This window comes from Mesocricetus auratus, unplaced genomic scaffold (assembly GCF_017639785.1).
Source record: "Mesocricetus auratus isolate SY011 unplaced genomic scaffold, BCM_Maur_2.0 Super-Scaffold_100707, whole genome shotgun sequence".
Taxonomy (NCBI): Eukaryota; Metazoa; Chordata; class Mammalia; order Rodentia; family Cricetidae; genus Mesocricetus; species Mesocricetus auratus.
The window spans coordinates 10,110,391-10,254,569 of NW_024429269.1; the positions used below are offsets into that span (position 1 = coordinate 10,110,391).

At 42.9% G+C, this 144,179-nt stretch overlaps 1 protein-coding gene and 1 long non-coding RNA gene across 2 annotated transcripts; one reads left to right on the forward strand and one right to left on the reverse strand.

Moving 5' to 3' along the window:
- Positions 1–33,296: 33,296 nt before the first annotated feature.
- Fgf9 (fibroblast growth factor 9) lies at positions 33,297–75,130 on the reverse strand. The gene is made up of 3 exons (XM_005075300.4): positions 74,667–75,130; positions 64,609–64,712; positions 33,297–34,999 (listed from the first exon to the last, which is right to left on the reverse strand). Exons 1-3 carry the CDS (start codon positions 74,941–74,943, stop codon positions 34,754–34,756), a joined length of 627 nt encoding a protein of 208 aa, XP_005075357.1. The 5' UTR covers positions 74,944–75,130; the 3' UTR covers positions 33,297–34,753.
- Positions 75,131–77,342: 2,212 nt separating this feature from the next.
- On the forward strand, positions 77,343–90,561 carry LOC121137848. Its single transcript, XR_005875121.1, has 2 exons — positions 77,343–81,045; positions 90,076–90,561. It is a non-coding gene; the product is annotated as an uncharacterized LOC121137848 (long non-coding RNA).
- The last annotated feature ends 53,618 nt before the right edge of the window (positions 90,562–144,179 follow it).

Consider the following 144,179-nt stretch of genomic DNA (forward strand, 5'->3'; position numbering starts at 1 on the left):
TGTGGCCTTCCCCATGTCCTACTGAGAGAAACACGTGGTAATAGGGCTCCTTCCATCCTCTCATTCCCTGAAATCCCACTTACTTTAATTTCAGGGAACTTCTGTAGTCACCAAAGTCCTTGGCAATACTTCAAACACAGGTTCACACTCCCAGGATAATAGTACCTTGTAGGTCCTGGCTCTTTTTAACCACCACCAACCCCCATACCAAGAACTGCTGCTGACAGCCCCTGGGAAGACTAGATTTCCAGTGGTTTGTCACCAGAGTCGCTCAAGGTGCTCAGTGTCTGAAGATCTAGGCAGGGAGGGGGTGGGGTGGGGGTGTCCCTTTGAGAAGAGTTTTTAATGTTGAAATCAGGTCTTTGCAATAAACAAGAGTGTGAGCCTCCTCACAAAGTAATGTAAACCCTATAATGCTATTTTTAAAAGGCTTTAAATAACTTGTTCAATGCAAAACAACCCACTTAAAGCAGACTTAATTCATTTTATGGGCCAGTTCTAAAGCCGAACCGCTAGCGCTCCAAAAGCCACCCTGAACCAAAGGGAGCCATTTCATATGTCATCACCACTGGGCCACTCGTGCTGTGACATTAAACCAATAAGTTCCACATGGCTGGTCCAAAAGGGGTATTCTCTGTATGGCTGTCTCTCCCCTTCATTTTGGAATGACAGAAAGGACTTCCCCCAGTAGAATCTCCTGCACTTCTGACCGAGTCCATTTCATGCAACCAAAATAAATTAAATTAAATTGAAAAGTTCTCATCTGAGCTTTTGGCTCCCAGTGAAGCCCAGAGCTCAACTGGGCTGAGATTTCCCCGATAAGTTACTGTTACGGGCTTCACAATGCTGACCTCCAATCCGCATTGCAGTCAACAGCAGTTCAGCCAAGGCACAGAGCTTGATAGCCCATTCGCTGCCTTTTAATTAAAATTCCAAGTTGGCGTTTTGTTTTCAAAGGAAGGATGGCGACGATCAAGGTCACCTAGTGCAGCCAGGCGCTGAGGGAAGGAATGCCCGCTGCCGCCATGGCTCACACTCTAGCAGCTCTGAGGAGGGCAGGGCGCTGCCCCAGCGAGGATCGCTGACAACTTTCAGAATGGTTGCCGGATATAAATAGCTGCAATGGCATGATATATTCTAGCAAGAAAGACTGGAATAAAAGTAGGTTACCGACTGGCAGATGCCTGCCTGCCAGTGGGCAGTGGAGCATCGGGACCTGGCTCTTTCCAGCTATGTTTAGCATTCGCATTAATGTAGTGCTGAACAATGCCCTTTAGGAGAACCTCGGAAATCAGAGGAAGAAAGATGACTAAAATTGATGAAGCAGTCACTATGAGAAACCCCTGGGCATAATCACGGTGATAAATACCTAGCTAAGTCCCCAGCCCGTCTCCACCTTATGTTTCCTGTTAACACTAGGGGTCCATTAGAGAACACTGCTACCTCCCAAAGGGGAAGCCATCTGCATTTAGGAGTTAGCAGCAAGCTGGGCCCCATCTAACCTGACAAACCATTCCTAGAATTAAAAAGATGAAAGAGACCACTAACCAAGTGCCCAGGGTTTTTCAAGGTACTCTCAGTTTGTGTACATTTGTGTGTGTGTGTGTGTGTGTCATTTTTAGTCTTTACTATAGCAAAAATCGCTAAAATACAGAAGAAAGGAAGTTTGGGGTTTTACTCCTTGACAAAACATTAAATAAATACAATACAAGTCAAAGGATGGCCTTGCTCTGTATGGATCTTGGTTCTGGGGTCAGAAAATAAGTATCTGGATATGATTTCAGCTGTGGTTTTGAACAAATGGAAGGTTGGGGGCTCTCCCCAGAAAAGAGCAAGCCAGGCTACCAGACCAGCCCTAGGGTCTCATGACTCAGGCAGAGCAAACTGTTATCTTGGAAGGATAATTACACCAGTTGACTCTGATTTTCATGGGGCACTGGATTCCACAAAGGGTACTGTGTGTGGCATGAAGAATTCTAACCACAACTTCAACTCTTAGAGGCTGCAGTACCTTGGGGGAGATCCTCCAACTCTCCCAGCCTCTCTTTCCACACCTGTGAGATGGGAATGGTAAGAGAGAGTCCACAGTGATTCAGAGTGTATCTCCCCAAGCTAAAGCTTGGTCTCCAGTATGGTGGTGGTGAGGCTAAGGAAGTTTTAATAGACGAAGGTAAGACCTCGTGAAAAGTGGCACCTGGGACCCTAAGAAGTGAATTAAGTCACAAGCCAGCGGAAATAGAGATAGACAGACAGACAGACAGACAGACAGACAGACAGACAGACAGACAGACAATAAAAACCTACCCATTTCTTCCTGCTCACCTGTGGTCTCTTCTACCCATTCTCACAGCACTGTGATGTCATCTGCCACGAAGTCCTCATCGGAATTCAATAGATGTCGCTGTCACATCCTTAAAATCTCCAGAACAGGGACCCCGCCTCGGTCATTTTGATAAAACAGTACCAACCAGACTAACACTCAGCCCCAACAAGAACTGATATGAAAAGAAAAGAAGAAAAAGCATGCCAAGGTACTTAACTTGGTGCCTAGCATATTGTAAGTGCTCAAGACACGTTCCAGAGCCAATGAGTCTCTGAAAGGACAAACGGAATATAAATGGGAGATCTGAAAATATTCAGTTCTCCCCAGAGCCTGGTAGGATTCAAGGCAGACAGGAGGGCTGAACAGTCCCAACAGTTTGCCATTGGGTAAGGCTTGAGCTAAGCATGCTCAGAGTAGGGTTTATGCATCGCTCTTAGTCCTCCCTCAGTCCTCCCTCAGTCGAGCCTCTGACCCAAGTTCAAGGATCAGATTGAAATCAATCCAAGCAGCTAACTGATCCCATTCCCACAGAATGGTCTCTTTCTTCACGGTGATAATGTGGATTGCATTCGTGGCACACATTTCCAAAAATAAACTGAGCTTGGGGAGATGTCACTGCGATAGACAAAGCAAAGGCCTTTCATGTGTTGAGTATCACAGTGTCACAGTAAGTTATTTTTGCTTTAGAACCCCAGCGTCTTTTAAGTGAGCTGGAGCACACTGAGAACGAGATGCAGCTGCTAAGTAGAAGAGGGCTAAAAACGATGAGAAAGGAATTTGCTGACTGGAGGTGTGATTTGTACATGGTTATGCCGAGCCCCGTTTTGATGGGGAACAAAGAGGAATCTTGTCTCTAGACTAGGGCATTTGAGCAGGCTGCCTGAGGAGAGTAACTGTCAGAGGTTACCTCCTCATCATGGCTATTATGCAACTCCCCTCAACCTCCGTAAGAGTTAGCATCCAGCTCTAAAAAGACAGTGAGCCCTAATCCACGGGCTTCCCAGGGAATAAGGAAACCGTCTTCGCTTTCCTATGCAGAGTGGGAAGTTCACAGTAAGGCCTGCCACAGGCTAGCCGAGGTGTCCTCTATGTCCCAGTGTCTTCACCCAGAAGAACTTTCCACTTGACCCCTGCCATCAGGGAAGATTGTCTTGATTCAGAGGCTAGTGGCCTTGAGCCTTGAGCGGAGCCTTCTTTTTGCAGTTACTTCCCACAGACTGCTTTCCGTAGTAGAATCCTTTGCTTCTTAGTTTCTGTTGCTTTGTTTGCTTCTGTGTTACAGTTCTGTTATGGATTTTCCATGCCTTTCTGATGGTTTTCCTCAAAGTTTACATTATATACACAGTGTGCCCCTCTGAGAGACAACTGTATCATCCTCCAACATTTCTAGACTTCTTCTCTTCCTAAAATTATCTCCCCATCCCCACCAAATGTCTCATTCACTTCTTTGTCTTCAATCCCCCATTCCTGAAATCACAGCCCTGAAGTCCACAGCTAAGGGCCATATCTATCCACCATTTCCAATCCCAGAACAGAAGACAGGACATTCAAACACAGGTAGTCCAGGTGACAGCTACAGTGAGCTGAACCAGGGGTGAGAGGCGTGCGAGCATCACTCACAACTCCACACTATTATTATCCATGAAGACTGGGAGTGCAGGGATTCCTAAATTTCATATTTCACTGAAGAAGCCAAAAGTGCAGACTTTGCACACTTGCTTTCTCATCTGGGCCTGACAGAAAAATCTCTCAAAAGATGGGGAAAATGAAGACTACCTGGTCATTAGTGAAGTGTTGACCTAAGAATACACCATCAACATTCATAAGCAAATTTGTTGAGTGGACTTTGAGTAGTGGGATCTTTGGATGGTCAATAGCATTTGGAAATCTATCATGATGTGGGCTCCAGATGTGCCAAGGCTAAACAAAGCCCTCTGGGCCAAAGGATGAGAGAATTACATCCAGGGAATGTAATTGAGATGAAGGTTCGCCAAACAAGCTCTGTATTTGTTTATCTATGTACCCGTTACCACTGAAAACACTCCTCAATGCAGTTAATGTTGTGCTCATCTCATTTTTATTACTGTGATAAAAAATATCCTGGCAAATGCAAGGTAGATGAGACAGGGTCTATCTGGGCTGACTTCTAGAGGGAACACGGCATTATGTGGGGAAGGCATGGTAGGTAGCAGGGGTATAAAGTAGTGGGCCACATTACATCAGCAGTCCAGAGACAGAGAGAGAACAGGAAGTGGGGTGGGGCTATGCATCTTCAAAGCCCTTCTCAGTGGCATACTTCCTCTATCACAGCTCCACCTCTTAAAGGTTCCACAGCCTTCTCAAACACAATCACCAGCTGGGGCAAGCTGAGCCTCTGAAGATATTTCACATTCAAACCACAGCTGTCAATGTTATAAAACTCACATGTTATGAATATTCTAACAAGTAAATCACCTACAAATAATTCAATTCCTAGACACTGTTCAGAACAACCCCACGTTTAGGACACCTAACAGCCAATGTGGTCCGTGAGCAACTAATTCACCTTTTCTTTCTTGATTCATGAAGTTAACTTTTGCTGCATGCCTTATGTGAAGTCTTTCTGGAGCCTCAAATTTGACATCTTCAGTCTCAGCTTAATCTTGCCTCAGCAAGCTCTTTTTGCTGGTGTCTGTTATGGGATATGGCCAGTCCCTTTCTCAAAGTACCCGGGTGTGAAACTCTGTATCTTTTCTGGTTTTGCTCTCAGCTGAGCAGCTCTGCTACATGTCTTTACAATGTGTCCTGACTCTAGAGCTGCTGTTCTCACCGGATGGCTAATATCCACTGCTGTGTTAGAGTGGGCTGGCAGTCTCCCCATTTCTCTCTCCCAGTGGTAATCCCTACTGCTGAGCAATTAATCTTCATGAAACATTGACTTCCCATAATTCCCTTCTCAGAATCATCAAAGCTTCCTAGAAATCCAGAATTTTAGTGTATCTCCTTCTGAAAATGGCATCTAAAGCCATTGTAGTCTGATATGGACACTGCCCATCAATCCTAAACCTATTATACTCCCACGCCTTCTACAGTAATAGGACCTCCAGTGATTTTTCTGAAAACATGGGCATTTAAATACAAAGTTCATTTCCTGTATCTCTTGAGGCAAGCTATGCCTGAGTGGCTAAAGTCCACTCAATCCAGTTGACACAAGGTTTTATGTGATAAGTTCCTCAAATTTTCCCTGAGAGCATGCCATATACATCCTTGATTTCCTCTGTTTTGTTTATTTTTTTCTTTGTTGGAATGTTTTTTTAGATAGATAGAATTCACATTGTAGCTTAGACTGGCCTCAAACTTGTAGACATTCTCTTGCCGTTGCTGTCCAAGTGCTGAGATTTCAGGCATGAGTCACCATAATCTCTTTTCTTTGTCTCTTCTCCGCCTTAATGGTTGAACTACAGCTGCATTAGTCAGGGTTCTCCTGAGGGAACAGAAACAAATTCATATACAGACAGACATGGTTTATCATGAGAATTGGTTCACGGGATTATGGGAGGCAGAAAGTCCCTCAACATGCTTTCTGCAATATGAAGACCAGGAATTTGTTGATATAATTTGGTTCAAGTCTGAAGGGTTGAAAAACAAGAAAGCCAATATTCTGAATCCGGCTACAGCCTTGAGTGGAAGGGCCAGGAGCTTGGTATAAGACCTGAGAACCTGATGTTTAAAAGCATGTAAAGAGAGAGGTCTTAATTTTAAAAATGGCACAGAGAATTCTCCTTCTCTCTGCCTTTTTGTTCTGCCAAAGCTCTCAATGAACTGGATGGTATACACACACATCAGTGAGTAGATCTTTATCCAGTCCACTGACTTGAATTCTAAATGCATTCAGAGTCGCCCTTATACACCCACTGAGAAATAGTTCTATCACCTCTATGGGATTGCTTGGCCCAATCAAGTTGATGGTTAAAACTCACCATCACAATGATGCTTTGCAATCTTGGACCATCAGCTGAAGACCCACACTGGAATAACAAAGTAGAAGGAAACTGGATCCATGACGATTCTATTCCAGTCGTGGGCCTACTGGGCTTGGCAAATTTACAACTTAAGTCCTGGTTGCTTTGAATTTCTTCCACTTAACTCAACCTTAACCTCACTAATCAACCTGGTTCTATGAATCCATCTGTTTGCAAGTCCTAACCATGCCTTGTCCATCACTCAAGCTACATGCGTCCTGCTAGATTGCTCTGCTTTCTTGCCTCTCTCTGTGTTCTCATGCTAAATCTAGATGTTTTCTCACACTAAAATTGTATCCCTCTTTCAAGACCCATCTCCAACTTCATATTTCAGTCCCATGAGCTCTCTCTTTATCATCACTAATAATATAGGAGATCCTTCTTCTCCTGACCTTCTTCTAGAAACTGTAGCTCTTTAGCAGGCTGGGCTGGCTGTCTTATCTATCTCTGCACATCCTGAACATCCTAAACCCATGTCAGTGCTGAGGATGACAGTGGATAGAAAGGAAGCGGGGAGGGTCGTGCAACCACCTGGCTGAGCACGAAGGGAAGGAAGGGGAGGTGCGGATTTCCAGGGTTAAAACACAGCCTCCTCAGAAGCATCCAAGGCCAGGCCATCCAATCGCCCCTCTCTCCTCTTGAAGCCTCTAATCTCAACCATTGATCCCGCTGTCACACAGACACAGAAAGCTTTCTTCCAGGCACCTTCAAAAGGCAAATTCAGACAAAGACCTTGGCTTGGACCTTAGACTTGTTTTCCATCCAGTGCCTTGCTTGTGCTATTTTTATTCCTATTTTTCTTTTTTTTTTAATGCTACCTTGAAAAATATTGTTGTTGACGTTGTTCAGCATTACTTCTTGTTTTTAATAAGGGGAAGACGTGACTGTGTAAGCAACCCTCTAATGCTTAAACCTGGGGCTTAGCAAGCCTTTTCTACAGGGGTCCAGATAATAAATGTACTTCAGTTTTGTCAACATTCAGTCTCTGTCGTCACTACTCCTGCCCCATAGCAAAAGCAAAAGTGAGGATAAAATGTAAGCTAATGAGCATGACTCTGTTCTAATAAAACTTTATTTACAAAAAAATGTAACCACAGATTAAGCCCATCAGCTATAGCTTGCCAACCCCTGCCTCAGATCTAGAATCAACCCAAATGTGGAGAGGATCCAAGGAAACATCCAGAAAGAATGGAGTGGGGGGATCTATGTTGTTGTTCTTTCAGTCAGGCACCTATTTTTATCATGACCTTGCAGTTCCAGAAGTTAGGATCTTAGGAACATTTGCTCACGTTTGAGGCTCATAGTGAACATAATTTTTCATTCATTCAACAATCAGAAACACTACCTATCAGATCAGGAAGTAGACCATTTTTGTTCTCATGTATTTCCATGATGACCCTATGCATGCCCTAGGGTTCATCTCCACCTACCACTACCTATAAATCCACACAAAGGATTTATAGGATAAAATAACATAGCAACATAAGGCTGACTCTGGTGTCATAGAGAGTGGCATAGAGAAGATGACATCCGAACAGGATATTTGTCAGGCAAAGGAGAAAAATAGTTTCATTCACAATGATGCTTTGCAATCTTGGACCATCAGCTGAAGACCCACACTGGAATAACAAAGTAGAAGGAACCTGGATCCATGACGATTCTATTCCAGTTTACATCTTAAGTCCTGGTTGATTAGTGAGGTTAAGGCTGAGCTAAGTGGAAGACTTAACTGTTTTCTTGAAAACAATGTAACCAGACACTCCTAGGGGCTCATCACAACATGGTTTCCATAAAGACTGAGGAATGATGGGTAATTAACTTGGTGGTGGTTAGGCAGGGGCATGCAAGAACACACACAAATTAAAGAAGAAAGTATTGGTGCACATGTGTAAAATCCCACCACTTGGGATCCTGGGACAGGAGGATCACAAGTTTCAGGGCAGCCTGGGCTACATAGTGACTCCCACCTCAGCTGGAACTATGTCTCCAGAGTGTCTTTAGAAATAAATTGAAGTTATATCTGCAACAATTGAGGGTACAATTCTTAGAAAGAAGAGGCAAGAAATGTAGCAAGAAGCATGAACCCTAGTCCTGGGGAGTTTAGTTAGGGAATTTAGCAAGCAGGTGAATTCAATAAACAAATTAAAACAACTTGTGACTCATTACCGGCCCTGAGTTCATTGAAATAGGTCTTTTGTTATTGTTCAAACTGGACCACATGAGTATCTAATAAACAGAAAGTCATGTGAGGCCATTAATTGCCTAACTCTGGGAAGGAACTAAAATCTTTAAAGGTAACTAAGGGTTAGAAACTAAGGTGCAAGGCGCCCTGTTTGCCTGTTTCCTGGTCACAAATCTAGATGAATGCAACCGGTTCCTCATAGGAACCTGCCATGGTTTGGACAGGTGCCCCACAGAGACACATGTGCTGAGTCTTAAAACATGGGGCCTACTGAGAGGAAGTACAGCCACTGTACTTGAGGGAACTTTAGAACCTAAGCCCTCTGTCTCTTTCATTCTAGGCTACCACGGATAAATGACTTGGCTCCACCACGCCTTCCTGCCTCACCACAAAAGTGGTAGGCCAATTGAACATGGCCTGATCCCCTGAAACCTGATCCAAAATCAACCTTTCCCTCCTACAAGCTGATTACCTCAGATATTTTGTCATGACAACAGAAAGATGATTGACACAATTCCTCACTTTAGTCTTATCTCTGCCAACCAGATTCACCCTATGCCATACCGATTCTTCGTCCATGGCTGTTATGCTCCAATATTCCTAATGTCTCCTTACTCCCTCCCAGTGCTATTGATAAAACATTTCTTCCTGATTTGGAAGATCTCCAATTGGAGATAGAGATGGACAGATGGACGGATGGATGGATGGATGGATGGATGGAGGATAGATAGATGGATGAATGGGTGGGTGTATGGGTGGGTAGATGGATGGGGGATGGGTGATTGGATGGATGAATGGGTATGTGAGTGGGTGAGTGGATGGATGGATGGATGGATGGATGGATGGATATAGATATATAGCTATAGCTAATTCTCACCATTTCTCATCTATGGATCTGCTCTTAGAAACTTATCTCAGCCCAAGCTGAGACATGTTTTTTCCTTTTACTACTCATCAAGACGACTTCACTGCATCTTCTTTACCCACTGCCATACACAGGCCTGCCATGCCCATGAAGAGTCTCCTGCAACGGAAATTTTTCTGACCCTCACCCCTACCCTGGGCACTATGTACACAGCTGTCCCAAGACTCACATTCTGCATATGTGGCAATGGTCCACATAGCCAGATCCTTTGGCCAAACTGGACAAGAGTGGACTGCCAACCCAGGCCAGCAGTCACCAGCCTGGCCAGATTCTGCTTGAATGAAAACAGTGGAACAGAGCCGTGAGGTCTTCTGTTTGACCATCTGTGCAGAAGGCACAGAAAGGAGTCCTGGCTGGTGAGGGGACAAAGCACCAGGAAGGAGTCATGTTGCATAGATAGCAGAGCCTACCAAGAGGACCCTGGGCTCCTGCTGTGGCCAGCCCACAACATTACCCTGACCATAAAGCCCTTTTGCCCTAATGTCTCCTTCAGTCTGCTTTCTCATACAACCCACACCCACCTGCCCTGGAATGGCTCCACTCACAGTGGGCCCAAGCCTTGCAAATTCAATCAACACGTAAGAAAAATGTCTACGGGGCAATCTGATGGAGATATTTTCTCTATTGAAATTCCTTCTCCGGTGACCCTGGCTCCTGTCAATCTGACAAAATCAAACCAACCAGCAGACCACAGGGACGTGTTAATTCCACAGAGGTGTAAGAAACCTAACTCACAACATGACCTTCATCAGTCCTGGTCCAGCATGTCTGCAGAGCTCCTGCGTGAAGTATGGACTTTCACATTCGCTCAGGAGGTTCTCTGAAGGCTCCTGGCTTTGCTTTAACTTTGCTTCCCAATAGGCAGGACTGCAGGTCATGTTTCTTTTTTCCTTTTACATACTAATGACCTTGGATCAGTTATTCAACCTCCCCAAGCATCAGCAATCTCACTTTCAACACTGGAGTAAGAACTTCACTTACTTTACAGAATAATTGTAAAGAATAAATAGTAAGGTGCTCGGCACAGTGCCTGATGCATAACCAGTGTCCAGTAAGCGCTGATGACAGTGATGGTAGCGGTGGTGGCAAAGGTGGTAACAGTGGTAGACATGGTGGTGGTGGCAGTAATGGTAGTGATGATGATGGCAGCAATAAGGCTAGTAATGGTGATTACCGTGACAGTGCTGATGGCAGCTAGCTAGCATCCTATAGTCCTCTCAGTACATGGCAGATAACTTAGGAATGCTTAGTGATGCGTGAGTCATTTGGAAGAAGGAAAATAAGAGGTAGGTACACTTTAAAGTCAAAACTCAAATCTGAAGAGTGGGCTGGTTTAACCAGCAGAAAGAGTTGACCTGAACAAGGGGGAGCTCTTGAACTCCAGATTGATGGCTGTGTGGAAAGCATGGGACTGACCCAGACCCCCCTGAATGTGGGTGTCAGTGAGGAGGCCTAGGTAATCTATGGGGCCTTGGGTAGTATTTATCCCTGGTGTACAAATAGACTTTGAGTGCCCATCCCACAATGAGGGATGCTCTCTCAGCCGGGACTCTTGGGGGAGGGCCTAGGCCCTGCCCTGGATGACATGACAGTCATTGGAGATCCACCATGGAGGGCCTCACCCTCCTTGATGATCAGAGTGGAGACTAGGTGGGGGACTGGGAGACCTGGTGTAGAGGGTGAGGTGGAGGGGAGGGAGAGGGAGCTGGGATTGACATGTGAAACAAGATTGTTTCTAACCTAAATAAAAATTAATAATAAAAAAAAACTCAAATCTGAGGCGAGTGAGGTAGTTCAGTGGGTAAAAGCACTTCGGCCAAACCTGATGACCTGAGTTCAACCAAGTGACCCACATGTTGAAAGAAAGAACAACTCCTACAAGTTCTCTGACCTCTGCATAGGCTCTGGCAGGTACACAAATAAATAGAGAGAGAGAGAGAGAGAGAGAGAGAGAGAGAGAGAGAGAGAGAGAGAGAGAGAGAGAGAGAGATGTTGGTTTTCTTCTAAGTTTAAAGGGCTAGAAAAGTTTCTCAACAGTTGAGATTACTTATTACTCTTTCAGGGGACCTTAGTTCAGTTTCCAACACCCATATCAGGCAGTTAGCAACCACCTGCCACTCCAGGTCCAAGAGATCTAACTGGCTTCTGCAGGTACTGCACACATGTTATACACATGAACTCACACAGGCACACACACCTATACATATATTAAAAATAAATTTTCTAAAAATTGTAATTGAATTTGTAAATGAGCACTGTGTAGGAGATATGCTCATTTACATATTATGACAATTCCCTAGCAGAAACTTTCATTTAAGGATAGAAGTTAAAATCAAATAGTTAAAGGACTTTCACAACTTTACAAAACTAAGAGAGGACTATGCCTGGGTGTGGGTCCTGTACAATTTCAATGGCATGTTTTGCATTTTGCCATGATGCTATACAAAATAAGCCATAAAGAACTCATGGGGAGAAAAAGGGAAGTCCAGTAATGTTTGTTCAGTAGAGTAATGTTTCAAAGCACTGATACCAACTCTCAGAAGAGCCTGTGTCTATGCAAACTAATCTACCGTTTGAATCTCCTATCAAACTGTACTGGCTGTTTATACTTCATCAAGGCTGACATGAACATTAAGGTAATAAAGTTGAACTACTCGGTCTAAACACTGATATTAAAGAGAAGGTGTCACAGGGTGGTTCTGCTGCTGGTGTTGACAAGTGTTATCAAGTCAAGTCCCATCAGCAGTGTCCTTGAACATCCAACTCCTCAGGTTTACAGTGTTTGGATCCTGTCTCTGTTCAATAGGAATCTGTCTGTCTGAACTTTGCATTCTCATTCTAGCCTGGATAGATTCTGAGACTCCTTTGCAGATAGCATGGTAGAATGTGGACATTCACTGAGCATCATCTACCTCACCTGCACTTCATCCACATGCTCTGATTTAAAGACCCAGTGGTCCTCTGAGGAGTGCATCATCCCAGGATGTAGAAATGGGACCAGAATCTGAGTTAACACTTGAACCAAACTTCATCCCAATGTTCTGTGCCACCCAAGCCTCGGTGATATATAGGTTTACAGTCAAGATAGCTAGTTTCAAAGCCTGCTGTGCTACCCCTAGCTCCTTGCCTAATGTCTCTGGCCTAACTTGCTCATCTGTTGCATGAAATTTTTCTATGAAGTAGAACAATTTACAGGAATGTCTCAGCACAGAATCCAATACAGTCAGCATTTGACATACTGTGACTATTTCTGCTTATACTACTTATTATAGTTTAGCTCTTGGCTTCCCAAAGGCCACACGTTGTGATGAAGGTTGGTTACTAGCCTGTCGCATTATTAAGTGGTAGGGGACCTTTAGGAAGAAGGGCCTAAATGAAAAAAGTTGGGCCACTGGGAGCATGGCCTTGGAGGAGACATCAGGACTCCAGTTTGTCCTCTTCCTCTCTCTGCTCCTTCCCCTCCTCCTCCTAACCCACCACCATGAACTAAGTCACACTCACTGCCACACACTCCCTCCCCAATGCTCTGGGTCACCATAAGCCCAAAAGCAGTGGAACCAACCAACCATGGACTGAAACACCTTAAATTGTGAGCCAAAATGAACCTTGCTTCTCTTTAAATTGCCTCAGAAATCTGTTGCAGTAAGAGAAAGCTGAATCACTAAATAGATTCTTTCCATTGGTATCTGTTCTTAACTTTTCCCCCTTCTAATTCTTGACACTAAATTCTGACTCAAAGATTTAAAAAAAATAATCAGGAAAGCCCACTATAAAAATCATTATGCCCATTTCTCTCCATGGAGCAAAACACTCAAGCTATGTGGAAATACTGGCACCGTGATGGTGACAAGAGTTAGATGTGGGTTAGTAAAACTGATACAGCCGCTGAGCAGCTAATGCCATTCTGGGCTTTGTTCCCAGTGGCTCCATCAGCAGAGCACAGAGGTGAGTCTCATTTTAACAGTATTTCTCAAACTCCACCTAAAAAAGTATGTTAAATCCTGGGCAGTTCAATATCATAAAGGCATGGAAAAGGCTGGAGCTCAGAGAAGAGTAATAAAAGTGACGAGAGGCTGGGAAATGTGATTTACTAGAAAAGATTAAATAACTAACTATGTGCAGCATGTCTGGGTGGGGACTGTTGAGAAGCTGTAAGAGAATCTAAGCAGCTTATCAATAACGGGCATGGAAACAGCCAGGAAGAGTTATCCAGCCCAAGGAGACACAAGCAGCAGATGAGGGGAAGATGGAGACAAGGAAGGGACAGCTGAAGTTGTGTCATTGGGCTTTTTATCCAAGACACTAAGAGACTCAGAAATTAAAGACACCAGGAAGCAATGTTCTGACTCAGCAATGTGGTGGCATGAGTGAATTCCTCCCACAAATGTAGAAATAAACTAATTACAAATTCTGATCCTAGCTGGGCGGTGGTGACACAGGTCTTTGATCCCAGCACTTGGGAGGCAGAGACAGGCAGATCTCTGTGAGTTCGAGGTCAGCCTGATACAGAGAAAGTTCCAGGACAGGCTTCAAAGCTACAGAGAAACCCTGTCTCTGAAAACCAAAATTTATAAATAAATAAAAATTATGATCCTTGACTTCATGTGGAAATACAGATCTAGAATACATTAAAACAACAAAAATCAGTCAAACAGACCCACACACACACACACGCTATGCCCCAAAATCCCCCAAGAACAAAGTGGGAGAAGTTAGAGTTGTTGTAAGAGTGGAATCTGATGAAGGCTTATATTCAGAGTGTATGCGAAGCTCTCCAAACTCAAGAAAAACAACTTGGTTAAAACCTGGACAGATGCTTCTCCAAGGAACATCCAAGGGCCTGAGGCACTGAAAAGACATTCAGCCTCACCAGGGAACGCAAATCAAGCCAGGGTCAGAAAAACAGCTAACACTGGAAACCTTGACTGTACAAAGTGTGTGGATCAGGAACTGGAACTCACACACAGCCGCTGGGAATAGGAAACGTGCAACTTCTTCAGAAGACATCTGACAGAGTCGTCAGACTCCCGAGTGACTCAGCCATGGCACTCCTCCATGTGTACCCAACAGAGCCCAAAGCCTGGGCCACACAGAGGTGTGGCTTTCTCTGTAATAGGCAGAAGCTGCCAGAACCCATGCGGAAGAATAAACAACCGCAGTATACCTGCACAGTTTGATGAGGCCTGGAGAAGACAACATTTTAGACAATTGCGATGAAGAAATAAGCCAAAGAGAGTGGATGCTGTCCATTTTGGAAGCCAATATAGAGCTCCCAAAAGATAAGTAAATTCCTGGGGGTGAGCAGGATAGGCAGGAGAAAGGGTCACTCAAGGTGAGAGGGAAGCTTGCTGGTGATGTGTACGTTTGACTCTTTGACTTATCGGGTGCATAAATATATCACATCCATCAAGTTGCACAGTCATGTGCAGTGCACTGAGTGTCAGTTTATGCCATGAGAACAAATATGATGTAAAATTATCAAAACAAAACCAACAACCCAACCAAAATCAACTATCTGGAGCCATCATGCGGATGAGGCATTGACCACTCATGGGATCCGGTGTGTCAGGGAATCCAAATAGAAATGACCTCCATTTTCTTTTTTTTAATTAACTTTTATTTTACTTGCATTGGTGTTTTGCCTACCTGTATGTGTGAAGGTGTCAGATCTTGGAGTCACAGACAGTTATGAGCTGCCATGTGGGTGCTGGGAATTGAGCCAGAGTCCTCCGAAAGAACAGTCAGTGGTCCTAACCATTGAGCCATCTCTCCAACCCCATGATCTCCATTTTCTAAGCATTGCAGCCTAAGGTCTTCTGCCAAGGAATATTCCCTGAAGTTGGCTAAGTAGGAGTGAAAGGGATGAGGCAGAGGGAGGGACGCAGCATCAGGATGCACACCTCTGAGTGCTCTCTCCCGCATGTTGCCTCTGTGGACCAGAGAAGTCTGCCAGAAGAGGAGGATGAACCGGGCCAAGGGAGACTCTTTCCTGACAGCCTCTCACCCAGCCTGATCAGCCTTTGGAGAAACTGAGTACCGTGTGTTAAAAATGAGCGTCCCCCACAGGCTTGTGTTTAAACACGTGCTCCATAGCTTGTGGGGTTTGAAATGGTACTTCTCAGGGGTGGAGACTGGCTAAGAGGAGTCAGTAGGGGTGTGTTGTAAAATAGAATATTACTTTAACTGTGTAAAGATGTGTTGCACTTGTTTATGCTGCATTTGTTTAACTATGTAATGACAGGTTACACTTCTTTATGTTGCATTTGTTTAACTATGTAAAGATGCTTGGCTGTTTTACCTTGCCCACCTAAAGCACCTGATTGGTCTAATAAGGCTGGGGGGGGGGCAGGCAGAATAAGTGGGAGGAGGGATCTAGAGAAGAGAAGAGAAGAGAAGAGAGAGGGGGGAGGGAGGGAGGGAAGAAGAGAAGGAGAGAAGGAGGGAGGGAGGGAGAGAGAGAGAGACTGGGGCCAACTAGCCAGGCAGCCACCAGGCAGCCAGATTTGGGGTAGGATACACAGAATGAAAGAACAGTGAAAAGCCCCAAGGCAAAATGCAGACGAGGAGAAACATGTTAAATTAAGTTGTAAGAGCGGGTGGGACAAGCCTAAGCTAAGGCTGAGCATTCATAGCTAGTATTAAGTCTCTGTCTTGATTTGGGAGCTGGTTGGCCATCAAAGCTACAGGGTCGGCACTGTGCCTGGCCCCACTTCCTGTCCCAAGGTTGCTTCCTGCTCTGCTAAGATGGTAAGGGATCCCAGCTGCACACTTAGTGCCTTCCCCCTCCACACTGGACTGACGGTATCCTTTGAAAATGCCAGGCAAATTAAACCCTTCCTCCCTGGAGTTGCTTTTTCCTAAGTGTTTGGTCTTGGCAACAGGAAAACTAACACAGCCCTTTCACAGGATAAAGTGGCTTGATGTCCAGCACCGGATAACAGATGTGTGGAAGCAGGAGAAAAATCTTACAAGAAAAGAAGCCACCCGTGGAACATCAAGTAGGGCATCTCTCTGAAGTGCTTTGTAATAGTTCCATATTTTTAGTTCAGAGCAGCAGCTAAGTTTCAAAATGCCCGGTTAGCTGTTTTTATCTCAGAAACACGTGACAATCAGGAGGCTAAATTGGGAACCACACCCCATGGTTCTGAGCATACTCAAGGAACTATATTAAGGGCCATGTAGCAAGTGTAGGAACAAATTATAAACCGTTCAATCAGTCTTAGGCACTAAGCATTTGAAGCGCACTCGAGAATTCAGACGCTTGCAGTAGAGTGGATGAATGGTGAGAATCAGTACAATAGGCGACACAGTGACTAGGCAGCCATCTTTAGGACTGGAGGGCTAAACTCAAAGTTCCAAACACTCCCCAGACAAGGTTTGTGCAAATGTGAGGCAGTCTGACCAAAGTTTTGCTTCTACCACTGGAAATAAATAACTTATATGAAAGGTGGCAAACACATCAGCCATGCTGTTCTAAGCTGGGAAGTGTTCAGTGTTGCACTTAATATCAGACTGAGACCACAGGCTTTATTAATTACCTGCTCAGGTGTGTTGGAGTTGCTTCAAAAGATCTGAGGCTATTAAAATGAGAATCACTTGTGCTAATCCACACCTGGGCAGAGAATACATGCCTTTGGGACGCTGACTGGTAAAGACCTACAAGGCAGTAGTGTTTAACGATAGTACGTGTAACAAAATGTCACCCATGCCCGTTCACTAAGCATCCTTTCTCCACCAGGTGCTTTGGCACAGGGTTTAAAAAGCAGGTGTGTAATCAGGTCACCTAGATTTGAATCTGAGCTCCACCATTTCTTCTCATTTTTGAAGCTGGAGATGAAAGCAACTCCCTCAACATCTCATCTTGCTCTCCTCTCCTTATTTCTGTGGGTTTTTCTTTGGTTTTCAGACAGAGTAAATGAAGATGTAAGAAGCCTTCTGAACAATAGCACCTGGTCTGTCATTACTACTCTTCAGATGGCCGTTATCCTTCCACACCTGACTTCCAAGTCCTAAAAGTGACACGAGAAGGAGCACGATTTTCTAGGTTCTGTACATCTAGCTACATCTAGCTTGATGTAGGTTTCCTGAGCTGGCTGTAGCTTTTCTCCTTTATGAGGTATCAAAGGCATGCTGCCTGCTAAGCCTCCTCCACAGAGAAAGTTGTTTTACCTGGATCAACATGGATTTCTGGGTGCTGCTCCCAACTGCCCTTGTAGTCAAATGTAGAACACAGGGGTCATTTATAAGCTGCATTCCCTCTCGGGGTGGGTACAGTATCGTTTGCCTTCATCCCATTCCAGAGAGGATATACAATGGCCCAGTATTAGCCTCCTTTCTTCCTTCCTTTCTTTCTTTATCCTCCCTTCCTTCCTTCTTTTGTTCTTCCCTCCTCCTCCTCCCTCCTCTCTTTCTCTGGAGACAGAATCAACTTGCTGTGTTGACCAGGGTGACTGGCCTCAGTCACAGGCAGATAGTTGGACTCCTGAGGACACTCTCAACTGTTAAATTTGTCACTGGGCTCCCCAAGGGAAGACCACAGGCTGTCTATTAAGGGACAGCCTTTCCTCTCTCTGTCTGATAGGTAGCCAGGCCACAAAGCATAAAAGGCCTTTGAGACTCTTCCTTTCCAATGCAGTTGAGCCCAGTGTCCAAAGGGCTTCAAAGACTATGGAGGTAGAAGAAGAAAGAACCTTAAGAGAGTATTTGAGGCAGCCCACATGTGGGACAAGCGTCCAACCCGGCTGCTCTGGGCTCAAAGAAGGGACAAATAAGCAATGGCATAGACAGCAAATTCAGAAGTAGGGAGCAGATGTACCTGCCAGGGCCTTAGGGTGGAGGGATGGGGGAGATGTTGTGGGAGGATACAACATTTCAGTTATAAAGATGAATGAGTTCAAGAGATCTCTTGGGATACTTGAAAACTGCAGAAGATAAGGTAAGTGTTCTTGTCACAAAACAACCATGGCCATGGGTATGTTAATGAGATTGAATTAACTGTTCGGCAGTATTTCCATAGTTCAAAATAGTATATTTTAAAATGCAGGTTTTCATTTGTCAATTAAAAAATAAAAGGGCAGGAAAAATGGCTCAGTGGGTCAAGTGTTAGCTGTGCAAGTGGAAGGACCTGAGTTCAAATCCCTAGAACCCATGTGAAAGCTGGACTTATATCTAGACATTCCAAGAGATGGAAGCAGAGGCAGGAGAATCCTCAGTAGCCCAAGGGACAGCTAGTATACACAGCAGAAATGCAGCAGAGAAAGCCATACATGAACTGTGGCATGTCCACATGTGTACACACACGCGCGTGCACACACACATATACACACCCTATCCATATAACCAGTAAATAAGTAAATATTGCCCCCTACAAATACTTGATATTGAGTATTGAGACTGGACTATTGAGTTCTTTTTATTTCCTCTGAGTGTTTTTTCCTATTTGAAGTGGAAGCATAGGTTCTGCTGGGAAAGTAGGTTCTGCTGCTTAGACCATGAGATGTCTCACCACACAAATTAAAGATGACAAGTTCATATATATTCATATACACTCTAGCAGCTTTATGAGGGCTTGTGCTGGTTAGTGTTTTTGTCAACTTGACCCAAGTACAGAGCATCTGCAAAGAGGAGCCTCAACTGAGAAAATGCCTTCATCAGACCATCTTGTTGGCAGGTAGTTTTCGAGGCATTTTTCTTAATGATTGATGTGGGAGGGACAAACCTTCTTCTAGTCTCTGCTTCAGTTCCCGCCTCGAGGTTGCTGCCTTGAGCTCCTGCTTCAGCTTCCCTCAATGATCGACTGTGATATACAGTGTAAAACAAAGCAAACTCTTTCCTCCCAAGTTGGTTTTGGTCAGTGTTTTATCACAGCAGCAGGACAGGGCTCATTCACAAGAGATTTTTCCATTTGTTGTTTGTTTGCTTCTGGTGTTGGGGATTAAACTCAGGACCTTTCAATTCTAAGAAAGTGGTTTACTATTGAGTTACATCCCAGCACAGTTTGCCCACTTTAAATGAATAACAAAACCGAAATACAGAGTCAAAATGGAGACCTGGAACAGAGTTACCAGTCCAGGTTCACTGGGCAGTAACATTTTGCTTAATAGAAAATGACTTTAGGGAGCTGTAGATGTAGCTCAGTTGGAGTTCACTTACTGAGCATGGACCAAGCCCTGGGTTTAATCTCTAGCACTGTATAAACAGCACATGAGATCTGGAGGAAGGAAGAGCAGAAATTCTGGCTCACCCTTAGCTACTCTCTTAGTGAGGGTTTCAGCTGCTGTGAAGAGACTCCATGACTTTTATAAAGGAAGACATTTAATTGAGGTTAGTTTGCAGCTTTAGAGGTTTAGTCCATTATTTTCATGGCATGAAATATGTGGCATGTAGGCAGGCATGAAGGCATGGTGCTGTAGAAGGAGCCGGGAGTTCCACATCTTGATCTACAGGCAACAGGAAGTGAATTGTTTCCACAGTGACACTTCCTCCAACGAGGTCACATCTACTCCAACAAGGCCACACCTTCTAACAGTGCCATTCCCTATCCAATGGTCTATGGAGGCCATTCCTATTAAAACCACCACAGCTACATAGAGTTTGAAGTTAGCCTAAGAAACCTGTCTCAATAACAAAATAAAACCTAACAATATCTAAAGACAGTGAGTGACTTATAATCATTGGTAAAAGTTGCAAACTCAATAAGGCAGGAACTCAAGAAAGGAAGTGCAATGAAGGCTGTGAAGGAATGCTGATTATTAAATTTGCTTTCTTAGACACCCCAAGACTTGCCCAAGGATGGCACCCACAGTGGACCAAGCTCCCCCACGTCCCTCATCAATCAAGAAGACCCCCCCCACAGGCTCACCTGAGGGTCAGTCTGATGGAGGCATCTCCACACTTGAGGGTCCCTCTTCCCAGATGACTCTAACTTGTGTCAGGTGAACAAAAAATACCCAACCAGCACAACAGGTGACTCAAGAGCTTCTTTGTCTTTTGTTGCTTGCCTCTGTGGTGGCAGACTTTGTCTAGGAACTTGCTGAAGAACTTGGGTGGGTTTCCCCATTTCTCTTTCCTTGTCCAGTGAAAAGGCATTCTGGATTAGTTTCCTTTTCCACCCCTCCATCTTCTGCCCAAGATCTATCTGTAGTGAGAGATCTATCAGACGCACCTGTGGCCCTGACTGTGCCATTTGGGCATGGGGTGGGAACGTGAACATCAGGGACAGGATTGCTCTCTCTGGGTTCCGATTGGGTCACGGAGGGCAGCTGAGATTGAATCCTCGGAGGGCTGATCCTGAGTTATCAGTTTCTCATGTAAGTGATTTCTCCCCAATAAAATTAACCTGTATCATCCCAGTCCCGTGTATCTTAATTTGTACAACCACATCTATCTATGAAATTTTAGTTATCACTATTTTTGCCAAGCACTTTGTGGGAGCTACTGCGTGGCTTACAGTCTGCTGGATAGCTTGACTAGAAGCTGCCCTGTTGCTTCCAACTGGTACACTTGGAGTCAAAATGATATGCCAGTCTCTGAACCCGCACACTGTTGAGCCCCTCCTTTTTAATACTGGACTCCCTATCTCAAGCCACAGCCATCTAGCCGTCCTTTCCCAGAGCCACCAGGGCAGCATAGCGCTGCAAGGGAGCTGCTGTGTGTGTAATGGTCTAGATTTTAGAAGGGTGACATGGCCTGCATACTGCATATTAAATAATGTCCCCAGCAGGGTCTGATGTAACATCTCACATTTCATCACATAACTATTTCTGTACAGAAAATTGATCATAGTGAGTAGATAAAGACAAACTACTCACCCTTTTGATCAATACGTCTGAATTTGGCATAAGCCCTAGATTCAGAAAGAGTCTGACTTTCTTTCCAAATGAGTTAGGAATCTGCTTTTCCAGTTTTGGATTGTGTGTGTGTATGTGTGTGTGTTTCTAACTGTGCATCTTTGGTTTAGCATCAGCAGGCCTGTGTTGCATACTCGGCTCTAGGAACTTCCTAATTTAAATTTTTATTTTATTTTATTTTTTGTGGTACTAGGAATAGAACCCAGGGTCTTGCACATGCTGGGTAAGTGTCCTGTACCCAGCTTATATCTCAAAATTCTTTTTGCTTTTTAGTTTGAGACAGAATATGACTAAATTGCCCAAACTGGCCTTGAACTCACCCTAGAGCCCAAGCAGACCTTGAACTTGGAACTTTCCTGCCTTGGCCTCCAGAGTAGTTGGGGTTCTGCCACCAGGTGACCTGGCCTGTTTTCAGAAATGTTCCGGTCCCCTTGACTTACAGAACAAATTCTGAAGACTGCTCAGTGACCACAGGCAGTGTATCTTCCTCAGCCACCATTTCCTGTCTCCCTATACCTGCTGGCATGTAGTGTTTCCCCAAACATTCTCTGATGGCTTCTTCCATTTATAAATGATACAATGCCATAGTTGTCTTTCTCTGTCATTTCCAGGATCATCCATGTGGCCACAGGCGGTAGGACTCCTTTTAAAAAAAAAGACAGGCTAGTGTTCCAATGTATGTGTATGAGCACATTTCATGGCAAAATGGGAATGATAGAAATATATTAGTGTGCCATAAGCTGGGCTAAATGTTGGCACAGTCATAAATTGCCTAGCATCTCACCAAACTACAGTTCCCACACAGTGTCCCTTCTAACCTCCAATTCTGTGTCATAATCTATAGCACTGCTTCTGCCAGATCCTTGGAGACATAAGACCATAAGTACAGGGCTGGAGAGAAATGCCTGCTGCATGAGTGTGAGCACCTCAGTTCAGATCTTTATCAACCATGTAGAAATCCATGGTTGGTGGAGCTTCCCTAGAGGGCTGAAGATAGGTTTCTGTATGCACATGTGCAGACACCACATACCACAACAGACACACACACACACACAAGACAGACAGACATACACACAAAATAGACACACACACAAGACAGACACACAGGCACACACATGACACACACAGACAGATACACGACAGACACACACACAACACACACAACACACAGAGACAGACACACGACAGACACACACACACAACACACACACAACACACACACAGACAGACACACACACATGGCAGACATACACACACACACAAGACCACACACACACAAGACAGATGAACACACACACAGAGACGGACACACACATGACAAAAAGACACACACACACAGAGGACAGAAAGACAACACACAAGACAGACACACAGGCACATACACAAGACAGACAAGACAAATAGACACACACGCACAAGAAAGACAGAAAGACACACACACAGTCACACATACAAAGACATACACACACAAAATCAAGGGGAGCATCTTTGTGGTTAAGAGATCTTGCAACTTTTTTAGAGGATGAGAGTTCACTTCCCAGGGTCTTGCAGCTTACAAGTGTCCATAACTCCAACTACACACGACTCAACCCCCTCTTCTGTTTTCCATGCACTCACATGCGCACAGCCACTCCCCACACAAGTAAAATAAATAAATAAATCTTAAAAACTAATGCTCAGTATTACACACAATCTTTTGTAATAGACCCCAATTCCATTCTATTTCTTTGAGAGCGGGCCATTCATTCAGTTACTCTTTCGGCCTCCACTCACAGGACACTACATGCGTGGACACTACACTGGGGCTGGAGTCGGCAGCAAGAACGCAGATGCATTTCCATTTGCCCACACTTAGAACCTGGTAAAGAAGGGTAAGCAGTAAGGGCTTCTAGAAGTTGGGCTGAGACATATGTGGAGACTAGATAGGACTGCATGTGGTTTAGAAAAGGAGCCTGTCCTAGAACTTGCTCTGTAGACCAGGCTGGCCTTGAACTCACAGAGTTCCACCTGCCTCTGCCTCCCAAGTGCTGGGATTAAAGAGCTGTGTCACCACCGTCCAGCTAGGATCAGAATTTGTAATTAGTTTATTTGTACGTTTGTGGGAGGGATTCACTCATGGCACCACATTCCTGTGGAGGTCAGAGGACAACTGCTGGAGTCAGCTCTCTCATACCATGTGAGTCTTGAGGATCAAACTCAGTCCTGAGGCTAGCTGGCAAGCCTTGCCTACTGTGTCATCTTGCTGACTCAGAAATCAGCCTTTTTAAGCTCTATAAATTGAGATGTGGTGGGAGAGGAGAGGAGGGGGTGGGGGAATAAACTGAAAATCCTTGTGAGTGTTAACCTGGGATTGCCTTGGGTCTTGGTTTGTGGAAAGTTAGTATTATAGCCACCTGTGAGTGTAGTATACGCAGTACGTTGGTCTTGAATCTTTTGTCACTTTTATCCCTAAGTAATTCATAACATTCATCTTACTAAATGGTATTCTTATGTCAATATGTGATAATAAGGTATAGAAGTGCATCTTATTAACCCAACAATTTTGCACATTGCTTTTGCACCCTGCAATCTTGGTGAAACGATTTTTTAATGATAATAGCTTCTCTGTAGATTGAATCATGTTTTCTGCAGTCATCTGCTGGAACAGCTTTGCTGCAGTTTCCTTTGTCAGCGTCCCTACCCCACTAGACTGGATGGGGGTGTCTCCAGTTAAGCCTAAGTGTTGAGAGTAGCCATGTCGTCTTGTTCCTGAGATTTTAACTAGTGCACTCAGCACTTCCTAATTATGGCTCCCATAGCTGCCCTTTGGGGTTACAGAAGTTTCTTTCCGTTCCTAATTTGTGGGAGTTTTATCAGATAGTTGGATTATATCAAATGCTTTTTACATCTTTCTTGTGATGATAATATGGTATTTGTTTGATAACAAAGCAAATTACATTGATTTTTTAAATTAAGTCAACGGTAAACTCTTAAAATAGATCCCTCTGAAGATAAGCCCTATTTATACATAGTTGCTCCTTTGTAAATATTGTTGTATTTAACTTGCTATAATTCTGTACAGAATCTTTGTATCTATGAGTTAGAACTATGAAGAAATATGGTTTTCTGGTTTTTCTGATATCTCATTTAATTTAAAAAGTATTCTCTTCAATTTCCTGAACTTATCTAAAAGTAACATTTTTGAAAATTTTTTTTATTTCTATTTTCTTTCATGTGTATGAATAGTTATGCCTGAATGTGTATCTATGCACCACATACATGCCTGATGCCTGCCTAGTCCAGAAAATGGTGTCATGTCTCTTGGAACTGGAGTTACAGCTGCTATTTGGGTGTTGGGAATGGAACCCCAACCCCCTAGAAGAGCAGACAGTGCTCTTAACCACTGAGCCATCTCCCCATCCAGCCATTGTTTTTCCTTAAACATTTAGAAAATGTTACCAATGTTGCCTTCTAAACTGAGAGGAATTTGGGGGACTATTTAAATTAAAATTTGATTCTGTAATAAAATAAACTAATATCCATGTTACATATTTCTCCTTGAATGAGCTTGGGATTTGGTAGTTTGTGAGTTTTGACAAATTCTCCATTTATATCCAATTTGGTGAGTGCGCTAAATATAAAACATTGGCATGAACTACCCTTAACATCCCTTTATTCTTTCATATTACATCAGCTCATCACCTCTGGCTTTATTTTGTATTTGTAATAAGTGTCTTTCTTGTTTTCCTAGTCAGTATGTGGGAATTACCCATCTACCTTTCTGATAATTGAATTCTGTTGCCAAGACCTGAATCCCTTTATATATAATGCAAGGTATGTTATGGCTTACAATATGTTGGCAAATGTTTGGTCTTCACTTGGTGGAATGTTCTAGAACTGTTAGATGGGTGATGCCTTTGACAGAGCTTGCAAGCCTTCTATATTCTTAATGATTTGCTATTATTTCCTCATTTTAGCAATTATCAGAAAGTTATGGAATCTTAAATCTTGCCTATTTCTTCTTGAAGTTTTAACACATTCACTTCATATATGTGGAAGTTCTGTTTATTAGGTGCACATTTTAGACTGTTAAATCTGCTGAACAAAACCATGTATCATTACAAAATCGCCTTACTTATCCCTGGTAGTATTTCTCTCCGTGAAATCAACCATGTTTTGTGTTAATATAGCCACAGCTGCTCTCTTGATGATGTTAATGTGGCTTTCGTCTTTTTTACTCTGAAATTATCAATATGTTTATATTTGGAGTGACATTTCTTATCATTTCTCTCTCCTCTCTCCTTCTCTCCCTTTCTCTTCTTTCTTTTCCTGGGGGCTCAAATTACATATACATTGAACCACTTGAGGTTGAGATCACTTGTTCAGCTCTGTTCCGTCCTATAGAAATCCTTTTCTCAGTGTCTTTCATTTTATTGCTGAAATTTTGGGAACATTCTGCTTTCTTATACTATATCTAAATTGCTGGTAATCTCTTCTAGTCTCTCTCTCTCTCTCTCTGTCTCTGTCTGTCTGTCACACACACACACACACACACACACACACAAACACTGTTGTTTTCATCTTTGGAAATCTAATTTGCATTTTCCTGTACTTTTTGTATCTCTGATATTTTAGAAATGTGAAATGCAGTTGTACCTGTTTCTACGCTTTTTTCCTGCTTGTTTTAATGTCTTTGTAGTTGTAAATCAGATTGGATGTTTGTGTTTGCTCTTTGTTGTGGTTTGTATTTTCATGTCTCTTTGAATGGCTGGTGACTTTTTACTGGATGCCAAACTGTGTGCTAGTGAGTACCTCCTGGGTGCTGTGTATTTTTCTATTTCTATAAATATTATTGAGCTTTGTTGAAGATGAATATAAGTGACTTCAAAATAGTTTGATCTTTTTTAGTATTGCTTTAAAAATACCTTAGGTGAGACTGCACAGGGCTTAGTCTAGGGCTGGTGACACCCCACAGCTGAGGCGTGACCTCCCCTCCACCAAGTACTCTGTGACTTTTGAAGTTTTCCAGCCTGTCTGGTAGGAACAGGAACTATTCCTGGATGGTAGTTCTGTCTCAATCCTCAGACGTTTTTGTAATATTCATACACTAATCAGTGTGCAGCCCCTTTCTAGAAAGTAGTAAACTAATCAAACATATTTATAAATTGCCAGACATTTGCCACATGTTCCCTAATATAGCTCTTTGAGTATGCTTAGGGCCATTGGGTGTGGCTCCCGAATAAGACAGCCTCATGACAAGCTGTCACATGTTTCTGGGATAAAAACAGTCACACAGGAATTCTGAAATGTAACTGCTGTTCTGAACTAAAAATACAGAACTAATCATTACAAATATCCAAAAGGTAAAGTGCACCATGTGGACTTCATTGGATGTTTCCTTTTTCAGAGAAATATTACAACTCAAAGTCCAACCAAGAAGCAATTTCTTGGGGACAACAATGCACACTCAGTTGAATGGCAACCCAAAGAAGACTCCCCAGGAGTCAAGAGCATCATTCAGAATAGTCATTTGAACGGGGTTGCTAGACTTTAAACCATAATCCAGGTCAAGCCTCTGCCCAGGAGAGATGTAGCATTCAGCATAAAAGAGACAGGAAGCTCATGATGGTTAGTTAGCTCATTACACTTCCACAGGAGGTTGACACAAGCCAAGTGCTGGAGTGAGTATTTACAATGCATTGAAAATAAATTTAATAACTTTTTCTAATTTCATAATCCTGAAGTGTAAAGTAAGTGTGTGTGTGTGTGTTTCTTGCTGAACAAAATAAATTTTAACAAAATATTCCCTTTACTTGACTTTTGATCTGAATATAAACCACACATTGAATATAATTGGGCAATGATCTAAAACTTTCATGCAACATGTCAAAGGTAATCAATGACTACAAATAATTATTTTTATTATCCAAGCTTCAGTAAAAATGTTGTTTGTAGCTTATTTACTTGTTATTGTTAGTGTGAGAGAGACATGGGGAGGATGGGGAGAGAGATATGGAGGGAGTGGGTGTGCCACTATATATACGTGAAGATCAGAGGGAGATTCTGTGCAGTTGGTTCTCTCCTTCCAACTTTGCATGGTGTGGTGGTCTGAATGAGAATGCCCCCATGGGTTCATAGCTTGAATGCTTGGTTCCCACTTAGTGGAACTTTTGGGGAAGGATTGGGAGGTGTGGCCTTGTTGGAGGTGGTGTATCACTGGGGGTGAGATTTTCGGTTTGAAAAGCCTTCTGGCGTTTTCAGTGTGCTCCCTCTGCCTCCTGCTTACAAATCAAGATATGAACTCTCATCTTCTACTGCCATGGCCTTTGCTCTGCCATAATGGACTCCAACTTCCCAGATACACACTTTTATAAGACACCTTGGTCATGGTGTTTTTATCACAGCAATAGGGAAGTAACTAAGACACATAGGTTCCAGAGATCAAACCCAGGTCACCAGGCTCATGGAGCAAGCATCCTTACCCACTGAGCCATCTCACTACCACATATTTTATTTTTCAATGTTCTTATAAACTGAGATCCTTATGTTTAATTTTAAGTATAACCAGCTCTTTAAGACACAAATAAAAATAAATGAAGTCCATTGTTGGTCATGTCAAGGCAGTGACCCACTTAAAAAACATTTACAACCACATGGGATACAGAGTAGGCTCAAACCCTGAAATATCTTTGTGGGAATATAGATATGGAACAGAAGGGATTAGACTGTGCCTACAGGCACATTTGTTCACTTCAACAGATAGCACTGAAGATATGGTTCTCCTATTCGGCAAATCTATCTCAGCAAGAACACGCACTTCACATCTGCAATAAGAAAAAGGCACTGGGCCAGGCAGTGGTGGTGCAACTCAGGAGGCAGAGGCAGGAGAATCTCTGTGAGTTCCAGGACAGCTAGGGTTGTTACACAGAGAAATCCTTAAAAAACAAAAAAAGAAAAAGGCACTGAGATGAGAACAGCAGAATTCGGCCAGCTTGAGTGAGAAATATGTCAAGAGAAAGAAATACGAAGTATTTATTCAGACACATTACACAAAATCTGACATTGTCTTTAAAGCGAATCATAATAGTGATCTGGCTTCTAATTGTGTACCAAAGGGTCACCATAGTCCTCATCTGTCTTTGAATGGAACTTCAGGTTATAGCATGAATGGTTTCATGAGCACTGCGCGCGAGCACACACACACACACACACACACACACACACACACACACACACACAAAATCAGGCTGCATCATGAAAAACACAAAAGTTTCTTTTCTTGCCAGTGTGCCCTTCCTTGACCAGTGCTCTAATTCAATTAGCTCTCATTTCCTCAGCCAAACTCACGATTCTAAAAAACTCTTCTGGGGGAACGGCCAAAATTATGCATCACACTATGCCCTATTCTGCTAATTCTGTAATAGATACCCACACATGTTTGCCCTTTAAAAGTGGGATATAGGGAAGACAGTCCCAAGAGTGTGGGAATTCATGGCACCCCTTTAGCTATCGAAGAAAACAAGAAGTTTATTAACCACAGATTTGTAATTCTGGTGAAGATAGACAAAATGAATGGCCTTGTCCCTAAGAAAGAATCCATATACCCAAAAGTCTAGCTCATTTCATTTCAGGACAGCTTCTTCAAATGTCCCAGTTAACACATCTGGGCTTGGATGGGACTGCCCCTGAGTTGCCATGTGTGTGTGTGTGGTCATGCTCATGCCACAGCATACTTGTGGAGGTCAGATGTCACTGATGGAAGTTGGTTCTCTTCTTCCATCTTTTCAGTCCCAGGGATCAAACTCAGGGTTTCAGGCTTGATGGCAAGTGACTTTACCCACTGAGCCATCTCACCGACCCTTGAGGTTTGGGGCTTTTGTCTGTTTACTATTTGGGTTGTTTGTTGCTTAATAGATATTTCATGGATTTGGTTTTTAGTCTGGGGTTTTGAGACAGAGTCTCATGATATAGTCAAGACTGTCCTGGAACTCATTATGTATCCCAGGCTGGCCTCTAACTCAGAAATCCTCTTGCTGCAGTCTTAAGGGCACTGAAATCACAGATAAAATCCAGCCACAACAGCCAGCGTGTTCTTATCATTTCATCTCCTGTACCACATTGTATCATGCAGTTATTACTCAATTCATATTAAGAATGAATTAAATATGACATATTGTGCTAGATTTTTACCTTTTAAGTGTTTCTTGTTGTATTAGAATTCTTCCTGTGATATTAAGTCAATGTGACAGGAAATTTTAAATCAGCAGGATTGATCAGTATAGTTGGAAGGACCACCTTTATCTGGATAGAAACCAGGAGTAACAGATGAACACAGGAAAGTCCTGGAGGTAGTGGTGGTCAGAGGCCATCACTGGGGCCCTCTTCATCTCCAGGAATCCACAGTCCTCCACAGGTTGATGAAACCCTGTGAGTCTCCAGCTCAGTCAGGAAGAGATGCGACCGACCCCTATTCCCAACAGACAAGGTACCTTTGCCACCCAAGACACAAGAGAACATGCAGTAACCTCTTCGGTAACTTCTGCTCAATCCTCACATTTCACATTTGACCTTACCATCCAGAGGCCTCTAAGTCTGGATCATGTGCACTTCACAGTTCTCAGTCCTGAATCTTCCTCATCCCAGGATTCAGAACAAACGCCACACCGTCATCTCTTGAGTCTCTGTGGGCGCCATCAAGGATTGTGTCTTATCACCGGTGCCACTCCACAGACAGACAGATAGGAGTGAGGGGGAAAATGGAGAGAAGAAAACTGGAGGGAGAAAGAGTTTGTCCGCTGGAGAGTACAGGAACATTTGGAGTCTGGCTTGCCTCTGAGAGGGCAACATGCCACAGGTCTTGCAGACTAGGAAAAGCCCCTAGTGGTAAGCAGTAGAAATCACACAGAGCTGTAGTTACAGCCCTGTGCATAATGCCTGGGCTAGAAGCCAGAGGCAGTGGCCAGGTGGAGCCCACAGAATGTTTTGCAACATCCCAGAAAAATGGTTAGGAAAAAGCCTGCAGAAATGCTAAAAAAAATAGGTCTCTCCAACTTAAGCCGTGAGCATTGTCAATAAAGCTGCCCTTCCACGTGTGAGGAGGGAAAACCGGCCCTTGAGTTCTAGATCCACTCATTATTCAACCTGTCATCTTAACTCCTCAACCTTTGCTGACCAGATTTCCTGCCTAGGTTCACATATACCAATGGGAACCAACCATAACCACAAACATAATTTAAAGGATTTCAGGAGAGTACAGGGACAAAGGCCAACTCCAGCCACAATTTGCCACTGGCTTTTCAGATATCCCATAAACCTATACGTATTCCTAATTTCAATTTTAATAATTTTTGCACCGCAAGCTGAGATATAGCTGGAGAACAAAGGGAATTCTTAGAATGCCCTTACTATTAACCAAAATAGCCAGGAAGGCTCAGCAGCACTTGTCTGACCTGAGACCGGCGCAGCTGTCTCAAGACCTGCCAGCCAGGACGGTAACTTGTTAGGGTGCTCATTGCCTTTCTCGCTGAAGAAAAAAATATGGCAGAATCTAGTTTCTGTTCCTGTTGCTTCTTTTCTCGTGAAGATTAGGTTGCATCATCAAACATTCTCCTAAAGATGTAGGGGCAAACACAGAAGTACACTAGAAGGTGTGCTGCTTTGTTTCAAGAGGGGATGAAGAAATCAGTTTTGAGGTTCTGCTCTCTTTACCCAAACTTTCCATGATCGGGGTCCATTCTACAAGCCTGAATCACTGGATTTTGGGTTGTGTCCTGAAGAAGGCAGAGACAGTATGTTGCTGTAATTCTTCCCCATTCCATTTTTAGGAATCAATTACCAGCCTCTGCAGGTATGTAGACTGCACAGGCACACACACACACACACACACACACACACGCTGGAGGGACCTTGGTGGCTCATACATCTTCTGAATTCAGCTGGCAGTTTGCCCCCCCACCCTCCACCACTTCATTGCTTTTCTGTGCATGTGACCACAGACAGTGCATCTAAATTTGGCACATTTCAAGGTCAAGTGATGCAGCATACAGAATCTGACCTCGAACAATCACCATTGTCCATTCATCTGTTCACAAAAACGTGCAAGCATGCTGCCTGTGCTCACTCCAGGTTCATAACTCTCCATCCCAGGAGACTCCTGGCTGCTTCATCAAATGCTCAGAGGGAGTGGGGGTGGGGGAGTGAATGTGTCTGCTCCTCCCTCATCCTCCACATTCCCCCAGCCCCTCAGTTCACTTTCACTGCATAGGCAGACTACAAAGGCAAAGAAACTGTTTTTAGATTTTCACTGGTTCTCATAGGCAAAGAATCTGAAGCATCTCCAAAATGGACATCAAGTCAAAACTGTCAGTTTTCCAAAGTCTGTAATTATATATTTACACAGAGTACATAATCCTGTATGTATTTACATACAATTACAGATTATCAAGTAAATAACACAATATTGTAGTGTTAATGAGATGAAATAGTGAAAACACCACCAACAGAAACCATTCTTTTATCTACAAAACAGGACCTGGCAGGGCAGGTTCCCCAATGCTGACCTGGCATGTCCTTCAATACTGCTTGGGGACATTTGCATGACAGATGGGAAGGTGGTTCAGTCCACCCTGGCTAAGTCTTTGACCATGATGCCAGTGTTGGCACCAACAGGAGAGTGCTTTGGCTATCTGAGCATCTGTTTGTGGGCTGGAATCACCCAGCCCACAGTGGCTTGGGGCTGCCATCCAACAGGCTTTGCATCTCTTCTAGCAGGGACCGAACTGGACACAACCCCAAGACTGGGCCTGATCTGCCTGCTTCCCAGGGTGGTACTCATACAGAAACCCTGAGCCATCTTCTCTCCCAAAATGCCTATTTACATAAATTGCATACATCAATATTTGTTTATTTACAGACCATTACAGTTTATTGTACCAGTTACCAAAAGCACACAACATTTTGCGTTAAAAAAAAAGAAGTACCAAAACAAAGTCCAAAAATAGACATTAAAGTAGCATTAGCTGAGAATGCATGAAAATTTTTAATTTTTGCACAATTATTTTTCTTTCTTCTGGGTTGATTTTTCTGGAACACCTGCTACTTTGTGACTATTATTGGTTGCCTTTTAAAATCCGATCTCTTCAGATATTATTGCTATGACATCCTACAAAGCTAATTCTTTCCTGTGGTCAAATGTTGAATCCTTTTCAGTAAAAACAAGATAATTGCTTTTGGGAAAATGGAAGTCTGAATATGTATACAACTTAGCAGCGAGGAGTTAAATAACAAATAAGAACACTGCTCAAAATTCAACACAGCGCCTGTTTAGAACGCGAAAGGGGGGGCCAAAGAACAGACGTAAGGAGGGTATTCTGATCTTTATTCTACCAACCACTTCTGAGCTTCAAAGAACAGACGTAAGGAGGGTATTCTGATCTTTATTCCACCAACCACTTCTGAGCTTCAGGTTCCCCTCTGTAAGACAGCTTTCAATTCCAAACAGGATCCTTCAGCTCCTCCCTAATGCTCATCAGCAGGAGACATCACCACGTGTTCCAGCTTGGACCCCAGTGGGCTACTGGATCTGCTCGCAACAGGAAGTCAGACACTTCAAGTTCACAACAGCTTTAGCTCGCCAGTGACATGCTTTCATTTCCCATCGAGAATGTGCATCCGAGCAAAACAAAGCCAGAATATTGCATCTTGAGATGAGCTGCATAAATTCGAACACATTTTTAAACTATCACTTTCCATTTCCCAACATTAGCTGGCTAGAAAGTGAGAATGTGTTAGAGATTCCTTTCTCTTAAGTATTGCTTTAAGAATTTGGCTCATTTCACGTTAGTATCGAGCGAGAAATGGTCTCCCTTGCCCAACAGCAAGCTCTAGAATTGTAGGTGTATGTATTCTTCAGCTTTTCCATATAGAATGTTATAAAAGATTCTGTAAACGGTGTTTTACACAGTAACCTTCTCTCTGAGAACTTCTGAAGACCGATTCAGAAAAGAAAGCACAGGCAATGAGTACAGTACCCCTCTAATGTCATTACTGATAAAGATTTATTGGTTCCATGTTGCAAGTTTTACTTAAAGGGTACTAGCCCCGTGTAATTATGACAGTTCACACCAAAAGCAATCTCCATAAAAGATGTTATAATGAGCCCTAGGGTCCTTGTATAATTCCATATTTGATAGCCAAGACACAAATAAAAATTTTACAAGAATGATTCTGTTCATCTGCTGTTTCCCTCAAAAAAATGAGAGGAGGAGAAGAAAGAAGAAAAAAGAAAAGAGGAAAAAGGAGGAGGAGGAAGAGGAGGAGGAGGAGATCTGTACTACATAAATGTTTTTCTTCCCCTCTCCCTTGGTAATTTTAAATCAGTGTCATGTTTGATGTTAGTCTTGTTGTCATGGAAGTGGTCTGAAATGAAAAGGCATAGTTATTGCTTAGCTTTGGTACACTCTGCAATAGATTAAAACAAATAAGACATACACCAACCCTCATTCGTTCCAACCGCCCAGCTACACTGAGTTACGAGAGAGGAAAATTACAGACACCGAGTGAAGGGCTGAGACCCAGTTTATCTTTAATCCTCTGGGGTTAGCTATGAAACAAGCAGTCTGGAGAGCGAATACTCAGTGTCGTGAGCGATGTGCAGACGTTTACAATAACATGGGCACAAAATAGATTGTCGCCTTTAGTACATTAGGGCCATTAGAATCTCTTGCACGCCTACTTGCATGAAGTTACCACAGGTTCATAGCAGACTTTGCCATGTAATGCCTACAGAGCCTAAAGCTTCCAAAATGCCTATCTGGCCTGTACATATTTCATTAAAAATAAACTCTATATAATAAATAAATATATAAAATAAATAAAATGTTGCCTTTGGAATTTCTATAAATAAATTTAACCTTTTTTCTTTTTTTTCTTTTTTCTTCTTCCTTGTTTTCCTTTTAAACTAAGAGGTCTTTGCTTTAAGTTCACTGGGCTATGATACCAGTGAGAATGAACTGAGTCTTTTAAGTGAGACTGCACCCTCCACGCCTGTGGAAAGGCAGGGTTCCCTTGAGCAGGCCACCAGCCAAAAATCCTGATGAGTTGAAGTATGGCAGCTGTGCTGATATAGGATGAAGTTCAACGGATCAAAAATGTAAAAGCGTGTCTATTTCCCAGCATGCATCAGGCCGTTGTCCTCTTGGCGCGCTGCTGTCCCCTCTACTCACTCACTCATGCACTCGCACCCCTCACGCAGCCTCTCCCCTGCTTTCACAATAAATCAAGCAAGTGGCCCCAGGCAGCCCTCCAGAAGGAGCAGCCAGTAAGTGCAGAGCGAATCAGCAAGTCCCCATCCAAGCCTCCATCATACGTGTGCATGCGACAAAGTTTGGCGACGGTGGCGCTGAGGTGGCGGCCCTGCTAATCGATAAGATCCCACCGCATGAAAGCATTGATAGTGGTTATGTTCTAAGGGCTCAAGTGAAGACACTGTCTTTGTCAACTTTGGCTTAGAATATCCTTATATAGTTCAGGTACTTTGTCCGGGTCCACTGGTCTAGGTAAAAAATGTGTAAATTTCTGGTGCCGTTTAGTCCTGGTCCCTTCTCTTGGAGTCCCATCCTTATTTAATGCAACATAGTATCTCCTTCCGGTGTCCACGTGTTTATACAGGTTGGAAGAGTAGGTGTTGTACCAATTCTCTTCAAACTGTTCTCTGAATACACACTCTTGTGTGAGTTTTTCCTGTCAAAAAAATAAGAAAGAAAATAAATACATTGCAAAATGTAGCTGCCTCATTAAAAATCACTATTCTCCATTGTTACACACAAGTTGAATCCCCTTTATCCTAGACACTTTATACCAGAATACTTCTAAACTATCTTTATTTTGGATTTTGAAATATTTGCATATTCATAATGAGATATCTAGGACATAGGACCCATATCTAAACACAAAATTCATTTATGTTAAAATATACCTTCTGTGCATAGCCTGGAGGTAATCTTGCTTCGTATGTTTTCATTATATTCTCATAATACGGAATTTTCCACTTGTGATATCATGTTAGTGATGAAAAAATGTTTAAATGGGGGAACATTTCAGAGTTCAGACTTCCAAATCAAGGATGCTTGAACCATATAAGAATAATCATTTTTTATTTTAAACTTTATTATTAAAAAGTTGAAAGAAAAAAATCACACGTGGAAATTATCAACTCAAAAACTACATGATTCAGTGAACTTCTATACAGTTAGATTTACTGTCAGAACGGAAGTTAACAACTCAAAGACTACATGATTCAGTGAACTTCTATACAGTTAGATTCACTGTCAGAACGCAAGTTAACAACTCAAAGACTACATGATTCAGTGAACTTCTATACAGTTAGATTCACTGTCAGAACGCAAGTTAACAACTCAAAGACTACATGATTCAGTGAACTTCTATACAGTTAGATTTACTGTCAGAACGCAAGTTGTGAGGCTTCGCATTGGATTCTACACTTTCATTATCAAATAAATTGTACATATTTATCCACCACCAAAAATGAAAACCCAGTTTTAGCTACTTCAATACACTTTTCAAAAACTGTTTTAACTCTACCGACTTAATGACATTTGATTTTCTTATCCAAGTTGGCTAAAGCACAAATGATTTTAAACACTTTGGGAAATGGGAGAGAATCATAATACTGAATTTTTAAGACAAGATTGACATTATTCTTTGCAATTCAATGTAGAAATGTCAAGGGCAAAGTCAAGAAAGGGGCAGCAGCTTGATGACCATGAAGGCAATCAGTGTGATGGCAGCACCTAGACACTGTCTAGTGGGTCTCTTCCATGTCAGGCCATTCTCGTTTCCCCACAACATCTGGATAGTGGCCTCCCTGGGAAGGGTTCGCCCAAGTGGAGACTCTAGGAACCACCTCATTGTCAATACATGTTCATAAAGTACTTGCTATGATGTCTGCAGTGTTAACAGTGAGCGACACCTGGGAGCGCCCTGTTGCATGGATTATTCTCTAAAGAGCAGTACATTCCCCTGTCTTCAACCTATGGGTTATGGAAGCCTCTACCCTTTAAAACTCTGATCTCAAAATGTACAAAACAGCTGTTTTTAAAATCCCTGGGAGAGCTAGGCGGTGGTGGGGCATGCCTTCAATCCTAGACTCTGTGGGCATAGGCAAGTGGATCACTGAGTTCAAATCCAGTCTGGTCTATAAAGTACGTTCCATGACAGCCATGGCTACGCAGAGAAACCCTGTCTCAAAAAAAAAAATCAATCAGTGGATCCCCGGGAGAATTTTAAGGCAAACCATTCTTAGCCCACATTTAAGATATCCATTATACCTTGTTACACACAAAGGATTGGCTTGAAGATGTCTTACAGAATCTGTGACTGGTCAAGTCCCTTTGCATAGAAATGGTGTGCTTGTCTGGAACCTACCACATCCTCCCTCAGACTTTAAACTATCTCTAGATAACTAATGATACCTCATACAGAGTGAGTGCAGGGTAAGTAGTTACACAGACTCACTGAAGACACAGCTTCTTAAGCTATGGGATGTGGTCCCCTTGGAATTGTACAACAGAACATGGGGGCCACAAAAGGAATTGGCAACCACAAAGGGTCTCCAAATGTGCAACAACCAAAGCTAATTGAAACTCAAATTGAAAATAAATCTGGGGCGCTGCTGGCAGCACTCTCCCATGCTGCATCACAGGGCTTCACTGCAGCCTTCTCTGAACAACACATCACGCGTGTTCCATACTGCTCATGCTGTCAGCCACACAGAGCCAAGAAGCATGGCCTGAAGCGCCTTGGCTCAGACCTGAGACCGTTAAGTACGGTGAACTGTAATGTTTTCACCACACATAAAGCCTTTTCTTCTCTTGTAAAAACAAAACCATTTAATTATGAGAAACAAAGACTTTTCATATTTTCCACCTTAACATGTAAACTTTCAAATTAGAACATCTTTCAATTGTATTATATTAGACTGTTTGATTTTAAAAATTGTTATTTGAATTTTATAAAACCTGAGTTGCCGACTTGAGTTTTATTAAAAAATAAATTTTGGCTTGAGATTAGAATAGAATTTCCAACCATTTATGAAATGGTCTAAACATACTTCTGACATTTTGTACTATGTATTTATGCAGAGCAGCACTCTCAGCATAAACTATTCAAAAACCAAACTCCTGGTCAACTCCAAAAAGCACTGAAAGTTCTCTGTGTCTGCACAACAAATATTCAGCCAAGATTTCATTCTCTGTGTAAACATAAGTAAGCGCATCCACTCCATTAGCACGTAAACCAGTTTCATCTTTCCATATAGACCAAAGGATTGTTTCAAAATTTCTTCGATGTATTATTACCAAGTGTTTGATTTGTGTATATATTTTATACACCTCTATACCCAGGAGCACAAAGCACTCCCAAGTGGGGAAGTCTAAAACAAGCCCTAGTTCAGGGAATAAAGACAACAGGAGTGTGTGTGAAGGGTTCGCAGTCCACGGTGGTTGGATCTGCAGAAGCACAGCCAGGGAGTCAGGAAGGAAAACCATGATGCTTTCTGTCTTGCCTGGGGCAATAGCTCCAAACAAATCCTCTAGCCCCCTTATTTCATAAGCCATGCTCAGGTGCAGAGATGCCCAGATGAAAGCTAGTCTCAGGTTTACATTCCCACTGCTAGAATATCTCCCTGCCTTCTTAAATACCTTCCCCTTCCTCTCTCCCTGAGTTCTATAATCTCACAGTGTGGAGATCATGCTGTCATGTCAGCCATGACCAGAGATGACACATCCATCATAACCCACAGCTATGAACACACTGTGTGTGTGTGTGTGTGTGTGTGTGTGTGTGTGTGTGTGTGTGTGTGCGTGTGTGCTGAGCTGCTCCTGGCGAAGGGAGGGAAGGGACTTTTCCACATCTGGCTACTGTCACCACACAATTGAAACCTTCAAAATCAATACCTTTCTAGTTACTTGCTTGAGAACTAAGAGTGCTCTTGCATCCTTTCTGCTGGGCGCCTGCTGGTTCCTGTCCAAATGGGAAAGTTCATGAAATCAGGGAAAGTGTTACTGGCTCCAACTGGATGCTACTCCAGATGCAACACTGTCCTGAAGAACATTGAGGATGGCACCTCAGACTCTCCCTATAGCCATACTCCGGTAGCTGCAATTGACTGCTACCCTCACCAAACTGACAAGTGTATAGGAAATCACCAACAGGCTTTCATCAAGGTGTATAACCACAATCACCTCCTACCGCCTCCAAAGTACCGTGTGACTATATCCTTGGACAAAACTGTAATCAAAGGATGTCTTCAGAGACCAGCTCTGAAACACAGGACCAGATGACAGAAGGCCAAGGTCTGAGACCTCACGCACGATGGGCAGGAACAAATGGTTCTTCTAGAAGCTTAGGTTTTAGGTGTATTTTTGTTTCCAACATTACAAAAATAGGAAAAGGTGACTTTAAAAAAATAATTGCTTTGTGCTTGTCCACTTGGCACCTTGGATAAGTGGGAAAGGAAATAAGCCAGGCCCATGGGCGCTGCAGCCACAGATCTAACCAGTGGCGGACCCAAGTTATTTGGAGTGTTGGTTGCACGAGGACCAAACATGTACTTGTCTTTCTTGTCGATGTTTCCCAAACATGTTATGATAGGAGTTTCTACAGTCTTGACAGTGATTTCAGGATTCTGAGTTATGCAAAGATAATGTGCAGGAAGACATGTGTAGCTTTTATGCTGTACTATGGCATTTTACAGAAGAAAAGAGCATGGCAGATCTGGGTATGCTGAGGGGGTCACAGAACTAATCCCTTACAGATACTAAGGGACAACTGTCATCTTCTGCTCCTGTCATTCAGAATGGAGGGCACACAACACACTTTACATAGCACCAAAGCATTGATGCCCTTTTATATTCATATATTAAGCATATGACTTAATACACTAAGTTTAGGAAAAGCCAACTGGATAGATTCATCTTCCCCCTTGTTAGAAAGTCAACATAAGTCATGCTCTGCCTCGTATTTTTATTTTTTTATTTACAGTTCTTGGGGTTCATGTCATGGCCCATGTGTAGAAGTCATTTTCACCTTTCACCATGAAGGTCCCAGAGAGTAAACGGAGGTGCTGAGCCTTGGTAGCAAGTGTCTTTCCCCACTGAGTCCATCTTACTGGCCCCTATCTCTTTCCTAACTCTAACCCTGAAACATAATCTTAACAGCTCTTACTGGCTTCCTCAGAAGTACTCTTTCAAGTGGCCAAAAAGCATCGGCAAGGTTTCTGGTGTTGTTTTGGTTTGGTTATTGGGTTTCGTGATGTTGGAGATCAAATGTTGGGCCTTGTATATACTAGACAAGCGCTCTGCCCCTGAGCCCCCTCAGCTCTAAGGTTTTTAACAAAGAATCACCTCATCGGACAGACTTACTGTGTACGTTGAAATAAGGGAAAGAAAAGGATCAGCCTGATCACACCCGATTCACAGGGACAAAATGGACAGCAGAAAGGGAGCCAGCATCCATCCCCCAGAGTACCACTTACACGTGGGATGCTGCCACTAGTAGCAGCCGAGGAAGCTCAGCCTCACAGTGGTGTGGGGTACACAGCAAAGGGTAATCCTCCACTCCGTCGGCCTGTAAAGCTAAACGGGGCTTCTGGACAAATGCAGTCACTCATGCACTGAGATGACCTGAGCCCAGTGGTTTCCCCTTATCTCTACGAAAGTCCTTGTGTTCAAGTCACCAGTCAATATTTCAGGCTTTACTTCCATCTGTGTAACAGTGTCCCAGTTGTCGAAAGAATGGGGTGGGGGGATGGGAAGTATGCATTCAGATTAAGGGTTCTTTCTCTCCCCTGGAAATGATATCACCAGACGAATACTGCAAAATAAATCTTTACTTTAAAAATACAGAATGGTTTCTCCTTGTTAGGAAGGATTGAGGAGCAGTTCCTGCTCCCTTTGCCCTGAGGCCTTTCTTGTGGCAGAGATGGGTCAGCTGCTCAGAGCTGGTTCACACCCTGGGAGAAGGCTTGTCTCACACCTCAACTTCACCCCTCACTCAATAAGGAGACACTGACAGCCATTCATGTCCTTTACCTGGTCTCAATAGCCTTATCTTTAAAAGGTTAGGCCGAGATAGACAGCGCTAACTAAAAATATAAAATGCTACTAGTGTCTGAATTTGGAGACATGGTATTGGCCCTCTGTGAAGTTTCGTATTTCAGAGTGTTTCATACTTTTTCATTAGGAATGCTCAACTGGCTGGGCGTGAATTCCAACACTGGGGAGGCAGAGGCAGGCAGGTCTCTGTGAGTTCAAGGCCAGCCTGGTCTACAGAGTGAGTTTCATGATAGTCAGAGCTACACAGAGAAACACTGAGAAACCTTGTCTCCAAAGAAAAGGAAGGAAGAAAGGAAGGGAGGGAGGGAGGGAGGGAGGGAGGGAGGGAGGGAGGGAGGGAGGGAGGAAGGAAGGAAGGGAGGGAGGGAGGGAGGAAGGAAGGAGAAACCAAAAGAGAGAGATATGCTGAACTGATCACATCTCTACAAATAATCCAAAAACTTTTGTCCCCAAGAATTTCCAGTGCTTCTTACAGATAGATGCTCAATCTATAGTAAGGACCCTTGAGACCAACAGCGTCCCTGATGTTATGAGGGACCTCTCATCAGAACCTCTCAGAAATGGAGCAAACATGCAGATCATGTCATTTTCCAGTTAAATGTGTGGGGGTAGTAAGCCCAAAAGTGAGGTGATGTGTCCCTTCTAGACCATAGCCTCTGCCATTACAGTGGTGAAGGCATAGGCACAGGACATTTCCAGAAGCCCTACTCAGCCACTGCCCCCTCAGGACCTGACTCCCTCTGCTTCTCACTGACAGCCCTGGGGATCCTGCAGCTTTGTTCACCTGTGGGACACGGGGTGCCACTTCCCAAAGAGTCACCAGCCACTTCTCCTGGGGGAAGAGCTAGGGGCTGTATCCAGGAATGGAGTACATACTCTTCACAGAGTCACATGTGTCTTTACCACCATGTGGAACTTTAACCACACTGTTAGTTTTGCAGGAGAAAGAGGAAGAGAACAAAACAAAGCAGAGAGCATGAACAAACTTCTAATGGCCAGAAGATTCTCATGGCACGTTTCTAAAACTATGAAAAACTCCTTAAAAATGTAACGTAAGCTTAGAAGTAGAACTAGCATTTGCACAGCTCAGATGGCATGGCTTTCTCCCTCACGGGCTGTTTAGCATTGTTTATATACACATAACTTTCTGGGCAACCCAGAAAACATGGTGTTTGTTCAACTTTAAAACAGTCCAACCTCTCAGACATTCCCTGGGGGTCACATCAGTGGTGTCCTACAGCAGAGGACTCTAGCTTCAGTTACATGACAGCGGTCACACTGACACTGAACTGTAAAACCAACAGTGCACTCTGACTGCTGTAGTCACCTGCTGTCCTGCTCTGACACACACCTGCTGTCCTGTTCTGACACACACCTGCTGTCCTGCTCTGACAAACTGCTCTTCATCAAAATTAGGATTTTCATAATAAAAGACCATGCCACGTATATATCACCAATGACTCCTCTCTTTCACAAGGGATTGTGTCACGGTGCCATCTTTGTCTTAAGCAGACTAGCAAGATTTATAGTCCGTCTCTGTGAGCACACTTAGGTTGTAAGTGATGGATACTTAGCTGAGGCAAATATTTTAAGTTTCTATTCCAAAAGTATCTATAATTAAAAATAGATAAGCAAATGCAAATTGGAACACTAGAAAAAAATGTATTAACCTGTCTTTTTACATGTGGGCAGAAGGGGAGTGTGGGCTTTCAAATAAACTATACACTTTTTAGAATTATAGAACGCAGATGTTTTAAAACTCACCACATGTTTCCAATGCAGACAGTTTATAGAGTATTCCACTATAAAGTGATCAATTCTTGTTTTATTGTATTTCCATGTTTTAAATTTTTTTAGATTATTTAACTATAGCTGTTTATGGCATACCTATCTTTGAACTATTGGATTTTATCACTAAACTTGGGTGGAGAATGTGGATTTAATTCAAAAGTCTACTAAAGTCCATGCTTTGGAACAAAATCTGGTGAATGTTAGCAGCTATGGAAACCTCTTTTCATTTTATGTCATCAAATTCTGAGCAATGGGAAAAACTAAAATTAAAACTTCAAAACTTTTACCATTCCTGTTTAAAGCAAAGTATGAGATAATACAATGAAAATTACAGTTCAGCCCAGAGAATGCCTAAGCACCCTTTAAGGCACAGACTTATCTAGTCAACAATTTAAAATTTTAGACGATGTGAAACTAGGTAATCCACACAGGCACTGCTATGCTCAATTTGAATCTATGCTGCTTTTAAAAGAGACAGAAAAGTTATAACATTTAAAACAGAATAATAGTTCTTTTTTGCAAATATACAGACTTGCATGGTGCTATTTTAAAGCATGATTTCCACATGAATGTATGCCATAGCTTCACCCATGCTATGTAAATGACCGCATTTACTCAACTCCATGGTCCCTTAAACAGCTGGCTACTGCGATATAAACCACCAGAGCAGGGAAATGCATGACAATGACTTAATTGCAAAGCTCCTGAATGTTTCCGGAGTTAATGACTTTGCTGTAGTCATTCATTCTCATATCTACTGTTTGTTACAGTCGAGGTATTTAAACCTCCCTTAACCACAGTGACTCTTTCTCATTAATAATACAGCAGTAAAGCCTTAATGGGAGCTGTTGTGAGGACCAGGGTGATTAAATATAATGACAAAAGGACCATTAATAAGAAGCCAGGTCTTTTAACTGTTCTCTCCTGGGACAAGTCCCCAACTAGACATACAGCAAACACACAGGAAGGAGAGTGGGAAGGCACCTTCTCTTATGTTGTTAGATGCTCACTCCAGCACAGACCCAATCCCCTTGTGCCCACAACATGCCTCACCTTAAGTCGTGTTTCTTAGAACCTCTTCAAATTCTGGGCCATTCTGGATGGACCTGCCTGGATTTCAATTCCTGACCATCTCTACTACCTCTGGAATTGTGGGAACAATGGACTGGTTGCATGCAGGTCAACATAAATAGTCAATTTTTCCTTTTGCCTTATCAAACTATATCAGAAATATATGAGGAAGGGGAAGAACGGGGAAATTGTTGAACAATGAGTATAAGTCACAGGTAGGTAGGAGGAAGGCTACGTACAGTCAGTTGGTTGGACAGTCAGAATACACCATAGATTTCAAAAAGCAAGAAGGAAGAATCATGATGGTTTACCATCAGAAATGATACACACTTGAGATTTATGTTTGTTTGCCTGATTTAAAGATTGCACAGAAAGTACAGTGGGGAAGTGCTTACTTAGCATGCACAAAGCCCTGGGTTTAACCTCAATTACCCCCCCCAACACACACACAGAAAAATAAAACAGCACACAATGTGTTCATGGTACCACCTACAAAAGTACAATCTTTATGTTCTTATGTATTGATTAAAACATAAATTTAAGCCAAGCACAGTGGTCTACACCTACAGTGACAGCCACTTGGGAAATAACTGAGGTGAAAGCATGGCTTATGCCTGCCCAAAAATTCTAGGTCAACCTGGACAACACAATGATATCCATCTCAAAATACTTAATGAATTAATGCTTATTAAAGAAATGTGTTTTCATGTGTTTTTAATTCTATAAGATATATATAAAATTAAGAATTACTATGATCTCTGCATTCTTCCCATACAGAAAGGAAGGAAGGAAGGAAGGAAGGAAGGAAGGAAGAAAGGAAGGAAGGAAGGAAGGAAGGAAGAAAGGAAGGAAGGAAGGAAGGAAGGAAGGAAGGAAGGAAGGAAGGAAGCATGAAAGGAAGGAAGGAAAAACAAAAAATTATACTTTCCAGCTTCAAAGTTCCCCAAGAATTAAGTACAAAGCCCCCGCCCCTGACCAAGAAGCTATTTGCAATTGGTGCCTGTGGGAAAGGAAAAAACACTTTTCTCCAATGGGGTGAAACTAGGTATATCAACCACACTCCAGGGCAGGCCCCATGCCCATTTGTAGTTTTCCAACACAAAACAGACTCTTTATGCACTTTTTTTTCTTTTTTCTTTTCTTTTTTTTTGCTATGGTTTGGTACATTTTTGTCTTGTGGGGTTTTGTTTGGCTGTGCTTCCTTTGTTTTTCTGGGAGGAGTTGAGAAAGAGGGAGAAAGAGGTAAGGAGGTCTGTAGGATCTGGAAATATTTGGGGGAGGGGAAAGAATATGATCCGAATATATTTTTTAAAAATAATTTTTAAATTGTAATAAAAAAAAACCCTCTTCAGAATCAAGTCACTTCAGTATTTAGGAAACAATCAAGAACCTAATCCGAATCAGGCACACACACACACACACACACACACACACACACACACTCACACACACACACTCACACTCACACACTCACACACTCACACACTCACACACACTCACACACTCACACACTCACACTCACACTCACACACACACATTCACACTCACACACACACTCACACACACTCACACACTCACACACTCACACACACTCACACACACACTCACACACATACACACTCACACACACTCACACACTCACACACTCACACACACTCACACACACTCACACACTCACACACACTCACACACACTCACACTCACACACACTCACTCACACACTCACACACTCACACTCACACACTCACACACACTCACACACATACACACACACTCACACACACACTCACACACTCACACACACTCACACTCACTCACACTCACACACACTCACACTCACTCACACTCACACACACTCACACTCACACACTCACACACACTCACACACTCACACTCACACACACATACACACTCACACTCACACACACACTCACACACACACTCACACACACTCACACTCACACACTCACACACACTCACACACTCACACTCACACTCACACACACACATACACACTCACACTCACACACACACTCACACACTCACACACACACTCACACACACTCACACTCACACACACTCACACTCACACACTCACACACACACACTCACACTCACACACACACATCCTCCATGTGTCGGGCTCGCCTGCCATGTGGCAATAACTAGGCTGCCAAGGACAGATCTGCTCTGCCAAACAAGACACGTGACAGTGCTCAGGGCCTTCCTTAGAAGCTGCCTATAGAAATGAATCTTTGTTCAGCAAGCCACACAGCTCATAAGCTTTCTGCACATTTTCAGAGATGTTCGTACAGAGAAGACCTTGCTCCACATGGAATAGAACATGAGTTTACAAAGTTTCGTTTGTTTTTTGCCTTAAGGAGCACTTAGACTTGTGCTAACGCACAGTGGACATGACTCTAATTCTTCTATAAACACACCTATAGAAAAAGTTAATTTTTTTAAAGATCTTAGAACACTAAGTTGAAAAACAAATCATAGGACACATTTTCTCACTGGAGACTACACCTGGTATGAGGAACGACACCATTCAATGACCACTTAAAACACACAAACGATATGTAAAAGCTATAAATACATCAGTGAAATGTTCTTTGGTGAGAACTGAGCACAGACGGCCTTGAAGGGCCAGGTTGATGGACAGTGAAGAAAAACAAAGCTAAGAGGCCGAGAGGTAAATGAAAGAAAGAAGGACGACACTAGACAAAGACAGATGAGTCCAACAACTACTTGGTTTCTGTGATAACCATCAGATATTTTGCTGGGAGGTGGACTCGAAAAATGAAAAATGAAGAGGCTTTCCAAGATAAACAAAGCAGTTTAAATTCAGCACACAGTTTGCAGAAATAAAAGGAAAGGGCTTGAAAGATCAGCAGATTTAATGACAATATAATCCCAAAGATAAATTCTGAAGGACTAAAAAATACACAGAATTTCCCCCAGTAGAGGCATGCACCTTCCAGAAACATACTGTCATGGAGCTAACCAATGAGACTTCAATTTATTTCTCTGTCAAAGAAGGGCATTGTACAAAGAGATTGTGAAGACCCAGGTCTGGAGATGGAAGCCAGTGCCTCCCAGAATGCTAGGTGCCAGCCTGGCCATAACTACACCCCAACCCTTAAAGAGTCAAAGAACTCTTAGGAATGGCAGAATGTTTCATGGTAACTCTGAAGGGATACAATAAATAGGAAACTTCCAAAGGGCTGGAAAACAGACAAAAAAGCCAAATAAAATGTGCTGCTCGAGTGTCCCTTGGAAGGGGAGGGGCTGCAGCCCAGAAGTGCTGCCTGAAAGTACCCTGGAGAGCAGGGCTCCTACTTCAGAGCTGAGCCACAGCAAGAAGGACAAGAAGGACGCTGCAGCTTTGTCACAAGAACACCCCAGATTTCTCCCTGGGAGGCTGGCTGGAGGATAAGTGCCTCCCCTGCACTTTCCATCGTCTCCCCAAACTAGCCTCAAAGAACACGGCTCCCCAAAGGAGCTGCCCCCTGATCAGTGAACCTCCCTGTAACATGAAGCCTAAGAGAACCTAAACCCATGAGAGGGAAAAGCATTAGTAATATGGAAATGTGGAGTGTGCACAAGGCATAGAAAAGACACCACTAAAGAGAGCTGATGATGCCAAGGGTCCCAGATCAATCTGCACTATCTCCATGGGACTATCGGATTTTCCAGCACCTCTAACTGGAGACTGGCACCTCTGTCACCCCCACCCCACCTATACCCACAGAGAATCCTGTTCATACTGAATGAGAAGGGAGCCTGTCCCTAGCAATCTGTCTGTTCCTTGAATTCCCAACTCCTGGTTTCCATGGTGCTCAAGTCAGTCCAGATTACTTTGGAACCAAATTCTTCTACCCAGCCTTGTTCTGTAATATATAAATATCTGTCCTCATCTCTACACTTGCAGAACTATGTCTGCTTCTCATGAGACCCTTCTGTCCTCTATGGTATAACTAAACTTACTTCCAGATCTAATTGGCACTATTAAGCTACCCTATTATTCCAAGATACCAAATACATACTCTCACAGGGATCTTTGGGGGGAAGCATTATCCCCTCACCCTTCCATATCACAGTTCATCATCAAAGGCAGGCAAAACAGGAACTCAAGCAGGGAGGGAACTTGGAGACAGGAACTGATGCAGAGGCCATGAAGGAAGTGATGGGGGTCACTAGCTTGCTCTTCGTGTCTTTCTCAGCCTGCTGTCTTCCTTTTCTTTTCTTCTTTTTTTTAGTTTATTCTTCTCTCATACCATATATCATAACCAGTTTCCCCTCCCTCCACTCCTCCAAGTTCCCCCACCACATACCTCACATCTCCCCCAGATGCCCTCCTCTTTTGCTTCCCTTCAGAAAAGAATAGGTCTCCCGGGTATATCAACCGAACATGGCATAACAAGCTGCAATAAGACTAGGCACAAACCTTATATCAATGCTGGACAAGACAACCCAGTAGGAGGAAAAGGGTCCCAAGAGCAGGCAAGAGTCAGGACACCCCATACACACTCACTGTTAGGAATCCACAGGGGCCTTTTTTTAAATGTGTTGGGCTGAGCAGTTGCAAGGTACTTGATTACACTGGGCAAAGTTATGTCACTCTGATTGGTTAATAAAAAACTGAACAGCCAAAGGCTAGGCAGGATTTCCAGGCACAGAGGATGCTGGGAAGACCAGGGGTGGGGACACCAGGAGATGCAGAGGAAGCATCATGGAAAATGCTGGAGAGTAAAGGTAACGGAGCCATGTAAAAGAATGTAGATTAAAGATATGTGATAATTAAAATTATAAGAGCTAGCTAGAAACAAGCCTAAGCTATGGGTCAAGCTTTCATAATTAATAATAAGTTCCTGTGTCAATTTTTGTGAGCTGGTGACCCCCCCAAAAAAGGTCTGTCCACAGAGCAAGGTAGCTCATGCCTATAATCCCAGCACTGACGTGTGTTTGAAGCTAACCTGTCTCAAAACAAATAAGCAAGCAAATAAAAAAATAAAAAATTTCAAACAAGTTAAACAGTACTTTAACCCAAAACAGAAATGATTCTGGTAGTTATACTGGTTACTGTGGGAGCCTAGTGAATTTACCAACATGGAAATATATTTTTAATGGCAAAGAAGATTACAAAGTAAACGAAATTCCTAATGAAAGAAATTTATTTATGTAGACAAAATAATAATAGTTACATATAAGAGTAAACTACTGAGCCAGGTGGTGGTGGCACACGCCTTTAATCCCAGCACTCGGGAGACAGAGGCAGGCGGATCTCTGTGAGTTCGAGGCCAGGCTGGACCGATAGCCTCCCAAACAATACAGAGAAACCCTGTCTCGTAAAAACCAAAAAAAAAAAAAAAAAAAAAAAGAGTAAACTACTGGGCAAGGGAGGTGACTGGGTTGGTAAATGTAAGCATGAGGACCCAAGTTCAGTCCCCAGCATCCATGTGATAGCCAGGCATGGCACACACCTAGAACCCTAGCACTGGAAAGGCAGGAACAGAAGGATCCCTGAGGCTTGCTGGGTAGCTGGTCTAGTCAATCAGTGAGCACCAAGCTCAGTGTACATTAATAAACTAACATTATTCTTTAAAATTGCTTTTTAGATAATCTTTAAACATGGGTGCTATGGATGACATTTGAAGAATAATTTGACTAAGTCATGAGTCTTAACTTCAGAATTCAGCTTTCTTGAAACACCAGGCATCGTGCCTCCCATGCATCAAGGATCATCAGAGGCACAGACACAGCACTGTCGCATGGGTTCTTGAGGGACACCAGGGAACCAGTGCTAAGCTGGTCATATCACAGGCATTGTCTCCTCCCAAGGTCACAACAGTGCTCTGGAGCCACTATCATCAGCTCTTGTCACAGGCTTCAGCTCAGAAATGGGCAGTCAACAGTTGCTGAGCAGGGAGGGAGTCATTTTCTCTAGGAGTATAACCTCTGGGAAGAGGTCATGCTCCCGTAAATAATGTCCCATCCATGCTCTAACTCTATTAGATAGAGTTTAATGCAACTAACTCTATTAAACTGGGGGGGTCAACCATGGGCATAGGAAGACTTTCTGGGGAAAAGGGTTCAACAGAGTGGAAGGGGAACAAGGGAGGATGATGGGGTAAATATGATCAAATACATTATATGCATACATGAAACTGTCAAAGACTGGATGGATGGATGGATGGATGGATGGATGGATGGATGGATGGATGGATGGATGGATGGATGGGTGGGTGGGTGGGTGGGTGGGTGGGTGGGTGGGTGGGTGGGTGGGTGGATGGATGGATGGGTGGGTGGATGGATGGATGGGTGGGTGGGTGGATGGGTGGGTGGGTGGATGGATGGGTGGGTGGGTGGGTGGATGGGTGGGTGGGTGGGTGGTTGGGTGGATGGGTGGGTGGGTGGATGGATGGGTGGATGGATGGGTGGATGGGTGGATGGGTGGGTGGGTGGATGGGTGGGTGGGTGGATGGATGGGTGGGTGGGTAGGTGGATGGGTGGATGGGTGGGTGGGTGGATGGATGGGTGGGTGGGTGGGTGGGTGGATGGGTGGGTGGGTGGGTGGGTGGATGGGTGGGTGGGTGGGTGGGTGGATGGATGGGTGGGTGGGTGGGTGGGTGGATGGGTGGGTGGGTGGGTGGGTGGATGGATGGGTGGGTGGGTGGGTGGGTGGATGGGTGGGTGGATGCTAGAACATGAGCCGTATTTGCACAGTTGGTGAGCAGCACAACTAACACTCTATGTCTTAGACTCCCACTCCTCCATGCTTAACATCCATGAAGCAAAGACAAGAACCTCCCACAAAGCACAACAAATAGAAAGCAGTTTGAAAGACAGAAAGAAAAAGATACAAGATAACGTAACTGGGATACAGTATCTGAAACACTGTAACGTGGGAAATGAAAGAATAGTGGGAACAGGAAGAAAGAGGTGGGGGGACCAGAAAGAAGGTAGGAGAATGAAGAGAAACTCTCTTCAGGTGGCTGTGGGTGGCATAAGAAAGGCCAATGCCAAAGGGCAGCCAGGCAGGCCACAGTCACCTGGCACTCCGTGAGGCAATCACATTATGCACCACGAGGAGGGACGTCCTTGCAATGACCTTGGCCAGCCAGTTCTTTGAATGCTGTACTGAGTTTCCAGCACTTCCTTACAAAGGACACACAAACTTCAGTGGATATTTCAATGAGTAACTTTTTAAAAACTGATTAAGAGGGAATCAACTGCTGTCTGGATTTTAAGCACTTACAGAAAGTAAAAAAGTTGATAGCTCTGACAGTGCCCTTTCCAGTTAACACCATAACCTTGCAAACCTGGGGAAGTCCTTCCACAGCAAGGGCTGTCAAGAATGCAGGCTCTTTTTTTCTCTCTCTCAGTAGGTTGTCACAGTGCCCCTGAGGCACACCAGGCCAACAGGCTGACAAATGATGTTTCCTCACAACTTCAAGGTGGTTCCTGTGGAGTCACAGCCGGACATGCAACCCAGCACTTCAGAGGCCGCCCAGGGGAATGGCTCCCACTTGACTCCAGTGGAGTTAGTTTTTTTCGAGGCTTGAAGGCATCTCCTAGATGGGTCACAGGATCACACAGAAGCAACATCCTTCAAGTAGCTATGATGCTGACAGGGGAGGACCCTCCAAAAGTCAACACAGAAGCCTCTCGAATCAGCTGACATAAGCAGAGAGAGGAATCAGGGCACAGTTGGCAGCCACTCTTTCCAAGTATTACATCTAAGTCCCTTTGCTTCTGCAAGGAACACCTGCCCATTTCTCTCAAACTCCTCTGCCACATCTCCTACAGCTAAGCTTCCTCCTGCAAAATCCCAAGAGCCTTTATATCTAATTGCGTTAGAACATTGATTATACCAAGCCATGGTTCTTTCTGTTTCTGTTACAGTTTTGTTTAGTTACTTTGTGAGCCGGGGCATGAGGGACACACGTGCCATGGCATGGATATGGAGGTCAAAGAGCAACTTGTGGGAGTCAGTTCTCTCCTATCCTGTGGGCTCCGGGGATCAAATTCAGCCCGCAAGGCTTTGCAACAAGTGCCTCTCCCAGCTGACCCATCTCACCAGCCCAGATAACTCTTGGTTTACATGTCTGGTTCCTGAGCTGAGCTGTAGGTTCCTCCTGTCACCCACACAGCAAGTGCAAATATGGCCTCACCCGTGCATCCAGCCAGTGCCCAGTCCTCACGGGAGCTAGAGTTTGTAAGGTCTCCCAGAACCACTGCTCTGGGGGAAGCAGAGGGTAAGGTTCCCATGAGTCCCCTGCCACAGCACTTTTGAAAACCTACCAACACATCTCATGTGTGTTTCTATTTAAAGGCACTTACTTAATGTACACTGCAGCTTCCTGACCACCTGACCCACAGTCAACGTCACCAAAATCAAGCCTCAAGGAATCTTCTCTGAAACACAAGTTTGCTTCACAGAATGCATCACACACACCCTCTGGGGCCGCTATCAGCACTAGGCAGCCCTTCAGCGCTCACTAAGGACATTTTATGCGGCAGAACCATCAACGAAAGGACAGAATAAGACAATGTGCAGCACTACAAACAGACGCCCTGCAAGTGACTGAAACCATGGCTCCCTTTCAGACTCTACCACTTGCCAGACACTACCTGAGACTGAGCTGTGAACTGCATCCCACCTGCCCGTGGTTATCACTGCAATGGCAATGATGTTAAAAAAAGAAAAAAAGCAACAAGTGTTGGTGAGGATGGACAGATTGGGTTCTTCCAACACTGCCTGTGAATGCGACAAGATGCAACTGTCGTGGAATATTACTTTAACTATGTAAAGATGGTTACATTTGTTTATGTCGTGGAATATTACTTTAACTATGTAAAGATTGCTACATTTGTTTATGTTGTGGGATATTGGCTTTAACTATGTAAAGATGTGTTACATTTGTTTAAAAAAAAAAAAGATGCCCTGAAGAGAGGCCTGTGGCAAGAAGGCAGGGCTTGACCTTTGACCTCAGCTGGGAATGTGAGTATGTGGGAGACTCATTCTTTCTCCTTCTTCTCTGCACATGGCCTACAAACAAGCATGAACGTGAGACAAATGTAGATTTGTGGGTTGTAAGCAAAATTTAGCAATTATGCCAATTCCACTGAAGTAGCAGGCATGTGTCAGCTGTGGTAGGCTGTCAATAATGTTTACTGAGTGTTGAAAGAAAACTGTGAGTGTGAGAAAGGGTATCCAAATGTGTGTGGCCAAGCTTTGCATAAGAGTGTGTGAGTGAAAGGGAGAGCATGTGAATGAATGAGTGTGTGAGTGTGTGAGTGACTGGGTGAGTGGGTGAGTGTGTGTGTGAGTGAGTGTGTGAGTGAGTGTGTGAGTGAGTGAGTGTGTGAGTCTGTGTGTGACTGAGTGAGTGTGTGTGACTGAGTGAGTGTGTGAGTGAGTGTGTGAGTACTGGGTGAGTGGATAGTGAGTGAGTGAGTGAGTGTGTGTGTGAGTGACTGGGTGAGTGGATGAGTGAGTGAGTGAGTGAGTGTGTGTGAGTGTGTGTGTGACTGAGTGAGTGTGTGTGTGACTGAGTGAGTGGGTGAGTGAGTGTATGTATGAGTGACTGAGTGTGTGTGTGAGTGAGTGAGTGTGTGTGAGCGAGTGACTGGGTGAATGTGTGAGTGAGAGAGTGAGTGTGTGAGTGAGTGAGTGGGTGAGTGTGTGAGTGAGTGGCTGGGTGAGTGTGTGAGTGAGAGAGTGAGTGTGTGAGTGAGTGTGTGAGTACTGGGTGAGTGGATAGTGAGTGAGTGAGTAAGTGTGTGAGTGACTGAGTGAGTGTGTGAGTGAGTGTGTGAGCGTGTGTGTGAGTGTGTGTGTGTGAGTGAGTGAGTGAGTGTGTGAGTGAGTGAGTGTGTGAGTGAGTGTGTGACTGGGTGAGTGGGTGACTGAGTGAGTGGGTGAGTGAGTGTATGTGTGAGTGAGTGAGTAGGTGAGTGAGTGTCTGAGTGTGAGTGTGTGAGTGTGAGTGAGTGTGTGAGTGAGTGTCTGAGTGTGAGTGAGTGAGTGAGTGAGTGAGTGGGTGAGTGGGTGAGTGTGTGACTAGGAGAAGGAATATAAGGACTTTGAATGCAATGTCCTACTCACTTGCACACTCAGTCAATCCATGAGTAACAGACTGAGCCCTAACCCTGAACCACACTGTCCCACCGCATCCAGAACTATGAAGGATGTCCTGTGGTTCAAAAGCGATTTAAGAAACAGGCTCCAACCACAGAGTAGTTTGGGTCTAACGGGAAACAGTGCTGAGATGGGGATGAGGGAGCGTATGGATTTATAAGGAAAGCGGAGGGAGAAAAGCAGAAGACACAAAGGCCACAGGCCTGTTTCTACCATCCCTAACCCTGCTGTATTCTGCTTGTACATCCCAACTCACACACTCATTGGGCTTTCCCTGTATACACCAAAACCCAGGACTGAGGGAAGCAGGAGGCAGCCAGGAAATCACAGGAATGAAACACCCTGTGTGTAGACCCACTATGCTTTACAAATGTATACAGGAACTACCCAGAAACCAATTCCTTTTTGTTTTTTGTTTGTTTGTTTGTTTTGGGTTTTTGAGACAGGGTTTCTCTGTGTAGCCTTGGCTGTCCTGGAACTTACTCTGTACATAGGCCAGGCTGGTCTCGAACTCACTAGATCCACCTGCCTCTGCCTCCTGAGTGCTGGAATTAAAGGTGTGCGCCACTGCCCAGCAACCAGTTTATTTTTAATTCCTAGGGATTGTCATCAAATGCAGTCTTTCAATCAAAAAACACTTACAGACAGAATCACTATAAAGTTCCCTAACAGGAACTATCCAGAAAAGACTCTTGCATCCAAATATTGTGTCAACTCTTTTAGTTCCAAATAGCTACTTAGAAATTAAATACCAAGAAGGGGAGATCATGCAGGAAGGTAGGGAGAAAGATGGGATAAGAGAAAAAATTTGTTCAGTAATATGTCTAAGTTTTCTGCATTTCTTTTCTTAGCTTAAAAGCTCATCTATTTGTATTGCTAAGTAGCCTTCTGTTACCTAGAAGTACCAGAGCATTCTCAGGCTACTCCAAAGCTTGCTTATCCACTTATCTGCTAACGTATATCTTAGTTGCTTCCAAGAAAGGAAAATGATGAATAAAACTACTATAAACAAAAAGAAAAAGGAAGAGAGATTTGGAATCTCACTGGAAACACATTCATCTAATATTTAATTAGATACCAACTGCATTCAAGATTTTAAGTATTGGCAGGAACTTGGGACACTACAGTACCTAGGTGACTGACTTCCCAGAACTTTGGTTTAGGCAGTGACAGCTTTATCAAGATTCCCAAACCCACTCTCTTAGGCCTTCCCCATCTAGCATCTGTCAGGGCAGGGAGCAGAGGAACTCTGCAGATGGGACCATATGGAACAGGAAATGGCAGTGAAACAGAAGGTAGGTAGAGGCAGCAGTCAGGCCGGGTATGGAAGAGCACCTCTCCCTGGAAGGCTCCTGAGCCTGTAGAAAAGCCACTCCTTAGCCTGTTCCCTGGATCCAGAGTCACTGTCCTCCAACCTTTCAGAAGCAGCTCAGGATTAAGTCTGTCCCCACCTGGGATGTGGCTTGGTGGCAGAGCACTTGCCTAGCATGGCTGGAGGCAGCAGTCAGTCTCCAGTGGCACAAACGGAAGAAAACCCTTCGCAGTGCTTGGGAAAGCCCCAGGCCAGGTGCACCTGCTCAGCAGCAAGGGGACATGTCTTCAGCGTACCTCAGTCAAGTGGCTACTCTGCCCTGCTCAATAATATCACCCTAACTAAAACTAAATCCCAAAACTACAAGATCAAAAGATGATTTTTCAGCACCTCAAGGCCAGAAGTCTGGTCGCAAAAGAAACATGAGTCATGAAATAAAAACTTGATACTAGAAAAACATTCCTCCAAGGTCCTACCTGTGGGAGGAGTATTACAACCTTCCTTTACCATGTGGCTATCTCTGGCTAAAATAGCTTTCAGTCAGAAAAACAATGGTCATAGTTTTTGAGACAGGGTCTCAAGTAGCCCAAGCCATCCTTTAACTCTGCTTAGATACCAAAAATGACTTAGAACTCCTACCTTCTATGTACTGGAATAACAAGCAGGTACCACCACAATCCACTTATGAGGTGCTAGGGATTGAACCCAGGGTATTGTACATATCTAGCAAACATCCCCATAAATGCACACTCCTAACATTATTGTGAGATGAGATTTCCTGATTTACCTGATCTGTCACTTGCTATCTTGGGTGATCTTAAGTCAGCAATCCATTAAAACCTTACTCCTCAGCTCTGAAATAAGAACACTGTGAACTAAAATGATCTTCCAAAGTAATGCCCTTCATCAGCTAAGAATTATTACTAAGCCTTTTGAAAACTGACCATACTTGTGAACCATGAGATAATGCTTCATTACTACAAACATCAGCTGAGAGCCACCCCCTCCCCAAGCATGCCCGATACCTGTTCATCATTCAAGAAATGAACCTCTTCATTTCCTTCCTATGAACTGCATTCTTTGAAGATTCTGAATGGAACATGTCTGAACATTTCCCATCAAAGGAATTTGGAACAAACCACCAGAAAAACAAATCAGTAGATTCAGTGACACCTTGCCATTTTGTTAGGCTATACAATTCCATGAACATAAAAGACTAACCTGCTTGTTCAAAAGTTGTCAAGTATAGGAAGTGTCCAACACTGTCCTACATGATCTGACCTTTCCTCTAGCCAGCCCTCCATATCTGCAGCCACACAGGCGGGAAGATCTCAAGAGACAAGCTCTAGAAGGTCTGCTGGTTCTTCATTTCAGTGAAGGGGAAGGAGAGTACTCGGTGCCCTTGCACTGACCTCATAACCATCCATGAAGACAGTCCCCCTTCCAGCCCTGTGGGCCCTGCATCTCTTCATGTCACCAACCACAGAACAAAAACAGGCAGGGGGGAAACATTCTGTGTACTGACCTCAAACAGGCACTTTTCTTGTCATTATTCCTTAAACAATAATAGCATATCACCTATTTCCATAATATGTACACTAGTATTTTTCATAAGTCATCTAGAGATGGCTTAAAATTACAATGTATGTAAGTCCTGCTCAAATACTATGCCATTTTATATAAAGGACCTGAACACCCAAGGAATCTGGCATCCAACGAGGGTCCTGGAACCAATCCCCCATGGAAGGGATGGAGGACCGTATTTGGGTCCAAAATGACCTTCAGTACTAAATGGTGCTGTTCCCATGTCAGGACATATAGAAAAGAAAAAAGACTTATTTGGTCCACCATGGTGGGTTTGCTTCAAGTGAACACTAGAGAATGTCACTGAGTCTCACAAAATTCAAACGGGAAGAAGCTGGGAGGAAATCAAGACATCTCCCATCTCCATAACCTCAAGTTAGATAGCAAGGCTGAACCAGGATGACTCATAAGGATTTAGTCACAGTGAGACGACATCACTGAAGTAACATTGGCCATACCATTAACCAAGCATGCCAGTTTGGGTTCAACTGTTCTTACAGGTCAATTTTAACATAAAGATGTCTTAGATAAGCCGGGCGGTGGTGGCGCATGCCTTTAATCCCAGCACTCGGGAGGCAGAGGCAGGCGGATCTCTGTGAGTTTGAGGCTGGGCTGGACCGATAGCCTCCAAAACAGAGAAACCCTGTCTCGAAAAACCAGAAAAAAAAAAGATGTCTTAGATTTCAGTTTTCAAAGAAGTATAAGTATAAGGGGTTCATGCCTTGTTTCATGGTTGTATGTACACATAGTAAAAATAAAGACAATATAGGTTCCTTAGGATCTGAGATATACTCATCCCTCAATACCTAAGTTCCACATCTGTAGTCAAGCAACCACAGATCAAATTTTTAAGCCTGTATCTATACCAAATATATACAAACATTTTTTCTTGTCTCTAAACACAATACGAAAATTATTTCCATAGAATTTTGCATTGTGGTAGATATTATGAACAACTGTACTTGTGTACATTGTAAAACATTGCATCAAATACAATATGGCATCTGAAAATGGCTGAAAGTCTACAGGGGCATGTGGGCAGGTTCGATGCTGGTATTATGCTATTTTATATAAGGAGGCTTGAGCCATTATCAAAGAGTGTCCTAGAAACAAATCATCTAAATGTGGCAATGCGCTTCTTGTTTTTTTGTGGTTTGTTGCTGTTGTTCTTTTTAATAGGAGATTGATCTAGTCCCCAGTTCTGGGACAGATGTGAGCACGGGGTTCCCTACACTGATCCTACAATATGGAAACATCACACAATAAGTTATCTAGCCTATACATCTCTATTCAGAATTAACAAGCCCACCCCACCTGGAATGTATTCAATTAAAAGAACATTTATGTTCATTGAAATCCATAGAACCTTGGTTACAGATTATACAGACTCTAAGAAACGAGAGTCTCACCGTATCCCTGGAAATATAACCAAAGGTACTAGCAAACACCTGTCTCAACAAGTTCCTGTGTGGGGATGCTGTAGGAATGGCCTTGAGGTGCTGGCCTGAGGTTGCAAGAGCTAGGTCTGAGTCCACATTGCACCTACAAATTCTGAACCTCAGAGCAAGTTAGGTACATTCTCTTGATTTTAGTTTGGTACTTAAAAGAGATAGCTTCCCATGGAAAACCTGGATATCATACATGCATCCCCCCCCCCCGCCCCGATGCTCCAGCACACTAGGCTCTGTGTATGAGGCTGGAGCGGGCTGAGAAATTGGGTCAGTGAACATTCACCACATGCCAACGGCATACACTGTGCGTGGCTGAGCCCCTGGGAAACAGAATGCTTATAGACTCTGACTTCAAACTCTTCATCTAGTAAATGACCAGTAAGAATGAAATGTGGGGCCAGATATAAACCAGAAATGCCAGCATTTCTCAGTCTGGTGCTGTCCCCTGGCTCACGGTTGCACGCCCACACTCTGGGGAGGGCTACCTTTTCTACAGGAAAAGACCAAACACTGCCAGGCTTCCTGAAGCAGATCCATTTTTTCACAGCATTCTTTTTAAAGAGACTCTTGTGAGAGTCCGTTATTCTTGATGCTGAATGCAGCTTGATATTAATTAGATAATTTAGATTAAACTCCTAAAAATACTTCTCTGAGCCAGAGCTTTAGTCTCTTTGAGATAAATAAAAATGACAAATGCAAACTAATACTCCTAGTTGTCTAGTCTATGGGGGTGCATGCATGTACATGCATGTAATCTAATGTTCTCTCTAAATGTCAACCAGACAGGATTTTCTGATCTCAAGTGTTATATGCCCTAACCTGTCTTCCCACCCTTTGTTGAGACTTCTAGCCATCCCTCAACATCCACTTTAAATGCTACAGTACACATTTCCAAAGTAGTTCTTTAAACACTCCCCAGTGGCTCCAAGACATTTGAGCAGTCTTCAATTACAGCAAATCTCACATTGCACCAAACTATTTACAAAGATGTTTCTCCTGACAGATTGTGAGAGCCGTTCATGGTTGTGCACATTATCCCAGGGCTAGACACCAAGTTGACATGAATGTCTATGAAGACATGAATGAAAAGGGCACACATAAATTGAGAATTAAGCACAATATCCAAACCATAGCCAGAGTGAGAATTATTTAAATTCCCCTTTTAATTGAATTGTGATGCATTAGCAATACAGTTTTTCTGGTTTCTACATTATCATAATAGCATCCTTTCTGCTTTTCTAAGAAGTTTCACCCATTCATGTCTGTCTCCTTTAATCTAGCCCTAGGGTGAGAAAGAGAGGCGGGGAGGAAAAGGGCAATTAACCCCCAAATACAAAAGTACATCACCACATGTCACAGTAATTTGTTTAACAAAAGTGACTCCTGTTTCTCAAACCTATTCACTGTCTTTCATGAGGATACCCATCTTTTCAAAGCTTTTCTAACAACACCCTCACCTGTTTCGTTTCTTTCCTTCTTTGAGTCTGAATAAGCTGTTTTGGTCCCTTCTCATTCCCATGGCCACAGGGGTCAGAATAGCCACAAAACCCTAATGGAAACCATGAGAGGGCCCAAAGGGAGCAGGGCTCTAACCCTCACTTCCAAGTCTCCCATATGAGGTACAGACCAAAGGGAAAACCCTACTGCCCAGGGAGGTTTCCTCCCAGCTCTACCCAGTGGAGGAGAAAAGATCTTGCTGAACAAACATTTTTTGCGGGGAAAGAAAGCATCAGAGGCAAGAGAAAGGCCTGGGAAGTACAGACCCCAGGAATTTGGAAGTCCATCTAGACAGCAAGCCTCGGCCCAAGCGCCCAGTTCATGCTCTTCTTCTTAGAGAAGAGGCAAACAAGAGCCAGAGGCGCTCAGGAGCAGAGGCAGAATGGGGAGCCCGGCCATGCCTTTGCTCCAGCCACAGCTGCATCCCCTGTGGGCTATATACACCAGGGACAACACAGGCACTGTCCAATGAGGCATGGAAATGAGAAAAAGTTTCCTCTTACAGCTAGACTCCTGAGCACATGCTGACCATACAGGTGGAGATACAACATGATCTACACCTGCACAGCTTATAGGAGACTCAGAAACCAATCATGATGCTACTCATCTCATTCTGAGAAGCATTTGCTGGGCACCACCCACTTCAAGGGCTGTGAAATAGGTAACATGACGAAGTAAAATGTGGGGTGTTTCCGTCCTTTGGATCCACTATAGGAAACACACTGAACCATCCTACAAGTTGTTCTGTTGCTGTGTAATGATGGAATTATAAACTAGTATTGTTGAGGCTTCTAGGAAAACCAAGACATCCCAACTAGATTAAGCAGAACCATGATTGGGAGTGTGAGGAAGGATTTACATAGGAGATAATATTTCCACTGGACCTTAATTCAAGAGTGCTATTTCATCAAATGGAGGTGAGAAAAAGGTATCCCAGAGAGGAATTAACTTGCCCACAAGCACAAGTGACACTTCATGACACATCTGAGGAACAGTGAAGAGATTCAAATGACATGCAGAAATCGATACAAAAGATGGCACCACAGATGCAGAACTAGGCAAAGTACTCAGTAAAGAATGCAGGAAGCTACACAGCCAAGGGCAGCAGGCTTCTAAGCAAGCCCTGGAGATATCTCAGTGAAGTGACCCTTAGATCAAGGTGCTGAAGGTAATTCTGCCATCACTGTGGAGAAGGGTTTGATGCCGGGAGGTGCTGGAGCAGGGGAACATCTAAAAGCCTGCTTCTGCAGAGAGATTGCAACATGCCAACGCATTAGCACCCTGTCCTAAGGACAATCTCCAAACCTGAAGATACTTGACCCAGGAGATGGTATGTGTCCCTTGCTTTTTCCTCACTGGGATTCATAATTGGGACTGACAGCTGACTGGGGCCACAGGGAAGGTGGGTAGAAGTCGACTATTTAGTTTGTTTAGATTTTTGTTGTGGTTCTTGTTGTTTTAAGACAGCGTCTCACTGTGTAGCCCTGTCTAGCCTGGAACTGTAAACCTCAAACTCACAGCTTGAGTGCTGGTATTAAAGGCATGTGCTGTCACACCCAGCTAGTGCTTGGGGTTTGTTTTGGTTGGTTTTGGTTTTATGGTTTTATGTTTTGGGGACTGTTTGTTTGTTTGTTTTTAATAAAAGAAAGTGTTTAATTGGGCTTCTAGCTCCAGAAGGTTTAGGGTCCATGATGGTGAACTAAAGATATCTGGGCAGGAACAGCTGAGAATTTACAACTCAAGCAATACAACCTGACTATGTAGAACAGGTTAGCCTCCAATTTGCAGCAACCCACCTGCCTCACCCTTCTTCCTGCTGGGATGATAGGCATATCTTCTAACCACATACTGTACATTTGCAAAAAGCCCTAGAGGATGTAGCAGGGATCAACAGAGCTTTAACCATCTGGGCTCAACTTCCTGCAATATTGTCCTGGCCATTTTAGGGGTCAACATTCATTTTACTTCCCAGCCTGTTCCAGGTACTGGGCTAGCACTGGGGTGCATAAGGCAAGGAGATAACCACAATGAGGGAGAAATGACTCCAGAGAGAGAGAGAGAGAGAGAGAGAGAGAGAGAGAGAGAGAGAGAGAGAAACAGAGAGACAGACAGAGACAGAGACAGAGAGAGAGACAGAGAGAGAGAGACAGAGAGAAATGACTCCAGAAGTCACTGCAAACATCCAGATGAGAAAAGCTCAATCTAGTGCAAAATCCTGCAGACAACACTGCTGAACATGGAGTTATATGTGCTCTCCTTGTCAGCCAATGAACCTCAGTGGTATGAATCATACTGGCCATGCCATCTGACAGTCTAGTCATTGGTCAGCTGGGGAGAACATTCCAAAGGGACATGCAAGGCAATCCTTGGAGCGAGGATCAAATGGTAGGCCTAGACATGAATTAATTCAATCACTACATTCTGCAAAAACACCTACTGGATGCATATTTTATGTTAGGGTACAAATGAACTATAATTTCTATTCACAACCTAAAATAACTTAAAATTTATATCTTGAGATGAATACTCATTGAAAACCACAAGCTACCTTTTTAGGTATGAATTTGTGCTCAGAGAAGTCTGGAGACAGTTGTGTCAACACAGTCCCTGACGGGTGTTGTGTTTTGTGCCTATAATCTCAGCACTCAGGAAGACAATGCAGGATGGTCGTGTGGTTCAAGGTTATCCTGGACTACATAATGAGACAAATGTCTCCAAATAAGTAAATAACAATAAAGAAATAAACAAATCTATAGTTCCTTCAACCCACTTAAGGGCAGAATTTCTGTTCTATACACAAAAAATGCACTGTATTGTATTCAACTGGGATAGACTTAATTAAATCCACTTACATGTCTAAAATAAAAAAGATCATGTCAAATGGAGGATATCATTTTTTATTTTAAATTTTTTTTATTTTTTGAGAGGGTTCCTCTGTGTAACAGCCCTAGGTATCCTGGAACTTGCTCTGTAGACCAGGCTGGCCTCAAACTCAGAGATCCACCTGCCTCTGCCTCCCAAGTGCTGGGATTAAAGGTGTGTGTCACCACCACCTGGCTATTTTAAACTTTTTATATTTACATCTTACATATATATCTTTGCACTTTAAAGTACTAGTAAAATTTGTTCAGGAGATGAATTTCAAAATCTAAATTAAATTCTATATCTAACAAATATTTTCAAATAATTAATTTTATTTCTCAAGAAGCACTTCTAAAAAGTAATCAAATATCTAAACCAATTAACCTATAGTGGAAAATTCTTCCAAAATAGAAAAATCACATCCTATGACATTAAAAATAGTGTGCTATCAGGAGCCAAGATATGGAACCAGCCTCACCAACACATGTATGGACAAGGAAAATGAGACACACATTCATAATGTAGTTTTATTTAGCTATAAAAAAATTGATGTGTCATTTCCAGGAAAATATATGAACCTGAAAATAATGCTAAGCAAAATAAGCCAAGCTTAGACAAAGATCATATTTTCTCATACACAGAACAAAAAGTCGTGTGTGTATATGTATGTGTGTATATGTGTGTGAGTGCATGTGTGTATGTGTTGTATACATGCATGTGTGTATGTATGCATGTGCTGTGTGCATGCCTGCATGTGTGCATGTGTGTGCACATATGTGTGTGTACATGTGTATATATTGTGTGCATGCATGAGTGTATGTGTATGTATGTGCATGATGCATGCATGGGCGTGTGTGTGTGTGTGTGTGTTCGAGTGTGTGGGTGATGTATGTCATGAAGCTAGAAGAGATCTAAAGGGAAAGAGATAATGTAAAAGGATAAATAACATATACTTTATCTTACATATGGAATCTAGATTTAACAGTATTTATTATGCACACATATGTGTATGGCAGGAGAACTACATGAGGGAAGAGAAGGAATGAGAGGGAAGAGGAGAGACAAGGAAGGGTAGCAGGAAACAAGCAAAGCTTAACACATGTATAAATAATGAGACATTCCTTTGTACACTAAAAAATTGATTTAAAAAACTTTTAAATGTGTAATATATTCAAATTACACAGGACATAATCTTGTCATTTGCAGTACTGTGGTAGACGTTTCACTATGTGTGTGTACATTTGTTAAGACAGGTTATCTAAGGTGGTAGAGCCATGGTACTGCGGCTACGTTTCACTATGTGTGTGTACATTTGTTAAGACAGGTTATCTAAGGTGGTAGAGCCATGGTACTGCGGCTAAGGGCACGTGCTGGTTCTGTCCCTGGCATCCACACAGTGCTTCACGACTCTCTGTAACTCTAGTTCCAGGGGACCTGATGCCCTTTTCAGACCTCTGAAGGCACTGCATGCATATCGTGTACTACACAGATGCAGACAAAACATCTATATAAAAAAGAAAAAAATCTAAAAAACAAAATGCGAATATGGATAAAGAAGTGTGTCTAGAAAAAGGCTGTCTTTCAGTTACATCAGAACTTTTCCTACTCTGAGCTTCCTCTAAATTTCAATCCTTTGTAAGCACTAATTCAAAGTGTCATAGTTCAAGTAACTTGAATTAAATGATCATTTGACCACCAGCAATTACAATGAAAACTTTACTGTTGAACTCTAGTTCCCCATGGTAAGTATAACCCATTCACAATATTCCTGTGTTCAGGAAAATACTAAATCCCAACTGTGTTCCATGCACTGTGATGTGCTCCTATGCAAGGAGAGCTGAGCGTCAGATGCCTGAGGGTAAAACTAACCACCTTCTTGTGGAGCAGAATTAGGGACTTGGTGTCACTCACAGCTATACCCCAGGCTCACACACAGTTCCCAACACCTGGCAGATTACAGCAAACACTCCATCAGGACCTTACTAGCTAGAGTAAGGATGGAAAGTGAGACTGGGGGAAAGAAATTCATAATGCTTGCAAATAATTATAATGCTACTGGATCCTAGCCACATACAGGACTCTCCAGCAATAATTTCTACCTCCATCTCTCCTACATAATGAAACTCTTATGTTATTCAGAGAAAGGGTTTAGACTATCACTGCATGGCCTATTTCTAGTTTTAATTACAATGCTTGGCAAAGCTTGGGGATCATTTCAATTCATTTCAAAAATAACTCCCCATTCAATACAAGAAGATGGATTTTTCACACTTGTGAATTTTTATTTACTTGATAATGAAGATGGCTTGGCATATAAATAAAGCATTTTCTTGGCAAATTTGATCTAGTGAAGATGCAGAATTGTAATGAAACAGCATGCCTTGGAAAGTAAAACTTCCCATTTGACTTCCAGACTCAGTTTCTCTTCTTAATTAACACAGCAAAAATAGCTCAAATCAAAGGTGGGACACGGAGTTAACAAAGTGTCTGCTGCTACTTACTGATCCATACAGCTCCCCCTTCTCGTTCATACCGAGGTAGAGTCCACTGTCCACGCCACGAATGCTGACCAGGCCAACTGCTATACTGATAAATTCCAGAATGCCTGTGAGATAAACAGCAGACAGAGGAGAGTTAGAGCCCAGAGTATGTCCCCAGAGTCATAGCATTCCCAGGGGCTCCAGAGAGGAAACTGGGCTTAGCTTCCAACTTAAAACACTTCATACAAGTTAAGACTTCTGCTCTAAAAAACTGACGCTCCAACTAAATTCTATCTTATCAACTGCAGACACTAAATTATCATGTGGGGGCATGACTTACATAATAACTAACATGGTTTAAAAACTCTTACAATTAATAACTACATAAACATTCAAAATGAAAAGTCTGATGAAAACAATGTACTGAGATAAGAATAAACTCGGAGGTAAAATGACATATTTTCATTTTATGTATGTGAAAGTAAATATTTATATATTGTTATCTTGAATTTATACTTACCATGCTCTGGGACTGAGAAAAAGAAATTGTGTGTGTGTGTGTGTGTGTGTAAGTATATATGTGAATATGTACATGCATATGTATATATACACAAATAATTTTTTAAGATTCTATTCAAAGAACAGTCTTATGCCTCTAAAAATAATAGTGTGGGGTGCTAATTAAAGCTTTCACTGGATAATACAAAGACTTATCTAACTCTCAATTGAGCTCCACTTGAAAAACTGAAGTACCAAACACACACACACACCCACACACACACACACACACACACCTCAAATACCTCTACTTAAAAGAGTATTGATTCTTTTTCTGTTATTGTCTAGACCTCAAAGAAATAGTTATACAACTAAAATAGCCTAATATTCTGGAAGGAAAAATACTGTTTTTTTAAAAAATTGCTCCCGATTAAAATAGGCACGGAATACTCTATCCCCAAAGTAAATCAATATAATGATCTTGTTCACTTCCTTCTTTCGCTCTGCTTACCTCACTAAAAATAACACCACCTAAGCTGGGCATCAGTCCAGAATTTTATGGCCACCCAACAGCAGCTCCAGTCTCCCTGAGTCTACTGTTGCTTTAAGATGCTCTTCCCACAAGACACACAGATGCTGCTAATCATCTCTGTACTTGGCCATGCTCCCACTTTAGCTATAAATTAAAGTACTACACTTTGTGTAGCTCTTGTATCAGTATATACCAAGTAATGAGCTCTTATTTTGAAGACATCTTCAATTATTGACAAACTGTACTTACATCTAAGAGTGTAGAAGAAGGAGGGGGGAAAGCCTATGGAAACAGTAGTGTGTGTGTGTGTGTGTGTGTGTGTGTGTGCAAATATACATGAAGAAAATGTGTGTGGCATATATGTGTGTGTATATAAATATATAAAGTGTGTGTGTGTGTGTGTGTGTGGGCACGCGCGCACGCACGCACCCAAACACGCAAACACATGCTAAAGTCAGTCTCCTGTGACTAATGAAAAAGCACTTATATGGTTTTTAAGCAATTAATTTTCCATTTCTTGCAGACTAGACTGGGCTGTCATCAAATGCAGCCCCTAAATCAATAAATCTAATGAAGTAAAGGATTAAGTCCGAAGGAAACTCAGTTTCAAGGGAATCTGCCCTCATAGACACAGTTTCACTCATTCTTGCAGACTTACAAAATGTTACAAAGAGCCTCATGTTTATGGCTTACAGAATATCTGCCCGCTTTTTAAAAACGTATTCTAATGTGAGAGCGTGAATGATAAAGAACAAAACTACAGGGTCCATCTGAACTACTAACCGGCAACTTTGATGGAACACCCACCTGACAGCCAGTGTGTGACTGGTTTTCCCTCCTTCACAGAGCAAATGAGAAGGTTAAAGGCAGTATCTCCTGGAGATTCACTGCATAGGAGGTATATTTCCCTTCTGATGTAGTCATTTCATTTCATGGTATTATTCCTAACTCTTATGACTCAAAATAATCAAAACTGGGACACTTTGTCATTATTACGGGCCACCTAGACAAGACTCTTCTTGGTACCAAAAAGTACACCCTACTGAAGGTCATAGAAACCCTGAAATCAGCATAAGGACTTACTTTCACTGTAAAATGAAAAACAGGAGACAGCTCATCCACATTGAGGTCTGTGCAGTTTAATTTACTAGATCAATAATGAAAGGGTTAACCATAAAACTAAAATCTGTTCGTGTCCTCTGAGAGGCCACGTGATGATCTATTTCCTCTCTACACATGAGACAGCTCTGAGAATGAAAAACCCACCAACAGTTCTACCTGGTCCAATAAGAATATGAGTTCACAAAACCACCTGACTGGCTGGTCTGAAAAAAAAAAAACAGGAATGACAGTAATGGCCACAACAGGGGTCATGTAACAGCCAGAATGCTGAAGCACAAGAGGCCTTCTCTTCTCCAGTCTGTAGAACAATCCTAGGCGCTGCAATGTCTTCAGCCCCAATGCATAATAGGACAACTGAAATTTCAGTCATCCATGCCAATCAGAACGTAAGGCCTGCTTTCTTCAGTATTCCACACACTGCACAGTTGAATCTTGCCTTTCATACCTTAACTTCTGAGACTATTGCTATATAACATGGGAATGAATATATTAATATATTTATCTTATTTTTTCTAGTTATTAGTAAAATGTCTAAAATCAATATACATTTTCTTATTCTATCAATGAACTATTATTGAGAGACTACATTAACCAAGTACCATACCACTTATTAAATATAAAAATATCACAGAAATATACAGCCTAGGTCCTGTCTCCTGCTTAATAGTGGTCCTTCGTTATCTATGGAGAGACATTCCTTCCATACCTGAAGCCACAGCACCCCAAACACTATTTATACTGTTTTTTTTATATTCATGACAAAATTTAATTTACAAATTAGGACCCCTAAGAGGTTAATAATGAACTAGAACTAGTATAGGATAGTGTAAATACAAAGTGTTTGAAACTTGAACTATTTCTGGAGAAGTCTACTTAACATTTCAGACACATTCAAAAGTGAAGCTAATGAGGGAGGAGGCTACTATAATAGGAAGGACAAATAAACAGAGAACTATGGTAACATTGTGGCACACATAGTGATGTGTAGGGAACAAGTGTATCCAAAGACCAGTGGTTTGTTCAGTTACAGAAAAGCAAGTCAGGGATGCAGCATGAGTTTGGGAGCTCTCCCAACAAGAAACAGGACCCAGTGACCCCAGGTGGAAATATCTCATCACCTCAAACCATCATGCATATCCTTAAGGGAAAGTACCTCAAAAAGAAGCCTAGATTTTTATGGCTTCTTTTTGAGGGTCACCCCCCCTCTTTTATGGGTCTCCCCCCATGGCCCAAAGGCAAGAAAAGCACCCAAATGTGTGAGCCACAGCCCTTCTCCCACACCCAGAAAACACCAATGTGGTACAGTCAGGGAGAGCCAGCAACGTAGTAGCCAGATTCCACCCTATGCAGACCAGGATCTTTATCATTCCTGGTACTACCTTGTCCGCGGTGAACTCCACAACCTCTACCAGATCAACCAAGTCCTCAGTGGGCCAGAGCTGGAGTCAAGCAAGTGCCACCAACTGTCTTCCCAGAGCACTCCTCACACTAATCTGTTTGCCTGTGCACAGCTGTGACCAACATGGACGGCACAGAAGATAGTGACAATCCAGGGTTGTCTACAGATCTACCTGTTCTCGTGGTCAAGGGAAGAAGAAAGGGGGGATAAAAAGGAGGAAAGAGGAAAAAGAGAATAATGTGTTGGCCTAAAACTGACTGGGGCCTATCTCTCCTAGCACACAGAACCTAGATAGCATTGGTTCAGAAAGGCCGCAGTGGGGAATGGTGACTAAGTGGCAAGTAGTGACATTTGTCTACCTTCTTCCACCACAGATAACCATTTCCATAAGGACCCACTCATGGCCTCTTGGAGGCTGATAAGGCCAAAGACAACTGGTCACATACTTCTGAATAGTCTCCCTCTTTGAAGTCTCACTTACCACTAGTTCTGTTCAGTTGTGTCAGTAACCCCAAGTTAGTCCACCCACCTAGAGTCCACTTTGCTGTTCCTCACCTCTAAAGCCAGACATAGGAAATGAGAGAGTTGGCAGACAGAAGCTGTTGCACCTTCAGATCAAACAACAAAAACAGATGAAACCAGTATTTGTCAGCTTCATTGAACACCATAATGAGATGATAAAACCCTCTTACCACACGATTTGGCTGCGGGACACAGAGAAATCAAACTAACCAGGAAACTTCCTCTCTGCTGGCTAGTTTTCATCATGCAGGATGAAAAGTTTCTGCATCCTGATGTAGCAATCCAAATCAGACCAAATCAAACTGAGTTAGAAAAAGCCAGTGTTTAATGGATATAACGCTCCCAGATGGCCATCCAGTACCCCCAGAGAGAAGACCAGAAAAACCATGTGTCTATTTTCTGGGAGGCAGTTTAAGTACCCTGTGGAAGTGGTCCTCAGCATCTCTGGGGGAACGGTTATCATTTGGCAGGCTTTCTGAGATGCAGCAAGGTTTGGAGAGAGACAGGGGAGGGGGCTTGGGTAGAACTTCCAGACTCTTTGGTTATATGGATACCAGAGGCTGGGGTGAAGCTTCCACCATAGCACAGACCACTGGAGAAGAGCTATCAATGGTGTTTACTCTGCATGCTACAATACAGACCTGCCAGGTGAGATGTGCCCATTGGTGATATAGTGGTATAACTATCACATGGGTAACCAACCACTTTCTGATTGGATTTGAGTCACGATCCGTAGGAGAGAATTCATACCTGGTACTGTAAACCTAGTCAAAAGCCTGTGGCTGGCAATCTCACAAGCCCTAGTATAGAATCTTCCACTGTGATTTTGCAAAACGATCATGCTGCCTTCTAAATATTTATCAAGCTGCCTTCTAAATATGTATGTTTATACTCAATGGTCTATGCTTCTCTCAACTTTGTTTTCTAACCAAAGCTTATTTTTGCAATGGGCAGCCATTAATGCAGAGTCATAATTAAAGTTCTTAGAATAAGTGACAATGTGTCCTCAGCCCTAACTGGGACATCTGTATCACCTCCACCTTCTCCAAGGCTCAGAGAGAACCTGGGAAGAAAGGTTAGAAAGAATGAAAGAGACAGAAAACAGGAAGGAGTATTGCGAAATACTGTCTTCTGGACACAGCATGGCTGTTACACTCATAAATTCTTAACAACTGTGACTACCTGCACAAGACTTGCACAAGATCAAGCCAGTCAACATTCCAGCATGGATGGGAAGAGGGCTAATGAGAGCCCACCCCTAGCTGAGGAGCTTTTGGGAGCTTCCAGCTACTAGTGGAGGAAGAGCCATTTTTCTTTAGGGGTGTGGCTACCGGTAGGTTGTCCATGCTACATTAGATAGCCCCACACAATGTGCATACATGGGTCACACTAACTGGACTCAGTGGGATAAGAAGAGGAAGAGGAAGCAGCAGCCAAGACGTTAGGGGACCTGTTGGAGGTATTCAGGGGCAAATGGAGGGGGGAAATAAGGGACAGATATGCTCAGGTTTCGTTGTATATATGCAATTCTCAAAAGACTATAATATGCAACTGCACAGAAGAGTAACCAGTGGTCCCAACTACTCCAGAAACTGAGGCAGAAGGACAGCTTGAGTCACAGAATTCCAGGCCAGCCTGGTGAGCCTGGAGGCTCTGCTGAGAAGAGGTGAGAGAGGAGAGGAAGGCAAGTGAAAAGGACAAAAGAAAAGAAGGGGAGGCGAGGGGTTAAAGACGTGGTCCAGACTTTTCCGAGAAACTTGACACGAGGTCTTCGAAAGTGAAAGGTTAAGCTAGACATGGTGATACTGGACTATAAGATCAGTAGTTCAAGGGCTAGCCTGTGCTTCTTAAGACTCTGTCTCAAAAGTGGGTGAAGGGGGTGGTTAAGTCCCTTCTCTTTCACAACAGCCACGTGGGGCTCCAGAGGGTCCTCATCACAGGGCCTGTACCAGCTGGAACAAAGTTGAGTTCCCTTAGGAAATGGCAGCAGAGTGGATATCCAAGTTCTCTGCTGCAGCAAGCCTAAAGGCAGCCCTTAAAGGGAAGGCTTTCCCCTGGAAGGTACTGGAAAGCAAGGCACAAAGAATTGAATTTTGGTTTTATTTTCTGCAAAAGCCTACAAATAAGTTTTAACTTCCATTTATTAATTTTTTAATCACATCATTATCTTTGTGCCACCATCTGATACAACTCCTTTAACAGAGCAGGCTCACCAGTAGGGGTATCCGCCTCGGGTTCTAATGACCTCTAGAGTCACCACCCCAGCATCAGGAGGTAGGCCTGCTTCAGCTTCCCAGGCCCAGCGTTCACTCTTTCGTTTGCCTACTTAATTTCTGCTCATTGTCTCACAAGACCAGAAAGCCCTTCCAAGGGAAAAACACACTCTTGCTTCCCAGCCCATCACTCAGAGACACGACTCCCAGGTCCCCTCCTCCCAGCTCCCACTACCCCCAAGGTAAAACAAAGGGCTCCTTAAGGTCCCACCTTCAACTCCCCGGTCCGGCTGCAGCCCCTGCGGGGCTGAGACTCCCTCACCCCCAAGTCCCCTTGCCATGGCCTTTCCCCCACCGAGCTTGCCAGCAGCTGCAATCACCTGCGGCGACTCGGGGGCGGCAGAAGGCTTTGGCCCAGCACGTTTCCTTCTGTTCTCTTCCAGGTAGAAAATGCACCTTCTATTTTAATCGAGGTGTAAACCCACCCCACCTACAGCTACTCAGAAACCCCGGGAGAAGACGAAGTCCCCTGGGCGGAGCCAAGGAGGCGCGGAGGCCTGGGCTGCAGAGAGGGGGTGGAAGGTGAAGCCGCGGTGGAGCCGACGCCAGGTGCGCCCCGCAGCCCCTCCGCCCCGCCCGGGCCCGCGCCGCCGGGTCCTAGCGCCGATGTGACACTCTGCGGGCGGGGCTGGGGAGGCAGGGCGCGGAGGCTCCCGGCACACGCACAGCGCTGCAGAGGTTGCTAATATTGGGACCTGCCGCAGCGGCAGCAGCGGGAGACCGCGGCACTGCTGTCACCCCCGGGGCCCGCTTCTCACTGCAACCGGATGAAAGACTTAAATAACCCTCCTTCCCCACCCCCACTGCGCACAACCGCCCACTCAGCTCCATCCAAACGAGGGTGAGTGGCACCGCCAAGAGCCAGGCGCGCCCTTCTCCCTCTACCCCTCACCCACCCACCCACTGCGCCGCAGACACCCGGCCGACCTGCTATACTCGCACCCGGGGTCCCCGGCAAGGTCCGGGTCTTCCGCTTCCCTCCTATCAATACCCTTTTACACACGCGCGCACGCGCGCGCCCACACACACACACACACACACACACACACACACACACACAGTGCGGAACCATAGAGTAGAGATGTCACTTCCTTGGCGACACCTTCTCCAACCTCTAGGATCGAGGCGGGGTAAGGAGATGAGGCTTTTTGTTTGATAGCCTTGGTACCTGCAGTCCTTGTCCGCTGACCCCTGAACGCGCGCGCTCCCTGGCCCTGCATCCTAGCACAGATATCTGCGGTCTCAAGTGTGCGTGGCAAACGTCCTATCTTAAAGGTGACTGCATTTTTAAAAAAGAAAGAAAGAACGCTGTGGGGGGAAGGTACGTGGAGGGGCCCGGAATACAAGAGCCGCCCAGTGACTGGGCCAGTTGTAGAGCGCCCAGGGTTGGGATCTGGAAATTCGCACAATGAAGGTGGCCCTGACTGGTCGCAGAGCCCCTGCAGCCGCGCGCTCCGAGTCCAGCCGGCCTTCTGCTACTGCGAGGCCAGCTCCAGCAGTTAACAATAGCATGCCACCCCCTGCACCGCCTGCGCAGCCCTTTGTCACCCCCACCCCCAACCTCTTCCCCTGCGGCTGTGGCCTCACCAGGCCAGGGGGCCCCCGACCCACCTCCCAGACCCGCACGACTTCTGAAAGAAGGGGGGAGGGACCCTGCGGGAGACCGCGAAGCTCTGTTCCGACCTCTAGTCTGTCCTCAGTCCCCTCCACCAACTCTCCGGCTGCGGTGCGCGCCTCCGACGGTTCCCATACCGCACACCACCACCCCGCTGCCTCGGGCGGCGGCTGTCAGAGCCACCAGACCCGCACTCACACACAAAGAGAAAGCTAAGGGACTGAACACGGGCAAAAAGGAAAAGTCGAACACTCTTCACGCAGCCAGAAGGGTGTCGGCCCCTGTCCTCCCTCCCCTAGACCCAAGCGGTCCCCGCAGCACCGAGGGGCGCACTGGAGCAGGGTGGAAGGGAGGTAGAACCCGAGCGCTCTTAGGACCGCGCGGAGCGAAAGCACCGCGGGGCCGGGGGTTGAGCCCGCACCTGCCAGCTCTGAGCGCGGGAGGACCCGACTCCCGCTGCCCCGAGCATCAGGCGGACTGCCCGGCGCCCTGGAACACTCAATCCCCGCCACCACCCGCCTCCTGCTGCCTGCCTTGCTCAAAATGCTGGGCTCGGTAGCAACCCTTAAGGTGACCAGCTAGACAAGCACTCCAGTAAAGTTTAGTCTTCCCTCCGCGACAGGCCAGCAGCGACGTTTACAAGTCTAGGGTGGTGAGAAGATAGGATTCAAAGGAAAAATAGTGGCGATGAACTATGCTTTCTGCTTTTAACCAACGAGGGGACACAAGTCAATTGGAGAAATTGACTAGGTTCAGCTTTTAACCAACGAGGGGACACAAGTCAATTGGAGAAATTGACTAGGTTCTGCTTTTAACCAACGAGGGGACACAAGTCAATTGGAGAAATTGACTAGGTTCAGTTTTGAGCCCAGCCTCAATAGTGAGCCAAAGGGAAAACCCTGGCCCTCGGGAATCTGAACTATACCCATCCAGGCCTGAACCCTCATCACCTTGGGACAGCATCCACAGCCCACAAAGCCAAGCACGTAGTTTAGAATGAGTCCAACATCTGGCATGAAAGCATGAGGAAGAAAAATCACCACAGGGCTTGGTTTTTACGACCTAGTCTAAGTGTCGTCAGGTGGGTTCACTCAGGAGTTAACTCCTTCCAACAGTCTGGTTGCCTAAACTGTCGATTTTTTTTAAGTGAGTAAAAAGGGAAACCTAGATTCCACACGCCCCGCCCCCTCCCCAGCCCCAGGCAGAACTGTGTTCGCTGACTTAGCACTGCGCCACTGAAGGTGCCCCGCCAGGCACGTGTGTGAAGGCATGAAAGTGGGCAGAGTCCCCACCTGAGTCTGCAGCCTTCGATGCTGAGTCACAAGTACTCTGCTCCGAGCATGAAATCTTCGGAATGGCCTTTCAAATGAGCCTGCAGCTTTGGCGAGGGCAGGCAAACACTCACACCAGAATCGGGAAACCCACACAAGGCTGCACACCGGAAATTACAAGGCAGAGGTAGAGAGAGCCTGTGCTGGACCGTCCAGCACCCCTAGTGAGATTTCGACCCCTTCCCAGGTCATTTTCTCCGGGCGCTCTTGCCCTGGACACTTCAGATCTAAAACCCGACTTTAGTGCTCCCCACAGAACAGCCAGCAATCTTCGCCTGCATGGCTTTCAGGCCAGCCCCAACCAAAAACCAGCACGCTTAATTTACAATTCAAGCAGAACAGTTATTAGAGGAAAAGGGAAGGGAAAAAACTTAATCGGAGCAAGACACCGACTACCTACTGCAAACTGGGTACATTTTAAAGTTCTTAGTGATTAAAGCTTTAAACTCGTGGAATAGGTCCATTAAAGAGAAACTTCTGAAGCCTAATCTTCTCGCGTATCTGACAAAAAAAAAACTTGGGATTGGGTTATATTCATAACTCACCCCCCCCAAATAAAAAGAAGAAAGGCCTTTCAGTATAGACTTGCACCAGCGCCAGCCACAGATCTGCAATTCCGGAGGCTTTTTCCCTCCCTGAGCTGGCAAGACACGCACAGAGACCGGGGGGTGGGCATGAATATGAGAATATATCCCTTCCAGCATCCCCGCCTAGCCACCGCCTTCCTAGTAGTTAACAATCTGAACAGGTCACCGCGTGGACATGGAAGGGTTAAAGGCATACCTACCGAATCGGCTGTGGTCTTTCCTGGTTCCCTGGATAGTACCGTTGGGGAAGATTTCTAAGTGAAATCCAGTCCTGCAGTACAGCTGCCTCCGCCTGAGAATCCCCTTTAAATGATCCAAGTCCGTGACTGCGGGTCCCCGGGGCAGCCCCCCTGCTTCAGACTGACCCAGGTGGTCACTTAGCAACACCGGACTGTCCACCGGCAACACCGGTACGTTCCCGAATGGTACCGCGTCCTGCACACCGAAATAGCTCCCAACTTCACCTAAGGGAGCCATCAGAGGACTCGGCTTCTAAGCACAAGAATAAACAATAATGATGGTATCAACCAGGAGACACTAGGCGAGGTATATCCAACTCCCCTCCCTTGCTGTAGTTGCAGAGAGAGAGGGAAAAAGAGGGTTCTTTTCTTCAATCCATCCAATGCATAAATAAAAGTAATCTGCTGTTTTCCTGGCACAGGTTCAAGGTCAAACCACTGATAGTCTAAGAAGCCACCACTTTATACTCACACACTGATACTGATCAACACAGCCATGCATCGCTACGTATGGAGCCTCGGCACTAGGGAGGCAGAAAGGTCTTCACCCCATCCGACCGTAATATGGGAAAAAAATCCGTAGTTTCTCCATTTGCTTAGAGATCAGAATGACCATAGCAACGTAAGTGCTTGGGCGATATTACAGGGATTTTTAAGATGCTCGGGCTACGTCAGAATTTACGGATCCTGACTCCAGAAAGGCATGCGCTGTTTTTACTCTCTAACCGACTCTGCAGACATCAGCATGAATCCTTCAAGGAGAAGAGAGGAAAAAAAATCTCACGTTGGCGGCGGCAAATCTCTCCTCCCAGTCCCTCCTCCAAAAAAAATAAGGATAATATAACAAAAAGAAGAAAAAAACTTTCGGCGTCCAAAGCTAGTATCCAGAACGCTGCAGTGGCTCTGCGGAGGTCCAGCGGCTTGCAAGGAGGCGAGCGGCAAGCTGCGGGCGAGGACCGCGTCCCGGAGCTCGCGTGCTGCCCGGGCTGCCGCGAACAGGTGTCGCCGCGCGGGCCGCGCAGCGCCGTGGCCGCGGAGCGCTCCTCCTGCGCAGCCCCCGCCGGCGCGCAGAGTGGCGCAGGCGGCGGCATTGGGCCGGGTTTAAGGTAGCGCGGCGGCCGCCCTGCTCCGCCCGGTCCTAGCGCCCGCCCTGACGTCCGAGCCGCTCTGCCGCAGGCCGGGCACAGGCGGGCTGAGCGCGGGACTTCTCCGGGCGGACGACCTACGAAACCCGGCTTTCGAGGCGAGAAAGCCGGAGACGCGGTGCCAGAGGAGGGAAGCAGCAGCCGGAAGATGTTCGGTCACATGAAATCTAGCTTGCTTAGAGACGCATGGGGCAGAAGGGAACTGGGAAGGCAGTTTTCGCATGAACTCTGTAACCTTGCGTCGCATTATAAAACGGACTTGGAGGGAAGGGTTGGTGGAGGGAGCTTGGTTGGACAGGGCAGTTTCTCTTTCATTCTTCGGGCAGACTCAGAGAAGCGCAAACTATATGCAAACTATATTGCAGGTAAGACAATTGGGTGTGGAGTCAGATTCTCTCTCACTCTGTCTCTCTCTGTCTGTCTGTCTCTCGCACACACACACACACACACACACACACACACACACTGGTGGACCCACACACTTGGGTTTGTTCGGGGCATTCAGACTCGCATATTCGGGTTGTTTAGGTCCTGCCTCCGCCTCCCAGGTTCCCGCGGCTAGGAGCAAAGGGCACCCGGGGCTCCTCTGTCCTTCAGTTCGACTCATGCCCCAGATCTGAGTGTGCGTCTTCTGGGAGAAGGTTCCACTGAGTTCCCTCTCGCCCCCAAACCAAGCAACTCAGGACGGTCTTTGGCAGCCTGAGCTCTCCTTTTCCTAGGAGAAGCGAAAGGCACGAGTTCCAGGGTTTCCCTCCGTTGCCCGAAGCTCTCTGCATAGCCTGAGAGCAGGGCGGCAGTCGCCGGCTGGGGCACCCGCACTGCTAGCTGCTCAGTGCTCGTCCGCTGCCGCCGGTGCACTTGGAAGCCGGAGCTCTGGTTCCAGGCCACGGCTTTTGCTCGTGGCCAGCGGCCTTCGAGCCCAGCCACAGGCAGGGACAAAGAAACACACTGCCCGGGGCGGCCAGGGGCAGGGCCCGCCGGTGGCGCTGTCCGCGCCCTGCCACCCACCAGCGCCCGGGTCTGCAAGCGCGGCGTCCCCAACACAAGCACTGCCCCCGCAGCCCGCCCAAAGGTCGGGTCTCTCTCCCTCTGCTCCTCTTTGTTCACATTGTCTTAGACTCTCGGGTCAAGATGGTGAAAGTTGCTAAGACTTAGGAGTAGCTCCTGATGGCGTGCGAGGGAGAAACAAAGTCCAAAGACCGGAGCCCTGCAGCAGGGAAGCAAATAAAAGGCTTTTTCTGTGAGAGAAGTCAGCGTTAGGCGGCGAAGCCCTGGGACTGGCTGGACCTACTGGGACCAGAGGGTTTCGCCCCAAAGATGAAGGAAGCAATGAATTTGCAGATTTCTCGAATGCTGGAGGTGCCCGTCTCAAGAGCACCTTCCCCAACACCCTCCCTCCCCTCCCCCCCCCCGGCGTAGAAGGCTTGCTCCGCAGGGTCCCACGGGAAAAAAAGAGGGGCCAAGTGACCCTTCCCTCTGTCCATTCCCACACCTCTTTGCCGCAGTCCGGGGTCATCCAGAGTCCCCGCACTGGCTTCGTGCGTCTGCCTTACAAGTTCCCACTGCAGAAGAAGCCTGCCGTGTGGTATTTACAGCAGTCTCATCCCGGGCGTTAGCTGACTGTAACGTTAATTGCAGATGGAAGAAGCTAGGAGGAAGTGACACTTCCCATAAACCATTAGAGTAGCTTGCGTTAAACACCCCAGGTTGCCAACAGCCTTGGGTTAAGCAGGGACACTGCTGGACCCCTTGGGTACAAAGTGCCAGGTTGATTAAAAATTAAAAAAAAAGAAAACCTGGTAGAAGAGCTAGAGAGAATGAAATGCAAGACGGTTCTGTGTAAAGGGATGAAGAACAGGGCTCAGACGTTTCCAAAGGACTGGGCTGGGGCCGTTTCCCACCAGCTGTCTCCAACGACGTTCTTTAGGTCTGAATTTAGCCTGTTAGCCTATGAGCAAAAACCATTTCCGCCTCTGGATCCCGAAGCATCCTGTCCCTTTAAAAGTGATGCAGCAGTGAGAAAGAGTAAAGTAGCTGAGCCAGCACTTTCGCAGGTAGAAGCAGCAGTCTGCTCTTCCTTCTCGCTCCTACTGCAGTCAGTTCAGTTTCCCTTTCAGCGGCGTCCCTGGCTGCCAGCCCCCCTTCTTGACTCCCAACCGCTTGCCCATCAGGTTTCACTGCTGCTTACATTTGGTCCTTGTCCTGCCTAGTAAGAGAAACAATGAGCCTGCTATCTCCCTGACCTTATCGCATTTTTCCAGGCACTCACCCCACTCCAGAGGCTAACCTCTTCAAGATTGCTTCGGAGTTACACCATAACTACAGACTGCTATACTCAGGTTCTAGAATGGTTTACCAGTACTCCGATCATTACAATAAGATGGTGGTGGCTTCACTTTCTAGGCACACATGGTATAACTAACTGGCTTAATAACACCTGCCTGGGTGACCGGCCTTAAGAATAAAAGAAAACACACATAAAGCAGGCACAGACAATAGATGTCCTCATGATACTCCTCATATAGCCCTGCATGCGTTTCTGCACATGAGGCATTCAGTAAATTCTAGTTAGTCCTAAACTCTCTAAGGCGCTCTCTCCTCCAACTGACATAGTCCCTCTTGTCTGTCCTTTTCCTCCCTTACCTGTATATTCTATCAGGTTTGGCATTTCTGCTATCACTGTCATGCATGGGTCCAGATTGGAGTAAAAGCAGTCAAGGGAAGCATGACAAGGAATGACCATCCCAAGAGCCCACAGATCTGTTATGTGGAATCCAGCATTGTACCTACTCTCACTGCAGCTCTGCACCCTGGCTTAGACACATGCATGTAAGCATGGCCTGTATGCTGTTAAGTTCTCCACACATTCGAAGGGACCGCTTGTTCTCTTCACCTGGTCTTGTTTCTTTCATTAATTTGCAAGTCCTTTATTTGCTTCGCACACGCATGCACACGTGTGCGCGTACACACACACACACACACACACACACAGTCAGCACGGAAGCCTTCCATTCCCTTCTAGTGACAGTGACTGCATAAGCAGGCTACACCTTTCACTCTCTATTTCCACCATTCTCCCATCCCCAACCTACAAGCCTGCAATCTACTCTGTGGGGTGAAAGGCAGGTGGTTTGGGTTCCCAGACTGACCTCATGGAACAGTTTGAACTTGGTAGGGCCGGAACACTGCAGCAAGCACTGCCTTGCTTCAGTGGGGCAGACACTCCAAGGGCTTCTGTGCTGTAGCCATTTAAGTCTCAAACCTGACTTTGTGAGTGAATACTATTTTGTCACTTTTTTTTTGGTTTTGTTTTTTTTTTTTTTGAGACAGGGTTTTTTTCTGTAAAACAGCCCTAGCTATTATAGAACTTGATTTGCAGACCAGGCTAGCCTCAAACTCACAAAGATCTACCTTCCTCTGCTTCCCAGGAGCTAGGATTAAACACATGTGCCACCATGCCCAGCTTTGCTTAATTTTTTCTAAGGAGGAGATTATGGTTTATGAAGATTAAGTAACACATCTCTCACCTCATTGCTAAAAATGGTAAAGCCAAGTTCAGACATCTCGGAGCCCATGGCACAATAATACTTTGTATTATAAGAGACATACCCTTACTGGGCATAATGGTGCATACCTATAATCCCAGCACTCAGGAGGCTGAGGCTACAGCATTGCAAAAGCCATCCTGTGCTATATCTCAAAAACAACCAAAAATAAACCTGGTGAGTATGTTTTAACAAAATAAATATGCATGTATAAATAATGAGTATATGCACTTAACAACCTGCTATTTTGAGTGTATGTAACACACTTAGACAAAATATAAAGAATCCAGTTGCAGACAGTGTGGTAACACTCACATTTAATCCCAGCATCCAGGTGGCAGAGGCAGGAGGATCTCTGTGGATTCCTGGCCATCCTGGCCTACAGAGAGAGTTCCAGGACAACCAGAGATATACAGAAAGACAAGGAGAAGGAGAAGGAGAAGGAGTTCCAACAGGAGGGAAAAGATAAGGTAGAGAAGCCCCCAGAAACAACTTTAAGAAAATAAAAATGCAGGAACCATTTGAAGAAATGTTTTTAAACCTCCATTTGGACACACAAAAAAAACTTGAGCCAATAAAAAGACATGTGGTATTCCTAAGTAGAAAAAAATCTCAATTTTGAAAAAATATAATCCTTCCTTGGTAAAAGTAAAACCTTACCATGATCACAACAAAAGTACCAACAAATTGTTTTATTAGCCACATTGATGCTAAAAATTTTTGACAAAAAAATGAGATGTTAACTTAAGTATTTCAAGTATTTCTAAATTACAGTAGATAAAATGCAGCATTATCATACAAATAACTGGATAGAGCAGTAGCAGTCTATAAATTTCTTAAAATCTGAGTACACATTAGGATGTAATATAAGACAAGTAATGGGGAAAATAAACTAGTTAGTAACTGGTCTAAAGAACTGAAGCGGCAACTGGGAGAAAGAGTTTTCCTTCACACCCGAAATGAGGTTAGAGCTCAAACAGAGAAAAGCTTAAGTGTAAGTTTAAACTGTAACAAGTGCTAAAGGAAACAATGGAGAAATTCCTTTACACTCTGAGTGGTAAAAGCCTTTCTAGTTTGGATTGCAGAATTCAAATGTCTGATAAAAAATGTTGAAAAACGTAACTACACACAAAACATAGCTACACAGAAGGAAACCAAATTCGGTAGTTAAAAGGTGAAGTAAAACAAACTGCATGTCAAGTTGAAGGCTAACTTTCCTGTCTATGAACAACCTGTAAATGGTGAAGTATGCAGCCTCTGCTGGGCACAATGGCACATGCCTAGAATCCCAGCACTCTGGAGGTAGAGGTAGGGGGATCAGGAGTTCAAGCCTGGACATAGCCAGTTCAAGACCAACTGGCCAGATGAGACCCTTTTTTAAAAGGTCAAACTAATAATAGTAGCAGCGATGATGGTGGTGGTGGTAACGTAACAATAGCGGTGATGGTCTGGTGTCTGGCCTGATATGTGAGTCTGGAAGTCATCACTCCCATTCACAGAGGAAAATGATGAACGGACTGAAAATCAGGAATTCATCTTAAATCCTCAGAGAATTGAGGTCATGAGACAAAGTGCTGGAGAGCCAGGCAGACATGAAGTCACTGCTTCCAAAGCAGAAGAGAGGAGAAGCAGCCTATACCTGGAGCCAAGGTAAGTATAGTTACCTCAAACTGTAATTCCCCAAGGCTCAGGGTGAATAAGCATGAGAGCTAAGAGGTCGGAGGGGCCCCAGTCTCAGAGGGCCCTCCCCCTCCCTTATTTCCAGACTCAGGTTCCCACTGTGAAGATCTGAAAAAGAACCCTTCCTTCTGGCCTGGGAGGAGAATACACTCATTTTCCTCACCCTGGGGAACCTGTTTTACCCCAGCCTACCTCAGCTGGGAAGGGAGACACCCAGCTCTAATATCCCCTGCCCTCAAATCCCCACATCAGGCTCATTAGCAGACAGGCCTTGCCATAGTGATATTGAACACATCCCTTCAGTACCTGTGATGGTTAGTTTTAATTATCGGTTTGACACAATCTAGAATAGATTGGCCAGCCTGGGAAGATTGTCTTGATTACATTAATCGATGTGGGAAACTCCAACCTAAAAGTGGGAGGCCATTCCCTGGGTTCCCATGGACCCCCAACTGTATAAAAAAGAAAAAGCAAGCTGAGCACTGTCAGGCATGCACCCCCTCTTACTGTCAGGCATGCACCCCCTCTTGGTTGTCCTGCTGTGAACTGGAGCTAAGAAAGCCTTTCTCTCCTAAGTAGCTTTTGTCAGAGTGTTCAAAGGCAGCAAGAGAAATGAAACTAGAACAGTGTTTTTCCACTTCATCCACGAGTGTTGGAGCAGAAACCCTGAATGATTTCAAGAGAATATGCATAACAACTTGAAGACATAAGAAGGAACCCACAGTCTGCACAGTGCACTTACTTCACTTAAACCCAGCAAATGCTGAGTAGTATTTGATAACAACTGTGGAGCCGTCTGTCTGAAAGTTTAGCAACTCATTAGAACAATAGATTTTTTTACCCTTCCCAGGGCTTCCTTCTCAAAGAAAATTCCTCATCCCTGTTTCCTCCATTCTCACTTTTCCCCAACTGAACATGAATCTCCTCTCAGGCCCCACTGACGTATTTAATAATATTTTCTTCATTTGTTTCCAACTCTGAATGTTGGTAACACTGTTAATAAAGTCCCAAGCTTAATGACATTTCAGCCTGAACCTGAAATGTGCCCTCTACACGGGGATGTGTTTCCCAGCTGGAAGGGCTGTTTCGGGGAGGCCATGAAATGTTGAAGAGGTAGGACGTGGGTAGGAGAAGGACAATAGCAGGGGCAGTCTTGAGAGGTGCCTATGTTATGTCTTGGCTTTCTGATATGTGGCTTTGTGACGAAGGAACCAAAACCTCACCCAGCCCCCTGCTTTAGCAGCCATGACAGGCTACAGAAAAGACCCAGCAGGACAAAGGCCCCTGACTCAGCTGAGTTTCCAGCCTTCCGATCTTGCTGGCACTGCCCTAGTCACTAGGAGGTCAGATACCCCCCATGTGGCAAGGAACCAATCAGAAGTTAGCTGGCAGGCTCTGGGTGTGCTTTAGGTAAAAGTGGCTTAGCAGTGATGTGCAGAGCATAGCAACAGCCCTGGGAGGGCCTATAGGCCATAACAACCAGTTGACCAATCAACACAGGGCAGGGCACCCAAACCCGGAAGTGAACCAATCCTGAGACTATTGCACACCCCTAGGCACTCCCCTTGCTCTGCCCAATAAATTCCCTGCCTCACACCACACACTGTGATGAACAAAGGGCCCCGAGTTAAAGACAGTTAACTCGTCAAACAATAAAAGACTCTTTGCTTTTGCATTGGAATGGGTCTCTTGTTGATTTGGGGGTTTAGAATTTGGGCACAACAGTGAACACATGCCCAGCCACAGCCCAGCGTCTGTATACTAAGAACTTACAAAGTCCTTGAAACTAGGAGGTATAAATTTATGGTAGAGGGCTTGCCCAGCATGCATGTGGCCGGCCCTCAGTTCCATCACCCGAATAATGACAAAAAGTCTTCCTTGTAGCTTTTCCCAATGTGTTGTGTAGTGTTGTCCTCATGGTCAGCCTACTATGCCATTTGCCAGTGCTGCCATGGTGTTCGAAGGACCTGCACTTTGTTCTCTATTGAATGTGTTCCATGCCCTGGGTGAGCTGGGGCACCTGAGTCAGCAGAGACTCCCTGACACCCAGTCATCTGAACATGATGTGCTCCGAGAGCTGGGAGGGCCCTTCTGAGTTCTCCCAGGGCCTGACATGTCTCTATGCTCCCCTAGTTTAAAGACACAAAAATAAATAGGAAATTACTCATCCGGCCAGATAACACAAGCTTTAGCACACTTGCACTCACTGGCCCCTAAGTTAGAGAAATGCATAAATGTGGATCCAAGATGAGACTGAAAGTTACAGTGGGATAACCACATTAGATTGTGACAAAGTCACAATACCTCGAGCGCCATTTTGTACTGGGTGGCTGCTTAGAGAAAGTATATAATCAAAATTAGCATTTAAAATTTTCATAGGACATATATTGTAGCAAAAAAAGAACACATTAATTCTATCAATTATGCTATTATGGAAACTCAATTCAACAACTATCCCTGCTTCTCGGTGTTGCAGAACTACTATACACTTTATCAAGGTGATCTGTTAAACAGATTATGCAGCTTTCTTTTGTTTGTTGCTTGGGTTGGGTTGGGTTTTTTTGACACAGAGTCTCACTATGCATCTCAGGCTAGCCTGGAATTCTTTCCTGAAACCTCTGTGTCCTGATTACTGGGAGGTATGAATTTCCAGACTGCACTACATCCCACTAAGAACATAGGACATCTTTATGAATTATATTCTAAAGAGCTTTTAAAATTTAACATTCCATTTGGCTGGAGGAAGGCAGTTACTACCTGTCCCACCTGGTCTTTATTATAGTCATCAGCACAACGTATGTGGTAGCCATGGAGAGAGATCTAGAAAGTGCCTATCCTCCAAACTCCCCTAATTTGACTATAATTTAAAGAAAGGAAAATAGGGTCAAAAGGAAAGAAATTGAGTCCATTCATGAGCTACCCAGACCTGGGAGGTATGTAGCAAGCCATTTACAGGTACTCAGTCAGGAATTATTGAATAGCATGGGCTCAAAGACAAGTGAGAAAACATGGCCATGCTCTGCATACTACACTGAAGCAGACAGATGTCACCAGGATATTACTATTTGCAGTGCACAGGAGCCACTAGAAGGCTAAGGAAATGGAGTAGGGTTTTAAAATGCCAACAGTGATGACCCTTCTCCACTCTTTTCCACAGTATCAAAGTCTGATCACACAGGATTTAAATGGACCTGTCATTTTATTCACTTTAGTGTGACATTGTTTGCTTCAGTGTGTTGACTACACAGTTAAAAGGCAATGAGACATTCTTGGTGCTTCTAAGTCTATCCAAATGTGAAGAAAAGTGTGCATATTGAATCATTTATGCCCTCAAAAGCTATTAGATCCAAGGGCCATGCCCATTATTACTTCTTAAATTTTCCCTAATGGTGGCTCAGCTGCATGAATGGATGTATCTTTCTAATTGGATTGGATGACTGGTGTCACACTTCTACTTATTCCAAGCACTAACTTCTGTGACTTTCAAAGGTTACAGTAGCCAATGGCCAAACCTAAGCCCCAAACTCTATGACCTTTTCCTCATCAAAAATTATTGTCATCTGAAATAAATGTAAAGACAAACAGCGGTGAAATGTCAATTGGGGTGTAGCCAAGGAGGAAAAAATAAAAAGACGTGCTTCACTGTGCTGAGTTGAAGCAAAACAATGACAAGAAAACAAGATGAGATACAATGGGCTTCCACGGCCCATAGATTTTTCACCAAGAAAGGAAAGATCCTGTAGCCAGGAATAGTGGAACACACCTGTAACTCTAACCCTTTTGTGGCTGAAGCAGAAGACCAGCTTAGGCTTTATAGTGAAATCAGGTCTCAAAAGAAAACAAACAACAACAAAAACAGAATGATTGAGGAAGAAGAGAAGAAAGAGGCAGAGCAGAGGAAGATAAAGGAGGGAATGGAGGTAAATAAATAAAAAGAGGACAGCAAACTAGCTAGATCATATTCTTCAGAGCCTCCCATCAGACATGGTGGGCTAGCTCTATAGGAGTGGAAACCAGGCCTAGGGTAGAGACATGATCAAAGCCTGAGCTCCATACCCAGTACTACAAGGATGGAAACAAATGGAAACAGTCCCCAAGCTATTTCTCCTCCTGTACAATAGGTTGTTTCCAGGATTTAAAAAATAAATACAATGTATAACCCCAATTTTTTCCAAAAATAAGCTTTGTGAAGATACATCGTATTAATACCAATACATTAATTTTACCAAAATAGTAAACTATTTTAATAGAAAAAGAAAAGGAATGACATTTATGGAGATGAAATAATAACAGGAAAGAAAATAAGCAATTTAAATACAGTACAAATAATTATACAAATTCCACTGAAGCCTGAGGTACAGTTCAGGAGACATCAAAATGTAGACACTAGGATCATGAAATGATTGATGAATTTGTTCCCTATCTCCTAGATTCTCAATAGGACAATAACGAATTTTCAGAAATTAAAAGGTGCCTTTTTCATAATACTTTACCCACTTCCTAGCAGAAAGATACTGTTTCATATCCTCTAGAGCTGTTTGTAATGATCACAAACAAAGATTTTATTCAACTCATCGTTTATGGAGAGCCATGTGCCAGCCTCCAAAAGGAAAACAAATGAGAGGGTCCTGCCCTCATTATGTCCTGTGACAATAACAATGATGGACACGCTCCCATTGAAAGCCCCTTTGAATATTTAGGGTGACAGTATCAGGACTTCTACCAGGGTAGCAGGGATAGGGGGCAAGGGAGGGGCAGGTGGGAGAGATCTGCTGAAGGAAGGCCTGGCAAGGTAAATCTGATATTCATAGGGTCAGCCTGCGGGTTGGCTACTAGAGACGGAAGCCTGTCCTGCCGTCCACAGGTGGAAGTTCTCCTTCCTCAGAAAATCCCCCACTCTTGTTTCAATGCAGACTGTCCCCATTTATCAAGTAAAGGCTTGCTCCTCAGCTGGTGACACTACTACAGGTGATGAAAGTTGTTGTTTATTGCTTTTCTATTGCCTTTGTAAAATACCATGACCAAGACAGCTCATAACCAGGGAGTCATAGAAAAAAGAGAGTCTATTTTCAGTGTAAGTGTCCCTCACAGAAGGAAAGCATGGCAGCAAGCCAGGAACAGAGCAACCAAAGCAGGGTTCTGGGAGCTCACAGCTCCGCCAAGGGTGGTAACAGAAAGAACTGAAAGTTGTCCTCGGGTTTTAACTCTCAAAGCCCACCCCCAGTGACTTAACTCCTCCAGCAAGGCCACAGGGCCTAAGCCACCCACAAACAGCGCCACAAACTGGAGACCATGTTCAAAGTATTTGAGCCTGTGGGGGACATTCTTACTCAAAACACCACAGAAGTCTGGTCGGAAGAAGTGAGTCACTGAAGGCATGCCCTTGAAAGGGAATAGCGGCTACCAGGATTCCAGCCCACCCTTCCCCTGGCCCTGAGATAACAAGCTTTGTTTGACTGCATGCTCTCTGCTGCTATGTTCTGCTTACCATAGGCTCAGAAACAAGTTAACCCAATGACTATGAACAGAAAACTCTGAAGTCATAAGCCAAACATAAATATTTCTTACTTGAAGCTGTTTATCTTAGGTATTTTGTGTCCATGAAGGAAAGCTAAGCAGAATATTTTTTTCAACTGAGTGGATATGCCCAAAAGATTATCTAGAACAATGATTCGCAACCTGTAGATGGCAACAACCCAAGGGTTGCCTAAGACCAACAGAAAAACACAGATATTTATATTACCACTCATAACAGGAGCAAAATTATAGTCTAAGCAGCAATGAAAATAATGTTATGGTTGGAGGTCACCACAACATGAGGAACTGTATTAAAGAGTCAAAGCATTAGGAACTTTGGGAACCACTGACCCAGGATAATCTACCCTACTAAAAGCCAATTGGTTATCCATGCTGATCGCACCCACCTAAGCATGAGTTTGATTGAATCACTGGGGCTGTCATTTTGCTGGAAGACACATCAGATAGATCCTCATAGTCACTCAAGGTCTCATCAATCCTATTTTCTGGCTTATCTAGAGTCAGAAATGGTAGCATAAACCTTCAAGTCTAGTACTCAGGAGTCTGAGGCAAGTGTATGTCGAACTGGGGGTCAGCCAGTGTTACATAGCAAGACTCAAAAGGTCATAAAACGTCAATGAAAGCCACTGATAGCTCACCTCATTTCTGACCCCACTGAATACAGTCCTCTCAGGAAATATGCCACACTTACCCACCCTTTTCTTCCTTCCTAAGGTCAGCCTGACACATGCTCTGTGGTTAAAAAACAACAACAACAACAAAAAAAACCACAACAAAAACCTCTGTTGGCAGAGAACCCCTTAAAGAGGACAGCAGTCCTTATCTAAGCAGGCTTTTGCTTTAATCCTGGCACTAGAAAGATAGATTCCATGATATAGAGAGGCTGGAAAAGACTACAATGGAGACAAACTTTGTATCCTGTTGACTGTTACCTCAAAAGGGAGGGGGAAAGTATGGAGAGTGACCTTGATTTTCACACTGTGGATTCCAAATGCATTGTGATTGACTCCCTTTGTCAACCCTTGTTTTCAGTGATCCATTTCTTGTTTAAAGTTATTTTTATCTACAACCCCTCCTAATTTACATAACTGACCTCATTTGTGCTGTAAGCTGTTTACCAGTGTTCTTAACCAGGGTTATTTTACCTTTGAGGGAGTACAACCACTGTCTAAAAAAGGCACATATGTCACCAGAACTGGGGGCATCATGAGGCCAGAGGCCAGGGGTGACAACAAACATCTCTCTAAAATGTCTGTAGTGCTAATCCTGAGGCACTCTGATGAAGATCGTGCTACTGTGACATCTGTCACAAATTTTTAAACTACTTTCTAAAAATCTAGACCTATGAAGGAAATAATAAAAAAGAAAGGCTGGAAATATAATGAACATCAGGGGATTTTTACCTATTACTCACTGACTTTTTTTACATGAATAGAATCAATAGGATATATCTAATTTTTATAAGATATATATGCAAAGTAAGATATATTATATATATATGCAAAACCATAAGGAGAGAGAGATTTACTACAAGGAACAGGCCTACAATCACAGAAGTTGATAAATCAAAAATGTATAGATCAGGGTCCCATTTCAAGGCTTAGGCAAGAAGCAATTTATAGAGCCAGAGAGAGTCTGACTGAGTTCCACTCCAAAGGTCACCAGGCAGGAAAATTTGCTCCCAAATCAGGTCAGTCTTTTATTACCATCTTTAAAGTAAAGGACCCATGGTAGAAAGTCATTAGGAAAGACAATGGTGGGGTCCTGTAAGACAGGCTTTCACTCTCTTCAACTGATTGGCTAAAACACACTCACATTCAAGAAAGCAATCTGTTGTTCTCAATCTGTAGTTTTAAATGTTAATTTCATCTAAAACATTCTCTTAGAAATACCCAGAGTAATATTTGACCAAATATCTGGGCACCTCACGGGAACAGTCAAGTTGAACATAAAATTAAGCACCAGAAACATGAGGACAGTAGGAAATAGCAGAAAGATCAGGAGTTTATGTTTAATCCAGGAACAGCGGCAAATGCCCATAATCCCAGCACTTGAGAGACAAGAGTTCAAGGCCTGCCTGAGCTACATAGCAAGTGCCAGGTCAACCAGGGCTGTGTAGCATGACCCTGTCTCAGTTCTTTTAAATGTTTAATAACATTTTACATGTCTAATGCACACTAACATATCACTATTTTATCATGGAAGGTCAGTGAGTGCTACAGGCAGGTTTGTAGCCAAGGCTCTGGAATCACTTGCATGAATTCTTTCAGAACCTTGAACTGTAACACACCTCACATCAGAACGCAGAACCACTTCGGCTCTCGGACGCTTCCTTGGCAGATCCATGAAGCCAAAGCAAGACCGTAACTAAAGACCATAAGAATGAAAACTTAGGCAGGACTGGGGAATGGAGCTCGGTGGCAGAATATTTATTTGCCTAACATGCATGAGTCCATGGATTTGAGCTCCATCACTAGGGAGGAAACCAACTTGTGAAATTCACCATTGCAAACTATATGTCCTCTGGGAAAAGTGTGACAATGATCTATATTTTTTCTGAAATTATTGAAGAAACATTCATTTTATTTAGACACTCAAAATACCCAGCAATTAAACAGCAAACTAGGATTTCACATTGAGCACTAGAAGGAATGGAGAAAGTCCAAACGTATGTTAGTAAAATGATGTTCCACTTCTGCTGTGTATATTGAAAGTCAACAGTGCTTGGAAAAGACTGATCAATTGACATTCTCATTGTCACTGTCAAATGCAACCCTGGGAAGAAGGATTGGTTCTAGCTGAACTTCAGGATTATACATAATAATACAGCTACGTGGGATTGCATCTAAGAGTTATTGCTAAAAGTTCCTTCCCTTTTGGTTAAAAATGCTAATCCAGGGGTAGAAAGATAGCTTAGCAGTTAAGAGCACTGGATGCTCCTTCAGAGAGCCCAGGTTCAATTCCCAGCACCCACATGGCAGCTAATAACTGCCTGTAACTCCAAAATCTGACACCCTCACACATACACATATGGGAGGCAAAACACCAATGTACATAAAATAAAAAATAAATGAATTTTTTTAAAATGCTAACCCAGCTGTCCCATTTAAGGCTAAGTACTTCACAGTCTCTTAGTCTCTGTTCTCTGGTCATTTGTGAATCTCTGAATTATTCTCCATTTACTACAAAAAGAGCTTCTCTGATGAGAGTTGAGACTGGTACTAATCTATGAGTATAAAGATAAGCATCTAGAGGGCAGCTTGATAACATGTCTGATTAGAAAATAATAGTAGGTTTTCCTCTAGGGCCTGTTACTATCCATCCATGCCCTCTTGACCAGGTTAACAGTACTGGACATGAGTTCTGCCTTATAGAGCAGACCTTAATTCCAATCAGAGTGGCAGGTTACCCTTTCCACCCATTGAGGGTAACTATTCATTTCCTTAACTGTTTCCTCCCAAGGTGCAGGGATTATCTCAGGAGAGAACAAAAACAAAATGTAAGCGCCGGATTACAGAGGACTTTGAAAAACAGTGTGTTCCAGATACGACAGTGTCATTGCACATGAACTCACTCCACTGCGGTTGACTGCACAAGACCTGCACATGATCAAGCCAGCAAAAGTGTCAGCACAAATGGGGAAAGATGCATGAAGTGCCATCCATCTCTGATGAGCTATTGGAAGTTGATGTCTACGAGTGGAAGGGAAATCTATTTTTCTTCAGGGATGCATCCCCTGACAGGTTGCCCAAGTTCCAGTGAATGGCCTTACACCCTTAAACATGCTGGAAGTGCTAAAAAGACTCAGTGTCTCGATGAAAAAGTGCAATGAGCTGGGAAGGAGAAATGGTGGGAGAGTTGGAAGAGAAGGAGTAGAGGCTGGGTTTGATCAAAACACGTGTATGAGATTCTCAACCAATAAATTAAAATGCAGGATACTGACCTAGACTCAAACTGTTGGCTTGCTTTATTTAAACAGTCTCAAAGTAAACAGTAAAAAATAATAGTATGATACATGTAAAGTATGGTTAATAAAAAAATAATATGGTTACAATTTCAGAGGCAAGATTTCCATTACTATTTTCTCTGATTTAAAATAAAGTTTGGATCAAACAAAGTCTTACTAATGTTATTCTTCAAGGTAATCATTGAGCAAAACTATGTAGTGATAGTTTTAATTTGATCAATGTCTAGGAGAAAATTTTCAGAATTTGGTTATGCATTTACAATCTATCTGCTAATGGTACATACATTCTTAAAAGCTATTACATTGGAGCTTAGCTCTCTGATATTAATGACATTTTGTCATTATATATTTTATATATATCAATCATATATATAATTTCATGCACACACATAAATATGTAATATATGTATATTATACCACATGTGATGTGTGACCTGCTCTGAATTCTAAAGAAACACTGAATATTTTCAGGATCTGAGCTTAGATTAAGAAATTGTTCCTGCTCTAGAGACTTAGACCAGTACAAACTCCAACAGAGACACTGGCAAGGCTAGATGCCACTACATCCGGGTTCAATTTCCAGCACCTACATGGTGGCTAACAACCATCTGCAACTTCAGTTCTGGGGAACCCAACACCCTCTTCTGACCTCTGTGGGTACCAGGTACACACATGGTGCATAGACATATATGCAGACAAAAATATCATACACATAATATTAAGATAAACAAGAATATCAAAAAAATTAAAATACACATTCCCAAGAGCAATGGGGTGACTCCAGTTCAGACTAACTTGTATAGTTTATAAAGAACTAGAAGAGTGTGAAGGTCCCTGACACAAATTATTTATGAGGCAACATTCGCACTAAGTATGTCATTGTTTCACTGTCTGATCAGGGTTTATCTTCTCTTCTTAACCCAAGGGTTTTTAAATATTGTTGGGCTTGAGTTACATGGTAACCAGACCCCATTCACAAAGATGCTGTTTAGACTGGTTCAGGGTTAACCTACCTTCCCAGGGGACCACTGGTTTAAGTCAGCTCTAGGTGTCCTCCTGTCCACTCTACTACGTCACCACCACCTTTGGAACCCATGGCCAGAATTCCAACTCCAGAGGACAATGAGGTCATAGAGATTAAGAACTTTAATGCTAAGCAGAAGGAAGTCCTCTGAACTAAAGTCTCTTTATCCTGGACTAGATCTCAGAGAAGCTCTTTGAAAAAACTGTCCCTTATTCCCTATGGTAGCTTGAATAAAAATGGCCCCCATGGGCCCATAGGGAGTGGCACATTTAGGAGGTATGACCTTGTTGGAGTGGGTGTGGCTTTGTTGGAGGAGGTGTGTCAACAGGGGGTGGGTTTTGAGGTCTCAGAAGCTCAAGTTTGGCAAGTATATCACTACCAATTCCTACAGCCTGAGGATCCAGATATAGAACTCCCAGCTACCTCTCCAGCACCATATCTGCCTACATGCTGCCATGTTTCCTAACATAGCAATAATGAAGTAACCCTCTGAACTGTAAGCCAGCCCAATTAAATGTTTTCCTTTATAAGAGTTGTTGTGGTCATAACATCTATTCACAGCAATAGAATCCCTCACTTAGATGCTCCCCCAATGAATAATACAAGCTGAATGCAATGAAGGGCTTTCAGTCACAGAACATGTGGTTTTCCCACTAAGGAGGGGCTGGCTGACTCATGAGAAATCCTTTGCTCTAGTAAGCCAGCCCCACATAAACAGAAAAATTCATAAGTACTAAATATTTAATAAATGTACTTGTTACTTTTCTTTAGATGTGACAAAATGCCTTCAAGGAAGGGTTTTGTTTGGGCTGGCTGTTTAGAGGTGAATGTAGTCCATCGTGGGAGGGAAGACATGAGACAGAAGTGTAAGGTGGCTGATCACATTGTAGCTACAGTCAAGAAGCAGAAAGTGGACAGGAAGGAGCCCTGGGCTGTAGGAAACAAATGTTTAAACACGTGAGTCTATAGAGGACATTTCACCCTCAAACCACAGCACTCCACCCCTGGTCCCCATAAGGTCACAGCCCCCTTATAATGCCAAATGTATCCATTCCAACTTCAAAAGTGCTCATGGATTTTATCAATTCCAACCCTGTTTAGAAATCCAAAGTCTTTTCTTAAGATCAGGACAATATCTCAATCATGAGTCCCTGATAAAGTAAAAATAAACAAAGCAAACACCCTATAAGCTTATAGTATTCAGTGCTGCAGAGTAAACATTTCTATTCCAAAAGGGAAAAATGGAGGCATAGCAAGGAACTATTAGGCCAAAGCAAGACAAGAACTCAGCAGGGCAAATACCTGTTGCAGTTGTTTTCTTTTGTCCTTCCAAGTCCCACCACCCTCTTTTCAGCCCCCCCAAAACCACACCAATGCTATACTAATTATTAAACTGCTGGCCAATGGCTAGCTCTGTCTTAATTATTAACCCATAACTACTTATCTATGTATTTCTACACAGCCTTATCTTACCAGAGAATGCCTGGTGCATCGCATCGTATCCTCCTGGTCTCTACATGGCAATCCTTCCAGCACTTCTCTGCCTACCTTTCCCAGAATTCTCCTTGTCTCCTAACCCTGCCTATCTTCGTGCCTCTATCAGCCAAACAGCAATTTATTCATCAACCGATAAGAGAAACATATATACAGAAGGACATCACCCATCAAATACCAACTCCTATAGCTATGTGTTCAGGATCCGAAACAGGTGACGGAACCGTCTGGGCTCCACAGCCTTGAATGGTACCACTCTGCTTTTTTCCAGTTGCAACATCAATGGACTTCCTCTTGAGATAGCTCTACTCTGCAATCTGCAGCTTTCTTCAGTAAATGCCCAGTGGTCCAGGCATCGCCAACATTCCAGGGCCTACATTACAACTTAAGCTTCACCTTCCCATCTTCATGCAATGACCTGTCAAAGCCCTCTTTCAGAAAACCCAGCCTTGCCACATATTGCCTGTCCTCCACAGCTCTCTACAACCTTGGTGCAAACCTCCATGATCCATGCAAACCGCCATGATCCATTCACTCTTGCATCTTTCATGACTGAAAAACCAGTACCCCGTATTGAAAAGTTCTCCTGACTGCTTCAGATGTCACCTGAGCCCTGTGGAACAGCTGCAAGAGGCCCTGTGTGCTTTTGAGTTCAATTCTAGGAAAGTATTTCTCTATGTGTTTTTTTTTTTCAAAGAGCATCTATCCCCCTTTAGCAGCATTCTCAGTTCAGGCTCTCTTTCCTTCCAGTGAATATGCATTTTCACAAGCAGAATTTTTTCAAGGGTGGGGCCTTACCCTCAAAGAACCTTTCCCATTGCTTCAATCAGATCAAGTTGTTTATTTTTAAAAGTGGTAGTCTGTAACAATTGCAGGTCTTTTAAACATGTTCATGTTTCTTTCTTCACCATATTTTCCATATATTTCTGCTCTAGTTGTTAGTATTTATCATTGGATAAGAGCAAAAAACAATAACTATGCCATAGGATTAATACTATCCTATACTGAAATCCCCTTTGCCAAACAAATTAATCTATTACTTTTAGTTTGTCTTGAAACAAGTTCTCAGGACACAGGCAGAATGAAATTTAGGTCAGAAAACAACATAAATAGCTTCCAATCCATTTCCCAAAAGAGCTCCTGACCCTTTCTGAAACTACTGCCCATGTTTTGCTGAGCATTATCGTCTTCCAAACTCCCACCAGAATGACCCTGTAGGCTCTAGTGATGTCATTTTAGTTCTCAAGCTTGCAGCCCCAAACTATTCTGCACTCCTCTGCCGAAAGGAGTCAAAGGGCCATGAACCACATGGCCAGACTCATCACAGCCACAACCACACTCCTCAGGGTTACTTGACTGTGTTACTTTTCTTTTGCTGTGACCAAATGCCTGCCAAGAAGCAACACAAAGGCGGAGAGTCTATTTCCATTCTCACCTTTGAGGGGCAATGGGTCATCATTGGAAGAAAAGGCCTAGAAACAGATGGCAGGAGTGTACAACTGGTCCTCTTAACCTCATCACACCTTGGTAGAACAGGAAGCAGGGAGCGGGCAGGAAGTGGGCCACTCTGTACAACCTTAATGCCTGTTTGCAGTGACCCACTTCCTCCATCATGGCTCCACCTCCTAAAGGTTCCACAACCTTCCAAACCAGTACAAATGGCTGGAACTCAAGTGTTCAAACGCATGAGCCTATGCAGTACATTTAATATTTAAACCACATGAATGTTTGAGATGCTCTTTTCTTTCTTTATATTTACCATTTTACCCTTGGCTACTTGAACCAGAGCAGTTTTTATAATGGAAAGGCACTACTCTTTTTTTTTAATTAACGCACACACACACAATATTTTTTGAAAAGCAATGCAAGCTTATTGTACAACACCCCAAAATCAGAAGTAAGAGCTGCATTTTTTAAAAAAATCAGCACTCCATCCCAGAGACTCTTCTCTGTCCAAGATGCCAGACTTCACTCTTTGTGCATATAGCACAAATGAACCATACTTTCTCAATTTTCTCCTCAATTACTAACTACTTTTCACTGTTCTAAACAATGCCAGGGTGAACACCCTTCCACTGAGCACAGTCCCTCCCCTTAGTCAGTACCCTTTGCACCACTGTAAGTAGCAGAGCTGAAAGGTCAGAAGGGGGGTTTGTCATACTTTTCATAGAGCCGTGGCTTCCACCATGTGTGTTAGTTACTGTCCTGGCTGTTGACTTGGTGACCAAAGACCTAGAGAACCAACTTAGCAAAGGAAGGATTTGCTTGGGTTCACAGTCTGAGGGTGTGGTCCATCATGGCAGGGAAGGCATGATAACAGGCAGCTGGTTACATTGAGAACACAATCAGGAATGTGATGAATACCGTTGCTCAGGTCACGTTCTCCTCAATAAGCATTCTGGGACCCGTACTATAGAACGGTGATGCTCACAGTCAAGGAAGGTCTTGCCTGCAACTGGACCTTTTCAGACGCTGCCTCCCCCGTAGACACACCCAGAAGTATATGTCAGTGATGATTCTGAATCAGCCACCTTGACAATGAAGGCTAGTCATGACACCATTCTGCATAAGGAGACATTTCTTACCTGCGTATAGTACTCAGGTCAGATGAAAAGATAAACCCACAGACTGAGTTTCTATTCAGTGCTCAGTCAGAAGGACTCAATGCTGCCTGAACAGCCACTGCCCTCAGCTTGCTCACCCTGACACTATACAGCAAGTATCAATCATCACTGAGGGTGAAAAGCGTGGCTTCCGGGGGTGGAATGCCTCTCTAAAGCCTGCAGTGAGCCTGTTTCCACTTTCACCAGCTTCGTCCCTAACCAACATGGCTGCTCTCTCAATACCTGCCCAACTTTTAAAAGATAAAACGACTCAAGGCATTCAAGAGCAGTTCTTCTGGAAAAATACATTGGCTATATATCTGGAAAGTATTGTAATTATACACATACATTGTGTGTGTGTGTCTGCACAGGCACTCGCGTGCACGCATGAAACATATATAGAAGTTACAAATCAGCATCATGAATGAATGCTAAATCAATTAACATCAGACAACAAAAAAGCCACTTCCATATATCACCCCCCTCATTGATCTGCAAGTCAGATAAATGCATTTGTTTCCTAGATACCCAAGGCTATGGGCTATTCCACATGTATCTCACTAAGACAATGACTTACTATTTACTTAGTGAATACACTTATGGCTGCTTCAAGTTTTAAGATACTCTCCATAATTATGATGGTGAATTTTAAGTGTTAAGTTGACTGAGCCATGAAGTGCCTAGATATTTGGTCAGACACTGTCCCTGCATATGTTTTAAGGGTGTTTCTGGATAAGATTGACATTTTAATTGGTGTTCAGAAGAAAACAGATTGCCCTCCCTAACGTGGGTGGGCTTCATGTATTGAAGGAAGGCCTAGACAGAACAAAAAGCTGAGAGAGAAAGAATTCCCTCTGGCTGACTGACTACCAGGCTTTGAGTTGGCGTTGCTCTCCTGCCTGGGAACTCAGATGTGAGAATCACTCCTGCTGGTCCTCAGGGCTGTGGCTCATGGTGGAGCCATGACACCAGCTCCCTCAAACCACTGCCCCACATGCAAGTGTTCAGACTGCTCTGAGTCCATAATCACACAAGCCAATGGCATACAGCAAAGTATATGCTGTAATGGGGGGGGGGGGAGTAAGCATCCCTCATCTGAAAACCTAAAATCCAAGGTGCCCCCAAAACCTGAAATGTTCTCACCCCAAAATGGTGACCAGGTAAAAAAAATCTTACACTGTGAAACCTTATTTTCTGCAAAATTATTTTACATACTGTTTTTAGACTACCTTCAAGATATTTGTACAAGATATGTATGAAACATAGATGAATTTAGTGTTTATACTTGGGTACCACCTCCAAGATAGATAGATAGATAGATAGATAGATAGATAGATAGATAGATATTCTATACATATGAAATACATACTATATATAATATATAAATGCTATATGTGAATATATATTTATACTAGTATATGAATATATATATTAAAATTCTATATATAATATGTATACTATATACTATAATAAAATATATACTATATATTATATATGATACCTATGAAATATAAACTATATATTATATAATATGTACTATATATATGCAAATACTACAAAATCTATAACATTTCTGCCCCCCCAAATTTCAAGTATAGGGAACATTGACATTACTGTCAGCTTGACAAGATTTCGCATGAAGAAGGCAAGCTTCTGGGAATGCCGGTGAAGAATGTTCTAGGTTCAGTTAACTGAGGTGGGAAGACCCATTCTAAATGCAGACCATATGCTGGAGAAAGCAACTGAGCACTGGTGTCCATTGCTCTCCGTGGATACCACATGGCTGCCTGATACCCTAACCCTGCCATGGTGGACAGCATCCTTTAAGTGTCAGCTCAGATAAGCCCTTCTTCTCTTAGGCTGCATTTGTCAAGTGTTCTGTCCCAGCAGGGAGAAGAGGAGCCAGCATAAATGCTAGCCCTGCGCCTCAGTTGTCTGGGGAAGACAGCCCTCAGCCATTTTCAGGCAGGACAATAATTCGTCTGATTGCTTTTTCTTCTTTCAACATTGCATTCAAGTTCCCATCCGTACCCTGCCACCTATTTAAACTTAGATTCTTCCCCTCATCCCAACCCTTATTTGCCTTGGTTTATTTTATACTTTCCTCAAGTGGGTACGAACTCTTCAAATATTTGAGGGGCACCAGTGAGTCTCATTTCCACTGTCTCCCCAAGAAGAGTGACACAGATCTCCTTGTTTCAGCATCATTTTCTTCACCTTTCAACCTTAGCCACCCTGCCGATTTCCTGTGACGTTACATGCAGCAGGGTGCACTCTTCAACATGACTGAAGTGTAAGTGCTGCCAGGACCCGACACTTCCTGCTCGCTGATGCGTCCAAGTCTCCGGAGAGGATCCGCTCCTGACTAAGCGCTCAGTGAGGATTTGTCGATAGACTAAACGAATGTCCTCGTACCACCCTTTGATGTCTCAAATCAGATTACCCGACAAGTGTACCAATTAAGGTGAAAAGCCAGAAAATGAATCACAATTTCAATGGCTATCAGTATGTGTGACTACACCTCATAGTTTTCTGCTGGAGTACAAGGAGAAAAACTTCAAGTTCTATAAAACAATTTGTGTGGCTACTTTCCAAATTTTTCTCACTCTCAAGACATTTTATATTCATGAGCCTTGATGTTATGGCAATAACTCTGCCTTCAACCACATTTCATTTCTGGTTTCTAAAAAGCTGGGCACTGTTTTTGTGCCAAATCCCAGCTGGGCTATTATCGATGAGTAAGCGTACTATTTGGCTTCATAGGTCAATGACTATTAAGTCTTGGATCAGAGACCAATTTTTGAACTAAAAGCTAAGCTAACGTTTTTTTTTTTCATTGTGAGTGGTTATCTTCTGCTCAGCTTTGTTATACAGCACTAAGATCTCTACAAGAATGTCCTTGGCTTGGAGACATGAGAGTAGATTGACTCTCAGATAAGATAAATGTCACCTCTTCCATTTTCTCCAGATTCTGGGTAAGTTTGCCATTGTTCTTTAAATTATGCAAAAATGAGAGAAACCTTAAAGAGAAATCTGAACAACTATGAAGGCTCCATTAGACCTTGGCAGAGGCCCAAAGAGACCACCAAGCTTGCTCATAAATGTGCGGTGTCTAATAAAAATGTGATGGTTATTATTATTATACATTTATTGAGTAGCAAAAACGCACTAAATTAAAAAATGTATACTCTCTGGTTTTCATATCTCCTGATGGGGTATAGAAACTGCTGGCTATTTGTTTGTCCCAGTAACTGACACAATGTTCTCATAGATGGAGGCTGCCAGGAGTCACTATCCAATTGAAATGTTGAAGCTTCCAATGGAACATGGTCCACACTTCCTTGCACCATTCACACTGATGCCATTAAATTACTGATCAATTCTATTCTCTGAGTGGAGGCAGTTAGGAATTTTTACCAAATCCATTGAGTTTTCCTGAATTTTTCCAAAAGAGAGGTTTCCATTTGAGGTTCAAAGTAAGCAATTTGCTTCATTTAAAAAATATTTATTTTATTTATGCTTATGCATGTGAGTGTTTTGCATGCAGGTATGTAGCTGTGATGTGCCATGTGCATCTGATCTTTGGAGACCAAAAGAAAGCTTCAGACTCCTTAGAACTGAGTTATAGACAGCTCTAAGTTGTCGTGCGGGTGCTGGGATCCAAACCCAGGTCCTCTGAAAGAGCAGCCAGTGCTCTTAACCATTGAACCATCTCTGAAGTCCCACAATTTGCTTTTTGTTGTTGTTGTTTTGGGGTTTTTTGTTGGTGTTTTGAGACACTGTTTCTCCCAGTAGCTATAGAATCAATCCCAGAACTCACCCTGTAGACCAGGCTGGCCTCAAACTCACAGAAATCCACCTGCATCTGCCTCCTGAGTGCTGGGATTTCATGCATGTACCACATTTGCTTCTTGACCTAGAAATCACACAAAAGGGACAGACTTGGCTCCCTGCATCTACTTGTGATTGATGTATTACCAAAGGCATCCTCAACCATCTTAAGCAAACTCTCATTCAAGTTGAGAAAGAAACAACAACAACAAAAATAGTTACACACAAAAAAAATTTTTTTAACTCCCTAAATAAACATTTCCCAACTCTTAGGCAACGGGTCTTAAGAATACACACAGCAAAGGAGCAGGAAATTCCAAGCCACATCTGACACCTGGAGTGGGTACCTCAGGAACTGCTTGCTATCTCTAAATGAAGCCATAAGAGTAACACACCATCATGGGAGAGCTCTTCCTAGAAATAAGGTGAGGCTGTTGTTCGTTCCTCCTCTTAGAGATCCACACTACAGTGAGGGCAGCCAAAGAGGGCAAATGTGACAGGAGCCAACTTGACTGGGAAGCCCAGCATACATACCTAAGGCAGCTGCTGAGAAGGGAGACTCCCTTTTTACACCTGCAATTATTTTCATGCACTAATAATATACATTAAATTGGTCATTTGTGAGCTGAATTCAGCACTGGCTCCTCATTTTGACCGAATAAGGGATCATTTTCTAGGGAAATTATATTTTACAAGCAATTTCTATGTCTGCATACCTTAGCTGAGACAAATGCTTAATGCAACAAATGACAGCAAAAGCTTTCTTTAGCACACCGGACAGGAGGATCGGGGCTGAAGCCCTGCAGCAGAGTGCTTACCTAGGACATAGGGAGCCTGAGGATGGACCCTTGCCATGTGGAAAGACAAAGCAAATCAAGGCAGTAAATGCATCGGATTCCTCGCCTTTCATTTTTAATCTTTACACTCCTAAGACGATAAATCAACACCAATAATACAAATACAGATTCCAAACAGCTTTTCTGGTTTCCTCTGCCAACTCCACATCACTCGATTCAACCAATGATTCTCAAAGAAAAGCACTGTCATGATGAGCAAGACTTAGTCTACCCTCATCACAGAAGCTCCTTTCTGCCACAGAGGTTCTCACGGAGATTCACAACTGCTCCATGGGGTGCCCAGCTCCATCTGGTACATCTGCAATGCAACCCGGACACCTAAGGCTCAGAGAGCATCCCAGAGGGAGTAGAAAGATTGGAAGAACCAGAGGGATGCCTGTGGTAATAACAGTCTTCTGTGTACAGCAGGAATGCTACACCCATGAAATTTTAACAATACGGTTATGTCAACAAGCCAGCGTAGATGCGGGGAAATTTCATACAAGTCCCCATCCCTAGATGACAAGCCAGAGGCAATGAATGGGTGCCGAGAGAAAGGGGAGGAGCCCCTGATAAACTGTCCAGTCCCAATTGGTCAGGCCTAAACACATGTATATACAAGTAACACTAAGTTATCTCAGTAGGTGTGCTATCATAATAATTATAGAAGAAGAGATAATGAAAGAATTTGGAAGTGAGTTGGGGAGGACACAGGAGAAGTTGAAGAGGGGAGAGTGAGGAGTGGAAATGATGTAAATACAGTATGAAATTGTCAAAACTAAAAATAATAAAAGAAAGGCAACTTATATTTGATTCCATCTAATTTTTTTCGAGCAGGGTTTCTCTGTGTAGCTTTTTAGACCAGGTGGGCCTCGAACTTTCGAACTCACAGAAACCTGCCTGTCTCTGCCTCCTGAGTGCTGGGATTAAAGGCATGCGCGACCGCTACCCAGCTCCATCTAATTTTCTTAACTTATGTTTCCTTATGCAACTTTATACTCAGAAATATTTTGCATGCCTGGGTACTCAACAGTAGGCCATTTGTTGGCATTCAAAGGGCCCTTAGATTAATCCTGGCACACAGGAAGAAAAAAAGTGCGCGCACACACACACACACACACACACACACACACATTCACACAGATAAATATGCTAGAATGTTTTGCAATTGATTCACCACCTCTATCCACATAGAAAACAGTCTATGAGTCCACATTATGCTAAATTTAGTAGTTTATTAAATTCAGTGAATAATAATTTAAATACATCATTAAGGAAATGATTCTTGTGGATAAATAAAGCAAGATTATTCTCAGTGTCAAGACTAGGATGAGGTACGTGAAATGTCAAGGTGAAGAACCTAAGAGGCCCCCTCTCCAATCACCTGAGTCATGCCTTCTGAGGTCCAGTCACTGCTGCCATCGTGAACAGGACTGGTCATTCTAACACACGAAATAAAATCAAGTCATACAGCATGGTTCACCAGGAGCTCCCCTGTGACTTTAAAGTAAGGAGACTCCCTAGGCAAGGGCTAACCACACCCCCATATTGCTAAATGTGTGCTGAGACCTGTGGTGAAAACCTGGTTATTATTTTTAAAGTATTTTATTTTTAATCGGTTCCTAATAATTGTGCATAGTCAGAGGATACAGTGTGACATTTTAATACATGCATACAATGTATAAGGATTAAATCAAGGTAATTGGCCTGTCCATCACTTCCTCAAGATATCTTTAGTCTCATTTTATTTTTGTAGTACTGGGAATAGAATCTGGGGCATTGGGCAAGCTGGCAAACACTAACACTAAGATACACCTCCAGACCCAAGAATTGTGTTTAAATCTTACTCACCAACCTTCTGTGGGTTCTCAACTCTCCGGTGCTATGTCCTTTGTCCCTTTGTGTTTCAGAAGCCCAAAAGGAAGTGGCTGTCCTGGGCTGTCTGCTTGGATGTTCATTCACCTGCCATCCCAAACTTGGTTTCTGCCGTCAGGCACAGTGAGTAGCCCATCTCCCTCTGCATCTTTCCACTCCCACAAGATGTACAAACTACTACATGCAGCCAGCCACACTGAGAGGCTGGTCACTCAATGGACATTGCTGAGAGACCTGTCGTTGCTCAAATGAGATTAGTCCCTAACTGATGCACACGGGTCTCACTGAAAGGGCCATTCTGTAATTGTTGCCATTAGTGCAGTGACCATGAGGTGGTCACAGAACCTTCCTGGAGGGACTGGGAGGCTCCACAGGCCGGGTCACTCATGTAGAACAGCAGGCACTGTGCTAATTTCCAAGCTCCTGGCCATTAGGGGACAGAACAGCTCGTTAGAGGTCCTACCCTCTCAACGCCAATTACCCCGGGATAATGACCCAACATGGAGTGCCCTGGGAACTCTTGGGATTTCACACATCCCTCTCATTCATGATCTCTGCCAATGACAGCTACAGACATAAATAAACCAAGCCCTCACATCTTCTCACAGTCAGGATGGGTGACACAGTCAGTCATGTGAACATGGGGTCATGTTAATTTAAAGACTGAGCATCTTTAGTTACCTGTGTCATAGAGAAAATGCTTACACTTCACCTAAGAGGGTAGCCTGCAACACTGTTCTGGTGTGCCTTCCCACTATCCAATTCCTAGTTCTCAGATGAGAAAACTGATTTTGCAGCAAGGCAAGGCAAAAATCATTAGTTTTTGAAGTGCTAATGTCTCTAATCTTCCTTTGTGTGTGCATGTGTGTGTATGGACATGTTCAAACATGCATTTGTGTATGTGCTCATGTGTGTGCATTTAGAACCCAGAATTCTTCACTTTGCTTTTCGAGACATGGTACCTCACTGAATCTGGTTCTGCCAGATTGACTGGCCAGAGAACTGCAGAAATCTCCCAGTCTCTGCACTGGGATTTCAGGCATGCAGGGCTGTGCCTGGATTTTCTTGTGCACACTGAGAATCAGAACTCCTCACACCTGTGCTCCCATGCCTTACCAACTGAGCCATCCTCTCAGAACCTAGCATCTCCGATCTTTACAGGAAACTACACAGAATTGGGAAACTAACCTGGATATCCCCTCAGTCCGTGACATATTCATTCCACATACTTATTCGTGGTGGGCGACAGTTTAACAGGAAGAAATATAATTTTCTAGAAAAGCAGAAAATGAAAAACAACAACAACAAAGTTGCTTTGGGCACTGGTTTTCCTTCACTCCCAAGCATCACAGAGCTCTGACCTCAGGGCCTGACTTTTGGTAACTTTAATCCAATGTTATTAAAGTTTCTCCTCTTTTTGCTCTCTTCTGACTAGTCCATTATTTTTGCAATTTTACAATAAACTCAGAAGCCACATTTTTGGGGAGTTTCCACTGACTTCTCCCACTCTTACCTGTTGCATACCCACCCCAGCCCACGCGGTCCCTCCTCTTGGACAGACAGCACCTTTCTTACTCCCGAGTGACATTTGAAAAAAGGAGCCAAGTTCCTCAGGTCCCAGCTTGTTGCCTTCGAGGTCTCCGAAGTGCTGTAATAAGAAAACACCCCACGCAATTGTTTCACGACTTTAAATGAATCAACGAGTTGTTTTCTGTGTTATGTAAATATTCTTTCAAATATGCAAAGGCATATTTTGGAGACGATTTCACTGACAGATCTTGTTCGTAGGCACTAATGAAGAAGATGTTTCTGCAGATAATCCAAATAGCATCAGGCTCATAAAAGGAGACTGTTAGCAGAAACGCCGCCCATGTTTTTGTAGTGTCTTGAGCTGGCATTCCAAAATCCCAAAGGAAAAAGATGTCACTGTTTGGAACATTGTAGAACTATCAAAACTACATGAAATAAACCCTGAAATGATAAAACAGAAGTCACATGTGTTTAATTTGTGGCAGGATGAAAATACAAATTGTGTTCTCAGACAGAAAACATAAACGAGGAATCTAGGCTCCCTCGTGTGGAGGGAGCTGGCACTACCCATCCTAAATTGCCATCTCTTTATGAACCGGTGACCCACATCCTGTTTAATGTCGTTATTGCTCAAGCAAGTCTATGTCTTTCTAGACAATAGCGTAATAATTTCTTTCAGCCTACAATCAGAGGTCCTTTCTCCAAATTTCAAGTTCTTGGGCTAGCTAGGCAGACCCACCTGCAGGTTACCGCTGTAGAAACTTCCTGTCTCGGGACCACTGTGGGTTATAGAGATGCCAAGTCAGTTCCCTTTGGGACCTGCCCCTTTGGAAAGACACTAAAGTCATCATAGCTTTATTCATTCACGTCTAATGAATGATTTCCTCCCTTCTCAGCACTACATGAACGTTAGCTTAGGGGAAAGTAGGTCTGTGGCCATGGTGATCCTTCGAGAAGCCATACTGCTGTTCTTCCGTCTTGAGACGTGCCGGGGCAAGAACTCCTCCACAGCAACCGATGCGATGCTATGCGTTTGAATTGCTCCTGCCTCACCTGAGCCTTCTTCCACTCTCGGTGTCGTGAGGCTGGGGACCGGCCTTTCAGTTGAGGCATCTTGCAGTTTCTCACACGCAAGGCAGGCTTCATAATGAGGGGTTGCATACATGTCAATTCTACCCACACATACGACTTGCCAGACCTAACAACCGTGACAGACATCCAAGTATTAACAAGTAGATTGGAGCAGCAAGTGGCAAGATTGTGGCTATGGTGGTAAAAAGCAGTCAAACCTCTTAGGGCCAGAATGGCCATTTGCCAAATGCAGCTTCACCCAAGCTTCAGGAGGCAACAGACTCACGGGGGGGGGACTGTCAAAGGCTGGTTTCTGGGATCCACTGTGGAGACTCGGAGCCAGTGGTCTCCCAGGTACCAAGCAATATCAAGGCTGTTGATCTGAGGATCACACTTTAACTGCAGTCGATGTAAATCAAGGGTTTAATTCTCACCCAACTACATTCAGAAACCACCAGAAGACTTCGGAAATGTTGGGTTTTCCAGAACACACCCAATACAACCAAAAATCAGTGAGATTCTAGCAGCAGGATTTAAAGGGCCTCTGGGCAGAAGATTTTGCATGAAAAAGAGTTCTAACAAGGTCCAGGCCAAGCCTGCCTCTGTAAGTGACAGGAATGAGAACTTAAATGCCTGCCTCTGACTACAAGGAGTTCCCTACTGGACGCCACAGATCTTCAAGCGATTCGAGGAGTAAGAAAAAGAAAAAGAAGAAAGAAGCTTCCGAGGAAGAGAGAGAGAGAGAGAGAGAGAGAGAGAGAGAGAGAGAGAGAGAGAGAGAGGGAGGGAGGGAGGGAGGGAGGGAGGGAGGGAGGGAGGGAGGGAGGGAGGGAGGAAGGAAGGAAGGAAGGAAGGAAGGAAGGAAGGAAGGAAGGAAGGAAGGAAGGAAGGAAGGAAGAGAAATCATGTGTCAAGTATAACTTGTTCTTGGGCTTAAGTCGGATTTTTTTTTTGGTCAATAGCAGCTTTGAGTCAGAGTTGGAACTGATGCAAGATCCAGTTGGAAAAGCAGAGACATACCTCGAAAAACAAAATTCATCATTTGGTCATAGAAACTATATCAGATCTCCAAAGCATTCCGGTGCCATTGGGCTGATGACCTTATGCCATAGGACTCCCCAGCTTCTGATTTCCAGTAGAATGTGGAAAGATACAACACTTTCCCAGGGTGTTTTCAGATACATGTGAGTATTCTTTTAACATCGGTTTTTAATTCTCAGTCAGAAACGATATACTCATCCTCTGATCACCTCCAGTTGAAATAAGCTGGGTGCACCTCACATAAGAATTAATCTATTAAGAGGGAAAAAAGACACAGCAGCAATGAGGAAAAGAAAAGAATTAGTCAGATCTGAGGGCACCAACCTGCAATCCCAGCTGCTAGGGAGGCTGAGGCAAGAGAAACACAAGTTCAAGGTCAGCCTGGGCTACAAGGTGAGTGCTAAAACAGCCTGGGTAACTTAGCAAAGTCCTGTTTCAAGATAAAAAGCAAAAAGAAACAGTTGGTGAGATAGCTCAGTGGATAATAGCGTTTACCTGGTAACCCTGCCCAGCTGGACTCTACATGGAAGCATGGAAGGAAAGAACAGACTCCCAAAAGTTATCCTCTGACCTCCATCACTGCACTGCGACACATGTGCATCCGCGCACACACAATAATAATAATAATAATAATAATAATAATAAAGGCACTTTTTCCAAGTAAAATGAGAGTAGGGACTACAGTTTAGGGATAGAGTATTGTGAGGTCTTCAGTTCCACTCTTAGGTCTACAAAGGAAGGGGGAGGTTGGTAGGGGAGTAAAAATATATAGTTTTGTGATGACTTGGTAAGAAGTTAGCAAGACTTCATTTTTCATTTACAGCCTACTGTGGCAGGATTTGTTTCCTATTAGACTATTTGATAGGAAGCAAAGCTATTGAAGCCCAGTAACAAGTGCAGGGAGAGGAAACAGCGAGAAAGATGGCTTGGTGGTTAAGAGCACTTGCTGCTCTTTCACGGGACCTGGGTTCAATTTCCAGCACCTACTTGGAGGCCCATAACTGATTGTAACTAAAATTTCAGGGGATTTGACATCCTCATTCAGCCCACATCGATCTGCACCTGGTACACAGACTTACATGCAGGCAAAACACACACATACATGTAAAAAATATTAATAAAAGTTTTAAAAAATAAAATGTTTAAAGAAAATACTTCACTCAGTTCTCCTGATGGATTCAACGCAAGTCTCTAAATTTGTCTTATTCCCTCCTTAAAATCAGAGTTAGCAAACAACAGTTTCTCCACACCTACAACCATAAAGATTTTTTTTCAGGAAAGGAACTGAGTTGAAAAAGAAATTACAAATTGTGTACCTTATCCCACTGAAAATTCATTAGTTGAATTTAAGGGATCTGGCTTGCTTATTTATTTATTTACTTACTTACGTATTATTATTATTATTTTTGAGAAAGCGTTTCTCGGTGTATAGCCCTGGCTGTCCCAGAACTCACTGCATAGACCTGGCTGGCTTCAAACTCACAGAGACCCACCTGCCTCTGCCTCCCAAGTACTGAGATTAAAGGCGTGCGCCACCACTGCCCAACTGGAGTCTGGCTTTTTAACAGAGACATAGATTAAAACATGAGTGTGACTCTCTCCCAGGAGCAACAACACTGTGGTCGAGAACTGGAGCTGGGATTCAAGCCCATGGAAGAGTGGCTAGCTAGTATGAACGATGCCCTGCTTTCCACCCCCAGCAACACACACATCCGCACGTGCACACATAAGCAAGCACGAGCACACACAGCAACATACACATGTGTGTCATTGGAATACCATCTACAAAACTTTCCTGAACCCCTGTAATGAAACAAGATGACTTCCAGGTTTAAATGTTGAGGACACTGAATGAGCCCTGTGCATTGCACACTGTGGATACCAGCTCTGGGCATGTGCGTGGCATCGCTTAAGTTAGCTCTTCTATTTTTGTCACATAGTTAAGTGCTAAGGGGAAAAAAAGACTTTTTCTTTTTCTTGGTCCGTATTTCAGAACTTTGCAGGATACTGTGCCAAAATTTGTCACTGAAAATGTGTTTTAAAATTCTGAGGTCAATTAAATAGTCATTCGAAAATAAAATGAACTTCTAGAGAAGGCAAAGATTCCCACTGAGGCACAAGATGGGCAGGCAGGCTTCTTCCTTGGTGTTACTATTGCTTGTTGTTACTATTGCAAGTGTTAGAATAACAACAGCCATCCTCTATTCAGGTAACACTTCTCCAAAAGGTGTGGTTACATTTTCTTTTCCGAGCTATTTTCTTTAACTATCTTGACTAGGGGAAATAATTCCAGTTAAAATAAGTTGTGTTTTGTAGGAAATAATAATTATGATGTTTTTTCACAACCTGAAACTTCATTGAGGGGAAAAGAATGATATACACTCTGTCATCTTCAATATTATTTTTAAAAGCATCACATTTCAGAACAGGCTTTCTTATTAATTATTATTATTAACAATAATAACACTAATTATAGCCATCAGTCGCTGGCAGCTGCTCAGACAGGGGAATGAGAGGCTCAGGAAGCCTCTTCAAGTTCAAGGTTTTCATGCAACATATAATTTTAAAATCCTGAAAATAGATTTAAACACAAGTAATTCTATATTTGTTTCCTTAATAGTGTTGTGACGTAAGAGATTCCTTCCTATGGAACCTGTTCCTTCCAGCTACATAGGTAACAGCTGTTCACACCCCTGTAACTCACATTTGACCGAGTCAGAAACCATGATAAACTTCACTAGGGTCTGGAGTAAACAACTGTCGACTTTCTTAATCTTGAGCTGGCGAGGTGACTGGGTAATTGTGCTAGCTGTCAAGCCTGGAAACCTGAGTTTGATCCCCAGGACTTACACAGTGGAAGAGAGAACTGACTCCCAAAAGTTGTCCTCTGACCACCACAAGTGCACTGTGACCAGTGTGTGCGTTAATAAACAATAAATAAGTAAATGCGACTGGAATTTCAAAACCAATAAAACAAATAAGAAAAATCGTTTTAGTCAGAACTTAGGAGAGCTAATGCCACTGCTGTCACACATCCTAAATTATCCAGAGGTAACAATGTCATCTAAGCATCACCATGGATATCTATCGGAGAAGAGCCCAAGGAAGTTCAGCTGCTTCAAAGGAGTGGTGAGTGACAGTGAAATTTCCCTAGCATTGTCCCCATCCCCAATCTTATCTGACTGTACTGCTCTCACATAGCTTCCCTTGTGTCTTGGTGCACTGCGGGTACTGCGTCTACTCATATCCACCCTATTCTAGTTCATTAAACTTAAAAACACATATATTATCTCCTTACCCCCAGAAGAGCATAAAAATTAGTCATTTGAGTTTTTAAGGACTTAGAGCAGCATGTGTGATACTTATTGTGTCTCAAACCCCAGTGTAATGTTGGGAAGTTATCTGGAATCTTCTGGTGCAGCATTGGAACTGGGCTTTCGGTAGTTAGCTATGTTGGGAATTGCTAGGACTCATCAAAACCGGCTCCTCTCCTCCTTCCTGAGAATACAGAAGACTGAACGTGCCAGCTTTCTCACAGCTGCAGAGGTCAAGAATGCTTCTGGCCAGTTAGTCAACAGGATGACGAGGATCACACTTGAGAGTAAGGATTGTGTGTGCTTTCCACCACTCTCATAAAGACTGGCACACGGGAAGCTTAACCATAGACGGACTGCTGCAGCATGTGGGTGCTACGGCCTAGAGCAAGGCCTTGTTCAGGCTGAGATTCCAACACTTTAAACCACTTAGACTAAAATCGTGGGGCTTGGCTTATTCTCGTTGGTTCTTGATGGAAACCTACAAGGAGGAAACATAAGCAGTGAGCTAAAGTATTGGTGAGGAGGGGAGGCATCGCTCTGGAGATAAATGTTCATTAATATCAATCTAGCCATGACTAAGGAATAGGTGTTAAGCCAAGATGCAAGAATTTCACCAATAGTGGAGATTGGGTGAGGGGTTGGGGGGTGCTGGGGGAGGTAGGGGAGGGAGGGAGAGAGAGAGGGAGCTAGGATTGACATGTGAAGCAAGCTTGTTTCTAATTTAAATAATATATATATAAAAGAATTTCACGAAAGACTACAACATTCCAGTGAAAGCTAAAGCTTCCTACATCAACAAATATCTTTAGTTTAATAATTCTCCAAGTTTTTCAGACACTAAGATCAACCAAATATGAGGTTCCAATCAAAACTTACAAAATGGAAAAAGAAAACCCACTGTGAGCAAGAATCAGCAGAAACAAACAGAACTGGACACACATTTTTTTCAGATATCTAAACGTCTGCCTGCAGGCTACAAAATGCTAGCATGTAATGTATAAACCGAATCACAAAAAGTAGCAAGCAGTGGGAAGTTATCAAAAGTAAAACACACATAGTCTACAAATGAAAGGTAGTAATTGTTAAATTAAAAGCCAAAGATTAAAAATCAGAAGACAGAGATAAAATTAAAATCAGCAAACTGGAGGTCTGATCTGAGGAAATTATTCAATATTCAGAAAAGGAACAAGAAGTGAAAACTAAAAGAATAACTGATAAATATAGTAAATATAATCCTGTATTATATTAGTACAACTAATAATAGGCCTGGTGTGGTGATACAGGCCTTTAATCCCAGCACCCAAAAGTAGAGAGGAAATTTAAAAGGAATGCCTTTAAAACAGCAAGATAGTTATAATTCAAGGTATTTGTGATTCTTTAAATGTTGTAAAACAACAGAGGGATATTTTGAATATTCTATCTTTTACATTTTGTAAGCGAGGTAAAGGAGACTCAGTGGTATTAAATTAATTCACTGATTGAAATTTTCCCTTTTTGTCCATCTATAGGCATGGGCATAAGCCTATGCATGCATGAACGCGTGGGTGTACAAACAGGTCAGGGGACAACACTGGGTCCTGGTCCTTGCTTTCTGTCTTGTTTGGGACAGGGTTTACAGTTGTTTTCCAGTGTGTAGTAGACTATCCTGCCCACCATCTCCATCTCCTGTCTCCCAGTAGGAGCTCTGCGGTTACAGGTGTACTCAGTTTTATGTGGGTCCTGGAGATCTGAACTCAGTTCCTGTTGCTTACACAGCAAATGCCTTACCCACTGGGCCGTTTTCTTCAGCCTTCTGCCCTTCTAGTAAAGATTCCTAGTTTAAAGAGAACACTTAACAGCAATTAGATTTTTATATGGTGGTGTAAAATTAAACTTGGCTTGTTTAGAAAGAAGTCTTTGTTTGATCATAATTGGCACCAATCTGGGGACAAACACGCACTTTGCAATGCTCCCCAAATAGAATTTAATGAGAGTCACGTTCCACCTGCGCCAGCTTTGCAGCCTCAGAGCTGTGAGTGAGGACCAGTGTCATAAGGCACTGCCATGCATTCTTCCTCTTTACGGGTTTGCTCTCCCCAGAGGACATTTCCTTAGACCTCTAATGTAACACCTCACCTTTTCCTCTTCTTAGAGAAGTAAGCAGGAAGTGGCAGGCACCATTTCCTGATGTTTCAAGTGTCCAAGCCATTCGATTATTATCCTGAGCCCATCTTACTCCTTCCCCACACTTCCACGTTGCCTTCTGCCAGGGGACCGCAGCGGACTTCGCAGGCACAATCTAGCATTCTTTCACTGTTAACTGCAACAAGCTGTGTTGTGTTCTTAGTAGTGCGAGTACATGGGTTGAAGTGTCTTCATGCCCCCGAACAACCTCATGTCACATAGCTCCTCAACACACCTATGCATCAGAACAAATCCCTGAGTTCAACCCTCTTGAGTCTCTGACGCCTCCCTGCCCCCTGGGAGCACCGCTGATGGATCCCTAGGTATGAGACGCTGTGTGCTAGCTCCCCCTGTTGTTAAAAAGCTGGCATGACTATGACTTGAGGCTACATATTGGACTGCGGTTGGCTTTAAGACTATCAAATGATGGAACGCCCATTTTGTTTTAACCTATGGCACTAAAGCATGCCAACCAGTTGTACTTTTCCTTCAACTGTATTTATGATTTACAAAGATTGTTTTCACTTTTGTGCTATTCCACTGGACAAATTTTATGGTGGTGGGGGGGGTGAGCATAAAGATATTCCAAACACATAAAGAGACTGGCATTCAAATATTAAGGGGAAGTTAAATAATGAATTGTACAAAAATATAAACAAAATTGTCAGTTTTGTAATTTCAAAAATTTAGGATATAAAGTTGAGTGTGGTCGTACACGCCTGTAATCCCAGCCCTTGGGAGGTGGAGACAGAAGGATCAAGAGTTCAAGGCCATCCTCAGCTACATAGTAAGTTTAAAAAGAGCCTGGACAATATGAGCCCCTATCTCAAAGCACACACAAAATGAGGATCATGTGTACACATATGGAGGCATTACATGGTACCCACTGATATGTGCATGTTTTGTGCTTTTATGATTCGGTTAAAAATAAACTTTCAAATTAATCTATTTTATATTGACACCAAGTCTTCAACTACGGTAACATAAACTTAGTTTAATAAGTTTGTCACTGCAGGGGGAGGGCACAGGAGGAGGGGAGGGAAAGGGAGAGGGACCTGGAACTGACTTGTGAAGCAACCTTGTTTCTTATCTAAATTTAAACTGGAAAATAAAATTAAAAAAAATAAAATAAAATAAAAGTTTGTCACTGCAAATAAAAATTTAAAGGTTCGATTTCTAAGTAGAACTTCTCTCCACAATTCACTTCAAAATTCAAACATTATATCCATTTTTTTTATTTCTCCCATCCAAAAACTAGAAGTGTTGTTTGGAAAATCAGAATCATGGGGAAAGATGAGCATTACTGAGGTTTCTCACCATCTCCCATGATCCTTTAGGGCTTGAGTTCTCAGAGAGCTGACAACAGGATGACCCTGGAAACCAGAGGACCACAATGATCCTTGTCATAAAGTCCTGCAAGGTCTCATCTCTGTGAGGAATGCAAGAGATCCAGGCTCCCGGTATCAGGCAGAATGGTGGGAGACGGGAGAAACGGAAAGATGTTGGTCAAAGGGTATAAAGTTTAATTATGATGAATAACTTATACCAGTGGTTCTCAACCTTCCCAGTGCTATGACCCTTTAATATAGTTCCTCATGTTGTGGTGACCCCAGTCATAAAGTTATTTTTTGTTGCTACTTCATAACTCTAATTTTGTTACTGTTAGGAATCATAATGTAAATATCTATGTTTCCATGGTCTTAGATGACCCTCAGAGGGGTCACAACTCACAGGTTGAGAACCACTGCTATAAATGATTCCTTTATTGATCATTAATAATTTTTGTATTGTGTGTGTACTCATGTGTGTGCATGTGTGTACATGTGTGTGCATGTGTGTACATGTGTGTGTGCACATAGAGGTCAGAAGACAGCTCTATAGAGTCTGTTTTATCCTTACACATCTTTGTGAGCTCTGGGGATAAAACTCGGGTTGTCAGTCTTTCCGGGCGGGCACTTGACCTGCTGAGCCGTATTGTCTGCCCTATTGTAGGTCGTTTGTAACTGTTGTGAAAATCATTTTCAGTTTTTAAAAAGGAATTAATTTTGGTGTGTGTCTGTGTCAGTTTGTGCACATGAATATAGGGGCCTACAGAAGCCAAATGAGGGCACTAGATCTCCTGAAGCTGGAGCTACAGGCGCTTGTGAACAGCCAGGTGTAGGAGCTAGGAACAAACTTCAGTCCTCTAGAAGAGCAGAAGATTCCCCGAACTGCTGATTCCCATCTCAGGCACCCAGCAAACACAGCTGGCCCTCCATAGCAATCCACAAGGGACTGCTTCCAAGACACACACATCTCCCAGTCCTTGGATTCTAAAACCTATGGATACTCCAGTTCCCTCGGTTGCCTTTAAATGACAGAATACCTAATATAGTGTAAATGCTATGTAGGCAGTTATCTGTATTGCAGGGAATCATGACAGGGTGAGCCTGTGAACTTTCAATTCTGACACAGTAATTTTCAAGTAGTTTTGACTCACTAATGGGTAGTCTACTGATATGGAGAGCAGTGTAATTCTTTAAATCAGCTCTAAGGGAGACATATTCTCCTCTTCCTAGAATTCTTAAGCCTTTTCTTAACCTACTGTTCTTTCTGTTTATACACAGAAAGATTTAGAAAATGATGTTTTTGTGTCTAGTTTGCCACTTGTGATGCATTTACTTTAATGGTGGACAATACAATGTTTCTATTATATGAAAAGGGGTGAGAGTCCTTTTCACCCTCAAATTCACACTGTGGTTAATAATCTTCACCTCTGATCTCTGAGCTCAATAACCTAGGCCTGCCCGGTCTCCAATTCTATACATGTTCCTCGACTTCCTGCTGAACTGTAGAGACCACAAACCCCATTCTGCCCTCCATCTCCCCTCCCTGCACGAATCTCCCCTTGGTCTGCCCTGCCCTTTCCATGATGATGCCAGGATTGTAGTTGCTCCCTGCTCACCATCAGCAGCAATCTCTCATCTGCCAGACTCTTTTACTTTTTAAATCTTTTTTAATTTAAATTAGAAACAAGCTTGCTTCACATGTCAATCCCAGCTCCCTCTCCCTCCCCTCCTCTTCCTGTCCCCCACCAGCCTCCCCAGCTCCCCACCCAATCCCCACTCTGCTCCCCAGGGAGGGTGAGGCCCTCGATGGGGTATCTCCAAAGTCTGTCATGTCATGCAGGGCAGGGCCTAGGCTCTCCTGTGTCCAGGCTGAGAGAGCCTCTCTCTATGTGGGATGGGCTACCAAAGTCCATTTGTATGCCAGGGGTAAATACTGATCTACTACCCAAGGCCCCATAGATTGCTCAGGCCTCCTCACTGACACCCACCTTCAGGGGGTCTGGATCAGTCCCATGCTGGTGTCCCAGCCATCAGTCGGGGGTCCAAGAGCTCTCCCTTGTTCAGGTCAGCAGTTTCTGTGGGTTTCACCAGCCTAGTCTTGACCCCTTTGCTCATCACTCCTCCCTCTCTGCAACTGGTTTCCAGGAGTTCAGTTCAGTGTTTAGCTGTGGTTGTCTGCCTCTGCTTCCTGCAGCCACTGGATGAAGGCTCTAGGATGGAATATAAGGTAGTCATCAATCTCATTATCAGGGAAGGGCATTTAAGGTAGTCTCTCCACTATTACTTAGTTTGCCAGTTGGTGTCTTCCTTGTAGATCTCTGGGAATCTCAGTAGTGCCATATCTCTCCTCAAACCTATAATGACTCCCTCTATTATGGTATCTGTCATCCTGCTCTCTTCTATTCTTGCCCCGACTCAACCTTCCTGCTCCCCCATGTCCTCCTTTCCCCTCCTCTTATCCCCCTCTCTTTTTCCCAGCTCCCTCTCCCCTCACCCCATGCTCCCAATCCACTTGGGAGATACTGTCCCATTCCCCTTCTCTGGGGTACCATGCATATCTTTCTTAGAGTCCTCCCTGTTTCCTAGACTCTCTGGCAATGGGATTGTAGGCTGGCACTCCCCTGATCCATGTCTAAAATCCATATGTGAGTGAGTAAATACCATGTTTGTCTTTTTGTGACTGGGTTACCTCACTCAAGATGGTTTCTTCTAGTGCCATCCATTTGCCTGAAAATTTCAAGATTCCTTTTTTTTCCACTGAGCAGTACTCCATTGTGTAAATGTATCACATTTTCTCTATCCACTCTTCAGTTGAGGGACATATAGGTTTTGGGTATTACAAATAATGCTGCTATGAACATAGTGGAACAGACATCCTTGTTATATGAATGTGCATCTTTTTGCTTATATGCCTAAGAGTGGAATTGCTGGATTTTGTGGTAGACTGATTCCCATTTTCCTGAGGATTTCCAAAGTGGCTGAACAAGTTGGCACTCCTACCAGCAGTGTAGGAGTGTTCCCCTTTCTCCACATCCTCTCCAGCATAAACTGTCTTCGGTGTTTTTTATTTTAGCCATTCTGACAGGAGTAAGATGGTATCTCAGAGTTGTTTTGATTTGCATTTCCCAAATGGCTAAGGATGTTGAGCACTTTCTTAAGTGTCTCTCAGCCATTTTAGACTCCTCTATTGAGAATTTTCTACTTAGTTCAGTCCCCTACTTTTTAATTGGATCTTTTGGTGTTTTGGAGATTTGATTCTTGAGTTGTTTGTAAATTTTGGAGATCAGCCCTCTGTCAGATGTGGGGTTAGTGAATATCTTTTCCCATTCTGTGGGCTGCCTTTTTGTCTTGTTGACTGTGTTCTTTGCTTTACAGAAGGTTCAGGAGGTCCCATTTGTTAATTGTTGATCTCAGTGTTTGTGCTACTGATGTTATGTTCAGGAAGCAGTCTCCTGTGCCAATTTGTTCAAGGGTACCTCCCACTTTCTCTTCTAAGAGATTCAGTGTGGCTGGATTTATGTTGAGGTCTTTGACCCATTTGGACTTAAGTTTTGTACATCTGCCAGATTCTTTTGAATATACCTTTACCTTGAACTTTAGGCTCCCTGGCTCTCTGCTTTTTTTATCCTGTTTCCTGAGTCTTGGGCCATTTCAAGAGCTTTTGAATTAGCCTTCTGCTGGTCCTACTGATAACTCTCCCGTTAAATACAAGAGAAAGATCAAACATTTCTACCTAGAATTTGAGGTGAACCCCATTATTCTTGGGCTCGTAAGCTTTTCAGTCACATTTTTCACCATATTTCCCATGTCCTGCCCATGTGTTCTTCCCAAACATGGCCCGCTGCATCGAATGACAATACATTGGTTCAAGTACCTGGATGGTGAGTCCTTCACAGGAAAGTTGCCTGTGGGTATAGTTTCCATTCCTGAATTACCAGAACTGGTCTACCTTTCTTAACAACACTCCCATCACGACTCCTCCTCCTAAACACAGTAAACCTCTCCTGGGGCATTTGTGTCATATATCATAGTTACTTGTATACAGTGTTTCTCCCCCTGAATTATAAACTTCTCAAAAGCAAGGACTATGAGTCTGAATCATTTCCACATATTCTAGCAAGACCCTTCATTGCCAGTGGGCACTTTATAAATATCTGCAATAGAAATGACCAAATGCTTCCTTGAAATCGGAGTAGGTTACCCCACTGTGTGAGAACTCTTTAGGATCCTGAGATGCAGTCCTGCTCTCCTCATTTGCTTTATGTCTCCTGCTGATAGAAACATGTTGGACAGTCTACTATGTGCCATGGAAATGAATGGGACAGGATGGAAGGATCTGAGGACATTGAACAGAAGGGACACTTTGCAGACCCTGTTCCTCGGCTAGTGCTCAGAGTGCTATATGGACGCTGTCCTGATCATGAACAATAACATTTCATAAAGTGCTGATAACCTAATGGGGACACGCCAATGTCCTCTGGAAGTCCTTTGATCACATTAATATATTTCTTCCTTGCTTTGGGGCTCAGAGAATGAGGATGACAGAGAAGACAGAGAAGAAGCAAGTGGCAGAAAAGAGTGGTTCATGAAAAATGAAAGGTCCAAGGAGTAAGTTAAAAAGGCCAGAGGTGATTGATAACCTCTGGGGTGTCTGACTGGTACCTCACTCTGTTCATGGCTCCTGCTGGTCTTTGATCTTCCTCTCAGCTCATCCCATCTGCCTCCTGGTTGGAGGAACCAAGAGCGGGATGCTGCTACTTCTTCCTTGGCTGAACTACAGGCTCCATCTGCAGTTTTGCTTCCTTGCAGCCTGTGTGGACATACACATGTGTCTAGATTTTAAGGGACTCCGCTAGGGCTATAGTTCCACAGCAGAGCACTTGCATAGCATGAACGAAACCCCAGGCTCTAAACTATATTGGAGGGGCATTATCGTGGGTCAAATTATATGTTTGAAAAATGGCCCCCAGAAACCAATAAATGAGGCCCTGCATGAAAATTAGTCAGATAGCCTTGAGTTTGCAGATGTAATTAAGTGAACATAAGGTCATACTGGATTAAATAGGACCCAATCCCACAGTACCTTTAAAAGAAAAGGGAGATTACAACACCTCACACACACACACATGTGCACGTGTACGCATGAGCTTACATGCATGCACTCACACACATACATGCCAACAGCAGCTATGTGACAACAGAAACAAGGGCCAGAACAATGCAGCACTAAGTCATGGAACAGAGACACCAGTCCCCACCAGATGCTAGAATTGGTGAGGAGGGATTCTTCTCAGGGCCTTCACAACAGACATGGCTCTGCTGGTGCTTCCAAGACTCCACACCTGTGAGAGAACACACTTCTGCCCTGTCAAACCATCCAGTTTGTGGGCATTTACACAGAACCCCTACAAAACTGATAAAGGGACTAAGGTTATTTAGTAATCAGAGACCTAAGAAGAAAACTACAAAAGTTCTCCCCACCTGAGGCAGAAGCTAAGCCATTGTCACTAAACAATGCAGTCTGCACTACTTAGAAAATATTCTGTAACATTAAGTTCTGGCAGGGCAATTTCACTTTGTTAAGGTTTGAAATCTCAACCAGAACAAAGAAGCTGCCACTGAAGAGAAGAAAACATGGGAGTCAGCCAACTCTTGGCATCCAGTAGTTGTTTAATAAATACTTGTTGAATGAATACATGGAAATGGAACCACCAGAAAACATCACAGGACATAAAAGCAGAACTTCTAATCCTAAGCCCCAGAAGATGGAGCTCTCATGGTCTGAGCTGAGAAACTCAAGAGCCACAGGAGAGCCACAAAATTCAAGAGTGAGCCTGGCCTAAAATGTGTACAAAGCAATATGCTAAAGCATTGCAGAAAGAGATGTGCAGCCAGATAAACAGAATGGATGGACTCTAGGATGGATCTGGGAGGTAATGGAGCATGTACTCATGGCTCATGAAACATGTAGTGAGGTGAAATAATTGGTCATGATGCAAGCAAAGAATGCTTTATCTTCCTTTGTTAGCAGTTTCCTCCTCACCATCTACTTATTGTCTATTGCAGAGAGCAGGAACAGTTGTCAAAAGGCTCTAAGTGAGACGCTGGTTACATTTCCCCTCCCTAACAGTCCATGGGAATCTCTCCTTCACCAGTACCCAGAGGCCCACATCACCCCAGATGCATGAGCATTCTGCATCCCTTTTTCTTCATCTTAAATACAATCCTCAGAGCAATGGGTCCATCTGGAAGACTTCCAGCCATCCCAGAATCAAGCTTTCATTTGCTCTGCATTCTCTTGAGTGGCACTGCCTAACCAAACTTCTGAAATGGTGGAGTAGTCTAGCTGCCCAGACATCTGCTTACTTGAACTGTAGTGACTGTAACTGCTGAACATGCTTTGAACTTTTGACTTAATTTAAACAGTTGTTCATGGTTGGTACCTACTATATTGACAAGTCAGCATTACACAATTTTAAAGGAAACTAACCATTCTCGTTGCATCTCTTCTTCTGCCTCCTAAGCCTTGACTAAGTGAGGAGAGCCAGCTCATGCGCATTCTGCCCCTGTTCTGCTTGTGGAGGAACAAACATTTAAGGAACTGGTGAAGTTGCAAAGAACCCCACCATCCAGTCATTTGGATAATCCATCACTGAAAGGAATTTTATCGCAAGAATGAATTAACCCAGCTCCACTTGGATTTTCATCTGGTAGTTCAAGTGACCTATCTATCAGTCACTCAGCATTTCTTAACAGCCATTCTGTACAGAGTAACTTTCTAGACTGTCACAAGTAAGACTGTAGCAACCTGGCTTTCCAGATTGTCACAGTAAGACTGTAACAACTGACTTTCCAAACTGTTACAAGTAAGACTCTAACAAGTGACTTTCCAAACTGTTGCAAGTTGACTGTAACAAGTAACTTTCTAAACTGTCACAGTAAGACTGTAACAAGTGATTTATAGACTGTCATAGTAAGACTGTAACAAGTGACTTTCTAGACTGCAACACTGCTCAATTTTCCCTCTAACTGGGGAAAACTCATCATTCATAATGAAATAGAATTCATATGAAAATTAGATATTTAGGATATATATGTCTGTTGCCCAACTTTTGCTTATGTATTTTGTGTCCTGATGCAAAGTGAATGCTTTTTTTGAAAGATTCCTTTCTTTTTATTTTGTATGTTTGAGTGTTTTGCCCCACCCCCGTGTGTGTGTGTGTGTGTGTGTGTGTGTGTGTGTGTGTGTGTGTGTGTGTGTTTGTGTGCACACACTCTCTCAAGCATGCATACACTATGTAAGTGCCTGGTGACCTTGAAGACCAGAGGATAAGCTGCCATGTGGGTACTAGGAACTGAACCCCAGTCCTCTGCAAAAACAAGTGCTCTTAACCACTGAGCCATCTTTCCAGCCTCTAACTCTAGGCTTCTTACAGGAAAACGCTGTGCCTTTTCTAGGGCACAAAGACTCTTCTATATCAGTCTGAACTCTAGCTACTTAATGTGGTTCTCACTAAGTTACATCAGGAACTCTGGAAATCTTAGAAACAGCCTCACCTAGTTCCTACCAAACCTGAATTTGCCTTTGAACAAGCTTCCAGGGTTATGTGTTTACATGCTCATAGTGTTGAAAAGCACTAGTCTAAACAGTTGTCTACACTGACTTCAGTGACAGATATTGAAAGGTTCAGGTATCATACTGGCCTGCCCCTGCTACTTAGCAGAATGCACTCAGGCAGCACTCTGGCCAGCCCAGAATTTCATGAGAACCAGTCTGCATGAAGGTGCAAAGAACCCCTTTAAAAGGCAGACCCCTGCCAGGACAGGCCCAAAGCAATACAGAGAAACCCTGTCTAGAAAAAAAAAAAAAAAAAAAAAAAAAAGACAGACCTCTGCCCACGTACACTCTCTTATCTCACTCTGACTCTTCTCTTCTCTCTTATGCTCTTCTCTCTTTTCTCTCTTCTCTCTCACTTCTCTTACCTCTCTCCCTTCATCTCTCTTCTCCCCCTCTGGCACGCCCTGCCCTTTAATAAACTCTATGGTTAATGTATCTCTTGGTTCATGTTCCATCTCATACCTTTCTAACTTAAACAAAATAATAACAGATATAATAGACTGGTCTTTGATATTATATTTTATGGGATATTTATATTATTTATAGAAAACTCACCATTTACCTAATTAACTGTAGAAGCAAAGGAATTAGAAGAATCCTGAGAGGAGGCTACTCAAATCTTTCATATGCTGACATTCAGGAAGCAGGCCTCAAATTGCTTATCACTGTTTGGTGAGATAATGAGCCAGGAGAGCAGTTTTCAGTCCTAAACTGGCCACAAATCTAAAGGGCTAACTTATAACAGTAAATAAAATTATCCATATTTTCCTGGCCCAAAGCTAACAAAAAGTAAACTTACAATATTAAAAGCAGGTTAGCTACCTCCTATCTCAAATGTCCATCTAGGGTTTAGAAGCCATATAAAGCAGAGAGATTACGAAGTTAAAACCATCAGAAAGGAATGGAGTTGATTCTTTTTTTTTCCCCTCAGTTGGCCCAAGGAGACAAAGTACAGGTTTGTGCCCAGGCTCGCATCATCCCAAGCAAAATGCAATTTTTGCTCCAACTTCAATAAAAGCTTTAACAGGCAAAGATTCCAGTAGCCTGTTTTATTGTTTTTTTCTGTTTTTATGTTTGTTTACTTGTTGCAGGTTTACCCACCTTTCTTCCTTTCTCAAGAAGAATCATACAAGGTTAAGCTGCCTCCTTAGAGGACCAAGGTGACTTTCCAGTTTTCCAGTGGTTTAAATTTGAGAAATTCTTTAGTACTGTAGAAAGACATGGAGATTTTTAAAAACCTGCATTTTCTACTGTTTCCACCTGTCACTACTGATAAAACTTTGGGCAATCCATTGATTTTGACTTGGGGCTGTTTTTCATATTGTTATTCATTTAAATATTTCAAACGAAGGATTTCCACCAGTTTCTCCCAAACTGGAGCTCTTTAGAATTTCACAAAGGAGCTGGTTGGTGGCATAAGCCTATAATCCCAGTACTTAGGAGGCAGAAGCAGGCAGATCTTTGTAAATTCAAAACCAGCCTGGTCTATAGCCAGAACTGTTACACAAAGAAATCTTGTCTAGAAAGAGAAAAAATTCACAAAAGAATGATAAAAAGAGTTCAAATAATTGTTCTATTTTTTTAAGCTTAACATCAGAATTATCTACTTAATCACAAAAATACTATTACTACTCAACATGTTTCCTTTACTGTGTCGTTATCGTGTCCCCAGATTAAAGCAGAGGACTAAACTGTCTCAAGCACGGAGGAAGTCTCTTATAATGTCTGGAATTAACATGGAACTGGTATTTAGCAGTCCTGACTGAAAATGAACCTAAATCCTCGATCTTTAAGCTGTAGTTCGAGCCTAAATCCTCATAGTCTGGGGGTCTAGGGGCAGCAAGTCACTTTCTGAAAAGAGATTTGCCTGTACACTGAGTGGCGATTGGCAGGCAAAGTCGCCCCAGGAATGTGCCAGCAGGGGATGGAGTGGGAGAAGGAACCATAATCTCACAGGTGATCCGTCTCCCAGGCTGGGGCCAAAGGCCTTTCCGGTCAGAGGCAGAAAAAAAGTGGTTCCTGGCGTGCATTTCTGTTCAGCTTCTTTCTTTGGGACTGCTCAAAAGATGACGTTTGCCTCTTTTTCAGTTCTGGAAACCGAATCCTGTATCACCCCATCCCCCAGCTTTATCTTCTATTGACCTGCTACAAGACAGTCACTGCTACAAGAGCAGATCTGTCCTTATGAAGGACACCTGTGATTTTTCCAGTCTCTGAACATCCTGGGGACTTAGCAAAGACGATTTAAATGTCACACCGTGTCTTAGAGAAAATCTGATTCCTCTTTAAGAGCTTGTCCCACATCCCTAGCTCACTCGCGTATCATAAAAGCTCTACTAGGCATGGAAGGAGACCTGGCTTCAATTAACCTAGGAGACACTGTGTACAAGAAAATGGGTTTTTTGGTTAACGCACAAATATGAAATCCATCAAAGGAGATGACAAGATACAATTTGCATTAGCACTTATTGATTTCTGTTTTAACCGTGAACTTACTGTATTCTAATATACTTTTGGTGTTATACATGGCGACTCCAGTGAAGCCTGTAAAAATGACTTGAAATCCCCATGGCAAGTGGAGCATGAAGATTTGGTTTCATTTTCAAAACTGCTCCGTGGAGACATGGGCCCTACAAAGCAATTCTCATTTTACTCCATTATAACTCCAACAGCTGTGGGATGAATTATAAAATGTAGTTAACGCAACCTGAAATTTAGAATTTTGATCTCTGAAGAAAGCATTTGGAAAGTATAATATTTTGGAAGAATCTCACACCTGCTTAAAAAAGGAGGGGGGAGGATTTAAAACTTTGATAAAGCTTCAACAAACAAGAAACATTCTGAAATTTTAATAAAGGCCTACTCCCCGTAGGAATGCTTTAGATCTACAGCACACAATCTACTTTGCATATCTATATGGATTAGTAGCATTTTCTCCGTACATCCTCCCAGGCACATCATATTACCAAAAAGAAACCTTATACAGACTCAAGTGAACACTTGTGTTTTTCACATGTAAGGAAATCTTACACATATCGGCATACTTGTCATATATATTTCTGGTTTGTGACTCGTCACCCATAATAGCCAGGCTGGTAAACTCAGTATCTTTCTCAAGTTATATCCACCCCTTTGTCATATTAGCTGATCAGGACGCAGTGCCACAGTGGTTTTTAAAAGTCTATTCCATGACAAGTATCCACAGGAGTATGCAAATAGTACATTCTGTGGGGCTGCATGTCTGTACTGATGGCCCACGGGACACATAACTGTCTTTCCCTCTGCTACAAGCAAGCTTCAGACAGAGCTAATGCCACAGTTTTATCTGCACTATGGTGAGGTGGAATCCATTGTTGCCATCATCTCTGAAAAAAATTATAATACAGAATGTGTCATCTTTTTCTGAAACCTTGGTAATTTTGGTATCTGCATTAGAGAAAAATAAATAATTCCGTCCTGTGTGTGACACATGAATGTAGGCACATATGCCTTGTGCATGCATGCAGAAGCCAGAGGGAAATGTCAGTGACTGTCTTGGCTAGGCCAGCTGGCAGGTGAGCTCCCGGGAGCAGCCTGTTAATCTAGCTACCAATGCTGGGGTTACAGGTATGTGAATGTATGCCCAGATTTTTACATGGATGCTAGAGATACTACGTGATGTCCTCAAGCTTGCCCACTAAGCCATATCCTCAGACCCCAAATCAGTATTTTTATGTTTACTTTTTAGGTCTCATGTGCTATCTCAATGATTTTTTTCTATTTTACATTCATCAGAAAACGTTCAATGAAATTTATAAACACTCAACAACCCTTCACAGTGGAGTGGTTCCAGGTCATGGGTACCAAACTCTGAAGCTGCTCAAGTCTCCTATAAAAATGATACAGTATTTTTGTAGAATCTGTACATATCTCCCATATGCTTTAAATTATCTCGAAATTACTTATAATGCTTGACACAATATAAATTCTCTCTATATATGATAGTCATATTGTAGCATTAAGAAATAATAGCCCCAAAAGTCTGTGAATATTCAGTACTGATACAATTTTTTCAAAATATTTTCTTGGGGAGTGTGTATGTATATGCATATATTCACACGTGTGTGGAGATATATGCATACATGTGGGGGCAGAGGTCAATGTCAGGTGACTTCTTTAATTGCTCTCTACCTTGGTTTTAGACAAAGGATCTCTCAATGAACTGGGGCTTACTCACAGCACAAGCTGGAAGGCCCAGGAGTCTTCTTGTCTCTGTCTCCCCAGCACTAGGATTGCAAAACTGGACCTCCATGTTGGACTTTTTACATAGGTACTTGGGACCCAAACTTGAGGCCTCATATTTACACATTAAATATTTTACTGAATGAGCCATTTCCCCGGCTACTCAATTATTTGAATATATCAGACAGGGAGCAGTGAGCATGACCCAGAGGCATAAACGGCAGCAGCTTCCAGAAACTATCTTAAGAAGTTCCTCTAAGAACTAGTAGCTCTACAAAAACAAGACCTGAACATTCCATTACAGATGAAACGAAAGCGAACAACCTTAAAAATAACTTTATAAAGATGATTGAGGCCCTTAAGAGGAAATGAAAAATTCCCTTAAAGAAGGGGAAGAAAAAACAAAAAAAAATTGGAAGAAATCAATAAATCCCTTAAAGAAAACCAAGAAAAAGCAATCAAACAGGTGAAGGAAAAAGTTCAAGACATAAAAACTGAAATAGAGGCAATAAAGAAAACACAAACAGAGGGTGTAACATGTAGTTTTCTTGCCAGCCACCTGGGCCCTGCTACAGTTTCAGCCCCCAAATAACACACAGGACACTATATTAATTATGATGCTGTTGGCCATTTGCCATTGTTTCTCATTGGCTAGCTCTGACTTAATTATTGACCCATAATCACCAATATATATTTTTATAAGGACTTATCTTTCCGAGAACACAAACTTCCTTCACTACATTTCCCAGAATCCTCCTAGACTCCTAGTCCCACCTATCTTGCTTCCCTATTGGCCAACAGTACTTTATTGACATATACACAGGACTTCCCCATCAGAGGGAATTCCGGAATGGAAAATCTGTTTTGTTTTGTTTGGTTTGGTTTGGTTTTTCGAGACAGTGTTTCTCTGTATTGTTTTGGAGGCTGTCCTGGAACTCACTCTGTCTCTGCCTCCCAAGTGCTGGGATTAAAGGCATGTGCCACCAACGCCTGGCAGAAATGGAAAATCTGGATAAATGATCAGGAACTACAGCTGCAAGCACAAACAACAGAATACAAGAGATGGAAGAGAGAATCTCAGTCACTGAAGATAGAGGAAATAGATTCGTAAGTCAAAGAAAATGTTAAATCCAACAAATTCTTAACACAAAATATCCAGGAAATCTGAGACCATGAAAAGACTGAACCTAAGAATAACAGGATAAAAGAAAGAGAGGTCAAACTCAAGGCACAGAAAATATATTGAACAAAGTCATAGAAGAAAACTTTTTCAACCTAAAGAAGGACATGCCTATGAAAGTAAAGTAAGCTTACAGAACATCAAATAGAGTGAACCAAAAAGAAAAGTCCTCTCGCTACATAATATTCAAAACACTAAACTTACAGAATAAAGAAAGAAAGAGCTGTAAATGAAAAAGGCCATGTAACCTATAAAGACAGACCTATCAGAATTACACCCAAACTCTCAATAGAAACAGTGAAAGCAAGAATGGCCTGGACAGGTCTTATGCAATCACTAAGAGACCATGGATGCCAGGCCAGACTACTATACCTAGCAAAACTCTCAATCATCATAGATGGCAAAAACAAGATTCCATGACAAAGCTAGATTTAAACAATATCTTGCCAGAAATTCATCCCTACAGAAATTACCAGAAGGAAAACTCCAACCCAAGGAAGTTAGCTACACCCACAAAAACACAGGCAATAGATAGTCCCACATCAGCAAATCCCAAAGAAGGAAAAAGCACGCATAATACCACCATCAACAACAAAAACAAAAGTAACAAGGTACTATGGATCACTGGACATTAATATCCCTTAATATCAGTGGGCTCAATTTGCCTATTAAAAAGACACCGGCTAATAGAGTAAATGTGAAAATAGAATCCATCCTTCTGCTGCATACAAGAAACACACTCAACTAAAAAGACAGACATTACCTCAGAGTAAAAGGTTGGGAAAAGATTTTCCAATCAAATGGACCTAAGAAACAAGCTAGTATAGCTATACTAATATCTAGCTAGAAGTAATCAAAACAGATGAAGAAGGACATTTCATATTTGTCACAGGAAATATTCATCAAGATAAAGTCTCAATTCTGAACATCTATGCCCCAAATACAACGGTACCCACATTTTTAAAAGAAACATTTCCAAAATTTAAACTACATATCAAATCCCACAAACTAATAATGAAAGACTTCAACACCCTACTGTCACCACTGGACAGGGCTGCCTGACAGAAACTTAACAGAGAAATAAAGAAACTAACAGATATTATGACTCAAATAGTATTAGCAGACATCTATTGAACATTCCACCCAAACACAGAAGAATATACCTTCTTCTCAGCACCTCATGATCCTTATCTAAAACTGACCACATCCTCAGTAACAAAGCAAACCTCAACAGATGAAAAAAAAAAACTTGAGATAACCCTCTGTATCTTATCAGATCACCATGGTGTAAAGTCAGAATTCAAAAACAACACCAATTGCAGAAAGCCCATAAACTCATGTAAATTGAGTAATGCTCAACTGAATCACCACTGGGTCAAAGAAAAAATAAAGAAAGTAAAGGCTTCCTAATATTCAATGAAAATTACCGCACAGCATGCCCAAACTTATAGGGCACAATGAAAGCAGTACTAAGATGAAAGTTCATAGCACTAAATGCCCACATGAAGAAGCTGGAGAAACCCCACACTATCAAATTAACAGAACAACTAAAAGCTCTAGAACAAAAAGAAGCAAACTCACCTAGGAGAAGTGGAAGACTGGAAATAATCAAATTGAGGGCTGAAATCAATAAAATAGAAACAAAGAAAACAATACAAAACAGTCAATGAGACAAAGAGTTGACTACAATTATCCTGATATCCAAACCATGCAAAGACACAAATAAGAAAGAAAATTACAAACCAATGTCTCTCATGAACATTGATGCAAAAATACTCAATGAGATATTGGGAAACTGAATCCAAGAACACATAAGGAAAGTCATCATCCAACATGATCAATTAGGCCTCATCCTGGAGTTGCAGGGCTGGTTCAACATATGAAAATTCATCAATGTAATCTACCATATAAATAAACTGAATGAAAAATATACGTGATCATCTCATTGGATGCTGAAAAAGCCTTTGACAAAATCCAACAGCCCTTCATGATAAAGGTCTTGGAGAGATCAGGGATACAAGTAACATTCTTAAACATAACAAAGGCAATGGCCAACATCAAACTAAATGGAGAGAAATTCAAAGTGATTCCATTAAAATCAGGAAAAAGACACAGATGTCCACTCACTCCATATCTATTCAATATAGTACTCGAAGTTCTAGCTATAGCAATAAGACAACAAAAAGAGATCAAGGGGATACAAATTGGAAAGGAAAAAGACAATCTTACACTATTTGCTGATGACATGATAGTATACATAAGTGACCCAAAAAATTCTACCAGGAAACTCCTACACCTGATAAACACCTTCAGTAATGTGGCAGGATACAAGATTAACTGAGAAATATCTGTAGCCCTCAAATATACAGATGATAAATGGGCTGAGAAAGAAATAAGAGAGACAACACCCTTCACAATAGCCACAAACAACATAAAATATCTTGGGGTAACTCTAACCAAACAAGTAAAAGACTTGTATGACAAGAACTTTAAATCTTTGAAGAACAAAACCAAAGAGGATATCAGAAAATGGGAAGAGCTCCCATGCTCTTGGATAGTAGGATTAACATAATAAAAATGGCAATCTTGCCAAAAGCAATCTACAAATTCAATGCAATCCCCATCAAAAAACAATCTTAATTCTTTACAGACATTAAAAGAACAATATTCAACTTCATGTGGAAAAACAAGAGACTCAGGATAGTCAAAACAACCCTGTACAATAAAGGTACTTCTGGAGGCATCCCCTCCCCTGACTTCTAGCTTTATTAGAGCTGCAGCAGTGAAAACAGTTTGGTATTGTCATAAAAACTGAGAGGTAGGTCAATGGAATCGAATTGAAGACCCTGATATTAATCAACACACCAATGAACACCTGATTTTTGACAAAGAAGCCAAAATTATACAATGGAAAAAAGAAAACATTTCCAACAAATGGTGCTGGTATAACTGTAGGTCGACATGTAGAAGAATGAAAATAGAACCATATCTGTCACCACACACAAAACTCAAGTCCAAATGGATCAAAGACCTCAACATAAAGTCAACCACACTGAACCTCATAGAAGAGAAAATGGGAAGTAGCCTTGAATGATAACATCAGTAGCACAGACAATGAGATTGACAATTAATAAATGGGACTTCCTGAAACTGAGAAGCTTCTGTAAGGGAAAGGACACAGTCAACAAGACAAAACAGCAGCCCACAGAATGGGAAAAGATCTTCACCAACCCCACATCTGACAGAGAGCTGATCTCCAAAATATACAAAAGAACTTAAAAAATATCAAATAATCCAATTTTAAAAATGGGCACAGATCTAAACAGAGATTTTTAACAGAAGAAACTCAAATGACTGAAAGACAGTTAAGGAATTGTTCAATATCCTTAGTCATCAGGGAAATACAAATCAAAACAACTCTGAGATACCACCTAAACCTGTCAGAATGCCTAAGATCAAAAATACTGATGACAGCTTATGCTGGAGAGGATGTGGAGTAAGGGGAACATTCCTCCATTGCTGGTCGGAATACAACCTAGCATGGGTGTTTTGGAAATCAGTATGGAGGTTTCTCAGAAAATTGGGAATCAATCTACCTCAAGATACCATCTTTGGGCATATACCCAAAAGATGCCCACTCATACCACCAGGACATTTGCTCAACTATGTTCATAGCAGCATTATTCATAATAGCCTGAACCTGGAAACAACCTAGATGCCCCTCAACTGAAGAATGGATAATGAAAATGTGGCACATTTACACAATAGAGTACTACTCAGCAATAAAAAAAAAAAACAATGACATCTTGAAATTTGTAGGCAAATGGATGGAACTAGAAAAAAAAAACATCCTGAGTAACCCAGACCCAGAAAGACAAATATAGTATGTACTCTCTCATAAGTGATATTAGAAATAATGCAAATTATAACCAATTTACAATCCACAACCACAAAGAAGTTAGGTAACAAAGAGAACCCTAAGAGAGACATGCATGGATCTGCCTAGGAAGGGGAAATATATAATATCTCCTTAGAAAATTGAGAGCATGGGAGAGAGGGAGATGGTAGAAGGGGAGAAAAGAGGAGGAAAGGGATTGGGGAAGAGAACAGGAGGGAACGGATGGTCATGTTGGAGGAAAGACAGAGAGAGGAAGTAAGAAAAGAACTATCTTGATAGAGGGAGCTATTATGGGATTATCAAGAAACCTGGCCCCATAGATTGCCTAGGCCTCCTCACTGACACCCCCATTCAGAGGGTCTTGATCAGCCCCATGCTGGATTCCCAGCCATCAGCCTGGGATTCAAGAGTTAACCCTTGTCAGTTCAGCTGTTTCTGGGGGTTAAACCAGCCCAGTCTTAATCCCTTTGGTCATCAGTCCTCCCTCTCTGTCACTGGCTTTCTTGAGTTCAGCTCAGTGCTTAGCCGTGGGAGTCTGCCTCTGCCTCCATCAGCCACTGAATGAAGGTTCTGTTTCCCTGACTCTCGGCCATGGGATTGTAGGCTGGTGATCAGTATTTATTCCTGGCCTACAAATGGACATTGGATGCCCATCCCACAATGAGAGTTGCACTCTCACCCTGGACTCTTGGGGGAGGTCCTAGGCCCTGTCCTGGATGAAATGACAGACTATGGACACCCCCATGGAAGAACCACCCTCCCTGGGGAAAGGAGGGGGTATTGGGTGGGTGGTGGGAGGGGGTGGAAGGAGGGGAGGGAAAGGGAGAGGGACGTGAGATTGACATGTGAAGAAACCTTGTTTCTAATTTGAATTTAAATTTAAAAATAAAAAATTTTAATAAAAAAAGAAATCCTAGAAAAGAAAAAAAGGGCACTAGGGAAATTCTCAAGAATACACAAGGATGACCCCAGATAAAACTCTAAGCAATAGTGGAGAGGGTGCCTGAACGGCCTTCCCATGTAAACAGATTGAGGACTACTGTAATTGTTATCATAGAACTTTCATCCAATAACTGATGGAAGCAGATACTGTGATCCACAACTAACCACTGGGCCAAGCTTCCAGAGTCCAGTCAAAGAGAGGGAAGAGCAATAATATGAGCAAACGGGTCAAGACCATGATGGGAAAACCCATAGAAGCAGCTAGCCTGAGCTAGTGCGAACTCACTGACTCTAGACTGACAGCTGGGGAACCTGCACAGGTCAAAACTAGGCTTCCTGAATGCAGGTGACAGTAGGTGACTTGAGCAGGTTGTGGGGCCACTGGCAGTAGGACCAAGATCTCTCCCTAGTGAGTGAACTGGCTTTTTGGAGCCCATTTCCTATGGAAAGATACTGTGCTCAGCCTAGACACAGCGGGGAGGGCCTTGGTCCTGCCTCAGTGTGGGGATGAGACAGACTTTGTTGACTCCCCATGAGAGGCCTTACCCTCTCTGAGAAGCAATGGGAGGTGGGGTGGGGAGCAGGAGAAGGGGAGGGAGGGAGGGGGAACTGGGATTGGTATGTAATAAAAGAAACACAGAAGAGCACAGGATACCTTCTGTCCATCCCCCCACTCAAACATTGAGGCAAATTAAACCATTCCCTAAGTTGCTTTTGTAGGGTATTTTGTTGCAGCAACAAGACAAATAATGAATACAGTGAGTCTGACAATTATGTAAGTATAATTTAATGCAAGAAAAGGAAGAGGGCAAAACACGTTGATGATGAGTTGACAATAGAGGAAGGTGAGCAGGGTGTATTATACACAGACACTCGATATTTTATTATCTCTAATTTTGTTCATATTTAGACTCTATTCCATTATAAAACACTGAAAAGACACCATATCATAATTTTACTACTTTGGCTAACAACAGTCACTCTCTCCTTTTGAATTAATATATCTCTGTGTGATGTTCTCTTGAACTATGACAGTGATTCAAAAGTAATGTCTAAATTAATTAACATTGTACCAGACTTTGTATCTTTATCACAGATGTTTTAAACTAAAAAGTTTCCAAGTTGGACTAGAAGGATGGCTCAGTTTTAAAGAACTTGCTGAACAAATATGAAGACACAAGTTCAGAAACCCCAAAGCCATGTAAAGCCAGACACAGTTCCATGTGTCTGCAACCCCAGCACTCCTCCAGTGAGGTGGGGGACAGAGATGAGAGAATCCTTTAAAAGTTCCTGATCAGCTAGCCTGGCGTCTTACTTTTCTATTGCTGTGACAAAGCACCATGACCAAGACAACTTATAAAAGAAAGCGTTTAATTGGGCTCATGGTTCCAAAAGGTTAGAGTTCGTGATGGCAGAGAAAGCACACAGCAACAAGAGAAGTTGAGAGCTCACATCCTGATCCACAGGCAGGAGGCAGAGACAGAGACACAGACAGACAGACAGACAGACAGACAGACAGACAGACAGACAGACAGAGCACACTGGGAATGGCATATGTCTTTTGAGACCTAAAGGCTCGCCTGCAATGACACACCTCCTCCAACAAAGCCACACCTCCCAATCCTTCCCAAATAGTTCTACAAACTGGCGACCAAGTGTTCAAACATATGAGCCTCTGGGAGCCATTTTGATTCAAATCACCACACTCAGCATAAACAAGGTGAAAATCAAGGACCTGAAGTTTTCTTCTGACCTCCAACATACATGCCCTGTGGCACAAATGCACCTGCACTAACACACAGGAACATGCACATACACTACACACACACATCCCTCCCCATGCACACACACACTAAAAAATTCCCCGAGCCAGTTTAATCTCACTAAATAGTATTAGCATTTTTAGAGAAAGCAAGCTTTTGTTACCCCTGTGAATAAAATTTAAATTTTATTTTGTAAAAATTATTTCATCTTTATGCCAAAATTTAAAAGTTTAATCTTTTAATGTGTGTGATATATGTGAGTGTGAACACATGTGCACATGGGCATGTATGTATGTGTGCTCATTAATGTGGAGGCTAAAGGTTGGCATTGGGTGTCTTCCTCAGTCCCTCTGTACCCTACCCTTTGAGACAGTTGTGCAATATTTGCACACTTGTGAAGATGTGTTGCTGTGATTGGTGAAGGGAAAGCTGAATGGGGAGCAGCTAGGCAGGAGAGAGAGGCAGGACCTCTGGGCAGAGAATGGAAGGTCCTGATGCTGAATGAGTCAGACACAAAATGGGAGAGAGACAAAAGCCATGGAGTAGAGCACAAGTTAATAAAAAATTAATACAATATTGATTAATTTAAGTTATAAGAGCTAGGGGGACAAGCCTAAGCTAAGATTTAATAATTAATATGTTTCCATATTGTTATTTGTGAGCTGAGGGCAGACAACAAAGTTAGCTACATATGGCGTCAATATATGCAGGCTTCAATATCCAAACATGGGGTCTGAGAAAGCTAAGAAAAGTTCTGAACAAGGCACCGAATGAGGCTTTTGAGTCCTACATTCTCTCAGGCAGACTGATGCCTGCTGCATACAGAGGTACGGCTCCTAGCCTCTGCCTGTAGGCATAAGGCTCAACTCTCCTGAACTGAGGGTGAGGGCGGGAGGCATAGCCAACCACCACAGCAGCTCAGCAGAGGTCCTAGCTACCACCTAACACTTTAAGATTTGTTGCATGCCATCAGAGAATGTTGCAGGCACTTAGTAAAATCAGGTTAAGACACAGAAGACTATGCTTTGAATCTGCCACTGTGGCCTCCATCCCAGCAGCAAGAACCAATGCACCCCAGCATCCTAGTCTCCGGTTCCACCCACGTGACTAAGTCTATCAGGGCCTGTCTCCAGACCACACTCCTGTGCCTGGAGTCTACCACTCCGGCTCCCATCCATCCCAGCGGTATCCAAAGCACCACAGCATCTTAGTCCATTTCTCTACCCACGAGACCAGGAAGTGGAGAACTACCAGAGCACTGGACTTGCCTACATCCACCAGAAGGGAACCCTGGTCCCACATCCACCAGGAGAGGAAGAGGCACCCTCTGGAACCCACTGCAAGAACAGATGGGAAAGAGACAATATAAAAACACAAGGAGCAACAGAAAAACCAATATGACACCACCAGAGTTGAGAGACCCTACACCAGTAAGACTTAAACACCCCAACACAAATGAAGCAGAAGAGAATGACATTAAAAACAACTTCATGAAAATAATAGAGGTCCTCAAAAAGGATGTGAGAAAATCCCTTAAAGAGATGGAAGAAAAAACAATCCAAAAATTGCAAGAAATGGAAGAAAAGACAAAGCAAAAATTGCAAGAAACAATTCAATCAGCGCAAGGGCTGAAATCTGAAATAGAAACAATAAAAAAAGACTAAAAAAATGTTGGAAATAGAAAAGATGAGAAAATGTTCAGGTACTACAGATGCAAGCATAACAAACAGAATACAAGAGACGGAAGAAAGAATCTCAGGTGTTGAAGATACACTAGGAGAATTATATTCATCAGCCAAAGAAAATTTTAAGTCCAACAAATCCCTAACACAAAATATCCAGGAAATATGGGACAACATGAAAAGACCAACTTAAGAATAATAGGTATAGAAGAAGGTGAAGAAACCCACCTTAATTGGGCAGAAAACATATTCAACAAAATCATAGAAGAAAACTGTCCCAACCTAAAGAAAGACATGCCAATGAAGGTCCAAGAAGCTTACAGAACACCAAATAGAGTGGACCAAAAAAAAAGTACCATCGACACATAATAATCAAGACCCCAAACATACAGGATAAAGAAAGAATATTAAGAGCAGCTAGGGAAAAAGGCCAAGTAACATATAAAGGCAAACCTATCAGAATTACATCTGACTTCTCCATGGAAACTCTGAAACCCAAAAGGTCCTGGATAGATAGTCTACCAACATTAAGAGACCACGGATGCCAGCCAAGACTAGTATATCCAGCAAAGCTTTCAATCAGTATAGATGGAGAAAACAAGATATTCATGACAAAAACAGATTTAAACAATACATATCCACTAACCCAGCCCTACAGAAAATTCTGGAAGGAAAATTCCAACCCAAGGAAGTTAACTACAACCAGAAAAACAGGCAATAGATAATCTCACTTTACCAACAACATGCAAAAGAAAAAGTTGTGGAAATCTTCATAGAATTCCAACAACAACCATTACAAAACAAGCGAGAATGAGTTATCAGTGGTCATTAATATCCCTCAATATTAATAGCCTTAACTCGCCCATAAAAAGACACAGGCTAACAGAATGAATTCAAAGATAGAATACATCCTTCTGCTGCATACAAGAAATACACCTCAGCTTCAAAGACAGACATTATTTCAGAGTTAAGGGTTGGGAAAAGATTTTCCAATCAAATGGACCCAAGAGACAAGCAGGGGTAGCAATCCTAATATCTAACAAATTAGACTTTAAACTAAAATCAATCAAAAGAGATGAAAAAAGTCACTTCACACTCATCACAGTAGAAATCCACCAAGATGAAGTCTCAGTTCTGAACATCTATGCCCCAAATACAAAGGCATCTATGTTGGTAAAAGAAACATTACTAAAAATCAAAGCACATATAAAACCTCACACACTTATAGTGGGAGACTTCAACACCCCACTCTCACAACTAGACAGGACTACCAGACAGAAACTTAGCAAGGATACAAAGGAACTAATAGAAGTTATGACCCAATTGGGATTAACAGACATCTATAGAACACTCCATCCAAACTCAAAAGAATATACTTTCTTCTCAGCGCCACACGAAACCTTCTCAAAAATCAACCACATACTTGGCAACATAGCAAACCTCAACAGATACAAATAAAAATAACTCCATGTATCTTATCAGACCACCATGCTTTAAAGTTAGAATTCAACAACAATACAAATCAAAGAAACCCTGCAAACTCATGGAAATTAAATAATGCGCAATTATACCACTCCTGGGTCAAAGAAGAAATAAAAAAAGAAATTAAAGACTTCCTAGAATTCAATGAGAAAGAAGACACTACATATCCAAACTTATGGGACACTTTGAAAGCAGTGCTAAGAGGAAAGTTCATACCACTAAGTGACCACATGAAGAAACTGGAGAATAGTCACACTAGAAAATTAACAGCACACCTGAAAGCTCTAGAACAAAAGGAAACAAACTCACCCCAGAGAAGTAGACACCAGGAAATAATTAAATTGAGGACTGAAGTAAATAAAGTAGACACTAGGAAAACAATACAAAGAATCAATGTAACAAAGAGTTGGTTCTTTGAGAAAATCAACAAGATAGACAAACTTTTATGCATACTTACCAAACGTCAGAGTGTGAACATGCAAACTAACAAAAGTCAGAAATGAAAAGGGAGACATAACAATGGACACTGAGGAAATCCAGAGAATCATCAAGTCATATTTTGAAAAGCTATACTCCACAAAATTTGAAAATTTAAAGGAAATGGACAATTTTCTGGATAGATATCACTTACCAAAATTAAATCAAGAACAGATAAGCAATTTAAATAGACCTATACCACCTAAGGAAATAAAAGTTGTCATCAAAATCTCCCAATGAAAAAAAGCCCAGGACCAGATGGCTCCAGTGCAGAATTTTACCAGAAATTCAAAGAACAGCTTATACCAATTCTCCCCAAAGTATTCCATGCAATAGAAGCAGAAGGGTTTTTGCCAAACTCTTTTTACGAGGCTTCAATAACATTGATACCCAATTCACACAAAGACACAACTAAGAAACAGAACTTCAGACTAATACCCCTCATGAGCATTGATGCAAAAATTCTCAATAAAATACTGGCAAATCCCCAGAAACAGCTGACCTGACAAGGGTTAGCTCTTGAATCCCAGACTGATAGCTGGGAATCCAGCATGGGACTGATCAAGACCCCCTGAATGTGGGTGAAGTAAGGAGGCCTAGGAAATCTACGGGGCCTGGCATAGTAGATCAGTATTTATCCCTGGCCTACAAATGGACTTTGGGTGCCCATCCAGCAATGAGAGATGCACTCTCACCCTGGACTCTTGGGGGAAGGTCTAGGCCCTGTCCTGGATGAAATGATAGACTATGGACATGCCCATGGAGGGCCTCACCCTCCCTGGGGAAAGGAGAGGATATTGGGCAGGGGGGTTGGTGGGAGGGCTTGGGAGGAGGGGAGGGAAAGGGAGAGGTACCTGGGATTGACATGTAAAGCAACCTTGTTTCTAATTTAAATTGAAAAATAAAAATTAAAAAATAATAATGGAATTTTTTAAAAAAAATAAAAGTCTGAAAAGAATGTAAAAAAAATGGCAAATCAGACCCAAGAGCACATCAGAAAACTCATCCACCATGGTCAAGTAGGCTTCATTCCATGGATTCAGGGATGGTTCAACATAGAAAAATCCATCAATGTAATCCACCATATAAACAAGCTGAGAATCAAAACTCACATGATGCTGAAAAAGCCTTTGACAAAATCCAACACCCATTCATGATAAAGGTCTTGGAGAGATATGGGATAACAGGAACATACCTAAACATAATAAAAGATATATACAGCAAACCAACAGCCAACATCAAACTGAATGGAGAGAAACTAAAGGCAATTCCTTTAAAATCAGGAACAAGACAAGGAAAATGGAAAGATCTCCCATGCTCTTGGATAGATAGGATCAATGTAGTAAAAATGGCAATCCTGTCAAAATCAATCTACAGACTCAATGAAGTCCCCATCAAAATCCCAACACAATTCTTCACAAACCTTGAAAGAACAATTCTCAACTTTATATGGAAAAACAAAAAACCCAGGATAGCCAAGACAACCCTGCTCAACAAAGCAATGTCTGGAGGCATCACCATCCCTGACTTCAAGCTCTATTATAGAGCTATAGTCCTGAAAACAGATTGGTATTGGCACAAAAATAGACAGGTAGACCAATGGAATCGAATTGAACACCCTGAGATTAATCCACAAACCTATGAACACCTGATTTTTTACAAAGAAGCTAAAATTATACAATGGAAAAAAGATAGCATCTTACAAATGGTGCTGGCATAACTGGATATTGGCATGTAGAAGACTACAGAGAATGCCATGCACAAAACTTAAGTCCAAATGGATCAAAGAACTCAACATAAATCCAGCCACACTGAATCTCTTAGAAGAGAAAGTGGGAAATATTCTTGAACGAATTGGTACAGGAGACTGCTTCCTGAACATAACATCAGTAACACAAACACTGAGATCAACAATTAACAAATGGGACCTCCTAAACTGAGTAGCTTCTGTAAGGCAAAGGACACAGTCAGCAAGACAAAAAGGCAACCCACAGATTGGGAAAAGATATTCACTAACTCCACATCTGACAGAGGGCTGATCTCCAAAATTTACAAACAACTCAAGAAGTAAGCCTCCAAAACACCAAAGGATCCAATTAAAAAGTGGGGGACTGAACTAAATAGAGAATTCCCAATAGAGAAATCTAAAATGGCTGAGAGACACTTAAGAAAGTGTTCAACATCCTTAGCCATTAGGAAATGCAAATCAAAACAACTCTGAGATATCATCTTACCCCTGTCAGAATGGCTAAAATCAAAAACACCAATGACAGTTTATGCTGGAGAGAATGTAGAGAAAGGGGAATACTCTTCCATTGCTTAACTTGTACAAACTTAACTTGTACAGCCACTTTGGAAATCAGTATGGAGATTCCTCAGGAAAATGGGACTCAGTCTACCACAAAACCTAGCAATTCCACTCTTAGGCATATACCCAAAAGATGCCCATTCATACAACAAGGATGTCTGTTCAACTATGTTCACAGCAGCATTATTTGTAATAGCTAGATCCTGGAAGCAACCTAGATGCCCCACAACTGAAGAGTGGATAGAGAAAATGTGGTACATTTACACAATGGAGTACTACTCAGCGGGGGGGGGGGACAATGGAATCTTGAAATTTGCAGGCAAATGGATGGTACTAGAAGAAACCATCCTGAGTGAGGTAACCCAGTCACAAAAAGACAAACATGGTATGAACTCACTCATATATGGATCAGGGGAGTGTCAGCCTACAATCCCAAGGCCAGAGAGTCTGGAAAACAAGGGGGAGCTCTTGAACCCCAGATTGATGGCTGAGAGGCCAACAGGCGACTGATCCAGACTCCATAAATGTAATGTCAGTGAGGAGGCCTCAGAAGTCTCTGGGGCCTTGGGTAGTAGATTAGTGTTTACCATGGTGTACGGATGAACTTTGGGAGCCCTTTCCACATGGAGGAATGCTCTCTCAGCCTGGACACATGGGGAAGGGCCTAGGTCCTGCCCTAGATGAAATGACAGACTCTGGAGATCCCCCCCAAGGAGGGCCTCACCCTCTCTGGGGAATGATGTGGGGATTGGGTGGGGGCTGGGGAGCCTGGTGGAGGGTTAAGGGAGGAGGGGTGGGAGAGGGAACTGGGATTGACATGTAAAGCATGCATGTTTCTAATTTAAATAAAAACATATATTGAGAAAAAAAGACACAGAAGACCTCTAAAAAAGTACAGTATGCTTAAGAAGGTGCTTACATACCAAAGAAATGAAAACGGATATAGACAAAGAAAAATGGCTTAAAATAATAAAGTCTTTAAAAGAAATAGTCAAGTAATATAAAAAGAATAAGCCCAGTAAGGATGAGAAATACACAGGAAATCTGGATCCTGCATGATGTTTTGTTAATTTTTAATGTTTTAAATGTTGATGAATGAATGTGGATGGGACTGCTGAATTAAACCAGTCTAGATACTTTAGGGATGTCTTGCTTCAGAATGGAAGTTGGGAAGTGTATAGAACTGGGAGAGAGGTTGTTCTGTGTTTCCACAGAAAACAAGAAGTTATGGATTCCTTCAAAGTTAAGCGAGATCAGATTTGACCAGGCGAGACCTCCTGAGGATCTTGGCTACAGACATGAGGGGGGAAAAGCCAGCAAGACTACAGGAGAGGTGATGTATATGCTGATCCCTCAACACAGGAACATCTCTGAGACTGGATGAGACAGGATAAATCTTGTTGGCTACAGAATCCTCATGACTTACTATTACATACCATCCTTTCATAAGGCATGGATAGAGGTTTGGTTTTATAGTCCAATCAGATCTATAAAGTTGAAAGATGCCTTTGACCTGCTCAAACATAAAACAAAAAACATCATCTGTGGCTCACTTATGCACACTGCACTTATCATACTTGTTGTAATGCAGATATATATTTAAAAGTTAGTGTGTTAAGACCCAGAAATACCACTTTTGGGCATATACCCAAAGGATTCACACTCACACCACAAGGACATTTGCTCAACTATGTTCATAGCAGCATTATTCATAATAACCAGAACCTTGAAACAACCTAGATGCCCCTCAACTGAAGAATGGATAAAGAAAATGTGGTATGTTTACCCAATGGATTACTACTCAGCAGAAAAAAAAAGCATCTTGAGATTTGCAGGCAAACATACAAAACTAGAAAAAAGTAACCATCCCTGAGTGAGGTAACCCAGACCCAGAAAGATAAACACAGTATGTGCTCAGTCGTAAGTGGATATTAGACTTAAGTGGATATAGCAAAGGATAACCAGCATACAGTCCTCAGCCCCAGGTAACAAAGGACCCTAAAAGAGTCATACATGGATCTACCTAGGAAGGGAATAAAAGAGAAGGTCTCCTGAGCAAATTGGGAGTGTGGGGAACATGGAGGAGGGTGGAAGGGGAGAGGGGAGGAGGGAAGAGGAGTAGGGGAAAATATATAGTTCAATAAAAACAAGGTCAAAAATAGTGCCAAAAAAGAAAGAATAAGATAATCTCAAAAATAAAGAAAAAAGCATTTTTTAAAAAGTTTATGTGTTTTCAGGAAAGGACCAGACAACAATGAAGACAAGAAGCCTAGGTGATTCAGCCTCTCAGAGTGCCTCTGTTGCAATTTCCTCAAAATTCTGCATCTAGAACAACTTTAAAGCTTCTAGATGAGATGTGTCCAGCCTCACAAACTATTCTAGCCAGGACTTCAGATAAGACCTGCAACTTTCCCATTACACAGAGCCTGGACAACAAATGTTACAGCTAGTTTTCCCAGGACTTACATTGTCTCAATTTTCTCAGAGTCTTCTAAGTATACCATTGGCCCCAGACAACAGAAAGTAATTTTAAGAACACAATGCCCGCATTCTCAAGAGTTAGGGTGGGTAGGTTTTTATCATTTGGTAGATCATGAATGTTTTATCATCATTTAGGGGTTTTGGTTGCAAGTTGTTATTAGTCATACATAGTCAGGGAGGAAACTAAGCAAAAGAGATTAGATTCAGGGATCTAGTTATGAAAAAAAGGTGCTATAGGAATGACAGGATAAAAGACTAGATAATTGAATCTACTTTTAAAATAAAAAAACTACTAGTAGTCTTAAATATTTTATACTGGTATGAATTCTTGTAATGATACAAATTTAAGGTTACTTTTGTTATACTGTATATGTTTCTAATCTTGTTTAAGATAGTTTTGTATATTGATACAAATTTGAGGTTATTTTGTTTTAACATAATATATACACATATACATATATGCATATCTATATATGTTTCTACTCTTGTGTAAGGTATTGTACCTATGCAGCTCATTTTTAAAATGTAATGTAAAGTTGTAGTCCTTAAAGGCTATTATTACAAACTGTTTAGGATAATTAGGAAATGTATGTTAGTAGTTTGTCATCTATAACAATCAAATTTGTGACCATGTTAGGTATGTTTTTCAGGTCAAACAAATATGTATTTTAGATAGACAAATTGTCTTCAAACACTTCAGAAAAACAGAATATGACATTTGAGATATTTTCATAACATAAGGCTTTTCATGACAGTTAGACATATCTGCTCCTGGCAGCACCAATTTACTTCAAAGAAAGTTGATGGGCATTGGAGAACCTCCATATGGAGTTTGCTTTCTTTGTGACAAAGTCACTGGTCAAGAAACTGCTGGCAGTATGTTGTCCAAATTGGACAATCAGGACACAAAAGAAAGCAACTGCCAAAATTTGCCAAGACAAAGTAAGACAGTCCTTCAAAATTCTTGATTCACAAGAAAGTCTGTCAAATAGTCTAGGCCTGTAGGTTGAAGATGGATGCCCCAATGTTGCAGAGGAACCTTGGGTGACTGTCCAAGCAGCCAAATGTCTCTGTTGTTTCTATAGTTTTGGAAGTGTTTTGCTCTGCATTCCTGTTTACTCAGGTAATATTATATCATTCTTAGGTCTCTGATGGAGTTGAAGATGAGATAGTTATAGGTACAGTTTTCCTTGTTACCAAATTCAGAAAAGAAATTCACAAAAGAGCATAAAGTGTATAAGGTTGAGAGACATAAGAGCTTAAGTTGTTTATCTAAGAAAATGCTTTGAAGTCTAAAAAGATAGTTTGGGTTGGTAATACAAGTTAGGATAGAAAGTGAATTAGGTATAAAAACTGTGGACTCACCAAGATAAGACAGATAATTGGGCATTTTCTCCAAATTTGAAAAATGCAAATGGATTGGACATTGTGAATATAATTCTTACCTAATAATTGTTCTTATTGTACATAGTTTTATTGTGTTAGAATTAAAACCTTCCCTTTTTATTTAGACAAAAAGGGGGAAATGTGTGATATTTTGATCGTGCTTTGACACTCTCAAGCCTGACAATAAAGTTTACTTTCAGTCAGAGGGAAGAACTAGCCACTAGCTGACCAAAATTAGCCATAGAGTTTTTGGAGGACTCAGGACGTATAAAGAAACACAGGAAGTAGTAGAGTCAGCCTTAAATTCTTGGTCCTTTTTGGATCAAGAAAAAAGAGAGAGAGAGAGAGGAAGTCACTGGTCACTTCTCTGCTGCTTCTCTGATCATTCAGGTTCTTACCCCAATATCTGACTCCCAAGTTTTTATTGATAAAGAATAATTGGATAAACACTTCGTACAGTATGTCTCACTGAACCCAGAGGTCACTGGTTGGCTGGTCAATAAGCTTCAGGGATCTGCCCCCTAAAGCATGTTGTATTGGTACAATTGCATGCCACAGTAAAAATACAGGTTCTGGGTACCAAACTCAACTCATGCTTGTTCAGCAGGTACTTCTCCAATTCAGTCTTCTCTCTCAGCACCCAAATTTAAATTTTCAGTATGTATTTTTAAACTTTTAGTTATAAATGTAGAGTTAAGAAATCAATAAACATACATAGGTGGGGATCATATGTTTATAAGTATTCAGCACAGAAGGCATAGTCTACTGTAAGAGGCCTGGGCACCACACAGTGAACTCAGTCTTAATTCTCTTTTCACCCCCAGGGCATGGTACCGTGCCTGGCACATATTTCACACTCCATACAGCTTGTCAAATGAAAACCAAATACCACTTTGGAGTAGCACGGAACACAAATCTTAGAACTGGAAAAATAAACTGAAGCCCATCTTCTCATTTTCTGACAAGGAGATGGAGGCCTAGGAGGTTAAAGCACACAGCTAATGGACGCATGCTGAAAGAAATGTTTTAGGAAGATTGAGCTGGCATCCAGCTATGGAATGCTGGGGAGGAGAAAGAGACTGGGGCAAAGGCAAGCGCTAAGAGACGCTTGCAATCATCACAGTGCGAGGTAATGAGAGTGTGAGCTGGGGTGATGGGAATGGAATGAGAGCAGGGGAGGACCTGAAAGACGCAGAAAGGCTCCTCTTGGCAGGGCTGTCTTGCTGTCAGTGAGATTTCATCTTGACCTATTTCTACACATGCTGGTATCAATCATGATCCCCAGATATTTTTACCCAGGCCCCAAACTGCACAGAAAGACATAATTAGCAATCCTTTTGACTCATCTAGGGCCTCTGAGAGTGAATCATACCCTCTGCCACCCAATTATCTACCATAAACATAGTTCCACCTCCAACTATTCTAAGCAGTGGTTCTTTATAACGTCCGTTCAAGGGCTGGCTTCTCCATTAACATTGGACTAAGCCCAACCTCTTTAACTTATCTTTTAAGAATCCCCCATATTTTTCTCCTCCACCAAAGATAATCAATCTTAATGCACATTCTTCTGTAATGTAACAGTAAACAGCCTTGCAGAATCAGATCACAATCTTTATTTATCCCACGCATGCTAAGATCAAAGTAGCATTTGACTTCATAGAATCTTTTAAGATGTTACAGAAGTACAATGTCCTCCTCAGTTAGAAGAACTGGTTGATTTCTTTGTTCAAGACCAGCAATTTCATAAGAAATTACATTACTGAATGCCAGGAGTTAGGAAGATAATTTACAGAAAGCCTTTGGTGAGAAAAGTCAAAGTGGTTTGGACAGGCAAAAGGCAGGCATGGGGTAGAAAGTGTGGGATGCAGGGGTCAGCTTCAGGGCAGGTGAGAATGCAGGAAATGAGGCATGAACCACAGGCAAGTGTGTGGAAGGTCAAGAGGGCTGACAACTGTTCCCTGCACAGCCCTGTGCAGCATGGGGATGTTGTAGGCAGTAACAGGCCACATACACAGCCATGACCCTATAAACTTATAATGGCATTGAGC

Coding starts and splice junctions, on each gene's coding strand:
- Fgf9 (XM_005075300.4), bottom strand. CDS start 74,943: ATGGCTCCCTTAGGTGAAGTTGGGAGCTATTTCGGTGTGCAGGACGCG. Junction 64,713..74,666: donor GAAAGACCACAGCCGATTCG/GTAGGTATGCCT, acceptor TTTATCTCACAG/GCATTCTGGAATTTATCAGT. Junction 35,000..64,608: donor AGGGGGAGCTGTATGGATCA/GTAAGTAGCAGC, acceptor TTTTTTTGACAG/GAAAAACTCACACAAGAGTG.